The sequence below is a fragment of the Mastigoproctus giganteus genome, chromosome 2 (genome assembly GCF_048544385.1).
Source record: "Mastigoproctus giganteus isolate SK-2022 chromosome 2, ASM4854438v1, whole genome shotgun sequence".
Classification (NCBI taxonomy): Eukaryota; Metazoa; Arthropoda; class Arachnida; order Uropygi; family Thelyphonidae; genus Mastigoproctus; species Mastigoproctus giganteus.
In genome coordinates, this window is record NC_143576.1 from 199227887 (window position 1) to 199372065 (window position 144179).

Below are 144179 nucleotides of genomic sequence, written 5' to 3' on the forward strand. Positions count from 1 at the left end.
AATCAGATTCATCCCCTTCCCTTTAGAGTTTATATAAGTAATGAAATCCTTGACCTGATTACAGAGTAGCTTATAACTGCCATAGGCTTCTGAGTTGCTTAATAATTTATATGGATCCCATGCATTTTTCTTCTCTGTCACGAGTCTCATTAGTTCAGTTGATAACCATTTAGGCCTAAACCTTGAACAGTATTTCTTAATAGGTATGAACCTTTTAGTTGCTTCCACGATTAATTCCTTGAATGCTTCTCAATTAGAATTTTCTGTTGGTAACATTGTCAGTTGATCCCAGTATACAGAATTAGGGTTGAATTTGAAAGTGTCTGCAATTCTGCCCAGACATGATAGGAGGGAGTATATGATGAGAGCCTTGTCGATCAATTCGGCCATGGAATGATTGTGCAAGGCTCGAGGGGTAGAATTTTTTTTCAGCCTGATCTGTACTTGTTAACAGGAGAGACTGCTTCTACAAGGATGGGATACACTTAAATAGAAAGGGTGCAAGAATGTTTGCTGATGCTATCGAGGCAGTGATAGGTGGGTCGGAAAACTGCTAGATTGGGGGTATACAAGGACTAATAGATTAACAGTAGCCACTGGTAGAGGTGAAAGTGATTCTTGCACTGCTTCTATTGGAATGAGCAGCATCCTGGAAAATAAGATGCAGGATATTTCAGAGACTGCTGGGAATCATTGGGGTACAAGTATACACATGGGTTGTGTTAGGGTAGCTAAGAAAAAGAACAGGTGCATGTATACTTGCGTGTACACCAATGCTAGGGGTTTAGTAAATAAATTTGATGAATTTGATGTATTGCTCAAAACATCAAAGGCAGATATTGTTGGGATTTCAGAGACGTGGTGTCACACAGATATAAGGAATGCAGAACTGGAATTTGTGGAGTACAACGTCTACAGAAAGGATAGACAGGATAGGAAGGGAGGAGGGGTTATGCTATTATTTAACAAATACATAAAATCAAAGGAAGTGAAGCCAGTCGAAATCGCTGGACAGTGCAGTGTCGAGTCAGTTTGGTGTGACATAAGCATTGGGAGATCAAAATTGAGAGTAGGAGTGTGCTATAGGCCTAATGACTCTGATAAGTATAATAATAAACTGTACAGAGAAATAGAGTGGGCCAGTAAATCAGAGAGTCTTATAATGGGCGATTTTAATTTCCCAAATATTGACTGGAATTTGGGGGCTGGTCACTCACACACTAGCAAGGCTTTTGTGGATTTATTGGATGATTGTTTTCTACATCAGCATGTTCGGGAGCAACTAGAGGGAGTAATACTCTTGATTTGATTATCAGTAGCGATTCTTCATGCATTAAGAATCTGCAGATAAATGAACCACTAGGTGGCAGTGATCACAGTGTGCTGAAGTGGGATTTACTCAAAGAGGTAACTACCATTAGGAGTAAAGGGAAGGGTTATTGCTTTCGTAAAGGCGACTACGATGGACTGAGACAGTATTTTAATTCTATAGAGTGGGACCAACTGATGATGTTACCAACAGCAAATTCAAAATGGGAAGCATTCAAAAAACATATCTTGGAAGCTACTAGGCTTTACATACCAACTAAGAATTATTGTTCAAGGTTTAGGCCTAAATGGATGTCAGATGAACTAATGAGACATATGGCAGAGAAGAAAAATGCATGGGATACATACAAATTAACACGTGATGTTTGTTATTTGGTTTTTTTAGGAGCATTAGCAACTAAGGCCATATTGCTCCGCGATATGGGGTGGTCATTCCCTGACCTTTCTGCATCCTCCGTATTTGGTGGTGACGGGCTCGAACCCCGGTCTAATCAAGAAGCGTGTGCTAATTAACATGTGACACAGAAGCCTATGGTAGATACAAGTTGATCTGTAACCAAGTTACAAAGGAGGTTAGGCAGGCGAAGGCAGATTACGAGAAATCCTTGCCAAGGGATGCAAAGAAAAACAGCAAATAGTTCTTTACTTATGTAAACTCTAGAAGGAAGGAATGAATCAGATTGGTCCACTTGATATCGATGGGTCAACGGTTAATGATCCTGCTCGGGTAGCTAACAAACTAAATGAATATTTTGCATCGATATTCACACATGAGGAGTTATTCAGTGAGGGGAATGCCAGAGGTGTATTCAACTCTAGCAGTAAGCTAGAGAATCTTGTAATAATATGAGAGTAAAGTGGAGGAGAAATTGTTGAAGATAAACACAAGAAAGGCACCTGGGGTGGATAGGATCTATCCAGTTATATTAAAGGAGGCAGCAAAGGAAGTAAGCAAACCCTTAGCCATAATTATGAGAGCTTCCTTGGACTCAGGGGAGGTACCCATGGACTGGAGATGTGCAAATGTGACCCCAATTCACAAAGGAGGATCAAAGGCTGACACAAGTAATTATAGACCTGTGAGTTTAACTTCTGTTCCCGGAAAATTAATGGAGCCACTGGTTAAAGAAGCACTGCAGGATCATCTAGACAAGACTTCAGTTATAGCTCGGACACAGCATGGTTTTGTTAAGGGGAAGTCTTGCCTGACCAATTTTATTGGATACTATGATGCAGTCACAAAAGAACTGGATGCAGGGAAGAACTTTGATATTATCTACTTGGATCTTAGAAACGCTTTTGATACTGTTGCACATGGACGACTGCTGCACAAATTGGAGCAGTGTGACATTGGAGGCAAATTGCTGCTATGGATAAAGGGGTGGTCGAGTGGGAGAAGACAGAGAGTGGTAATCAATGGACAATGCTCATCGTGGACTAATGTTATTAGTGGAGTCCCTCAGGGCTCAGTGTTGGGTCCATTATTGTTTTCTGTATTTATAAATGATATTGATGATGGTATATCAAGCTTAATGTCCAAGTTTGCAGACGATACAAAGGTTGGCAGGGTTGTCAAGGACACTACTGACACTATGCTACTGCAACAGGATCTGGAAAGGTTGAGCAGATGGGCTGAGAGGTGGCAAATGAAGTTTAACATTGACAAATGTAAAGTTCTACATATGGGAAACAGCAACCCCAGAGCAATGTATCAACTCTGTGGTACTACACTGACAGTGGTAGAGAATGAAAGGGACCTGGGGGTTGTTGTGCAGGCAGATATGAAGTTCTCTGAGCAGTGCAGACGGGCTGCAAGAGTAGCTCATGGTGTATTGTCAATGATATATAGGAATTTTTCTAGCAGGGATAAGGAGGTGATTATTCCCTTGTATAAGGCAATGGTCAGGCCACACCTAAAGTACTGTATACAGGCCTGGAGGTATCATTTCAAGAAGGATGTAGAGCTGCTGGAACGAGTACAGAGAAGGGCAACAAGATTAGTGAATGGAACAAAGGGGTGCTCTTACGAAGAAAGGCTTAAGTTTTGCAAATTACAGTCTCTAGAGACTAGGCTCCAGCAAGATGATCTGATAGAGGTGTATAAAGCCTTGAATGGTTTGAGCATGCTCAATGCTGATGGGATTCTTCCTCTTGCTCAGAATAATCACCTGAGAGGGCATAAATTCAAATTGAGGAAAGACAGATGTAGGATAGACGTGCAGAATTTGCCTTTAGCCAGCGGGTGGTTGGTAGTTGGAACAGACTTCCATCCCTTGTCGTGGAAGTTGATATCCTAAATAAGTTTAAGGCTCAGCTGGACAGGTATTTCGAACGAGCAGAGGGGTGAAGTGGAAGTAGTTATTTTTTATTTATTTATTTATTTATTTTTTGGCATAAGCTTGCTTTCTTGCATCAAATGTCTCTACTAATGCTAATACTAATTTAAAAACTGTCTGAGACCACTGTACTCACCTTTATGGAAGCAAAAACCCTTTCCTTTATCCCTGAGTTAAAGGAAATGGTTTTTAGGTCTGGAGGCTTCATTTTAGGAAGGATGTAGAGTTGCTAGAACGAGTACAGAGAACGGTAACAAGATTGGTGTGAGGAACAAAGGAGTGCTCTTACCAAGAGAGGCTTAAAGTTCTGCAAATTGCAGCATCTGGAGATTAGGCACCTGCAAGGTGATCTGATTGAGGTGTATAAGGCCTTGAATGGTTTGAGCAGGCTCAATGCTGACGGGATACTTTCGCTTGCTCAGATTAAGAACCTAAGGGGGCATAGATTCAAATTGAAAAAAGGCAGTTGTAGAATAGATGTGCAGCTTTTTGCCTTTATCCAGCGGGTAGTTGATTGCTAGAACAGACTTTCATCTGTTTTGTGGAAGTTGATAGCTTAAATAAATTTAAGGCTGAACTAGACAAACATTTGGAGTGACCGGATGGGTGAAATTCCATTTTTTTTTTTTTTTTTGCTGATGCTGTATAAGCTTGCTTTCTTGCATCATATGCCTCAACTAATGCTAATGCTAAAATTGAGTATTTTTATTTATTTATTTATATATATATTTTTTCTTTTGGGCTGGTGCTATATATAATTTGCTTTTGTGTATCATGTTGCCAATGCTGAAACCATGGAAAATGCAAAATGTATTTTCTATTCAAATATACCAATTTAATCAGAAAACAATGGCATATTTGTAACAACATGTTTATTTGCCCGCCTTACTTATAAATTTACTGTTTGTTATTACTATGAGATTTTACTATAAATTGCAAACCTTTGAGAGCTGCATTTGCTATAAGAGCATACAAAAGATAAATTATAAAATCACAAATACGAAATAATGGTGCTTTAAAACAAAATAAGGAAATAAGTATTTATAGCATTTTGGCTGAGCCAGGCTTTAAGTATAACTGTTTTACTCACTTAAAAAACATTTTATTATTATTATTATTATTATTAATAGCCATATGGTGCAAGGAAGCCTGAGGTCTATGCTGCACCAGGGAAAAAAAAAATTCCCAAGTTACTCTGAGAGAGAGAGAGAGAGAGAGAGAGAGAGAGAGAGAGAGAGAGAGAGTCAAAAGTAGAAGGGAATCACCAAGAAATAGAAGAATGATGATATCCAGCTTGGGACCCTGGGTGTGCCAAGCCCATACTCACCAGATGTGAGCCCCCAGGGTTTTTACTCCATCCCTCCCTCTGTGTCTAAGTTTGATTGTTTATATCCAGTGCACCCATTTTGCCCACTTCCTTTTGTATGGGCCTGATTATATTTATAAATTATACTTCCTAATCTCACTGGTTATGAAAGAATGTTGCAATTTTTGACTTCATTATTTGGCCTCTACTGTTTTTTTATTTGCATATTATTTGTAATATCTTTTAGGAAATATGATTATGAAAATTTTTTATTAACTCTTCTTCCTTAGAGAGTGAGGGGAGAGCTGCATTTGTTATAAGAGCATTTAATGCAGAATTATCTAAAGTAAAAATGCCCTTTTGTATGAATGTTTATACTAGTGGTTTTCAACCAGGGTGCCACGGCACACTATTTTGCCATAACAACATTCCAGGGGTGCCGTGTCTTTTGGGTTTAAGTTACTTAAAACTTTTTTTTTTAAAATTTATTTCATTATAAAACGGTGTACGGTAATAGTAGTAGTAGTAGTGGCATGTGATGCAAGAAAGCAAGTGTATGAGCTTATGCAGAATCAGCCAAAAATAAAAAAATCACACCATTCCTCCAAATGCCTGTCCAGTTCCTCCTTAAATTTATTTAACCTGTCAACTTCCACGACAGATGGAAGTTTGTTCCAGCAATTAACCACCCGCTGGCTAAAGGTAAATTTCCGCACATCTATTCTACATCAGTTTTTTCTTAATTTGAATTTATGCCCCCTTAGGTTCGTAATCTGAACAAGTGGAAGGATCCCATCAGAATTCAGCATGCTCAACCCATTCAAGGCCTTATACACCTCAATCAGATCACCGCGCAGGTGCTAGTCTCCAGCCACTGCAATTTGCAGAACTTAAGCCTCTCTTGGTAAAAGGATCCCTTCATTCCCCTCACCAATCTTGTTGCCCTTCTCTGTACATGCTCTAGTAAATCTACATCCTTCCTAAAATGAGGCCTCCAGACCTGTACGCAGTACTCAAGGCATGGCCTGACCATTGCCTTATACAGAGGGACAATCACCTCCTTCTCCCTGCTAGCAAAATTCCTATATATCATTGACAAAACCCCATGACCTGCCCTGGCAGCCTGCCTGCATTGCTCAGAAAACATCATATCTGACTGCACAATTACTCCCAGGTGTTTTTCATTTTCTACCACCTGAAGTGTAGTACCACACAGTTGGTACGTTTCTCTGGGGTTACTTCTACCCATATGCAGTACTTTGCATTTGTCAAGGTTAAACTTCAGTTGCCACTTCTTAGCCCATCTGCCCAAATTATCTAGATCCTGTTGCAATAGCACACTGCCATTACTGTCATTAACAACCCTGCCAACCTTTGTATCATCTGCAAACTTCGACATTAAGCCTGATATACCTTCATCAATATCATTGATAAATATACAAAGCAACAGTGGACCTAACACTGAACCCTGTGGGACTCCACTAATAACATTAGTCCACGAAGAGCAGCACCCATTGAGCAGCACCGGCATCCATTGTGCTATATCGTTTTAATTTTGTGGTGATCTATAATTGATGTAGTAACTCTATATAAAGAATAAAACTATTATATAAGTATATATAATTTGTATTATTAATTGTTATTTTGTTTCTAATTATATTATTATAGTAGCTATCATGTAATATATATATTTTTCAAAATATATATACACAGAGAGAATCAGATTATTAAAAGGTCAAAAATCACTGTGTTAGGTATTTCTTTTGCCCAGGGGTGCTGTGAAAAAAAATTACTGGGACACTGAGGGTGCTGTGAACCGAGAATGTTTAGGAACCTCTGGTTTATACTAAACAAACAGAATTTATTTTTATCATTTTTGTTGTTGTTAGAGGCTTTATGGCACAAGGGAAACTTAAGGCCATAAAGCACTGTTATTATTTCTCTTTTTACACAAATATAATAATACTGATATACTGTTTTCTATTCACATATCTTTTGTTATGTCTTTTAGGAAATATGATTATGAAAATTTTTTATCAACTCTTCTTCTCCCTGAGACAGTCAGGAGAGCTGCATTTGTTATAAGAGCGTTTAATATAGAATTATCTCAGGTAAAGATGCCCTTTATTATTCAGCAACATTATTTAATTTAGAGTCATATTTACATTAATAGTGTACAGTACTACTATAATACTATTATGTTACTAATGGTGTATTTGCTCAGAATGTATGTGTGTATGCTGAGGAGAAGATGATTTGGGCTAGGATGATTATACAGTGGGGGATACTAATCTAACTTTGACGTGTGAATTACATGGATTTTTGTGATGCTTAAAGTGCAGCTCTAGGAGAAATTTTTTCTATTACAGTATATTGATGTGGAATTTACTTAAAAATGTAACTACCATCAGGGGTAAAGGGAAGGGTTTTTTCTTTCATAAAGGTGACTATGGTGGTCTTATATTTTGAATTCTATATAATGGGACCAACTGATGATGTTATCAACAGCAAATTCTAAATGGGAAGTATTTGAGGAATTAATCTTGGAAGCTACTAGCCTTTTCATACCAACTAAGAAATACAGTACTGTTCAAGTTATAAGCCTAAATGGAAATCAGATGAACTAATTAGACTCGTGGCACAGAAGGAAAATGTATATAAATTATCAGGCGACACAGAAGTCTGTGGTAGATATAAGCTAGTCTGTAATCAAGTCACAAAGGAGCTTAGGCAAGCAAAGATAGATTACGAGAAATCTTTGGCAAAGGATGCAAAGAAAAACACCAGAAACTTCTTTACTCATGTTAGGAGGAAGAGATGAATCAGATTGTTCCACATGATATGGATGGCACGATTGTCAATGATTCTGCTGATATAGCTGACAAACCGAATGAATATTTTGCATCTACATTCACACATGAGGAAGTTTGTAGGGAAGTGGAGGCCAGAAGCTTATCAAACTCTAGCAAGGTGCTAAATGTTGTAATAACTGAGAGCAAAGTGAAGGAGAAATTGTTGAAGTTGAACATAAGAAAGTCACCTGGCATGGATGGGATTTATCGAGTTATATTAAGGGAGACAGCAAAGGACATAAGCAAACCCTTAGCCATAATTATGAAAGCATTCTTGGATTCAGGGGAAGTCCTCACAGACTGGAGATGTGCAAATGTGTCCCCAATTCACGGAGGGGGGGGATCAAAGAATTATAGACCTGTCAGTTTAACTTCTGTACCAGGGAAAATAATGGAGTCACTGGTTAAAGAAGCACTGCAGGATCATCTAGACAAGCATGGGTTTGTTAAGGGGAAATGTTGTTTCACCAATATGATTGGATAGTATGATGTGGTCACAAAGGAACTGGATGCAAAAAATAATTTTAATATCATGTACTTGGATTTCAGGGAAGCTTTTGATGTTGCACATAAAATACTGCTGTACAAATTGGAGCAGTATGGAATTAAGGACAAGTTTCTGCTATGGATAAAAGGGTGGTTTAGTGGGAGAAGACAGAGTGGTAATTGATGGATACTGCTCTCTACATGGACTAATGTTATTAGTGGAGTCCTCCATGTTTCTGTGTTGGGCCCATTGTTATTTTTTATATTTATCAATATTGATGAAGATATATAAGGCTTAATGTCCAAGTTTTCAGATGATACAAAGGTTGGCAGGGTTGTTAATGATAGTATGCTACTGCAACAGGATCTAGAAAATTTAGGCAGATGAGCTGAGAAGTGGCAACTGAAGTTTAACATTGACAAATGCAAAGTACTACATATGGGTAGCAATCCATATATACTACATATGGGTAGTATTCTCTACTACACTGAGTGTAGTAGAGAATGAAAAAGACCTGTGGATAATTGTGCAGTCAGATATGAAAAAACTGAGCATTGCAGACAGGCTGCCAGGACGGCTCATGGGGTTTTGTCAATGATATACAGGAATTTTGCTAGCAGGGATAAGGAAGTAATTATCCCTTTGTATAAGACAATGGTCAGCCCACACCTTGAGTACTGCATACAGGTCTGGAAGCCTCATTTTAAGAAGTATGTAGAGCTGCTGGAACTAGTACAGAGACAGGCAACAAGATTGGTGAGAGGAACAAATGGATGTTCTTACCAAGAAAGGAGGTGCCTCCGTAGCCAGGTGGGCAGGAGCAGCAGTGCATAGCACACGCTTCTTGATTAGGCCGGGGTTCGAGCCCTTGACCACCAAATATGGAGGATGCGGAAAGGTCAGGGAATGATCACCGCATATCCCCGGAGCAATATGGCCTTAGTTGCTAATGCTCCTAAAAAAAACCAAATAACCAAATACCAAGAAAGGCTTAGGTTCTGCAAAATTGTAGTGTCTGGAGACTAGGCATCTGCAAAGTAATCTGATTGAGGTGTATAAGGCTTTGAATGGTGTAAGCAAGCTCCATGTTGATGGGATTCTTCCTCCTGTGCAGATTATGCACTTGAAGTGGGGGGCATAAATTGAAATTGAGGAAAGGCAGTTGCAGAATAGTTGTGAGGAAATTTGCATTTAGCCAGTGAGCAGTTGATTGTTAGAACAAACTTCCACCTATCATCATGGAAGTTGATAGCTTAAATAAATTCAAGGAAGATCTATACTAAGATTTTGGAGGGAATGGATAGCTGAAATGGGAAGTGTTTTTTTTTTTTTTTTCTCTGTATCAGCTTGATTTTTTGTGTCATATTCTACTACTAATGATAATACGAAATACATAGAAAGCTGCTGTTTCTTGTTATAAAAAATCAACAATTTCCTTAATATTAAAAGACTTACAAGTGGAATTAGAATTAAAAACACATCTTTTTGCAGATATCAAGCAGGCAGTGTAGAGAAGGAGTCACTGACCATGTATTGCTTGGGGGAAGAGCTCTACAAATAGTTTCAAAATATCACAGAAAATAAAATATCTTTAAAACATCATTTAATTATAGTATTATTATTAGTAGGCAAATGATGCAAGAAAGCAAGCTTATATGCAACAGCCAAAAAAAAAAAAAAAAAAAACCTAAATACTTCCCATATTACGTATCTATCTATTTCCTCTAACAGTTTTTCTAGTTCTTCCCTGAATTTATTCAAACTACTCACTTTCACAACAGCAGATGGACTTTTATTCTGACAGTCAATACCCACTGGTTGAAGACAATTTTCTGTGCATTTGTCTTGCAACCATCCTTCCTCAATTTCAATTTTTGCTCTCTCAAGTGCAGTGCTGGTGCTAGCGTTTGTGACATGTGAGACAAAAATATGAATTTTTGTCTCACATGTAATGCCATTTAATTCATATCGTATTTTAACATACACATATATATGCAGTAGTGCATCTGGCAGCACCTATTTTGGTGCCGCCTGTGGCAATAGCTCTACTCATGTGTAGTTTGAGTTAGGCGCTTCCGTAGCCAGGTGGGAAGGAGCAGCAGTGCGTAGCACACGCTTCTTGATTAGACCGGGGTTCGAGCCCGTCACCACCAAATACGGAGGATGCGGAAAAGATCAGGGAATGACCACCGCATATCCCGGAGCAATATGGCCTTAGTTGCTAATGCTCCTAAAAAAAAAAAAAAAAAAAAATAAAAAAAAAAAAAAAAAATAAAAAGTGTAGTTTGAGCAAAGAGGAAGGATACCATCAGCATTGAGCATACTCAGTCTGTTCAAAGCCTAAACACTTCAATCAGATCTCCTTGCAGGTGTCTAGTCTCTAAACTTTGCAGTTTTCAGAACCTTTCTTGGTAAAAGCATCCATTTGTTCCTATCACTAATCTTGTTGTTCTCCTCAGCATCCACTCCAGCAGATCCACATCCTTCTCCAAATATGGCTTACAGACAGTGGTGAGTTGTGAATATTTTAACAATGGGCTCGCAGTTTTTCCAACTTTCTACCGAGTAAATTTGATCGGTCACGTAAGTGACGTCATCTGCGGCTTCCACTAGAGGCGCTTCCCATGCTCGCACTACTAGTAGTGTGATTAGAGCACGTGATGCATTTTCCGTGACCGGTATGATATCTCGGGTCAGGGGTGGATTTATGGGGGGTGGGCAGATGCAGCTTATTACCCCCTTAACCATGCGTATAAGTGAATGTGTAAAACGTTCCTTGGTCTATCTAAAAAAAAAACAAACTTAAAAACCTGGTCGTCATGCCTTGCCTTACGATGATAACTGGATACGACAGTGTTTGGAATTCTTATTTATTTATTTATTTATTTATTTGGTTTTTAGCTCACTCAGCTTCAGCACTGCTAATTGCAATGGTTTCAAAGATATTTTCTGGCTTTCTTAATTGAAAGGGGAATTTCACTCGATTTTAAAGATAAACTGTCTTCGACAAAAGCATTGGCAACTAAGGCCATATTGCTCCCGGGATATGTGGTGGTCATTCCCTGACCTTTCCGCATTCTCCATATTTGGTGGTCATGGGCTCGAACCCCAGTCTTTGGAGTTCTAACTTTTTAGAATTTTTTAATAGTATGACGCTATTAAAAATAGCCTCTAACACCTGCATGTGTCGCTTCAACTACAACATTGGTACGTCAATTGGTGCTATTTTACCGAGATATTTAGATACATTGCACTCGCAAGTATACATCTCTTATTTTAGTTATCATAAATCCATTGTATCTTGTCTTCCAGAAATTATGAAAATCTGTTTTATTTCGTAATCGATATATACAAATCAAAATACCTAAAAGAAACACGAAGGATGTTTCGCATAAACCACCTGCTGCACTTGCTCGGCACATGCAAAACTTTTTTATTCGTCTTTTTTTTTAACAACTAGGGAAATATAATGGATACATTTTTCTCGTGATAAAATTTTAATATTGCAAATAAAAAATAACACGAAATATTTCTCATATCACAAATAACATAAAAACTATCAAAAAGAATTCCACAATATAAAAACAAATATTACATAAAAAACTAACTTTCTAGAAAAAGTACACAAAAAATCACAGATTACATGAAAAAAAATTATTTCACAAATATTCAAGAAAAATTTATTCTAAAAATTGCCAATTTACTTCTTTATTAATATTTGTTGTCGAACTTCTGCTTTGCTCAATAGCTCAGCGATGATTACAGAGGAATGATTTGACTTAACGATCTGGATCAAATTGAAGCAATGATTTTCCATTTAGATGTATGGTCATCATAATCTGCAACGTGTTTAATTGTCACAATATTATTCATTACGCTGAAAGCTCACTCAGCTTCAGCACTGCTAATTGCAAAAGTTTCAAAGATATTTTCTGGCTTTCTTAATTGAAAGGGGAATTTCACTCGATTTTAAAGATAAACTGTTTTCGACAAAATCTCTAAAATCATTAATTTTTATTTCATATTTTATCAGAAAACTTAAATTTCTTATTCGGTTTTCACCATCTTGTAACCGAGACAAAAGTTCTTTCACATTCCACGATTTCGGGTAGCATATGTTTAAAATTTCTTTCAATGTATTGAAAGAAATTTTATTTTCTTTATTTAATTTAAAATTTTCTTTATTTAATTTAAAATTGCCCTGTTGCATTAATAACTTATCCTTTAAGGATAAAGCAATGAATTTAATAACTTGTCACGAGGTAATTTTTTTACTTTCGATTTTGGTTCCTTCAAATTCTTTCCACTTCAACATGCTCTCAATTTTAGCTTCATAATTTCCTTCAGAATTTTTCAAATTAGCAATAGCATTGATAGTTCAAATTGTTAATTTATATGTTTTTACCATTGTGATTCTGTAAAGGTTCTGAAAGGTAAGAGAGCTCCTGCAGGATGTCGATCATTAGTGCTAAATCGTTAAGAAATTCCAAATTTAAAAGTCAATTTAATAATCCGGAATATTTAACTTCTGATTCAAAATGTTTGCACAAAGCGGGATGATTCCTCCAACCCACAATTGCCATCTGCAAGCTACAATCTGCTCATCGTGGCCCGAACACATGATCGATCTTTATAGTTTCCACATCAAGTTCTTTAGCAATCATCCTTAATTTGCGCTAGTTTTTTGGAGATTGGTAATACAGCTTTTTTTTTTTTAATTATTGCCTGTATTCCATTATATTTTAGAACATTTTCTACACAGTGAAAGGCTCGACAAAGTTTTAAAATCTGACAACATTTCATCTTCGTAAAGTTTATATCATATCTTAGTTGCCTCAATCCCCCCTTCTCTATGTTGCTACTCTCACTGGTTCTTTGAATACAGTGAAAAATGTCGGAATCACACGGCTATATTCAGCTACAGTGACCATGTAAACTTAGACAGGAGAAATTTACTGTAAGGCGTGGATCATTCACTTCTCCAAAAAACATATGACTTCTTGTGGAGTAGAGGGGAACCACAACACATTGACCAGAGGCTATAATCCATGTTGAGAATCTTCTTAATCCTCTGACTGGCTATGGAAAGCATATTGAGTAGCGCGACTTCTCGGTATATGACTGCAGAGGTTTTATGGACACCATAAACATTGTGAAATGGTAATTCCTTTCACCCTTAATTTGCGCTTTCTAATTGCCTAAATTCCAGACGTGAGAACAATGCGTACAAAGTTGTCTCTCCTAATCCGTTCGTTCCATGGAAAGTTTCTTCATTCAACGGAAAATATTTAAATTTAATTACCAAGGGGAATCAAAAAAATTTGCTATAAAGAAGTTCATTAAACAGAGGTCCGACTAATTATATCAAAAATGAAGCAATTTTAAAATACATAACCGATTGATTGCGCCATTAAAATGCTGAGAATGGGGCCACCTCACCCCACCTTAGTTTCGGCTCTGGATACTCAATAATTGCATCCAGGATTTCATTTCTAAAATAAATCATCATCTCAACAATGGGCTCACAAATTTTCAAAAAAAAAAATAACAATGGGCTCTTGCAAGTTCAATAGCTCACCACTGCTTACAGACCTGCATGTTATACTCAAGATGATGTAACGGAATAATCACTTCCTTTTCCCTGCTGGCAAAATTCCTGTAATGTCATTGACAAAACCCTGTGGGCTGTCCTGGCTTCCTGTCTGCACTGCTCAGAGAAATTCATATCTGACTGCACAATTACCCCCAGATCTTTTCCATTCTCCACTATCCTGAGTGGTATATTAATCTGGGATTACTGCTACCCATAAGAAATACCTTACATTTGTCAATATTAAATTTCATTTGCTACTTCTCAGCCCATCTGCCTAATCTGTCTATATATTGTTGCAGTATAATACCCCCAATTATTGTAATTAACCTGATTACTCTCATGTCAGCATACCCTGCCAACCTTTGTATCATCTGCAAACTTAAGACATTTGGCCTGATGTGCCTTCATTGATATCATTAATAAATACGAAAGCAACAAAAGGCCCAGCATTGAACCCCAGGGCACTGAACTAATAACATTTGGCCAAGAAGAGCAGTGTCCATTGATGAAATATAAAATACAATAAATTTCACTTAAAAGTAAAAATGTACATTTTTTTCCCTTGGGAAAAGTTCATTAGATAGTCCTCAATGCATATGATCAAGATTTTAGTGATCGATTCTAATTTTTTTTTTTATTTATTTGAATTTTCAAATTAAAATATTCAGAAATAATTTAATTTCAATGAATTTTTCCTGTGTACAGTCATATTCTTCGAGGTAAAATACAAAATTAGTCATTTAATGATTTGAAGTTTGTGACTGGAAAAGGAGAAAACAGACAATTCCTAATTAGCATTAGCATTTGCATTAGTAGAGGCATTTGATGCAAGAAAGCAAGCTTATGCAGCATCAGCAAAAAAAAAAAAAAAACCCACTTCCACTTCACCCCTCTGTTCGTTCAAAATACCTGTCCAGCTGAGCCTTAAACTTATTTAGGCTATCAACCTCCACTACAAGGGATGGAAGTCTGTTCCACCAACCAACCACCCGCTGGCTAAAAGGGCGCCCCCGTAGCCAGGTGGGAAGGAGCAGCAGTGCGTAGCACACGCTTCTTGATTAGACCGAGGTTCGAGCCCGTCACCACCAAATACGGAGGATGCGGAAAGGTCAGGAAATGACCACCGCATATCCCGGAGCAATATGGCCTTAGTTGCTAATGCTCCTAAAAACCCAAATAACTAACTAACTAACTAACTAACTAACTAGCTGGCTAAAGGCAAATTTCCGCACGTCTATCCTACATTTGTCTTTCCTCAATTTGAATTTATGCCCTCTCAGGTAATTCTTCTGAGCTACAGGAAGAATCCCATCAGCATTGAGCATGCTCAAACCATTCAAGGCTTTATACACCTCTATCAGATCACCTCGCTGGTGCCTAGTCTCCAGACACTGTAATTTGCAAAACTTAAGCCTTTCTTCGTAAGAGCACCCCTTTGTTCCATTCACTAATCTTGTTGCCCTTCTCTGTACTCGTTCCAGCAGCTCTACATCCTTCTTGAAATGAGGCCTCCAGACCTGTATACAGTACTCTAGGTGTGGCCTGACCATTGCCTTATACAAGGGAATAATCACTTCCTTATCCCTGCTGGAAAAATTCCTGTATATCATTGACAATACTCCATGAGCTACTCTTGCAGCCCGTCTGCACTGCTCAGAGAACTTCATATCTGCCTGCAAAACCACCCCCAAGTCCCTTTCATTCTCTACCACTGTCAGTGTAGTACCACAGAGTCGATACGTTGCTCTGGGGTTGCTGTTTCCCATGTGTAGCACTTTACATTTGTCAATGTTAAACTTCATTTGCCACCTCTCAGCCCATCTGCTCAACCTTTCCAGATCCTGTTGCAGTATCATAGTGTCAGTAGTGTCCTTGACAACCCTGCCAACCTTTGTATCGTCTGCAAACTTGGACATTAAGCTTGATATACCATCATCAATATCATTTATAAATACAGAAAACAATAATGGACCCAACACTGAGCCCTGAGGGACTCCACTAATAACATTAGTCCACGATGAGCATTGTCCATTGATTACCACTCTTTGCCTTCTCCCACTCGACCACCCCTTTATCCATAGCAGCAATTTGCCTCCAATGTCACACTGCTCCAATTTGTGTAGCAGTCTTCCATGTGCAACAGTATCAAAAGCCTTTCTAAGTTCCAAGTATATAATATCAAAGCTATTCCCTGCATCCAGTTCTTTTATGACTGCATCATAGTATCCAATCAAATTGGTCAGGCAAGACTTCCCCTTAACAAAACCATGCTGTGTCCCAGCTATAACTGAAGTCTTGTCTAAATTATCCTGCAGTGCTTCTTTAACCAGTGCCTCCATTAATTTTCCTGGAACAGAAGTTAAGCTCACAGGTCTATAATTACTTGTGTCAGCCTTTGATCCTCCTTTCTGAATTGGGGTCACATTTGCACATTTCCAGTCTATGGGTACCTCCCCTGAGTCCAAGGAAGCTCTCATAATTAGGCTAAGGGTTTGCTTACTTCCTTTGCTGCCTCCTTTAATATAACTGGATAGATCCCATCCGCCCCGGGTGCCTTTCTTGTGTTTATCTTCAACAGTTTCTCCTTCACTTTACTCCAAGTTATTTCAAGATTCTGTAGCTTACTGCTAGAGTTGAATACACTTCTGGCATTCCCCTCGCTGAATAACTCCTCATGTGTGAATGTCGATGCAAAATATTCATTTAGTTTGTTAGCTACCTGAGCAGGATCATCAACAGTTGACCCATCAATATCAAGTGGACCAATCTGATTCATCCCCTTCCTTCTAGAGTTTACATAAGTAAAGAACTCTTTGCTGTTTTTCTTTGCATCCCTTGCCAAGGATTTCTCGTAATCTGCCTTCGCCTGCCTAACCTCCTTTGTAACTTGGTTGCATATCAACTTGTATCTATCATAGGCTTCTGTGTCGTGTTAATTTGTAAGTATCCCATGCATTTTTCTTCTCTGCCATATGCCTCATTAGTTCATCTGACATCCATTTTGGCCTAAACCTTGAACAATATTTCTTAGTTGGTATGTAAAGCCTAGTAGCTTCCAAGATAAGTTCTTTGAATGCTTCCCATTTTGAATTTGCTGTTGGTAACATCATCAGTTGGTCCCACTGTATAGAATTTAAATACTGTGTCAGTCCATCGTAGTCGCCTTTACGGAAGCAATAACCCTTCCCTTTACCCCTAATGGTAGTTACCTCTTTGAGTAAATCCCACTTCAGCACACTGTGATCACTGCCACCTAGTGGTTCATTTATCTGCAGATTCTTAATGCATGAAGAATCACTGCTGATAATCAAATCCAGAGTATTACTCCCTCTAGTTGCCTCCCGAACATGCTGATGTAGAAAACAATCATCCAATAAATCCACAAAAGCCTTGCTAGTGTGTGAGTGACCAACCCACAAATTCCAGTCAATATCTGGGAAATTAAAATCCCCCATTATAAGACTCTCTGATTTACTCGTCCACTCTATTTCCCTGTACAGTTTCTTATTATACTCATCAGAGTCATTAGGCCTATAGCACACTCCTACTCTCAATTTTGATCTCCCAATGCTTATGTCACACCAAACTGACTCAACACTGCACTGTCCAGCGATGTCGACTGGCTTCACTTCCTTGGTTTTTATGTGTTTCTTAACTAATAGCATAACCCCTCCTCCCTTCCTATCCTGTCTATCCTTTCTGTAGATGTTGTACTCCCCAAATTGCAGTTCTGCATCCCTTATATCTGTGTGACACCACGTCTCTGATATCCCAACAATATCTGCCTTTGATGTTTTGAGCAATACCTCAAATTCATCAAATTTATTTACTAAACTCCTAGCATTTGTGTACCCGCAAGTATACCTGCACCTGTTTCTATTCTTAGCTACCCTAACACAACCCATGTGTTTACCTGTACCACAATGGCTCCCAGCAGTCTCTGAAATATCATGCATCTTGTTTTTCAGGCTTCTGCTCATTCTAATAGAAGCAGTGCAAGAATCTCTTTCACCTCTGCCAGTGGCTACTGTCAATCTATTGGTCTTTGTCTCCCCCCAAGCTAGCAGTTTTCCAACCCACCTAACACTACCTCTATGGCATCAGCAAATATTCTTGCACCCTTTCTATTTAAGTGTATCCCATCCCTGTAGAAGCAATCTCTCCTGTTAACAAGTACAGTCCAGGCTGAAAAAAATTCTACCCCTTGAGCCTTGCACAATCTTTCCAGGGCCGAATTGATCGACAAGGCTCTCATCATATACTCCCTCCTATCGTGTCTGGGCAGAATTGCAGACACTTTCAAATTCAACCCTAATTCTCGGCTTTTGTTCAACAGTGACCTGTACTTGTTAAGTAATTCTGCCGGTCTCCTACTCTTAATATTATTAGTGTTGTTTAATTGTTTGCTTCTTAGCTCAGTGCTTTAATTTGATCATTTTAAATAAATTATTCTGCTACACAGAATTATAACTGAATCTAAACAAAAAGATATACTGGTTCTCTGCTTTGTGTGGTAACTGCATTGTCACATTTCATTATTGGTATGCTCATTTGTATGATTAGTGTTTTTGTTTGCTCTAGATGTCAAATTTTTCTTACTGATTACTAGAAGGAACATCTGTGAAGTATGTGAGTACCCATGTGTACATATCTCTCTGCTTGCAATGTCTTATGCATTACAAGCAGGAGAATGCCAGCTTCCCACAGCATTATTGCCAGAGTTGAATAATGTTACCATGGGCTAGTTGAGAAAATATCACAGCTTTCCACCAATGAAGGCTCATGGCTTTTCTAGCACCAGTAACATTTTACTCTTGATTTTGTTTTATCACTAAAATCAATTACTCATAGGGTTTTTGTCACATGGTGGCAAAGGCAAATACTGAATGCTTTTGTGAAATGACATTTTTTGCAAGCAATAAATTCAGGCATCCAAGCATGCTGAGTTCTACTTTTGTGCTACAGTGCAACAATGTGGTCTCCCACATAAGAGTTATGAAGGTCACATTGGATAGATTTGGCACTGGGAGTTTCTCAAATATTTTTGATGAGGTAATATTTAAACTTGAATTCTTGTTATGATGTTTCTTATACTTTCTTTCTCATTCCATAAGTGTTAGTACTATTGAAATACACATTAAAACTTTATTTCATTTTATTTTGTGTTTGTTTCACTCTGTTTTATTATTGAAATGAGTACATATACAGTTTCACAAAATCTGGAAAAAATTAAAAATTAATTATTAAAGAAATATTGGTTTTAGAGGAATGCTATTTTTACAATTAATACTTTACAACAAATTATTAGGACTTCTATTCTGTTGCACAATGTGATATTGGGGGGGTACCGATAACTTTAAAAGGCATGTTGGTCATTCATTTTTCATTTATACTATGTTATCTTTGCTTGATCAAGCAACTAATTCAGCTGTACCACAAGAATTCTGAATCTATAGCAGTTGCTTTATAGAAGTTTAGTTTGGAAATACTCATGAGAGGCCATTATCAGAGTATGGATTAGCCTGACTGGTTAATAAGTTTGAGGAAACAGGACACCTGACAACTTATCCAAAGTGGGATATTATCATCATCATCATAACAACTTATTCATAAAGTGGGATATTATCAACATCCACCGCAATTATGCCTGGTATCGGGACCATGTTATTATGGAAACCTGAAGCTTACTGCATTACGACTCCAACTGTTATGGGATGGCAAAATAGTAGTAGAACTGGAAATTATGTAGTGGGGACAAGGAGCAGTATTTTTCTGTTTGTATCCTGCTTATAAGCTGGACAATAATCTTCCTTGCTATTGAAGAGAACATTGATGAATTGGCCACTTTATCAGTGGGTGTAAACAACCAGTAACCACACAGTTTCTTATCAATCTAGAGTTCCAAGTACAACAGTGTAGTTGAGTACAAAGGAATACATTACTCAGATAACATTATAAAATCCAATATGTGCAGCATGTACAGAGTGTGAAGTATTCGTCGCTAGGTGTTGCACTTGTGAACATTGAGCACGAAAGAGCTGTTGTTTTCAACCTGTTTTGGTTGGAGACAATAGACAATCTAATGCTTACATCAGATTTGCTTCACAGACAACAAAGGTAATTGTGTGTGATTTTATTGCATTATTTATCATGGGGACACTTTTATTTGAGTAATATTGCGCAACTGATCTATAAACCTGCACAGTCACAGGTCAGCAATTTGTTGGCCATTTTCATTGCACCATTTTGCTAGCCTTCAGGAAAGGAATGCAGCTTATGCCATTAACATTCATGCAGTTGTGGACTACTCCACATTTGCATGCCCAGTAAAACAATTATTCATGTCAGCCTTTGGCACAGACCAACTACTTGATTAAATTTTCCACATAAATTGCTCCTTTATCCCAACTTGACATCGTCAGTATTTGCTTATAGGACTACCTCAGTCTCGTATAATCCAACAGAGATAATCTGGCATTTTCATCATTGAAATCTGCCAGATGCTTAGACGGTGCATCAGTTGCAAGGATATATTATTTCTTTGCTGCAAGTAGAGCAATACCACTCCTGTGTTCAGCATTAGAATGTGTTTGGTTGCATTGATCAGTTTCTGCTGTAAATTTGTTATGAACCATATGTCTCATTGGTATTTTTTGCAATAATGCAGAAAGTGGTATTGAGACATATGGCTCTTAATCAATCTCTTTCAGTGCTATTTCGGACTAAACAGAATTTTTATTCCATGAAAAATAAAATCATACATAAAATGTAGACTATTATAGAAACTGTATACTTAGAAGGCTTGTGATATAATTGTGATCAGTAAGTCTTCTTTTACGAGATTTTTGTAACACCCTCTATATTTGCTCATGTTATTAGAGCTGTACAAAGGTGCTTGTTTAGTTTTATAAACCTTTTTTTTTTTTTTTTTTTTTTTTTGGCTGATGCTGCATAAGCTTGCTTTCTTGCATCAAATGCCTCTACTAATGCTAATGCTATTGCTTTTCAGGTTCGAGATATGGTTTCAACTCCTCATATAGGATTAATGAGGTTGCAGTTCTGGAAGGATTCACTGGATCAGATCTATAAGGTGAATGCTCAGTAATTAATGTAAATATATAAAAAAAAAAAAATCTCATTTATAAGAAAGACCACAAGTAATTTGTGCTATTTCTCACTTAACCATTATGTCATTTTTGTTGAAATTATTTTCAATTTTAGGTGTCCATGAATAATAATAATTATGTAACTTCTTTTAGTTTCTTTTTCTTAATATCTACTTTATATTATTTTATATACAGTTGGACCTCTTCTATCTGAAATGGTTGGGATCTATATTGTTGTGGATAACAGACAATTTTGTATAATAGGTGTCACTCTCAGGCCATTAATCAATATTAACTACTTTTTATGTGCCAGAAGGTAAATATGAAATAAAATATGCAATCAAAAATAACTTAAAGAGAAAAATAATTAAATACATTATAAAAATAACATTTATACTTACCAAAAAATATTAAAGGATTTGAACCTAGATCTTTGTTCTAAACTGATTACAAGTAACAAACTTGCTATGCCACAGAGCACAAATAACAGGCATTTCTTCATCTGAAAGATTTGATTATGTTTCTCTTATTGGGATTTTGGGTATAAGAGGTTTGATTGTAATCACTTTCTTAATTTCATATTAAAAACTTTTCCCCAAATTTTTTGTAAAAAGATTGCAAATTTTTTTCCAAAAGTTGAGAAAAGGCTTTTAAAATTTCATATTAAAAACTTTTCCTCAAATTTTTTGTTAAAAGATTGCAAATTTTTTTCCAAAAGTTGAGAAAAGGCTTTTAACCTAAATGAAGTTAAAATTTCATTGTGATTTCTGATAGATTTTTTTAAACACAAAAAAAAAAGAAAAAAGAAGCCAATTATGAATTGTATTCCATTTCGATTCAAAGCAATAAAATTAAGAATTTATTTAAATACTAGTCCTCCACTGTGTTCATTTCTTATCTCTGATTGGAGGAATTCTTTTAGGCCTTTTCAATCAGGGCTGCAGTTAGCTGATTTCAGGCTTGAGGGAGCAGCCTCCCTTTCCTTGTGAGCTATTCCAGGTGTTTTTTCACCTAGACAACATGTAAATCACCCTAAGAACATATAGGCAAAAAACACCATTAAGATTAGTTTGGCTACTAATAAGTGGCCCATATTAGGATTAGTCATCCAAGGGGGAGGGGTGAGGTGGAGATGATTATGAAAGGAAACAGAATTGTTTCCCTACCTACAGTTGCAGTTGTATGGAGTAATTATGTCAGTCAATAGTAGTAGGGCCCCGGGTGCCAAGCAATTGTGACTGAGCGATTTATCTGTGCCTTATAGTGCGATTTCCAAAAAGTGATATATAGTTCTTTTGCGTTCCTCTCGTTAAGTAATCTATTTATTTTATAACTGCTCTTGCTACAAAAGTACCTGTACAGAGCAAGAAAGGCAAGCCACCTTTCTTTTTTCATAGTCTTATTACTAACCCGCTACTACTTCTCGCTTGGTCACACCAGGCACTGCTCCTGCCTCCCCGTGGCAGGGCCAGAAACCTTGGCAGAAAAGCTCATCTGCCAAGGGCGAAAAGGAGCAAAGATGGAGCAAAACGATTATCCATCTTTAGAGCTGACAAGCTCTCGGCCACATACTGAAATTAATTATGACATTTCACAACCCAAGAGGTTGAAAACAAATTCAACAACCAAAGAGTTTCCTTCCTTTTTAATTTTACATTCACTTTCAGAACAACCTCTCAGCAAATTATCTCCTTTCCTCATCCAGAAACACCTGGAGAGTATTGCAGGATCTCCGAAGACTGTGAGAAGGCTGCAATCTGGAGACCTTCTTTTAGAAACAACAAAAAGTAGACATTCAGAGAAACTCTTACAACTTTCAAATTTTGCTGGGATACCAATTAAAGTATCTCCCCATGCTACCTTAAATACATCCAAAGGTGTGATTTTTAGTTGGGATTTGTTGAACGTGACAGAGGATGAATTAACCCAAGAACTTCAGGATCAAAATGTTATTGCATCAAGATGAATCATGATTAAAAAAGACAATAACCTTATGCCTACCAGGAATATCATTCTTACATTTAATTCCCCAAACCTACCATCAACAGTAAAAGCTGGCTATCTACTTTGCCGTGTTCGCCCGTATATACCCAATCTCTTGAGATGCTACAAGTGCCAAAAGTATGGTCACTCTCAGACAACATGTAGAGGAAACCCAGTTTGTCCAAACTGTGGCTCTTCCGATCATACTCAGTCTGAATGTTTGGCGACAGAAAAGACATGTCCCAACTGTAAAAGTAACCATCCTGCATATTCTAGAACTTGTGAGAGATGGAAAACTGAGAAACAAATTGTTAAATATAAGGTTGGGAACAAGGTAAGCTTTCAAGAAGCAAGGAAAATAATTGCTCCTACCATGCCCAAACGTACCTATGCAAATGTTGCACAAAAACAACAAACAGTATCCACCCAAACTGAAGTTACCGTCCCCTCAAACATATCAATCTCTGACTGGGCTCGAGCTGTCCTCTCTCAGCAACAGTCCAATAACCTCAAGCATTCAGACCAGGCAAGTAACACTCCTCTTACAATACCAGCAACATCTCCTACTCTACCGGAAGATCCAATATTAGAAATTCATGCCGAAGAAGAAGAAATGGACACTGGTTGGCCAGTTTTCCTAAAAAAAGACAAACAAAAATTGGAACGTCATAAACCAGTCACCTTCAAAAAGCAGTCAGATACATCTCAAACAATTAAAAACAAATAATGGCCTTCATTTTACAATGGAACTGCAGAGGCTTTCGTTGCAAAACAGATGATATCCATAATCTAATTAACCAGTATTCTCCAGTTGCTCTCTGTCTCCAAGAAACTTACTTAACCTCGCAAATTTCTCCATCGATAAAGAACTACTGCCTTTATCGAAGAGATTGCAATACAGCAAATACTGCCCACGGTGGTGTAGCAATCCTGATAAATTCAAAGATCCCAACTAAGCATATCCCACTTCGAACTGAAATAGAAGCTGTTGCGGTTCGTATAACTCTCCATACTGCAATAACACTAGTCTCAATCTATTTACAGCCAAACCATATTTATTGTTTAAAAGAACTTGAAGACCTCCTCATACAGATATCTCCACCTCTCTGTATATTAGGGGACTTTAATGGGCACAACCCCCTATGGGGTGCTTCTAAATTGGATACACGTGGTCGACTCATTGAAAGACTTTTAGATGCACTAAACCTCACCATACTGAATACTGGCACGCACACTCACATTCAGCTCCCAACTGGACATACTTCATCAATAGATCTTTCCATTTGTTCTCCAGTACTGGTCCCGACCATAGAGTGGTATGTTATAAACGATCCTATGGGCAGTGATCACTTCCCAATCGTATGCAAGGTATTGATAGCACAGACTCCTTTAACTAAACCCTGCAGGAAATGGAAATTTACAAGAGCAAACTGGGCAAAATTTCAGTCATCAATCTCTTTCGATGAGAAAAAAATCCGTTTCCACCGTATTGATAATGTGACAGATTACATCACGTTGCATCTCTTAAACGTGGCTAAAGATACAATACCATTATCAAATCCACCGGGTCGAAAGCACTATAATTATTGGTGGAATGAGGAATGCACCAAAGCAAAAAAAGCAAAAAATAAAGCGTGGAATTTGTTTCGGCAATATCCAATCACAGCCAATCTGATAAATTATAAGAAAGTAAGGGCAAAAGCACGCTTCATGCAGAGGCAAGCCAAAAAAGAATCCTGGACCCATTCTGCATCAACAATTAACAGAAATACTGACAGCAAATTAATCTGGAAAAAAATTAGACAGCTTTCTGGTAAGTTTCCAACCATACCCTCTCCAGTCCTCTCCTGGAATGGCTGAGATTTAACTAGTCCCTCGGATATAGCTAACGCTTTGGGCAATACTTTTGCTGAGATCTCAGCAAGATCAGCTTATACTACATCTTTCCAACGAATTAAAAACAGTCGAGAACGGTATTCTATTAACTTCCAAACTGCCCTCATTCTGCCACATAACAAACCTCTACAATATTCTGAATTATTGCATGCCATTAAAACAGCTCGTAATGGTGCCGCCGGACCAGATGCGATCTATTATATATCATGCTGCAACATCTTGATGACAAAGCTTTGCGCCTCCTCCTGGTCTTTTACAACCGTATTTTTTTAGAAAAAATTTATCCAGCTTCTTGGCACCACTCTATTGTTTTGGCGTTCCTGAAGCCTGGAAAAGATCCAACCAATCCCCATAACTATAGACCTATATCTCTGTCAAGCTGCCTCAGCAAAATCCTTGAAAAAATTGTCACAATAGACTCGTCTGGATCATAGAGTCACAACATCTCATGAGCAATAGTCAGCATGGCTTTCGACAAAACAGATCATGCTTAGATCTCATGATCAAGGCTGAATTTGCCATTCACAATGCGTTCGTTAAACACAAGCATCTGGTAATGGTTACTATAGATATACAGAAAGCCTTTGACACCACCTGGCGACATGGCATACTTAGTGATCTTTATTCTCTCGGTCTACGGGAAAACCTTCCCATATTTGTACATAACTTCCTATACACTAGATCGTTTCAAGTAAAATACCAAAATGACCTCTCTACAACTTTCATTCAGGAAGAAGGTGTTCCTCAGGGATCTGTGCTGAGTGCCACTCTTTTTGCTCTTAGAATCGATTCCATCACTAAACAGCTTCCAAACACAGTTGAGTCATATCTTTACGCGGATAACCTTTCCATTTCCTGTCATTCCCAAAGCATGAGATCAATTGAAAGGCAGCTTCAGATATCACTGAATAAAATACAACAATGGGCCAACCTTAACGGCTATCGACTCTCACAACAGAAAACAATTGCTATCCATTTTTGTCGACAACGCAAACTCCATCTGGATCCTGAACTCCAAATTTCCAACTTCTCCATCCCAGTCAACAGTACATCAGATTTCTAGGATTAATCCTTGACAACAAATTAAATTTCTTAGACCATATTAAAAATGTACGTACTTCCTGTTTAAAAAAGTTAAATATACTCAGAACTTTATCCGCCCTAACATGGGGTGCAGATCGCACCTCCTTACTTCGGCTATACAGGGCATTAATCCAATCCCGTCTCGATTATGGTGCTCCTGTCTATGATTCTGCCAGAGCAAGTGTTTTGCGCTGGCTTGATCCAGTTCAACACAGTGCTTTGAGGATTGCACTTGGAGCTTTCAGAACATCACCAGCACCTAGCCTCTACATTGACGCTCATGGGCCCCCATTAACTCTACGTAGGAAAACCCTGCTACTGAAGTATGCTGTCAAAATACAAAGTTGTGCCTCACATCCAATTCAGTCATACTTATTTAATCCACCATTAGAAAACCTTTACAGAAGTAAGCCTAGTATAGTAAAACCAGCTGGTCTTCGCCTTCTTGAACTGATGCAAGTTTGGAAAGTTTCCATTCATTCTGTACAAGAAGTAGTAACATGCACTCAACCACCATGGACTCTTACTCCTCTACCCACCTGTGACACTTACCTTTGCCAGTGGGGAAAAAATGTTCTTCAAGCATCAGATGTGAAACAACTTCATGCAATTCACACTCACAAATATTTAGACTTTTCTCCAATTTATACAGATGGCTCTAAATCTAACTCAAATGTTGGAGCAGCAGCAGCAGTGTTCCTAAATACCACTATTTCAGCAGCCCTTCCGCCTGAATTCAGTATATTCTCAGCAGAATTATATGCAATTAAACTAGCCTTAGAAAATCTCTGTTCTGACTGCTCATTAAAATTTGTTATTTACACTGATTCCCTCAGCTCAATTATGGCATTATCTAACTCCACAGATAAAGTTCACCCTTTTCTAAATGAAATTAGAAGATTATTACTGCAGATTGAAGAGCGCCACCAAATGATCACCTTCTGCTGGATTCCAGCACATTCTGGAATTTCTGGTAATGAACCGGCCGATAAAGCGGCAAAAAATCCATCTACCTTAGATTTAACCACTATCCCTGTTCCAGCATCAGACTACCCACAAATCATTCATGATGCATGCCTAACAGAATGGACAGCACTCTGGCACTCTCAAACACATAACAAACTTTTTCAATTTAAACAGGATCCTAGAATTTGGCGTTCCAGTGTCCGTTCATCAAGACGAGAAGAGGTACTCCTTTCAAGATCAAGAATAGGCCATACACTCACCTTCATTTACTCACAGGAGATGATCCACCACAGTGTCCACATTGTTTTCTAAATCTGACTGTGAAACACATTCTCATTGAATGCCCACACTATAATCAAGACAGAAATACAACCCTGCTATCTTTGGTTAACCTTTGCAAACCAATAACTCTAGAGAATGTCATTGGTGACAATGCAAACATCCCTGAATTTTTTAACTTTCTGAAGAAAATTGGAGTTTTTAGTCATTTCTGATTTTTCCCTCTTCTGACATAACAAGAAATTCTCATATATTATTACAATAAAGGAATAGGCGCATTATAGCCAAAGCAGCTTATGCGCCAGAAAACCCCCACAACAACAACAACAATAGTAGTAGTATTACAGAATCTTTTGTAAAATTATATATAACTGAATATTTTTTCTGTTATCATAACACTATACAATGTATTATATTGTGAAACAAAATATTGCTATTAATATCAACTTTGTTGACATCAGTTTTCACTTTGAATAAGTCTATATTAGCATTAGCATTAGTAGAAGCATATGATGCAAGAAAGCAAGCTTATATAGCATCAGCCAAAAAAAAAACAACAAAAAACCCCCTTCCAATTTTACCATCCATCCACTCCAAATGCTTGTTTAGTTCTGCCTTGAACTTGTTTTAGTTGTCAACTACAGCAGATGGAAGTTTGTTCCAACTATAAACCACCTGCTGGCTAAAGGAAAATTCCCACACATCTATTCTACAATTGTCTTTCCTCAATTTGAATTCATGTCCCCTCAGTGAATAATCTGAGCAAGAGGAAGAATCCCATCAGCATTGAACTTACTCAAACTATTCAAGGCCTTATACACCTTAATTAGATCACTTCACAGGTGGCTAGCCTCCAGGCACTGCAATTTGCAGAACTTAAGCCTTTCTTGGTAACAGCAACCCTATGTTCCATTCACCAATCTCTTTGCCCTTCTCTGTGCTCATTTCAGCAGCTCTACATCCTTCCTAAAATGAAGCCTTCAGACCTGTATGCAGTTATTTATTTATTTATTTACTTAAGGTGTGGCCTGACCATTGCCCTCTATACACAAGGGGACAATCACCAACTTATCCCTGCTAGCGAAATTCCTCTATATCATTCACAGGACACCATGAGCTACTCTTGTAGCCTATCTGCACTGCTCAGAAAACTTCATATCTGACTGCACAATTACCCCCAGGTCCTTTTCATTCTCCACTACCCTGAGTGTAGTACCACAGAGTTGGTATGTTATTCTGGGGTTACTGCTACTCATATGCAGTACTTTTCATTTGTCAATGTTAAACTTCAGTTGCCACCTCTCAGGCCATCTGCTCAACTTTTCTAGATCCTGTTGCAGTAGTGTACTGGCATTACTGTCATTAACAACCCTTCTAACCTTCATATTGTCTGCAAACTTGTACATTAACCCTGATATACCTTTATCAATATCACTGATAAGTACAGAAAGCAACAAGGGACCAAACACCAAACCCTAGGGGACTCCACTAATAACATTAATCCATGAAGAGCAGTGTCCATTGATTACTATTCTCTGTCCTCTCCCACTCAACCATCCTTTTATCCATAGCAGCAACTTTCCCTTAATGCCATACTGCTTCCCATACTGCTCCAATTTCTACAGCAGTCTTGCATGTACAACAGTATCAAAAGCTTTCCTAAAATCCAAGCATATGATATCAAAATAATTTTTTCCACCCATTTCCCTTGTGACCACATCATAGTATCTAATCAAATTTGTCAGACAAGACTTCCCCTTAACATACCAATGCTGTGTCTGAACTCAGGGCCGTGCGGTAGATTTTCTCATTATGATGCAAGTCTGCGAAATGCCATCCCTTAAATGTTTTTTCTTTAAAATAACTTTTGATTGTGATTTTAAAAATAAACTGCACAAAATGTACGAATACTATTTTTATTTTGAAAATATAAACTATTTTAAAATAATGATATCAACTACAGTTTTACCCTTCTAACTTTAACTTTAGCAAATTCGTTAATTAGGGATGTGTAGTCTAGAGTGGCAGCCAATGTAGATTCAATAGAAATTAATGACAGAATTCTAAGTTTTGTTTGGCTTATTGAACTTCTTAAGTAGTGTTTTATTAATTTTAATTTGGAAAAACTTTTTTCCCCACTAGCTACAGAGACAGGGAGTGTTAATAAAATTCTCAGAGCTACAACAGTATTCGGATACAAAGTAATTAAGTTATTTTGGCACAAATAATTTAAAACATCCAAAGGTTTCATAGAATGTGGTAGCATTCAGGATACATCACGTAATTCTTCTTGAAGATCATTTGCATTTATATCTGATTCATTTTCGACCGAAAGTATTGACTGTACTGGTACAATAATTTTCTAGCATTTTGTCATCTACATCCTTGAGTTTTAAAATGTCATATAAAAACTGAAAATTTTTGCTATGGATTTCCAGAAGCATGAATCGTTCATTCAGAGAATTAAGGGTAATGTCCAGAATATAATTGAAAAAGTTTATTTTAAATTTATTCTCCTCTGTTAAGGGTTCATTGACAGCTTCTTCATAGTCAAATTGACGCTTTTTCCTTCTGGCTCTAACTTCAGTTTCGGCAGGAAATTCTGTACTGTATTCAAGGTTCTCTGCAATCTCATTAGCAGCAATTTTCATTTGATCATATCCAGATTGTCTATAACTTTTCACTTTTTGTATGGTTTCTGATAACATCCTTACCCAATCTGACAAATTTATAGTTACAGATTGCAATAGCTTCGAGACTGAATTTATTTCAAATAAAATATCATGCCAAAGAATTACACCGCATATAAACTTGTAATTTTTAATAATTTTTGCTAACCCTCTTGCTTTAACTTTAGTTTCTGCATCTCTGTTGATGTCTTCTATTATTTGGAATAATGCATCATAGATTTCGTAAAGTTGAAATTGTAAAGGTTTTAACGCATCTACTCTGCTTGACCACCTAGTAGCACTCAATGGTTTTAGAGTTAATTGTGAAACATATTTTTTTAGCACTTCCCAATGCTTTGTAGAACCAGAAAAAAAAGTGTAAAGTTCTTGTACAATAGAAAAAAAAAGTTGTTGTTTCTGTAGAAGAAGACGCTGCATCATTCACAAGTAGATTTAAAGAATGACATGCACAGGGCACATAAAACACCTTGGATATTTTTCAAGTATTCTATTTTGTACACCCTTTCTTACTCCTTTCATATTAGCTCCATTGTCATAGCCTTCTTGTCCTCTAAGCCACTTTAACTCAACACATAACTTTTCCAAATTTGTCAGAATAAGTTCTGTCAAACCCTCTCCGGTTAAATCACTAGCTTCAAAAAAACACATAAAGAATTCTTCAATTTTATATTTATTTTGAATGGACCCAAAAGCGACAACTCTTATTGTTAATGAGAACTGTTCAATATGACTTACGTCTGGGGTACAATCGGCGATTATCGAAAAATATTTAGCGATTTTTGTTATTTCGACAGTTTTGCTTAAAATTACATTTCCCATTAAATTTATCAATTCATCTTGTATATTATTGCTTAGATAAGTCACAGACCATTTATCAGACTCGCATTGAACTTTCTTGATATGTTCTTCCATAACTGGATCAAACTCAGAAAGCAATTCTACCAACTTTAGGAAGTTTCCGTTATTAGGCTGAAGCAAATGTTTAGTTATTCCATGAAAAGCTAAGCATTGTGAGGCCAATAGTCTAATTATTGACATGATTCTTTTTAGAACTCCTCTCCAATGCTAAATTTCCATATCCATAATTCGTTGATATTCAGCGTCAATAGTTTTTTTCCTGCTATAATCGAATGTCCAATTCTTTCCATGCTCTAAAAGCATTTCTGTGATTTACAGACTTTTCGTGCATTGTGAGGGCTCTTATAAGATTTCCCCAGTCAGAATAGCCTTTTTTGGGCCAGTCACTAATAGCAGACGAATTATCAAATAACATACAACAAAAGCAAAAAACGGCATCATTTATAACAGAGTAAATCAACCAACTTCCTTCTCTCAACGACTTCACCATTGCTCAGCACTTTCAAATAATGTGAGGGCAAAAATCTACGCCTTCCTTTATTAATAGGAAACTTGAATTCTTTAATTTGATGTGGACCCCTCTCAACCAGTATTTGACGAGTTTCAGATGACATGCAGAAAGCATTCCATAATGCAGGATCAGAAGGAATTTCGTTTAATATCTGCTGGATGCCACTGCTACTGCTACCCGGCTCTTGATGAACTTCTGATGGTGCTTTTTTTTGGCTCTCTTCAACAACTTCTTCTGGAAGTGATTGGGGCGGCACTGAGTTTTTATTTGCCAAATCCAAAGCAGTTGATGTGGACGTGGACATGGATGGCTCATCTAAACGGGACTTTTGTACTAAGAATTCCTTCATAACATAGCTTAGCTTTCTTCCTTGTTCTTCTTTCTTCTTTCTTTAAGCGTTTCTTTTTATATTGACTTCCAGACAATTTTTTCCTTTTCTGTTCCATACTGTAATAAAAATATTAAATAAAAATTCACAGTCCTTCGCAAAGATGCAACTTTCATTGAAAATGATTAAATATGATGATGCTTATCATGCTATTAAAATAGGGTAGATAAAATAATGATAGAAATGAGTTGCAAAGCTAGTAAGATTTGTAGGTAACAGAACATAATAAATAGATAATGAATATCTGTCAGCTAGCAGCCATTTTGACATATGCCTTTCTTTAACTTGTTATTGTATTGTCTCCACTTCAACGTATATGAATTTGGTAAAAATAGAGCTGTTGTTATTGTTGTTGTTGTTATTTTGGTTTTTAGGAGTATTAGCAACTAAGGCCATATTGCTCCGGGAATATGCGGTGGTCATTCCCTGACCTTTCCGCATCCTCCGTATTTGGTGGTGACGGGCTCGAACCCCGGTCTAATCAAGAAGCGTGTGCTACGCACTGCTGCTCCTTCCCACCTGGCTACGAAGGCGCCTAAAAATAGAGCAATAAATAACGAACGCAAAAGTAGGCAAATGCAAATATTTCCTAAGCAACTCTCTCTCTATCACACACAGAACACAAAAGTAGCCCAATATTACCTAAATAACTCTCTATCTATCACACACAGGCACACGTTCCGCACCTGAGATATACCCAGTCCATGCAAATGCTACTTTTTAATTCGAGTCCCTATTGTCATAACATAATCATTTTCAATGATAATAAGTAATTACAATTGCTGTAAAAAACAATAATTCTCTTACCGGATCCACTTTTTAAACACAAAAATTGAATTAGTATAAATGCAAAAATATTATACTGATATAGATATATTATATATCTGATTTACTGATTTAAACATAGCACAGCCACTTGCCACTTCTCGAGACAAACTAACATTAAGATCAAATATTGTCAATAATTGTAAGTTCAAAGCGGAACTATCAACACGTAACACGTGCAATTGGCTTTTGTGATAATTGTCGCCTCAGCTTTTAGGAGCGGCTGCGCGGTATATTATAAACAAAAATAATAGCTTTGTGCTGTCAGATCAAAAGTCTTTCGGCGAGCACTCGCCAACGATGCACCTTCACCAGAAACCGAAATCAAAGGGTACTGAAAGCGCTTAGGCAGAGGTGTGCGATAAATCGTATACATCAATATCAGAATAGCGTAGAACAATATAGAAAAGCGTTGCGTAAAGGTTTTTAATTATTGAATGGTTCAAATTGTATTTTGATTTCGCTGCTTATGCCACCCCCTTACGGTGCCGCCTGATGTGGTCGCCTCTCTGTATCATAGCAGATACAGAACTATAACTGCAGTCTTGTCTAGATGATCCTGCAGTGCTTCTTTAACCAGTGACTCCATTATTTTCTCTGGTACAGAAGTTAAACTAACAGGTCTGTAATTACTTGTGTCACCCTTTGATCTCCCTTTGTGAATTGGGGACACATTTGTATATTTGCAGTCCATTGGGACCTCCCTGTCCAAGGAAGCTTTCATAATTGTGGCTAAAGGTTTGCTTACTTCCTTTGCTGCCTCCTTTAATATAACTGAAATAATCCAATCAATGCTAGGTGCCTTTCTTATGTTCAGTTTCAACAATTTCTCCTCCACTCTATTCTCAGTTATTACAAAATCATTTAGCTCCCTGCTAGAGTTTGATAAGCTTCTGGCCTCCACTTCCCTACAGACTTCCTCATGTGTGAATGTAGATGCAAAATACTCATTCAGTTTGTCAGCTACCTCAGCAAGATCATTGACAATCGAACCATCCATATCAAGTGGAACAATCTCATTCATCCCCTTCCTTTTAGAGTTTACACAAATAAAGAAGAGCCTTTGCTGTTTTTCTTTGCATCCTTTGCCAAAAATTTCTCATAATCTGCTTTTGCTTGCCTAACCTCCTTTGTGACTGGATTACAGTCTAGCTTATATCTACCAGTCTTCTGTGTCACCTGATAATTTATATGTATCCCATACATTTTTCTTTTCTGCCATGAGTCTCATTAGTTCATCTGACATCCATTTAGGCCTAAACCTTGAATAGTATTTTTTAGTTGGGACAAAAAGACTAGTACCTTCCAAGATTACTTCCCTGAAAGCTTCTCATTTAGAATTTGTTGTTGGTACCATCATCAGTTGGTCTCATTGTGAAGAATTTAAAAACTACCTGAGACCACTGTAGTCACCTTTACAAAAGCAAAAACCCTTCCCTTACCACTGATGGTAGTTACATCTTTAAGTAAATCCCACATTATCACACTGTGATCATTGCAACCTAGTGGTTCCTTTATGTGCAGATTCTTAATGCGTGAAGAATCACTGCTGATAATTATATCAAGAGTATTACTCCCTCTTGGTGCTTCTCGAACATGCTGCTGCTGTAGAAAACAATCATCCAGTAAATCCACAAAAGCATTGCTAGAGTGATCAACCCACAAGTTCCAGTCAATATCTGGGAAGTTAAAATCCCCTATTATAAGACGATCTGATTTAGCGGTCCATTCTATTTCTCTGTACAAAGTCATTAGGTCTATAACACACTCCTACCCTCAATTTTGCTTTCCCAGTGCTTATGTCACACCAAATTGACTCAACATTGCACTGTCTACCAATTTAAACTGGATGCACTTCCTTAGATTTTATGTGTTTCTTAACTAACAGCATATTTCTGTAATATATTGTTGATATTTATGAATGAAATTTGAACTAAACAGATATTAGAAAATATTCATAAAGGAAGACCGATAGTAATTACTCCGTGTGTAATAGAACTTCTTGATAAAATAAATTGATTTTTCATTATTGTTGAACTGTAGCAAGGTTTACATTTGACATCAAATATATTATCAGAAGCTTATAATATTTGACATCAAATATTATCAGACGCTAGGGTTCCCTTTACAAATATCAGTATTGACAAGATGATGCAAGGAAGCAAAACTTATTCAGGCTCAGCCAAAAAAAAAAAGTAAATGAATATACCGATGAGCCAAAACATTATGACCAGCGAGTTGTTATGCAAATCGAAGCAACTGCAGGTGAACTACAGCATGGGTCGGGACACGGTATAAAAAACACCTGATACGGAGCTCCGTTAATCAGTGTTACTCTTGTTCTTCAGATGGGAAAGGCAGCAGACTTAAGCAAGTTTGACAAAGGGTAAATTGTAGAGGTCAGCCATGGTTAGTACCCACCGAAAGTGGAACGAGGAGGGGAAACCCACGAACTGCCAGCGAAGTGTTGGACGACCATGGCTCATTGATGCTCGAGGTGAGCGAAGGCTCTCCCGGATGGTACATGGCAACAGAAGGGCGACTGTAGCACAACTCACCGGTAATTGGAATGCTGGTGATGGAAGTAATATGTCACAACACGTAGTACATCAAACCCTGCTGAAAATGGGCCTGCGTAGCCGCAGGTTGCTTCGAGTGCCCATGCTAACACAGTTCACCCGGCAACAGCACCTACAATGGGTATGCAAGCATCGAAACTGGACCTTGAGTGATTGGAAGAAAGTTGTCTGGTCCGATGAATCATGTTTCCTGTTGCACTATGTGGATGGCTGGGTACATGTGTGTCGTTTACACCTGATACGGAGCTCCGTTAATCAGTGTTACTCTTGTTCTTCAGATGGGAAAGGCAGCAGACTTAAGCAAGTTTGACAAAGGGTAAATTGTAGAGGTCAGGGGAAGTGGTGGTGGTGCTTGGATGCACTGTGGGACGAAAACAAGCTGGTGGTGGCGGTGTCGTGCTTTGGGCGATGTTCTGCTGGGATACCCAGGGTATCCCAGCAGAATGCCCCACCATGTGTCGGGCATTCTGATGTTTACCACCTACCTCGATATCATTGCCGACCAGGTACACCCTTTCATGGCAATGGTCTTCCCCTCTGGCAGTGCTGTCTTTCAGCGGGATAATGAGACATGCCACACCACCCAAATTGTTTGAGACTAGTTCGCGGAACATGAGGAAAACTTCCAGGTATTACCCTGGCCTCCAAATTCCCCAGAGATTAATCCCACCGAGCATCTGTGGTTTGTGTTGTAACAGCAACTCCGATCTGTGGGATCTCAGCCACCAACATTACAGGAGTTAAAGGATCTGCTGGTTGCGTATTGGTACAAGATACCACAATACACGGTAAATTCAAGAAGAAAACAAAGAAAGCTTGCAAATTGGCATCATTACAATAATGTCTCATACTGTTGAACCCTTCACAACAAGTTTCCTAGCTTTGCACTTTTGAATAAGTAATACTTCCCAAATAGAGAAGAATATGAATTGTTACAGTAATGATGCTGTTTGGCAAGTTTTGTTTGCTTTCTTCTTGAATTTACCACATGTTAAAATGATGGCTTTAGTGCAATACCCAATATGTGTTAATAAATTCCTGCATCCAAAGGGCTTGAAGGCTGTGAATGCATTATGTAAATGAATAAAGTAAATATAAAATTTTACTCACTACATTTGCTCATTTCTTCTAATAATTTTTCCAACCCTCTAAATTTATTCAAACTGTGGAAATGGGTAGTTTACTCTTTGATATATTCCACATGTCTATTTCTGCAACTGTCCTTTTTCAGTTTAAATTTATGTCCTCTTGCATGTATACGTGTGCACATGTGTACATGTAATCTTGGAAAGAATAAAAATACTACTAATATTTAGTTTACTTAACCCTTTTAAAGCCCTAAGCACTTCAATTAATTTGTCACACAAATGCCTAGTTTCCAGACACTACCGTTTACAGAACTTTGATCTTTCTTGTTAAGATTATCTGTTTGTTTCTCCTACTAATTTTGTTGCTCCTCTTGCACTCTTTACAATAGATCTCTTGGGTGCCTCCATAGCCAGATGGGAAGGAGCAGCAGTGCATAGCACACGCTTCTTGATTAGACCAGGGTTCGAGTCCGTCACCACCAAATACGGAGGATGAGGAAAGGTCAAGGGAATGACCACCGCATATTCCCAGAGCAATATGGCCTTAGTTGTTAATGCTCCTAAAAACCCAATAACAAACAAACAAACAGAAGATCACTGTCTACTTAAAATATATGCAGTATATTTCTGATGTGGTCCAACCATTTCTTTATACAACAGGATAATCACTTCATAGTGGATTCACCTCTTTTGGTAATGTTATTCAGTTAAAAACAAAATTAGTAAATTTCACTTCAACTCATGAATAACAATGTCTTTTCTAAAATAAGTGTAAGTGCAAGCCTATTTGTGTCTTAGGAGAAAATACAGCATCTCCCCAGACAGCAAGACAGAAATATAATGCAGGATTGGCATTAATTGAATTATTTTAACTCGTGCATTAAAATAAGAAACCCACTACTCCTTTACTGGTTTGCTGCTTTGGATAAATGCAGTTCATTACTAGGATTTATACTCACACACTTTTAATTGGAAGTTTTCCCTCCACACACACTGTTTGGCTGCTCACTTAGACTCAACTTATTATTTACTTTTGGCATGAAGTTGAGGCCTCTAACTATCTAATGACATTTCAGTAAGAATAAAAACAATCTGTCATAGCAATGCTTTAGAGTTTTTTTGTTATTTATTTATTTTTTTTTTTTTTTGTGAATAATGAATTTTTCTCTTTTGGTAATGTTATTTGATTTGAAAACAAGATCATAAATTTTTTATCAACTTTTGGATAATGATGTCATTTCTAAAACAAGTGTAAGTCCAAGCCTTATATATCTCAGAAGACAACACAACATCTCTCAGACAGCAAGAAAGAAATGTAACTCAGAGGTAGCATTAATTATCAGTTATATAAACTCCCGCATTGAAATTATAAACCCTACTCCTTTACTGATGTTTTTTTCTTATTTAAAGAAATAACAGTTATTTTCTCTAATAATTACACATAACAAAAATAAGTTAAATTTTAATGTAAAATTTTTCAAGTTTTTCTCCTCTATTATGATTAATTCTTTTTAAAACTTTTGGTATGAGCAGATGCATATACATATTCTTGTTGCTACACTGTTTAGTAAGAATTTATATTCAATTCATTTTTACTAGGGTCAAAGCACTTATGATCCCATTGCCCAAGAACTAACTAAGGTATGATACCATCTGGATTGATAATTATTAATAGGATTAATATTTCTATATGTGTTATTGTTAAAATAGTAATATTTATACACAAGATATGCCAAAAGCCAGCAGACAAAGCTTATGCTTAAAAAATTACGACAAATATTTATAAATGTAATCTACCGATTGTTTTTTTTTTTCAGGTTATCTGACAATGTGTTCCACATCTAAGCTAACAACTGAAGAAAAAACTCAAATAATCAAATGACATGCGAAATCCGAGAATGTTACAAAGACCACTCTCAGTTTAAGAGAACTTTTAGGAAAACTGAACCTATAAGAAAAACTGTTCTCATCATTTATGCAGTGGGAAGTGTCTACAATCTTTCAAAGTTAGCAGTCCCAGTTTAGTTTCGTCTTCACCCCATAAGTCCCTAATGGTAAAAAAGAAGCTCTCCGGAGTGAGCAATTTCCAGGACTAGTCTCTGGATGATAACAAAACTTTTAATATTAAAGTTTTACTATCCCTCACTACTACATTTCCTTAATGAAGATGATCCTAACTATAGATTGGGATTTGCAGAAACATTTAAACAAAAGTGCAAAGAATGGCCTCGAATGTATGATAAAATTCTGTAGCCTAATGAAGCCATACTCAAATAAATAAGCATGTGAATACACAATTATGTTTCTTATCCCTTAGAGAATCACATATGGCAATATCAGAGGAATTATATGCCCCAAGAATTCGTGCCAGAATTTGGTCAGGAGATGTTTTGGATCTCTCATTGTTGCTCACATGGTCATTGGAGAAAACTACCTAGATATATTAAAAAAATGATATAATTCTAGCCATTGCTCAGAGTTAATCTAAAAGATGTATACTTTTCAGGCAGGATGGTGCCTCTCCCCATATTATGCTAATATTATGCAAAATTTTAATTTTTTGAATTAAGCTTTCTCCGGAATAGTATTAGTATTGTTAGTGGCAAATGATGCAACAAAGCAAGCTACTCATAAAGCATTAGCAAAAAAAAAAAAAAAAGAGAAGAAACCCTTCCCACATCACCTGCCCATCCCCTCCAATAATTTGCCTAATTCTTCCTTGAATTTATTTAAACTACCCACCACAATAACAATAGATAGAAGTTTTCTTCTGGCAATTGACCAACCACTAGCTGAAGGCAAACTTCAAAACATCTATCCATCAACCATCCTTCCTCAATTTGAATTTATGCCCCCTCACGTGTGTAGTTCTGAGCAAGAAGAATGCCATCAGCATTGACCTTGCTCAATCCATTCAGAGCCTTAAACACCTTAATCACCTCACACAGTAAGAAGAAAAATGCCATTAGCATTGAATGCTAATGCTCAATTCATTCAGTCTTAAACACATCAATAACCTCGCAGCACTGTCTAGTCTCCAGAAGCTGCAATATGTAGAACTGAAGCCTTTCTTTGTAAGACCACCCTTTTGTTCCTTCAGTAATTTCATTGCCCTTCTCTGCACCCTTTCAGGCAGATCTATATCCTTCCTAAAATGAGGCCTCCAGACCAGTATACAGTACTCAAGATGCAGCTTAACCATTGCCTTGTACATTGGAATAATCACCTCCTTATCCCTGCTAGCAAGCTTCTTGTATATTATTGACAAAGCCCAATGAACTGACCTTGCATCACATCAGCACTGCCTAGAGAACATTATATCTGATTGCACAATTACCCCTGGGTTTTTTTCATTTTTCACTACCTTGAGTGTAGTACCACAAAGTTGGTATGTTAATCTGGATTTACTGCTACCCTTGTGCACTTTGCATTTCTCAATGTTAAACTTCAACTGCCATCTCAGCCCATTGCCTAATTTTTCGAGATCTTGTTGCAATAACTTACCCAGATTACTGTCATTAACACCCTGCCAACCTTTGTATCATCTGAAAACTTAGACATTAAGCCCGATATACCTTCATTAACATCAGTAATAAAAAAGAAAATAACAATGGGATCAGCACTGAACCTCGAGTACTCCTCTAATAACATTAGTCCATGAAGGATAGTGTCCATTAATAACCACTCTCTGTCTTCTTTCATTCAACCATTCCATTATCCATAGCAGTAAATTGCCCTTAATGCCACATTGCTCCAATTTTTACAGTAGTTTTTATGTGCAAGAGTATTAAAGCTTTCCTGAAATTTTATCTATCCGTCAACCATCCTTCCTCAATTTGAATTTATGCCCCCTCACATGTGTAGTTCTGAGCAGGAAGAATGCCATCAGCATTCTTCTTGATCAGAGACTTCTCGTAACCTAACCAAGAATAACTCACAGGGATTCCTCCTGTGAGTTATTCTTGGTTTGGTTTTTCAGCCCACACAACATGCAAATCAGTCCATGAACACACACTTGTACAAATGTAATATATAAAGTGCAATATGGTCTAAGTTGCTGATGCACCTGAACCCTACAGTAATAGCAACATCTCTGTCAAAATTCCTGTTCATTGAGAATATCTTGTGCTGTTGTGGCAACTTTTTTATACTGTTGAAAGAATGTCATGTCAGACTTTATTACAATCCCTGTTCCCTTTTCATTTTGAACAGTGCCAAGTGCAGTACCCGAGTTGATTATTTAACGTGATATTATATGACCAAGATCACATGACCCTTGCATTTACTTGCATTAAAGCACAATTGCCATTTATTTTTTTGTTTTTGTCTAGGTCTTGCTGTAACACTATTCCCTGGTTCTCAGTTCATCCACATAAGCCTCAGGCTTCTTGCACCATATAGCTAATAATAATATCATCAGCAAGTTTTTACGTGAAACTTGTAATACCAGTGTCAATATTATCAGTGAAAAGTAGAAACAACAAGGGCTTTGGTACAGAACTCTGAGGGTTTTCACATCTCCATTCAGTGCATTGACCATTTATAACTTTGTCTTCTGTCAGTTAATTATCCTTTATTCACAATAGCAACCTACCCAAAATACCACAGTTTTTCCATCTTATGTACAAGATATTCCAGTGGAATCGTGTCAGAAGCCTTCTGAAATATGAGTAAATTATACTAAAGTTGTCTCATGCATTCATTTCCTTTGTGACTGACTGTTAGTATGTAGTTTGGCCAGACAAGATCTTCTCTTCCCTTCACAAAAATGTGTGAATCTGCTATTATTGATAATGAAGTGGTTAAATAGCATGTGAAAAGATCCATGAGTTGTTTCTATAATTTATGGGCCATTTTTTGTGCTATTTAATCACTTTTACTGCAGAACATAATCTTCCACACACGTTAGTCCAATCACGAGAGAAGATGATTTTCTGATTTTGTTGACCATTGTGATATTTCAAAAATGATATCTTTGTGGATCCTGCCTAAACTTTTGCAAAACTATTCATTGATCCATTAGCATTTAGCAAGACACATGATTCAAGAAAGCAAGCTTATATAGCATAATCCAAAAAAAAAAAAAAAAAACCTTATTTCACCCATCCACTTGCTCCAAATGTTTGTCAAGTTCTGCCTTGAATCTATTTAAACTATCAACTTCTACAGCGACATATGGAAGTTTGTTCCAGCAATCAACCACCCTCTGGCTAAAGGCAAACTTCCGCACATCTATCCTACAACCGTCTTTCCTCAATTTGAATTTATGCACTCTCAGGCGATTATTCTAAGCAAGAGTAAGAATCCCATCAGCATTGAGCATGCTCAAACCATTCAAGGCTCAAGGCTTTATACACTTCAATCAGATCATCTTGCAGGTGCCTAGTCTCCAGACACTGTAATTTGCAAAACTTAAGCCTTTCTTCGTAAGAGCAACCCTTTGTTCCATTCACTAATCTTGTTATCCTTCTCTGTACTCGTTCCAACAGCTCTACATCCTTCTTAAAATGAGGCCTCCAGACCTGTATACAGTACTCAAGGTTTGGTCTGACCATTGCTTTATACAAGGGGATAATCACCTCCTTATCCCTGCTAGAAAAATTCCTGTATATCATTGACAAGACACCATGAGCTACTCTTGCAGACTATCTGCACTGCTCAGAAAACTTCATATCTGCCTGCACAATTACCCCAGGTCCTTTTCATTCTCTACCACTGTCAGTGTGGTACCACAGAGTTGATACATTACTCTAGGATTACTGCTTTCCATATGTAGTATTTTACATTAGTCAATGTTAAACTTCATTTGCCACCTCTCAGCCCATCTGCTCAACTTTTCTAGATCCTGTTGCAGCAGTGTACTGTCATTAGTGTCATTAACAACCCTGGCAACCTTCGTATCGTCTGCAAACTTGGACATTAAGCTTGATATACCATCATCAATATCATTTATAAATACAGAAAACAACAATGGATCCAACACTGAACCCTGAGGGACTCCACTAATAACATTAGTCCACGAAGGGCAGTGTCCATTGATTACCACTCTCTGTGTACTCCCACTCACCCATCCCTTTATCCATAGCAGCAATTTGCCTCCAATGCCACACTGCCCCAACTTGTGCAGCAGTCTTCCATGTACAACAGTATCAAAGGCTTTTCTAAGATCCAAATATATGATATCAAAGTTATTCTTTGCATCCAGTTCCTCTGTGACTACATCATAATATCCAATCAAATTAGTCAGACAAGACTTCCCCTTAACAAACGCATGCTGTGTCCAAGCTATAACTGAAGTCTTGTCTAGATGATCCTGCAATGCTTCTTTAACCAGTGCCTCCATTAATTTCCCTGGAACAGAAGTTAAACTAACAGGTCTGTAATTACCTGTATCCCCCTTTGTGGATTGGGTTCACATTTGCACATCTCCTGTCCATGGGTTCTTGAGAACCAGGGAATCCAGGTAGTAGTAGTAGTAGTAGTAACAAATGATGCAAGAAAGCAAGCTTATATAGCATCAGCCAAAAAAAAAAAAAAAAAAAGAACATTTCATCCATCCATGCTCTCCAATAATTTGTCTAGTTCTTCCTTGAATTTATTCAAACCGTCCACTTCCACAACAACAGATGGAAGCCTGTTCCAACAATTAACCACCCCCTGGCTGAAGGCAAACTTCTACACATCTGTCCTGCAACCATACCTTCCTAAACTTAAATTTATGCCCCTCATGTATAGCCTCAGCAAGAGGAAGAATGCCACTAACATTCAGCTTAGTCAATCCATTCAAGGCCTTAAACATCTCGGTTAGGTCACCATGCAAGTGCCTGGCCTCCAGACACTGCAATTTGCAGAACTGAAGCTTTTCTGGGTAAGAACACCCTTTTGTTTCCTTCACTAATCTGGTTGATCTGGTTTGCAGTGTTTTCTTATTGCATCTCTGAGGCAATTAAAAACATTGCATTGTGGATGCTGTAGTCCTTCTAGAAATCTTTGAAGGTCATGCCATTATTAATTCCAGAATAATAAATTTCATTATTCTGGGATTATTACTGCTACTCAAATGTTTATCTATGATAAACTTTATTCGCCATTTTTCAGCCTATCTGCCTAATTTATCTAGATCTTCTTGATGTAACATACCCTGATTAATGTTATTAACCACCCTAATCACCTTTTTATCATTAGCAAACTTGAAATACCTATGTCAGTAAACACATGAATACATTAATAAATATTAAAAACATCAATTAGTCCATAAGGAGCAGTAACAATTTATAACTACTGTCTGTCTCTTACCCAGGGCGGGCCCCAAAATTTTTGGGGCCTTGTTCAAGAATTACTTGCAGGGTCCTGTGCAAAAATAAATCTGGGATATTTTTGTAATAGTGATTTTTTAATTTTTAATTTTTTCAAAATTTTCAAATTTTATAGCTCTTGGAGTGACGATAATGTGGGTAACTAGATATTAAGATGGCAGTACGCTCATTGGTAGAAATGCCAAAAGGAAGTGGATGATATTATTATTTAGACCATTTGAGCGTAAGAGCTCTGCTCCACAGAACCGGTTGAACATGCTTGTGGCTAGCCCTGTTCCTACCACTTAGCCATCCTTTTATCCATATTGGTAACTTTTCCCTAATACACACATTGCTCCAAAATTATACAAGTCATTTCTGTGGAACATATAAGTGATTGATTAAATATAGTTATATACTAGAGATCTAGTTATATATAAGAGATTGATTTAATAGTTTTACTAAAAATGTTGTTTTAGGACCCTGGATCCCCACTTGACAATATTAATCCATTCCAGAGACACCATCATATCGTGAAAATATTGTAATGTGAACCCAATAACACATTGTTTTTTGGTAATTTGTTCCAAAACTTTAGAAGTTGAATTTTTTGCTATATAACTAAGCTATTTATCTCTCTAAAAGGTGATTTTTATCATGGAAATTGTACATATTGATTTAAAAAATTGATTAAAACTAATATATTGATTAAAGCACAACACAAAAAATCACTTCAACTAAAGGATGCAAAAACAAAACATGCAGCCAACACATTTACAAACACTGCTAATTGGCTGAGAGGAAGGACTACGTGGTCTGGTCGAAGACAACCGTAAGCCCATCATAAAGTGAAATAAGTAGGTGCTGGTTAACATGATCACTGGTTAAAAGAATCAGCTACTTTATAGAATCAAATTTCAAAAAATCAATTCAAATCATTAAAATGCACTACACTTTCATCATTATCATATGTTCGGTTATAAAAATCAGTTTTGAACCAGTTTGTGATATTTTTCTAAAGCACATTTATGGAGGTCACTACCATAAAACAATAAAAACAATTTGCAGTTTCTGGTTTATTGGGCTTTTCTGTTGGTGCATTCTATTATAAACAGGTAGTAAACTCGATCTTATTGCATTTGCAATAATACCGATAGCTGGAATTCTGTGGGTTTTTACGATATTATGGTGAAATGTGTTCCCCTTTCCATGAAATCTTCAATCATATAAAAAACATAAATAAATTTTCAAAATCTTCTCTTCATTCCTATTTTTTAAGCTTCGTAAACTTGTTACTCACTTGCATATCTCACTTGCACATTAGTTACAATTGTGCATGCCGTGTTCTTTGTTATTGATTGCTTATATTTTTTACTGTTTTAAATTTTACAATCCCCCAAAAATGTCAGTGAACAGAAATATCAACTAGTTAGTATGTACATATTAATTAAGCTATGTACATACTTAAGTGTACGTAGCTTAATTAATTAAGCTATAGTAAGTGTAAATTTATTTTTATTTTGCTAACCTGTGGATAATATTCCTCCTATTTTCACTTATTAGAATCGCCGTAATAATAATAATAAAATCAAAATTCAATTCGCAAATGTGATCACAATGACAGGCACTTACTACATATTGTATAGTGAATGGTATTTTATTATGGAGAGTCCATCATAAAGTGATTTGATCATATAGTGAACCAATTGTTATATCAGAACAATTCTATATACCACTGTATATAGAATTGTTCTGATATAACTTATAATTAAAAACCTTTTAAAATATCTTTATTATATATCATTTATGTAACATATTTTTAATATGTATTGTCATTTAAAAATTGGCTTGTATTTTTTGTAGGTTATTTCCAGAGTGAAGCTCTCGAAACACTGGTTCCAGCGTCTTATTGATAGTCGGGTTAGTAGGTTTTTATTTCTGAATGCATCTCTGAACTTGGCATTTTCTTCTTGAGAAAATTAAAAATTTTCCTCACATTTTCTATACTAAGTATTTTTGTGTCCAGGGCAAAGTTTTACGTTGTAACATCATCATCATCTGTCATCGTTCCACTGTTCTACAGGTTGCCGTAAGAAGCCTCACCACCGTGCCCTGTCCGTGTACTTCTCTCCGTTGTTGATTTCACTCCAGTTTTCTCCTCTGTCTTAATGACATCGGTCTTACTTTTGAGGCTCCTTTTTCTGTTGAAGGCAATAAATTTAAGCTGCCAAACCTGTCGCAGCCATATAGGAGTGGTAGCTCTTATTTAATGGTGGAGCTTCCTCACCATGCCATAGTTCTATCTGTGTATATACTAAATCAAGAACTTCAGCTTGTATGTTTTGCTGTTCCCTACCTCCTTCCTCCCAGATTCAATCAACCCTTCAACTGTTATCTATTGTAGATATGGAAATTAATAAACAATATTATGCAATTTTATGCTGATTTGCTAGCCACCACTGAACAAGCAGATGGCACTGCTGTAGCTCTTTTAACCCATGAACGAGAAGTCAAAGTGACTGACTTGGTAGAATTACCGTGACCTTGAAACTTTACAAAAATTGATAACTCAGCAACAAATGAATATTTTTAACTACAAATAGGTATTCTGGAAACCTCTACAGCAAATCTATCAAGTAGTACCACTCTTCTGTTAAGAAGTCCCAGCGACTGATCACTGTCCTTAAAAATTTATCAATCTTGAAATTTCCTATGCTTTTCTATACTCAAGGATAATAATAGTAATGGTAGCCATTTTGAAAAACGTTCACAATCAGAAAGTGAAACCACCCTTAGGTCCTAAATATTAGCCTATTCACTCACCAACACTTATTTTATCTAAAATATAACTTCTTTTTGAGCAACACTCCCTAAAACCTTCTTTACTAAACAACTTTGTAGGAGAACAAAATTTAGCTCACATACAGCTGGTGGCACTATTCATAAATTATAAAAAAACATATTCATAAAAAACATAAATATATTAAAAAATATATGAATTAAAAAACTGCATTACTTATTTGGTTTCCTTTTCTTATGATGTCTAGTTCTTAGACACATCAGGGCTTGATTTTTAAAACTGTCAATTGTAAATATTTAAAAAGCATCCGAAAAGCATATTTCAAAGCTGTGCTATCTGTGGCTTTAAAATGAAGTTGATTCTATATTGAAAGCGCAGCAATTGAAAAAAAATTTGAATTTTGGTTTTATTCTTCATTTTAAAATGTTAAATAATCACCACTTGTCCCTATCGTACCTTAGGATCACCATAAAAAGGTTGAAAAGATTGTTAATCTGAATTTAAAAAAATATTCTAAATATTGAAATTTTCAGTTGATATTGTGTGCAGTACTTGGCACAAATCTTGTAGAATTTTTGTCTGAAGCCATCATATATTCCAACCATATTGTCTCATTATGTGGCAATATGGCCTTCCTGTATTTCTTATGTTAATTCCATCTGTGGATAACACACCAAGAATTTCCGATGCTAAGCCATTACCATTTTTGTATGAATAAATAAAATTGACAAAACTGTTGTCTGTAGATGCCTTTTCGTTAATAACATTGTAATTTACAAGTTAGTGCAAACGCAACATATTAGTACACAGAAAAAACTCTAAATTTGCAAGAATGGCATCGTTTAAGTTAAATCTTATATTGTGAATACCTTTACAATGAGTTGCCATGATATTGCACTACTTCAAATAAGTAACACATCACCTAAGGAGAAGACTATTGTTACTTATTCTCAGCGGATACCACCACCCAGACGGCACTGTTTTGGGGCTATTTTGTATATGTGTGGGATAATAACGCTACTATCCACTTGTCCCTATTAGACTTAGAAAAGCAAAAAAGTAGAGGGAAAGTAGACTTAGAAAAGCAAAATAGTAGGAGTGGCTATTAGACTTAGAAAAGCAAAATAGTAGGAGTGGCTATTAGACTTAGAAAAGCAAAATAGTAGGAGTGGAAGAGGAAAGTAAATGGTGTAGAAGAATGAAAGGGACAGTAACTCCTTCAACTCACACCACTGAAAAACTCCTCGAATAGGCAATGCTTCCCCAGTGGAGAAGACTTGTTACCTATTCTTGGAAACTACGGACATCATCAGGCTTTCCCTGGTGACCATTTCAGGGCTATTTAGCCCTTCTTCGGTGGGTGGGAGGGTAGGTACCCTACCCTCCCACCCACCATTATGACAAAACAGTTATGAAGTATAATTCTACAATATGAGAGATGCCTGATGGTGATGGTGTCTAAATTTATCTTATACACCACCATCAGGCATCTCTCATATTGTGGAGTTATACTTCATAACTGTTTTGTCATCATTGCATCACCAGGGTACCTACCTACCCACCGAAGAAGGGCCAAATAGTCCCAAAATGGTGCCGTCTGGGTGGCTGAGAATAAGTAACAATAGTCTTCTCCTTAGGTGAAGCATTACTTATTCGAAGTAGTGCAATATCATGGCAACTCATTGTGAAGGTATTCATAATGAGATTTAACTTAAATGAAGCCGTTCTTGCAAATTTAGAGTTTTTGCTGTGTACTAATATGATGGGTTCTGTACTAATGTGATGTGTTTGCACTAACTTGTGCATTGTCAAATTCTCTCACAGCATGAGGCTTAAGCCCTTAAAACATTTCAGTCTGACATTGTAATATTGAATTAATCCATTTATACATATTGAGAAAATATGTGTATATTCAAATAACAGAGAATATTTTCCTGCCTTTTGATGCACTTTTCACTAACAGAGTGAAAGAGTCAGTAACAGAGTTCTGATTAGGTTCAAAATTTGTGTGAAAGTTGACAGTGATCAAGTAACCTGCCTTGTTATGCATGGAATGTATCACATGATCATTGTTTGGTGTCTGTAAAAAAAAATCCAAAAAAAGATAACTCTAAAAAATTTAAAAAATGTAAATAAAATTTATCAGCTTAAATTTATCAGATTGGCTGGAAAAACATATTATATAACATTTATATTAAGTCATAAAATAAATATGCAATTTTATTTTTTAATATAAATGTTATATAACTTGTTTTTCTAATCAATTATTAAACTGATATTTAGCTAATTTTTTTTGTATTCTATTTATCTTATATCTTTTATGAATTACATAAGTAATTTGAAATAACTTATGTAATATTAAGATAGAGTGAGTTTAGTTGGCAGCATGAAAAACCAAGCTTAATGAAGATATTATGAGAAGTGAAGTACATTTTGTTAAGCATTGATAATGTGTGAAGTACTAATGTGCAATACTACCACAGGCCTGAAAAATGGATGTATTTGCCCAAAGCTTGTTGATTAGCTGACAGCACAATTGGAGGAAATGCTTGCCGTGTCTGTAGATTGTTAAACAGTGAAAAAAGAATTTTGAGCTGTCTGCTTACTAGCTTAAACTCTTCCTTCCAGTGATTTATCAGATCTTTGGAGCATTCATGCCATTATTCATAATTTTGTCAAGCGTATCAAGAATGGGTCCCTTTAATTTTTTTTATTCAGTGTGGAATAAATATCACTTTGCACACTTACCTTACACTGCTGCATGGCTAATCACCACATAAAGATAATTAATGATTATAATTATTAATTATAATAATATCTCATGATTTTTACACATGAATTTGAAACATAATTTAATAACAAAAAAATCATCTGTTTTATTTATCATCTTTTTTTATTTAAATTTATGTCTACTCTGAGAAAAAATAACAATGCCATCAGAATTTAGTTTTCTTAACCCTTTTAAAGCCTTACTTCATTTAGCTCCCTACACAGATTCCTAGTTTCTGGATGTTGCATTATACAGAGCCTCAGTCTTTCTTCATAAGAATATTCTTTTTGTTCCTCCCAACTAATTCACCCTTTTCAAGAGATCTGTGTTCTTCCCAAAATGGAGTTTCAAAACCTGTGTACAGTATTCCAGATGTGGCCTGACCATTGTTTTATACAGTGGTTAGGCCACACCTCCTTGTTGGATGACCACCTAATTATAACTGTGCCTTTGAGGAATATGTCAAAGAAGGAATTTATCACAAGTTTTTGATAATTGAACAATACTAGTATAGGTGTAGTAGCGGTCTGCCCGGGCTTTGGGCTGGGTCAGGCCAGGTAACACGAACGATGTTTTGGCTCGATTCGGGTACAATTAATTGTAATGAACTGTTATTTCCAAACATTTTGAACTGTTTTCTACATATATATATTTTTTAAATATGTTATTATGCATTTAAATTCTTAAAGGTTTTTTTAGAAAAGATGTGTATTAGTTTTAATTGACCAATAATGGGCACTTCGCCAATTTCACCAAAATTTCTACTCTTTCATGGAAATGGCCCAGTCTGTACTTTTGCTCAGTAAAGTAGCCTTTACCCTTAATCGGGCATAGTTGCAATTTACGTTACACCAAGGGTATATGAGTCCTTATGTCCCCAGGCAGTGGGTTCCGTTTGAGTTGTATGTGTACAGTGTACGGTATTTATTAAAAGTGTGATACTGTTAATCCTTAGTTTTACTACATCTGAGATTTTGAGTTGACCTACTTTCAGTTCACTTGTTACACTTTCTAACCACTTCTATATCCAATACTGACCAATAATTTAGAAATACAGGTAAGGGGAATGCTTACACATCATCCATACAGTGAGAACTGCCAGTGACAGAAGTGACAGTCAGTTCTAATTTTTTAATTTAAGTAGAGGTGGATATTGATATTCGTTTTGGAATTATATTAAATATGGTAAATTGAAAATTATATTTTCTTTTTTATATTGATAATTATTTTGGATAATCATTATTGTTATTTAATTATTAATATTTAATTTTGAATCTGAAAGATTATTTTTTTATTATTATGAAACTTTAAAGTAATGCTAGCGATTTTATTTATATAAAAAGTTTCAACCAGGGTGGGATAAAAATTGGTTCTTTGAGAAAAAAAAATTCTGGGTCGGGCCAAGTAAAAATAAAAAATTTAGGCCGGTGTAGTTCATCAAAATGAGGATCAATTTGAAAAGCATCACAAAATTTGGATGTACATTTAGGCAAATGAATAGTTAAAAAATTATGATAATCTTTTTTGATGAGCAACCCTATTATGTTTGAAATAAAGGGAATTGTGAATTTTGTAATGCTATTTTTTTTTAGCTCTAAGTTTAGCTTTTTTTAGCTATTTTTTTATTTTAGCTATTTAAGCTATTCAAAAATTTTGTGTAAATAATTTTATATTTAATAAATAAATTTTGTGCCTTAAAATGGAAAATAATCAGTGCCTTCTTGTTATATGGTTTTATCAAAAACCAGCTGTAAAATGACTTAAATGTATGTTTTGGGAAATCCATAAATTTTGTGTATATTGTAAGTATCATTCAATGGAGTGTTTCTATTTGTAGGAACTATCATGCAGTGATTTTTGTAAGACATGTCTATTGAAAATATCAAAATGAAGAAATCTAAATTTCACACTGCATTCCTAGTTTATGTGTAATGGAGGTCCATATTGATATGTTGGCAATACTACAGAACTTTGCTCCAACATATTCTGCTACTACCAATTGCTATGTAAATTTTACCTATCAATCAACATTAAAATTTACCATTGAGGATAGACAACCCAAGCAGTAGCAATAATGAAAGAAATGGTGATGAAAGATTGTTGAATCTGTTGACAATAGATATTCATTGATTATTTGAAGCCGAGGAAGGTTTTTGTGTGATGGGTTTCAGAAATATTAAACATCATCATCATCATCAGTCATTTTCAATCCACTGCAGGATGAAGTCATCTCCATCAACTTTCCAGTTTCTTCTGTTTTGTGTAATGGCCATCCATTTACTACCCATAAACCCATGAATTTCATCTGTTAATCTCCGTTGTTGTCTTCCAGGTTTTCTTCTAGCTCCTCTTGGGTACCATTCTGTTATTTTCTTAGTCCATCTGTCATCATGTCTTCAAGCTATGTGCCCTGCCCAAGACCATTTTAGTTCTTTAGTTTTGATAAGAATGTCGCCTAAATTTATTTTAGCTGGTGCAGCGTAAGCCTCAGGCTTCCTTGCACTATATGGCTAGTAATAATAATAATAATAATAATAATAATCCATGTGTTTCTCTTCTTATCTAACAGTCTGATTCCCAATATAATTTGTTCCATTCTTCGCTGTGTAGTTCTCAGCTTCTCTTCCATTCTTTTGGTGAGTGCCCAAGTTTCGCTTGGGCACATAAGTCATGGTGGGGAGTACGCATTGGTTCATTATTTATGTTTCAGACAAATTGGGATATTGCTCCTTAGTATGTCATTATGTTTCCTGAATGCTATCCATCCAAAATTTATTCTTCTCTTGACTTCCAGCCATTTATCATTATTACAGCTAATGACTTGTCCCAGATAAGTATATGACTCTATCTTTTCAATTAGTGCTCCTTCAGTCATTATATCCCTTTCTGTGGCATTCTTGTTCATCATTACTTTTGTTTTAGCCATATTCATCTTTAGTCAAAAATCCTTACTAACTGTGCATAACTGATTAAGATTTTCCTCTAATTCTTTGGGATAATGGCTTATGACTACAATGTCATCTGCAAATCGTAAATGGTTTAGGTACTCTCCATTCCAATTGACTCCTTTCTGCGACCAGTCTAATCTTCTGAAAGCTTTCTCAAGGGCAGCAGTAAACAACTTCGTAGAGCTTCCTTGGACTCAGAGGAAGTACCCATGGACTGGAGATGTGCAAATGTGACCCCAATTCATAAAGGAGGATCACAGGGCGACACAAGTAATTATAGACCTGTTAGTTTAACTTCTGTTCCTGGAAAACTGATGGAGGCACTGGTTAAAGAAGCACTGCAGGATCATCTAGACAAGACTTCAGTTATAGCTCAGACACAGCATGGTTTTGTTAAGGGGAAATCTTGCCTGACCAATTTGATTGGATACTATGATGCAGTCACAAAAGAACTGGATGCAGGGAATAACTTTGATATTATATACTTGGATCTTAGAAAGGCTTTTGATACTGTTGCACATGGAAGACTGCTGCACAAATTGGAGCAGTGTGGCATTGGAAGCAAATTGCTGCTAGGGATAAAGGGGTGGTTGAGGGGGAGAAGACAGAGAGTGGTAATCAATGGACACTGCTCGTCGTGGACTAATGTTATTAGTGGAGTCCCTCAGGGTTCAGTATTGAGTCCATTATTGTTTTCTGTATTTATAAATGACATTGATGATGGTATATCAAGCTTAATGTCCAAGTTTGCAGACGATACGATGGTTGGCAGGGTTGTCAAGGACACTACTGACACTATGCTACTGCAACAGGATCTGGAAAGGTTGAGCAGATGGACTGAGAGGTGGCAAATGAAGTTTAACATTGACAAATGTCAATTACTACATATGGAAAACAGCAACCCCAGAGCAACGTATCAACTCTGTGGTACTACACTGACAGTGGTAGAGAATGAAAGGGACCTTGGGGGATGGTTGTGCAGGCAGACATGAAGTTTTCTGAGCAGTGCAGACAGGCTGCAAGAGCAGCTCATGGTGTATTGTCGATGATATATAGGAATTTTTCTAGCAGGGATAAGGAGGTGATTATTCCCTTGTATAAGGCAATGGTCAGGCCATACCCAGAGTACCGTATACAGGTCTGGAGGCCTCATTTCAAGAAGGATGTAGAGATGCTGGAACGAGTACAGAGAAGGGCAACAAGATTAGTGACTGGAACAAAGGGGTGCTCTTACGAAGAAAGGATTAAGTTTTGCAAATTACAGTGTCTGGAGACTAGGCACCAGCGAAATGATCTGATAGAGGTGTATAAAGCCTTGAATGGTTTGAGCATGCTCAATGCTGATGGGATTCTTCCTCTTGCTCAGAATAATCACCTGAGAGGGCATAAATTCAAATTGAGAAAAGACAGATGTAGGATAGACATGAGGAAATTTGCCTTTAGCCAGCAGGTGGTTGGTTGGTGGAATAGACTTCCATTCCTTGTCGTGGAAGTTGATAGCCTAAATAAGTTTAAGGTTCAGCTGGACAGGTATTTCGAATGAACAGAGGGTGAAGTGGAAGTGGTTATTTGTTATTTATTTATTTTTTTTTGGCTGATGCTGCATAAGCTTGCTTTCTTGCATCAAATGCCTCTACTAATGCTAATGCTAATATTGTGTCTCTTTGTCAAACTCCTTTCTCAATTTTAAATTTACTGCTGTCTTTGTCTAGTCTAATAAAGGAGGTAGCATTCTCATATATTTTTTTCAAAATCATAATATTTGGGTTATCTATGCCTTGTCTTTCCAGTGTCCGAAACATTGCCTTATGCTGTATAGAGTCAAATGCCTTTTCATAGTCCACAAATGCCAGGCATAATGGTGTTTTATATTCATTTGCTTTCTCCATTAGCTATGATATTACATGAAGGTGATCAATAGTTGAGAATCCTGTCCTAAAGCCATCTTGTTCTTTTGTTTGACTCTCATCAAGTATTCTTTCTAATCTGTTGTAATGACCCTTGTGAACAACTTGTAGATGTGGGATAACAAGCTAATTGGTCTATAATTTCCAATCTCTGACTTATCTCCTTTCTTATTCAGCAAAACTATGATTGCATTATTCCACTCCTTAGGCATCACACCTTTTCCAATGCATTTTGTGAAGAGTCTTGCCAGTTTTTGTGTCATGTCTCTTCCTCCCAATTTTAACAAATCTACACTAACTTCATCTTCCCCCCAGGGCTTTCTGATTCTTCATTTTCTTCAACACATGTTCTGCCTCATCAGGAAGAATATCAGGTATGTTGTACATGTTACTAATTTGCAATCCATCTTCCCCACTTCTGGCATCATTCCCTTGCTCCTTGTATAATTCTCTATAGCGGTCTTCTGCTATTTGAATTATGCCTTCTCTGCTGTTTATAAGTACACCATCACTATTCTTCAGTTTCAGTATCATTTGTCTTTCTGTATTACTGCTCATGGCTTCATGGCTGCTGATTTAATTCCTTTGTTTTCCCTTAATGCTTGTTCTACTTTTCTTGTGTTAAATCTTCTTATGTCCTCTCTGAGTCTCTTTCTAATGGCTTTGCATAACTCAGTATACTCAGTTTTCTCCTTGTCAATGTTTTTCTTGCTCTTCATTTGTCATCTTCAGTTCATCATAACAAGTGTTTCTTGATTAATTTTTTCTTCTTTGGATTTCTTTTTACCGATAGGTTTCGTGGGCTTTACCACTTTCAGAAAGTTGTAATATTCCTTGTTGATATCTTGGTCCTGAGCAGTCTGCAGAAGCTCAAACTTGTTCTTAAGTTCCAGTACATGCTGCTTTTTCTCCTCTTCTGTTATCTCAAAGACCTTTGTATTATTTACTTGAGTCAGTTTTTCTTTTCTTTTCTTACATCTATATAAAGTGTGCATCTTATCATTCTGTGATCACTTCCAACATTTACCTTGTTCAGGACAGTAACATCATTCATGATATATTGTCTGTTGGTGAGGATGAAGTCAATTTCATTAGTTGTTAATCCATTTGGGCTCTTCCATGTCCACTTTCTGTTCACCCTTTTCTTGAAAAAAGTGTTCATTACTGACATTCCTCAAGATTCTGTAAATTACACAAGTCTTTCACCTCTTTCGTTTCTTTCACCAATTCCAAAATTTCCTATAGTTCCCCTTTCTGCACTGTTTGTCTCTTTCCAAACTTAGCATTGAAGTCCCCCCATAATGATAGTGTAGTGAGTTTTCTGTTCATCTAGAAGACTCAGTTTTGGTGTACATTTCTTCAACCTCTTCATCATCATCATGGTTCGATGTTGATGCATAAATCATTATAACCTTTAGATTATACCTCTTAGAAATCCTGAGTAGAAGTCTTGACACCCTCGGTGATGTACTTTTGAATTCCAAAATGTTGTATTTTATATCTTTATGGACCAGAAAGCTAACTCCACCTTCGCTCCTTTCACTGTTTCCATTGGTGTACAGATTTTCACTTGATAAACTGGGGCGTCTCCATAGCCAGGTGGGAAGCAGCAGCAGTACATAGCACATGCTTCTTGATTAGACCGGGGTTCGAGCCCATCACCACCAAATACGGAGGATGGAGAAAGGTCAGGGAATGACCGCCTTATATCCCAGAGCAATATGGCCTAAGTTGCTAATGCTCCTAAAAACCAAATAACAATAACATAACTTGATAAACTTATAAGTGATTCATTTCTTCTTGTTTCAGCCAAACAGACGATATTCCAATTCACATTTTCTAATTTCTTTTCCAGCTCTAATATCCTGTCTTCACCAATGAACGATCATACGTTGTAACAGGCCAAGTTCAATTTCTGTGCTTGGCAGCCTGGTCGTACCCAGAGATTCTTAATACCCTCCACTTCTACTTTGATCCGCTTGCTGCTGTAAGAGGAGGAGCGAAAGCGGCTGGGGATTCAGGGCCATTTGTTTCGTCTTACTGTCATGTGCTGGAGCGTTTGGTCTTTTCCTCTTCATGCTGACCAGGCATCTTGAAGAGAACCACTCTACACATTCGTCGCCTAAGTGCCGTAACAGGGCTTACCATCGAGAAGGTGTGCATGAGTGGATTTCAGGGAAGCAGGCCAACTAGATTTCTCCTAAATCTTCTAGAATAGAAAGATATTGGATCCATCAGTGTTTTAGATGAGTATCCAATAACACACACAGAATGCCTGTTCCCCCTCTAAGCCCCTTAAAAAAATTATTAAACAGTAACCAGAAAGTATTGTGTAATGATACGAGAACACAATTTGTGGAGATTTAGGTGACATTAGCATTAGTAGAGGCATATAATGCAAGAAAGCAAGCTTATGCAGCCAAAAAATAAAACTGCTCCCATTTCACCCCTCTGTTCATTCCAAATACCTGTCCAGCTCAGCCTTAAAATTATTTAGGATATCAACTTCCACAACAAAGAATGGAAGTCTATTCCACCAACCAACTACCCGCTGGCTAAAGGCAAACTGCTGCGCATCTATCCTATATCTGTCTTTCCTCAATTTAAATTTATGCCATCTCAGGTGATTATTCTGAGCAAGAGGAAGTATCCCATCAGCAGTGAGCATGCTCAATCCATTGAAGACTTTATACACCTCAATCAGATCACCTCGCAGGTGCTTAGTCTCCAGAAACTGTAATTTGCAAAACTTAAGCCTTTCTTCGTAAGAGCAACTGTTTGTTTCATTTACTAATCTTGTTGCCCTTCTCTGTACTCATTCCAATAGCTCTACATCCTTCTTAAAATGAGGCCTCCAGACCTGTATACAGTACTCAAGGTTTGGTCTGACCAATCCTTTATACAAGGGGATAATCACATCCTTATCCCTGCTAGAAAAAGTCCTGTATATCGTTGACAAGACACCATGCGCTACTCTTGCAGACCATCTGCACTGCTCAGGAAACTTCATATCTGCCTGCACAAATACCCCTAGGTCCTTTTCGTTCTCTGCCACTGTCAGTGTAGTACCACAGAGTTGATACGATACTCTGGGGTTACTGCTTCCCATATGCAGTACTTTACATTTGTCGGTGCCTCCGTAGCCAGGCGGGCAGGAGCAGCAGTGCGTAGCACACGCTTCTTGATTAGACCGGGGTTTGAGCCCATGCCCACCAAATATGGAGGATGTGGAAAGGTCAGTGAATGACCACCACATATCTCCGGAGCAATATGGCCTTAGGTGCTAATGCTCCGAAAAACCAAAATAACATAACATAACTTTACATTTGTCAATGTTAAACTTCATTTTCCACCTCTCAGCCCATCTGCTCAACTTTTCTAGATCATGTTTCAGCAACGTACTGTTATTAGTGTCCTTAACAACCCTGCCAATCTTCATATCGTCTGCAAACTTGGACATTAAGCTTGATATACCATACTCTGGGGTTACTGCTTGAATGAACCCAACACTGAATGAACCCAACGAAGAATGAACCCAACACTGAACCCTGAGGGACTCCACTAATAGCACATATCTGCCTGCACAAATACCCCTAGGTCCTTTTCGTTCTCTGCCACTGTCAGTGTAGTACCACAGAGTTGATACGTTACTCTGGGGTTACTGCTTCCCATATGTAGTAATGAGCAGTGTCCATTGATTACCACTCTCTGTCTGCTCCCACTCAACCATTCCTTTATCCATAGCAGCAATTTGCCTCTAATGCCACGATGCTCCAATTTGTGCAGCAGTCTTCCATGTGCAACAGTATCAAAAGCCTTTCTAAAATCCAAGTATATAATATTAAAGTTATTCCCTGCATCCAGTTCTTTTGTGACTGCATCATAATATCCAATCAAATTGGTCAGGCAAGACTTCCCCTTAACAAAACCATGCTGTGTCTGAGCTATAACTGAAGTCTTGTCTAGATGATCCTGCAGTGCTTCTTTAACCAGTGCCTCCATTAATTTTCCGGGAACAGAAGTTAAACTCACAGGTCTATAATTACTTGTGTCAGCCTTTGATCCTCCCTTGTGAATCGGGGTCACATTTGCACATCTCCAGTCCATGGGTACCTCCCCTGAGTCCAAGGAAGCTCTCATAATTATGGCTAAGGGTTTGCTTACTTCTTTTGCTGCCTCCTTTAATATAACTGGATAGATCCCATCCACCCCAGGTGCCTTTCTTGTGTTTATCTTCAACAATTTCTCCTCCATTTTACTCTCAGTTATTACAAGATTCTCTAGCTTACTGCTAGAGTTGAATACACCTCTGGCATTCTCCTCGCTGAATAACTCCTCGTGTGTGAATGTCGATGCAAAATATTCATTTAGTTTGTTAGCTACCTGAGCAGGGTCATCAACAGTTGACACATCGATATCAAGTGGACCAATCTGATTCATCCCCTCCCTTCTAGAGTTTACATAAGTAAAGAACTCTTTGCTGTTTTTCTTTGCATCCCTTGCCAAAGATGTCTCGTAATCTGCCTTCGCCTGCCTAACCTCCTTTGTAACTTGGTTACAGATCAACTTGTATCTATCATAGGCTTCTGTGTCACGTGTTAATTTGTATGTATCCCATGCATTTTTATTCTCTGCCATATGCCTCATTAGTTCATCCGACATCCATTTAGGCCTAAACCTTGAACAATAATTCTTAGTTGGTATGTAAAGCCTAGTAGCTTGCAAGATAAGTTCTTTGAATGCTTCCCATTTTGAATTTGCTGTTGGTAACATCATCAGTTGATCCCACTGTATAGAATTTAAATACTGTCTCAGTCCATCGTAGTCGCCTTTACGAAAGCAATACCCCTTCCCTTTACCCCTAATGGTAGTTACCTCTTTGAGTAACTCCCACTTCAGAACACTGTGATCACTGCCACTTGGTAGATCATTTATCTGCAGATTCTTAATGCATGAAGAATCACTACTGATAATCAAATCAAGAGTATTACTCCTTCTAGTTGCCTCCCAAACATGCTGATGTAGAAAACAATCATCCAATAAATCCACAAAAGCCTTGCTAGTGTGTGAGTGACCAACCCACAAATTCCAGTCAATATCTGGGAAATTAAAATCCCCCATTATAAGACTCTCTGATTTACTGGCCCACTCTATTTCTCTGTACAGTTTCTTATTATACTCATCAGAGTCATTAGGCCTATAGCACACTCCTACTCTCAATTTTGATCTCCCAGTGCTTATGTCACACCAAACTGACTCGACACTGCACTGGCCAGTGATGTTGACTGGCTTCACTTCCCTGGATTTTATGTGTTTCTTAACTAATAGCATAACCCCTCCTCCCTTCCTATCCTGTCTATCCTTTCTGTAGACGTTGTACTCCACAAATTCCAGTTCTGCATTCCTTATATCTGTGTGACACCACGTCTCTGAAATCCCAACAATATCTGCCTTTGATGTTTTGAGCAATACCCCAAATTCATCAAATTTATTTACTAAACCCCTAGCATTGGTGTACACGCAAGTATACATGCACCTGTTCTTTTTCTTAGCTACCCTAACACAACCCAAGTGTTTACTTGTACCGCAATGATTCCCAGCAGTCTCTGTAGTACCCTGCATCTTGTTTTCCAGGCTGCTGCTCATTCCAATAGAAGCAGTGCAAGAATCACTTTCACCTCTGCCAGTGGCTACTGTTAATCTATTAGTCCTTGTATACCACAATCTAGCTGTTTTCCGACCCGCCTAACACTGCCTCGATAGCATCAGCAAACATTCTTGCACCCTTTCTATTTAAGTGTATCCCATCCCTGTAGAAGAAGTCTCTCCTGTTAACAAGAACAGACCAGACTGAAAAAAATCCTACCCCTTGAGCCTTGCACAATCTTTTCAGGGCCGAATTGATCGAAAGGGCTCTCATCCTATACTCCCTCCTGTCGTGTCTGGGCAAAATTGCAGACACTTTCAAATTCAACCCTAATTCACGGCTTTTTTTCATCAGTGACCTGTACTTGTTAAGTAATTCCGCCGGTCTCCTGCTCTTAATATGATTAGTGCCAACGTGTACAACTATATCACCTTTTGTGCCCTTAAAAGATGTTATCCGCTCTACAACGTCATCAACCTTTGCCTCTAGCAGACATACCCTGGTCCTGTTCTACCTATCCTTTTTAAAATATATGATATCAAAGTTATTCCCTGCATCCAGTTCTTTTGTGACCACATCATAGTATCCAATCAAATTGCACAGATTTCTCATAATCTGCCTTTACCTGCCTAATCTCCTTTGTGACTTGGTTACAGACCAGCTTATATCTATCATAGGCTTCCAAGTCACCCATTAATTTGTCTTCCATGCATCAAGAGTATTGCAAGTCACCCATAAATTTATACGTCTTCTCTTCCATGCATTTTTCTTCTCTGCCATATGTCTCATTAGTTCATCTGACATCCATTTAGGCCTAAACCTTGAAAAATATTTCTTAGTTGGTATGTAAAGCCTAGTAGCTTCCAAGATATGTTTCTTGAATGCTTCCCATTTTGAATTTGCTGTTGGTAACATCATCAGTTGGTCCCACCGTATAGAATTTAAATACTGTCTCAGACCACCGTAGTCACCGTTACGAAAGCAAAAACCCTTCCTTTTACCCCTGATGGTAGTTACCTCTTTGAGTAAATTCCACTTCAGCACACTGTGATCGCTGTCACTTAGTGGTTCCTTTATCTGCAGATTCTTAATGCATGAAGAATCGCTGCTGATAATCAAATCAATAGTATTACTCTCTCTAGTTGCCTCCCGAACCTGCTGATGCAGAAAACAATCATCCAATAAATTCACAAAAGCATTGCTAGTGTGTGAGTGACCAACCCACAAATTCCAGTCAATATCTGGGAAATGAAAAACCACCATTATAAAACTCTCTGATTTACTGGCCCACTCTATTTCCCTGTACAGTTTCGTATTATACTCATGAGAGTAATTAGGCATATAACACACTCCTACTCTCAATTTTGATCTCCCAATGCTTATGTTGCACCAAACTGACTTAACACTGCACTGTTCAGCGATTTCGACTGGCTTCACTCCCTTGGATATGTGTTTCTTAACTAATAGCATAACCCCTCCTCCCTTCCTAGGCGCCTCCGTAGCCAGGTGGGAAGGGGCAGCAGTGCGTAGCACACGCTTCTTGATTAGACCGGTGTTCGAGCCCGTCACCAACAAATACGGAGGATGCGAAAAGGTCAGGGAATGACCATCGCATATCCTGTAGCAATATGGCCTTAGTTGCTAATGCTCCTAAAAACCAAATAACAACAACCTCCCTTCCGATCCTTCCTGTACACATTGTACTCTCCAAATTCTAGTTCTGCATTCCTTATATCCGTGTAACACCATGTCTCTGATATCCCAACAATATCTGCGTCTGATGTTTTGAGCAATACCTCAAATTCAAATTTATTTATCAAACTCCTAGCATTGGTGTATACGCAAATATACATGCACCTGTTTCTATTCTTAGCTACCTTAACACAACCCAAATGTTTACTTGTACCGCAATGATTCCCAGCAGTCTCTGTAGTACCCTGCATCTTGTTTTCCAGGCTGCTGCTCATTCCAATAGAAGCAGTGCAAGAATCACTTTCACCTCTGCCAGTGGCTACTGTTAATCTATTAGTCTTTGTATACCACCAATCTAGCAGTTTTCCGACCCACCTAACACTGCCTCGATAGCATCAGCAAACATTCTTGCACCCTTTCTATTTAAGTGTATCCCATCCCTGTAAAAGAAGTCTCTCCTGTTAACAAGAACAGACCAGGCTGAAAAAAATTCTACCCCTTGAGCCTTGCACAGTCTTTCCAGGGCCGAATTGATCTACAGGGCTCTCATCCTATACTCCCTCCTATCGTGCCTGGCAAAATTGCAGACACTTTCAAATTCAACCCTAATTCATGGCTTTTTTTAAACTGTGACCTGTACTTGTTAAGTAATTCCACCGGTTTCCTACTTAATATCATTAGTGCCAACGTGTACAACAATATCACCTTTTGTGCCCTTAAAAGATGATATCCGCTCTACAACCTCATCAACCTTTGCCCCTGGCAGACATACCCTGGTCCTGTTCCATCTATCCTTTTTACATACCATGTTCCCTGTTTCCCTGACAATAGAGTCACCAACAACTACGTTCCTGTGAGACCAGCACATTCTGCCTTGGGGGTTGCCGCTGTGTTGCGTGATGTTCAAGTGCAAGCTCTGGTATTAATGTGGGCAGCTGAGAACTTGATGGGCCCCTCAATTTAGATCCTTCGAGGGCATCCACCCAGTCCTTCAGGCTCTCATATAGGCCCATAAGAACGCTGAGTTTTCGCTTGATTTCCTCACACTCCTTACATCGGTCACACACAAAGACATCCCCCTTGGCAATGTCATGTCCCGTACCTGATTGCTGCACAAACATCAAGCAAGCAGTGCATTTTAAAAGGCTGTGATTCAGAGGGCAACTGCCCCCCCCCCTCAGTTCTTCCCTGAGCCACAGCACTCCATTTAGCTTGAGCCTTTTGCTTTGCTGCTCTGGTCTGAGTCATGATTTTGATTCAATTTCAATTTCAGTACAAAATTATAACCCTAAACTTCAGTACAAAATTATAACCCAACACAGTTATAACATTATATATCTTTTTTCCGTATCGAGTATTATCTTCGAGTTCTGTTATATAACTTCCATATCAAGTTATGTATTAATTAATTATGTTACGTTTGTAAAATCTAAGTCGTTATATTTATTTAGGTAAAAAGTACAATTTAATTGACAATGAAGTTTAACAAGATTAATAAATTTTACTGATTAATTGATAATATTATATACTATACTAAGCTAACGCTATCTACTTCGGGATATAACGTTGTATCCTATAACAATGACGGCAAGTTACGAATGGTAAATCTATGGACACTTAAGTATTAATTAACTTCCAATATCTTGCTGTCTCAATTCAGAATAAACCAAGGATCTTGACTAGGTCTATAAGCTACTTATAGAAAATAATTTAATATAACAATTAGTCAATAATACTAAAGATAGCTAAAAAAACTTCCCATTTGCCGGATCTGCAAAACTTGTAAAACACGTGGATTGGATACCCTTACCGATACTAAGTAATAACCTAAAAAATCTCTGTCTAAGTTAAAATTTAAACTAAGTATCATAACTAGGAATATAAAGCTACTCTAGAAAATAAGTTAATATGCCAATTTAAGTTAATAAAACAGAAAAAACTTCTCTATTTTCTGGAGCCGTAAAAACTACGCCTGCACAAGGCTGAAGACTTTATGTTCAATTTAATCAATGAAATCTTGAAGACTTTATGTTCAATTTAATAATTAAATGAGACATGGGTAGTACACCTCTTTGATTGTAAGTCCAGCATCAAGATATGACCTAAAAATGCACATCATCTCCAGTCAGGAGGCAGGATTGCTTCCACCTTTGTGGACTATTTTCTCTCTCTCTCTCTCTGAATAGTCCATTTTTGTGGACTATTCAGAGAGGCAGAGAGAGACCCTGTTTTTTCCATCATGATAATGTACCAGCACACATCTAATGTTGCAACATCTGTCATTGCAAATGCATAGTTCGAAACCATCAGTCACTCTTGTTATTCTTCAAACCTAGCCCTCTGTTATTTCTTTCCAAGGATAACCTTTGTGAGAAAATATTTCACTCAGATGAAGAGGTGATGTGCAGTGAGACCACATTGCTGAGAAGAATAAGGACTATTATTTGTAAAGTATAAAAGGGCTTGAGCACCATTGCAGAGTGTGCATTTCGGTTCAGTGCTCAACTATGTTGAACATTGAAATAAAAACTGTTTCAAAAGCTGTATTTTTCACATTCATTCTACAAACTTTCTGAATCGTCTTCATGCCTCTCTGGTTCTAATATGACAAGTATTACAGTCAAAAGCCATAACTAGACATTCTTTTCTTATTCTGAGTCAGATATTTATTAATATTGACTTTCAAATTATATGGTATTATTAAGGCATCTGAGATGAAATTTTTATTGAAGAGATCTAGTTTATATTTGTTCAGATATAAAGATGTCCCAAGAAACTAGTGGAATAAAAGAATAAATTTCTGTTAGAATCGTGATGTTAATCTTTAATTTGCCTAGTTGTAATGAGCTTTCAAACTTTCTGAATCGTCTTCATGCCTCTCTGGTTCTAATATGACAAGTATTACAGTCAAAAGCCATAACTAGACATTCTTTTCTTATTCTGAGTCAGATATTTATTAATATTGACTTTCAAATTATATGGTATTATTAAGGCATCTGAGATGAAATTTTTATTGAAGAGATCTAGTTTATATTTGTTCAGATATAAAGATGTCCCAAGAAACTAGTGGAATAAAAGAATAAATTTCTGTTGGAATCTTGATGTTAATCTTTAATTTGCCTAGTTGTAATGAGCTCTACCTTCAACTTGTAGATAAGGAGCTAATTCTGTAACAAACATATGGAGATATATTGATTTTGTTGTTGCGGATTGAAATGTATCTTTAGTAGCTAATGTTTATTCATGAAAGGATCTTGAAAATTAATAGCCACCTGAATATATTCCCAAGTAGATAATTATGTGAAGTAATATGTGGGAAATGTTTTTTTTACTTAAGTGCTTTAATTGTTGAATGCCTTTTCTTAGCTCTTTTGGTCATATTATACCATAGTTTATTATTTCAGCAACAAGAATCATCTGCTTCTAAAAGCTTACTCACAGAATTTATTTTGATTATCAAGAGTGTGTTGTGTGGCACAAGACCTGTTTGGTTATATAGAGATGTCTAATTAGGACTCTTATCAGATGTCATCTTTTATCCTTACTGTTAGATACCAAGCTTGCTGCAAGTCTGAACATTCTTTTCCTATATTAGAATAAGCTCTGTTTGTTTAAAACAGAATTGTCTTTACAGATCGGTGACTATTTATGTATCTCATATTCTTAAGCACAATAAATACAATGTAATGTATCTTGTGTTCCTAAAAGCAAATGAAACCGTATTACTTGCCTATTGGCTGCTTTTCTGACTACAGTTTTTATTTTATTTACTACTAATATATATGTTGTTAACTTTTTTTTTTTTTTACTTGAATATCTGTTTTTAATATTTTACTGTAGTGTGCCACAGCATTCATAATATTGATGAGATATTGGAAAGAAATCTATCATTTTTATTTGATCATGTTATTTCTGTCCATGTTCATGGTAATATTTTGCAGATCTTTAGATTAAATGAAACATACATTTCATATTAATTGTTAACAGACTTATTAGATTAACATTTCAACTATATTTAGCTTGCTTTTTTTTTTTTTTTTTTTTATTAGGAAGAAATGTTACATGACAAGCCACACTCAAATATTCAGGAAATGGAAAATTATATGGAAAAGTCAGTGTCACCAATTTTTTACCTCATATTGCAAGCCATGGGTATGTATTACATTTCTAGTTAATTGGTATAAGTAAAATGTCCATTTATTTTGGCTATTTTATTTTTGATATTCATGAATTGTACAATATTATGCTGTATTTGTATCAGATGCAGCTATAAGTTAATGAACTAATTTTATAATAAATCTGCCTTTACTGGTAAGTTTATTATGAAATTACTATATCCTTTAGAAATATTCATTTCATCATCTCTAAAATCATTAATACTAGAAAATATTTTCCCTTTCATAAGTTTTTCAACCTAGAAAAGAAAAAAAATTTGAAAAGAGAAAAAAGTCAAATCTAGTAAAAGGCAGAAAATTAGGTTATTTAGGTCAGTGCCATGCAAACTGTGGTTTCTTGGGAGTCAGGATGGTGGACTCTGCTCATTATGTGCACCACAAATAGGATACACATTGTTTTTTTCTGTTAAAAGAAAAAAAAAGCAGTGGTATTCATTTGTGGAAAATTTTATATACACCTTATAATTTGAGACATTTTCAACTGATAGGTGGGGCATATGTAAGAAAATGATATATAAAATTTAAGACAACTTTTTTTAACTATACATATGTTTTTTTCCTTTTTGATTTATCTCCATTCCTTCAAAAGTTATGAAATAAGAGGCATTACTTTTTAGGCAATCTTCATATCAATAAACATAAACATTGAAGGTTACTAATAAGCAATGCTGGAGCTAAATTCTTAATATTAATGACTTTCTTTACTTATTTAACAATACAGATGTGCAAAATATTCATTGTGATCATGTTGCCAGCCATCTTGGAAAAGTACAAGGTATAACAAATCTACTTCGTGGTGTACCCTTCAATGCTTCAAAACAAAGAATATATCTTCCCCTTGACCTTTCAGCAAAAGTAAGTTTTTCTAAAGTATAACCCCTGGCTTGTAGCCATGAAGGGTATTGTGTACGGCATGTGCGTTTTGTATGCAATAAAGAGTTCTTATTACTTTTTTTTTTGCAATTCTATTATATAAGGAGTTATCCATCACTTATTATACAGGTAATCCTTGTATAACACGGTTATTAGGTTCCTGTAAAATGTTGTATTGTGCAAAACCATATTATACGGGCCTAAGAAAAAGTACAAAAAGGGGGTTACATTCCAAAAGATAACAAAAATACACTATTTCATTAACAAAATGTTAACAAAACTAACAAAAATACCCATTCTAGATTTTGTGTATCTTCTGCTCTCTTTAAAAAATCAGTAATCTGGGTTTGTTTGCTTTTGCTTGATAAATCTTTGTGAATTTCATCGTATGGAACTAAGCATTTTTGAAGCTCCCTTTTGAACTTTGGGCTCCTTTCATTCAAGAATCTGAATTCAAAATATAAGATTCTAATTGCTCGGCTAACTATTTGCCTTCCACTATGCTTTTTAGTATAAAATCTGGAAGTTTAGAATTTTCATCTGCGATATCATCATCTGAATTGATTTGATTTTACCTCCGATGCCATTTGCACCAAATCTGCTACACCGGCTTCTTTTTCTACCAGTAATTCTTGAACGTCTCCAGTGATCATATCTTTTTTATTTTTTTAGGAGCATCAGTGACTAAGGCCATGTTACTCTGTATATTGTCTATAATTTGCGTGTGTCCTGAGGTAGATTTTTTGTTTTGCCAGAGGAAAAACCTGAGCTTCCGGAACCAAAAACCACGATACCCTCGCCCGACTAATTCAGCTACGTTGTGAAAAAGACTCATAAAAATTCCTCGCTTCATCAACAAAATTTGAACTCGGGTCTTTTCCACCTGGTTTGGGAAGGAGGGTGATTCTATCAATTGTGCTACCCAGGAGGGCTTCAATAGTCATATCATCAAAACCTTTCCCTCTCACCAATGTAGCAAGTTTTACTATCGCACCGATTCTGTTTTCTGCCAGTTTGACCATATGTCTTGAACAAACTGACTCTGGCCATGCATTTTCCATACGCATTTAACGTTGACGGTTTTACTTCTTTGAGCAATAAAGCTGTGATTCTGATACAGTCCACAATTGAGAAATGTTTCCATGCCTCCATCACTTCAATACATTCGGAATCAATTTTATCCAAAATCCATTGTGATGATTTTCTGATGTAATGAGTTTTAAAGGTGGATATAATACCTTGATCTGAATGAAAGAAGTTGTATTAACCTACTATAACTGTGGTGGTAGAAACATAACTTCAACATTTGGATGACTTAAATCTTTTGGATGCCTGACGTGCTATGCAATAGTAATAAAACTTTGAAATCTAGATTTTTCCACAAGTTCAATAGCACAGAACGTAACATGGAGATTTCCCAACAAAATAAAATACAGGGATTTCTCAATATTTTTTTTTTTTTTGACTAGCGAATCAACAGCGATGATTCAAAAAGAGTGGAAATGTTGAAAAATTACATCCAACATAATAGCAGGGTTTTCCCTACACAAAAGCTCAAAAATACCATGTTATGCGAGGTTTACTGACATTCTCTAACCATGTTATATAAGTACCACGCGTTGGGCGAAGATTGCCTCAATTTATCAATCATGTTAGAGCGAAACCGTGTTATATTGGGGTTGCCTGTATAAGGATTCATTTTTGTAATAAGGACTGATAGCCTCTCAGAATTAATAATGCTTAACTCAGTTGTTTATAAATATTTCTCATTAATTTTTCTCCTGGTCAACAGTACTGCATGGTACAATTAAAAATTCTCAGACTTGCATATTAAACATAGCTAAACCTAGACACTGTTCCTCTCAAAGTAGTCTCCTTAAGCAGTAATGCACTTTTGTCATTGTTGGTACAGTTTCTGGTAGCAGTTCTGAAACTGTTCTGGCTGGATAGCACAGAGCATATTTTGAATTATATGTCTAAAAATAACATCTTGTTCGCAGTGGTGGCAATGGACTTGTAAACATTGTTTTGTTAAAGAAATAATTGCATGGTAAGAGGTCAAGGAGGATGTGTTAACACAACAGTTTTATTTACAGATACGGTCCACAATTGAGAAAATTGTATGAGAAGACAGTCTTGTTGCATGAGAAGTAAGAAGTACGAGGATGTGTTGTTGGGTCACAACTTCCAATCTTTCACTGCCTGATGTTCTAGTTGCTTTCCTAGAATTGTCTCTTGCACCTGGTGAAACACCTGCACGTATCTTTCCTTATTTGCAGCAACACCTTCAGAAATGAATTCATAGTACACAGTATCATGATAATTAAAATGATAGATTAAAAAAATATAGCCACTTTCCCTTTCAACTTGCCTTCCCAAAAATTTTTTTGATTGCATTTTGATGAGTCAGTTTCCAAGTTGATGATTTTCACCTTGTGATTTGTTGAGATAATACTGTCTCATTCTTTGTGATGATGGACTCCAGAAACAATGGATCATCAGATATCCAATTCATTGTTAAATTAACACAAATTATCATCCAGTTATTGACATACAAGTTAGTGCAATTGCATCATTTCTGTACGTAGCCAACTACTTAAGTAGTTATAAATTGGCATCATTGAGTATATCTCATATTGTGAAAACCTTCACAATGTGTTGCCGTGATATTGCACTACCTCCAATAAGTAACGCTTCACCATATTGTTACTTATTCTCAGCAGATACCATCACCCATATGGCACCATTTCGGAGCTTATTGGCTCCTCATCAGTGGGCGGGCAGGTACCCTGGTGTTGCAATGATGACAACCCAGTTGCAAAGTATAACTCCACAATATAAGAGATGCCTGATGGTGTGGAGTAATTTAAATTACAGAATAGTTTAGGGCTGAAGCCTCTGGTTACGTAGGGAGTTAACTGATGTACAAGTTAGTGCAATTGCATCATTTCTGTACATAGCCAACTACTTAAGTAATTATAAATTGGCATCATTAACTACAGTGAAACTTCTCCTAACGGACACCTCTCTTTAACGGACATTTTCAAATTCCCCAACTCTCCTCTATTGGTTTTAACGTGTTTTCAGCTTCTGTCTAACGGACATTCTCTGTAATGGACACGGACAGGCAATCTGCACTGTTTCATTTAGATTAGCACTTAATTTGATCTCCCCATAACGGACAGCGGGCGAGCTCACGGCCCTTTTTCTAGGAACGTTTCTTCCACGTATTGCCTCAATCGTGCGTTTATTTTCTATTTCCGATTCTCTGAATTTTATCAAGGTTCACGTCGCGGTTCTAAACCCTTTTTCAATAATTTTAAGGCACATGTAAAACTTCTGATGAATTCGGTGTGTGTGCGGGGGGGGGGGGGGGGATTTTGTCGGCCTTTTGTCTTTTGAGTTTCAGTTTTCAGTTTTGTTCAGTGAAGTGCACAATGTCTTCTCGTAAACATTTAACTTTAAAGATAAAGTCGAACTCATTAATGCATATGATCAGCAAAAAAATAGTGTTCGCAATCTCGCTGCAAAATTCAAAATCGGGAAGACGCAGGTAAGCGACATCCTAAAGAAAAAAAAATGAACTGCTCAAACAATTTTGGCAACACGTAAATGATCAGGTTCAAAAATCATTCCCGAAAACTGTTGGACTTCAAATTGACAATTTTACGTATGAGTGGTTTGTCGCGCATGTGCTAAAAAAATTCCCATTAATGGGCCTATTATTAGGGAAAAAGCTTTGGAGGTTGCGAAATCCTATGGGAGTAAATGAGTTCAAAGCTTTTGTGGGATGGCTAGACAAGTTCAAAACTCGGCATAAAATTTCTTGGAAAACCGTAAGTGGTAAAGGTGGATCTGTTGATACTGGGGTTGTAACAGAGTGGACCGTCAAATTGGAAGATTTATGTCGTGATTTTGAAGCTAAGGATATTTACAACTGTGACGAAACAGGGTTGTTTTTTAAAGCTCTTCCTGAAAAAACAATGAGTCTAAAAAACGAAAAGTGCCAGGGCAGAAAAATTTCTAAGGAACGCTTGACTGTACTATTGTGTACAAATATGCTGGGAGACTTTGAACAACCTCTTGTTATAGGAAAACCATAAAATCCTCATTGTTTCAAGGGCATAAAGTTGAATTTTTTGAATGTTGACTGGAAGTCTAATAAAAAAGCGTGGATGACACGAGATATCATGAGCGAACGGATAAGTCACTTTAACCAAAACACGATTCGTCAAAACAGAAAAATTATTCTTTTCATGGATAATGCTGCATCTCACCCGCACGTTGAATTTTATCATTCAAATCGTTTTACTGCACCAAACACATCTGCAGAGTGTCAGCCCTTGGATCAAGGGATAATAAAAAATTTTAAACTTCACTACAGAAAACATGTTTTAAGACATCTCATTGCAAACATGAATGATGTAACATGTGCGAGTGACCTTGCAAAGAAACTCAGCATACTAGATGCGATTCAATGGATTTCCTCTTCAGTAAACGCAATTAGAAAACAAACTTTCATGAACTGTTTTGTAAAGTCTGGCTTTTCAAACGCAAAAATTGAAGTTGTGAACAGCAATGTGGAGCACCAAGAAGAACAAGAACTTCAAGATCTATTGATAATGTACGATACTTCCGCTACAAGTGACCCTGGCTACAAAGATATAGACTTGAACCTCACTACAGAAGATGGTGCTCTAGATATCAACGACATTATAATCGATATTTTTCAAGAAGTTCCTCATGAGGATGAGAAATGGAAGGAGGTCATTCTGTCGAAGAACATATTAACGACGAACCACCGATGAAAATAGAAGAAGCGCTCATACAAATCAATCATTTAAAAATGTTTTTCGCCGCTGAAGAAGATACTGAAGGACTTTCGATGGTTTCTTCACCCCAAACAAATGTTGAAAACAAAATTATCAGCCGGAAGAAGGTGCAGAAGAAAATAAGTGATTACTGTATGTATTTTTCTTAAGATAAAGTCATAATATGCATAGTACAATTGTATGTATATTATTTACAAAAATATTGTGCAAAATCTGTATATATTTCAATTTAATTTTACATTAAATATTTAACGATTTTTCTTTCTTTCTTTTTTTTTCTCCCTCAGACTTCTTGTTAGCGGACACTTCTCTCTAACAGACACATTCTCGTTCCTCATGGCTGTCCGTTAAAGGGAAGTTTCACTGTATTCTGTAATCTAAATTACTCCACACCATCAGGCATCTCTCTCGTATTGTGGAGTTATACTTCATAATGGGTTGTCATCATTGCAACACCAGGATACCTGCCCACTCACCGATGAGTAGCCAATAAGCTCCGAAACGGTGCCATATGGGTGATGGTATCTACTGAGAATAAGTAACAATAGTCTTCTCCTATGGTGAAGCGTTACTTATTCAAGGTAGTGCAGTATCATGGCAACTCGTTGTGAAGGTATTCACAATATGAGATATACTTAACTGCTTGTTCACCCAAAACTGCTGCATGACAGTTGTCATGGAATTTTAAAAAATGGGGAACTTTTTTTAAAAAATGGGGAATTTTAAAAAAATGGGGAAAATGGTGTTGCTGAGAATGTTGTGCCTTCGATGCACACTGATGATCAATACAATAACTGGATGACAGAATAGTTCAGGGCTAAACCTCAGGTTATGTAGGGAGTTAACTCACGTACAAGTTAGTGCAATTGCATCATTTCTGTAAGTAGAAATGATGATTTCTATTAATTTAAAGCTTCTGCAATTTTATTAACTGTCATGCAGCAGTTTTGGGTGAACAAGCAGGTAAAGGGCTTCCAGCCTGGTCATTGCCTTCTGAACGTAAAGGGCTTCCAGCCTGGTCATTGCCTTCTGAACTTTCTCTTCATCCTTTGAATCTACAATTCTGTTTTCTTGGTAGTATGAGACGGAGAATCCTTTCCATAAACCTGATAGCATCATTCCCGCTGTTACAGAAGCAGATTTCCGTAAGCACTGGCAAAGTGTGATATTTGCAGGTTGTTCTAAATTTGATATTTCACACACATACAGATTAAATAAACACTTCAGATGCACACAGCAAAAAAAACATGCTGAATGAATAACAAATTTCAGTTGCAAATTTATTGGTTGCAGTGCCATGGAGTCAGTCAGGGCATTTGTTGATTGCACTACATTTTTATTAGTATTAACAAATGCTAACAGGTGCACGGTACTGCAACGGGTGCCCTGTTAGCTCTGTCATGGCGCAACATCATCATGGTAGGAATTGGAGGAACAGATATTCCTGATCCCGCCTGTACCCATTACAGTTTGGTGCAGATACGTCGATGACATCTTCACCGTCATCATCCCATGTGGTTCGGAGGCAACACTACTAGAGTACCTCAATTCTTTATCAGTATTCATCCAGTTCACTTTAGAATTAGAAGTAGACGGATCCCTTCCATTCTTAGATGTTCTAGTAAAGCATGTGGGCCCATCGCCTAGAGACCTCAGTATACCGTAAGTCAATGTGGTGCGGGCAGTTTACCAACTACAGATCGGACCACGCCCCTAGCCATCTCAACAGCACCGCCCGCACTGTATTCTCCTGAGCTTGGAGCCATTCCAGCTCAGAGGAAGCTAGGTGCACTGAGATTTCCAGGGTAAAATCTGACCTGGTCACATTGTGGTTATCTAATCCACATATTAGACAAGTGCTTGCTACAAGCGCAAGAGCTTGCAATCTACCTTGAGACCATCATCACCACATGACAGTATGCCTACTGCCTATATTCCCTACTATCACAGGGCATGTCAAACCAGATTTTTGAAAATCCTAAGGGAATATCACATAAAAATGTGTACAACCTGCCTGGTAGGAGCTTTATAATTCCCTGGTTTATAATGTGAAAACTCTGGGTCGCCCCTTTTTTGTGTAGTGGAGTGGTAAACCACATAACTTGCAAAGATTGTGGCAGTTGCTACATAGGAGAGAGCTCAAGACGCTTTCAGACCACCTTGCAGAGCATGACAGATCAATTCGCCTTGGTGACACTGACCACTCTGCAATTGCAGAACATTTCTGATCAACCCACCATGACCTTAACCCTAAACGAGATTACGAAGTGATCGACCTGCCACTGGCTCTGGCTAGAGTTGCTCAACATAGCATGCAATTCAAGCACCATGAATCACTGTAAGGGCAAGGCTACACCCTATCTTGGAAACAACTGTTTTGAAGCTGGATAAATGCTGGCAGCAAACCCACAGAAGTTTGTGCACCAACAATGAGCGCAAATCTAGTAGTTGAATGTTCAGTCTCACGGCCATGCATGCATCACGGTGCGCACAACTCTGTATCTATTAAATTTTTGTCTCTAATGTCATTATTCCGTTAGAATCTGTATATTGCTGATGAAGGGGTCCATTTTACTCTGAGAGCTACATTCTTGTCATTTGTCATTAAATTTATTACTGAATATATATACAGTATCATTAATCTCCTTAAAAAAAAACTCTTACTATATTGCCTGATATAGAAAGGTTTTGTTTTTTGTTTTTTTCACCCATCCATCTCCTCTAATAATTCGTCTGGTTCTTTGAATTTATTCAAACTACTCATGCCCACAACACCACATGGAAGTTTGTTCCAACAATTACCCGCTGGCTGAAAGCAAATTTCCATGCATCTGGCCTGCAACCATCCTTCCGTGGTTTAAATTTGTCTCCTCATGATGTTATCTGAGCAAGAGTAAGGATATCATCAGTGCAGATGTGCTGTCCTAGCAGCACATCTTTTAGGATATATCTTTTAGATTTTTTTAGTCTTTAAGATCAAATTGGGAGTAAATTGGTTAAATATCGCTTACCTGTAGAAAAATGTTTGGGGGAATTGATTGTTATTATAGTATATGTTTATGTACATTATTATGAATTATTATTATGTAACAGGTTAGTGCATTAGCATCATGTTTGTATGTAGTGAATTACAAAAATGGTAAAATGGCATAATTTTTATCATATCTCATATTCTGAATATCTTCACAATGCCCCTTTTGCTTTGTGAAGATATACCTTCACAATGCCCATTTTGGCATTTTCGTTAATTCACTACATACAAACATGATGATAATATACCAACCTGTTACGTTTAGTAAATTTACCATAAGTTGGGGCTCTAGCCCTAAATAATTTTTTCAGAATTATTATTATTATTATTGTTATTTCTGTGCTGACCAAGAACACAATGATATATATTTTTAAAATATTTTTATGATTTTTAAAATGCAAATAGATGAACTTAAAAGAATTTTGAAGAAGTGCTATTCAAATCTATAATTGATTTTGCTTTGTTATTTCATTTTTTTGCACAAAATGAAAAATAAAAAATTGACTAACTGTAGTGAAACATATATGTATTTCAAACATTTGGTACTTGAGGCTTGTCACAGGCATTCTCTCAGATATGACAAGCTAGGGTTTGCTACCTGAGCATCTAAAACACTGATGAAATTGATATTCAGGTAATAACACAAAAGACAAAAGTGAGAGACAAACGAAAAGGCTTGAAAATTTTGGGAAAGATATAGAACAAGCAGTATCAGGAGAGTGAGAACAGATTTTGATATTTGATTAAAAATCTCAGAACAGGAGGGGAACAATAACTAAAATAATCAAAAATGATAAGGGTGAAACTAAAACAAAAGGGAAGGATATTTTAGAAGTATGGGGTAAATACTCTGCTGGATTGCTAAATGAATGAGCTGAAGATAAAAGAGAAAGATTGCAATAGGAGAAATTTTGGATATTGTCTCTGTTATTATTGAGGTAGAAAAGGTTATGAGAATGTCAAGTATTGAAAGGCAGTAAATGTAACTGAAATTAGATGTGAAATGGTAAAAGCTGGAGGGGGAAATAGTATCCAGGTGGCTACATTGCATTATCCAGAGGTTTCCATAAAGAAGTTCTAGAGGCTTGGGGAAAGGGCATTAATTATACCATATATAAAAAAAGGGAAATAAAAAAAAACTGAATGTGGCAATTAGAGAAAAATTCCATTCCTAAGGGTTCCAGGTATAAGGGTTCTGCAAGTATAGAGAAGAGGTTTAGAATTGTTGTTAAATGTAACCTTGGGGAAGACCAGTCAAGTTTTAGACCAAAAAGAGGATGCCAGACTCAAAAGATCACATCAGAGATAATCTTTTTAAGTGGAATTAAAAAATTTGTATAAAAATTGTGAGGTTGGTGTCAACAGGTCTATATCCTTCCTAAAATGAGGCTTCCAAACTTGTATTCAGTATTCAAGATGGAGCACAACTATTGCTTTATGCAATTTGATAAACACCTTTTTTGTCCCTGCTGTAAAAATTCTTGTATATCATTGAGAGAACCCAGTGAGCTGTCCTAGTAGCTTGTCTGCAGTGCTCAGTTTTTTTTTTTTTTTTTTTTTATAGTTTAATATGAGATTTGGTTATAGAAAGATCAATTTCAAGGTTAGTAAAGATGTCTGAACAATCTGATTCTGTGATAGACAATAAGAATTACATTTTTTGGCACAAAGAGAATTTCTGAAAATATTGCACATGTACAAAAAGCAGTTATTTATAATTGATGTCTTGGATGATATGGGGTTGAATAGTCTTGGTCACCATACTTCCTAGATCTGAATTTCTGTGATTACTTCCCATCAGGATACCCAAAGGAATAATACACACATTCTACAGGAATAATACACATTCTGTTGAAGAACTGAAAACTGAAATCACAGCTACTTCAGGCATCTCTGAAGAAACTGTTTACGTGTAAACTTAATTTAACATTCTGTGAACAGTCTTGAATGCACACTCACTTACTGAATATATATATTTTTTTTAATAATAAACTGCCATGTGTTATGTGCTCAATGACACCAAACTCAATAATACTAGTGCAATACATCAAAAAATAATTTTGATTAATATTCAAAACTGTTGTATCTTTTCTTGATGATAAATTAAAGGTTTTGAGGAATTTGGTATGAAAATTGTTTAAAACAAAACAAACAAAAATTATGAAAGTTGGAGAAACAATGAAAATTTGCTAATGAACAAATACAGTTGGGCCTCTATATAACAAAATTGATAATTTGCTTGAAAAAATTCATTAAACAGACATTTCGCTATAAAAAAATATAACCTTTTCAACAATGAAAAATACTAATTCAACATTCAGAAATATAGTAAAAGATGGGAAATAAATCAGAAATAAGTGGGAATGAATAAATTTTCTAACATTTTAAAACAATTAATTTATTAATAGATACATATTAAGAAATGACTACTTACATGATGCACATAATATATTAGTACACTTTTAAGAATTATTTCGTAAAATATTTAATTTTTTGTTATACACTGGATTTTACTGTACAAAGGGTACTAGGAAAGTTTTGCAATATGACGCAACAATGAATCACAGGAAGCTGCTTGTTGCTGCATGTTGAGACATGTTCATACGTGCATAGTAGCCGCCGTGCCAAGTCGATGGGCTCAGTTATTCATTAGTAGTCAGAGTGTAAAGTGCTTGCGATGGCATCGTGGTCTCGAAATGAGATAAGGACAGTTTTGCGGTATAATTTCGTGCGTGGTTTAGCCATAGACCAGTGCTTAGAAGAAATGACTCTTGCACTAGATGATGATTGTCCACATCGTACAACGATATTCAGGTGGTATAGAGAATTCCAAAGGGGAAATTTCACTCTGGAGGATTCTGAGAGGCCGGGAAGGCCACGAACGTCAGTTACGGAGGAAAACGTTACTGCTGTGAGGAAAATGCTTGACGAAAACAGGCGAGTGACCTACCAACAGATAGAGGATACTTTGGGCCTAAATGCACCAGCAATTCGTTCGATTCTGCAAGATCATTTGCACGTGAAGAAACTTTGTTCTCTCTGGGTGCCGCATCAACTGACTGAAGAGCAGATGACACGACGTGTGACTTGGTGCCGGGAGATGTTAAAAAAGTTTGATAAGGGACAATCTCGGTATGTGAACAACATCGTGACAGGTGACGAGACTTGGCTGTACTATTACGATCTGCCGACCAAGGCTCAAAACAAAGTTTGGGTCTTTGATGATGACGACACACCCGTAATTGTCAGAAAATCCCGATCTGTAAAGAAGAAAATGATAGCTGTATTTTTCAAATCGAGTGGAATTGTGGAACGTGTCGTTTTGGACACGCAGAAGACAGTCACAGCTAAGTGGTATACTGAACAATGCCTGCCTAAAGTCGTTGGATCTATGAAGAACCTGCGGCCAAAGTCAAGAATGGACACTTGGTACCTCCATCACGATAATGCTGCAGCTCACCGCGCCAAAGCCTGCACCGAATATTTGACCACGACAGGACTGAAACTTCTAGAGCACCCTCCCTACAGTCCAGACCTTGCTCCCTGCGACTTTGCACTGTTCCTGCATGTGAAAATGAAGCTAAAAGGGAGGCGGTTTTCCAGTGATGAGGACCTTCTACGGGCTTGGGACAACGAGTGTGTTTTACTCCCTAGTGAAACTTGGCAGAACTGGTTTAAAGATTGGTTTCGGAGGATGGAGAGGTGTATTGAATGTAGAGGAAATTACTTTGAAAAAATTAAATAAACAAAGCTGTATTGCAAAACTTTCCTAGTACCCTTTGTACATCATTCAAATGCTGCCAACATTTCATGTTTGGAAGGTTTAATATTGCCCTTGTTGCCCTCATCCTCATCCAACTCATTGTCGATATTGTCACTAGTTCTTTGAATGCTCTCCAAAATGATGGAGTCACTCGGATATTCAGCTATTATGACATCATTATCAACTCCTAAAAATTCATCAAGAACAATTTATCGAGTAATCAAAACCTCTCCCTTGGAGTTGTTCCCAAGATTGATCAATGTCTTGTAATAGTTCATCCCTCTCATCGCTGTTAATTGGTGTTTTAGCAAAACCTGCTTTAAAACAATTCTTAATCGTTGTTTCCATCACATTTTGGCTCCATGCTTTCACCAACTCTGATATGCACATCCACATATCTATAACAGAATCTATAGGTTGGTTAGTTTATATTCTCAGCATAATTTTTTTCAGTATATGCCTTTGGTAGTGCATTTTCAAATTCTTTGATAATGCCTTGGCCCATTGGCTGCAGTTTAGATGAGTTTAGTGATTTTTCTGTTTTCTTTCATAATCTTTCTATCGAAATTTAAAATCCACTGTTTAAAATTTCACTTGTCTGTCATCCAAGATTTTTTGTTGTTGTTGTTGTCGTCATCCAACTCTAACAACTTTACTCCTTTGAAACATTGAGGTTGTTTGCTTTTACTTATTACTAAAAGCTTCAGTTTTTCATTACCAGCCCATATTTACACCAACCAAAACTGTAATTCTCTCCTAACTATCTTTACCACCTAAACATTTATCACCTTAAAAAGTCAGTGTCTTGTTCGGCAAACATTTAAAAAATAGACCTGTTCCATCAACGTTGAATATGCCTTTCAGCTGGTAGTCCTCCATAATTATTTTAAAAACTGTTTCTTTCCAATGGGTACAGCCTTTTTTGATTACAACTCCACTTTCACCAGAAATAACTTTTTCGAGTAAGCCATGGCACTTTTTAAATTTGTCCAGCCAACCAGAACTGGCTTGGAATGTGTTATGCCCCAGAAAAGATGCGTACTCCATAGCCTTTTCTTTTATTAATGGCCCTGATATTGGCTTGTTTTGATCTTGAATCAACTTCTCCCACTTAAAAATGATTTCATCTACATCTTCGTACAGGCATAATTTCACACGCTTCCGACTGGGTCACATTTTCTCAAACAGTTTGAAAATCGAAACACGGTTTTTCAGAATGGTTGACACTACTGGCAGGGATACCAAATTTTAAAGTGATTTCTTTTTTTTTTAACTCTCCGATCTACTCTATTAAGCACTTCCAGTTTTTCCATTATACTCAAGGATTTCCTCTTAGACATTGTTAGGTGGGCGCCTCCGTAGCCAGGTGGGAAGGAGCAGTAGTGCGTATCACATGCTTCTTGATTAGACTGAGGTTCGAGCCCATCACCACCAAATACGGAAGATGCGGAAAGGTCAGGGAATGACCACCGCATATCCTGGAGCAGTAAAGAATCAGATTCAGATACCTTAGTGAGGAGCAATAGATTTTGTAATTGGTTAATGCAAGATTCAACATACTTTTTTCTTATGGTTTATGATAAAATTTTCATTAAAACTGACACACTCTTCAATATCTTACAAACTAAAATTATAGATATTCCATATTGCATTGAAAGAATCAATGAAACAATAAATTCACTCGAAGATCTGTGCAAACATTTTGATGATATATATGAGAAGTTTCAAGAATGTTGCAAAGAAAATAACTTGATTGAATCAAAATGTCGTACAAAACGTCCAATTAAAGAAGAAAGAGAAAGAATATTCTGTCTAATATTGCATGATATCTTGAAGCATATGGAAGCAAGATACAGTGAGTTTAAAAATTTACAATTTATTTCATTAGTCAATAGTAAAAAGTTTCAAAAACTAGCTAGTCAAATTGATAAGGATGCATTAGAAAGTTTAGAAAAGAGTTACGGTGACATCTGCAATGTCATAAGACTCAGAACTGATCTAGCTGGAATTTATAATGCACAAGTGTTCTGGGATAAATCAATTCAAAATTTGCTTACTTTCGTGTTTCAAAATGAACTCGAACAAATATTCCCTGAAGCGGTGAAGCTGCTGCAATTGATTTTAACAATTCCAGCTACAATAGTTTCTGTTGAGAGGTCATTTTCAGCTTTGAAAAGAATCAAAAGCTTCACCAGAAATAGAATGAAAAATGAAAGGCTTTTGTCACTTGCTTTAATTTCCATTGAAAAGGAAAGATTAATTAAAATGGAACAAAGTCCAACTTACAATATCTATGAAAAAGTGACCAATATTTTTAATACTAGCAAAGAGAGAAGAATGGTGTTCATCTACAAATAAAAACTGGCACCTCTGTAGCAAGGTGGGCAGGAGCAGCAGTGTGTAGCACACACACTTCTTGATTAGATCAGGGTTCAAGCCCATGACCACCAAATACGAAGGATGCGGAAAGGTCAGGGAATGACCACCTCATATCTCCAGAGCAATATGGCCTTAGTTGCTAATGCTCCTAAAAACCGAATAACAACAACAAATAAAACTGTGAGTAAATATTTTTTGTTTAAAATATTTTTACATATTGTTTTATGGCGACGTGCATCCATAGCCGAGTGGGCAGGAGCGGGAGTGCAGTAGCACACGCTCTTTGAGTAGACCGGGGTTCAAGCCCCTGACTGCTGAATACGGTCAATCTGCCAACCTGCACTGGACCAGCGTGGCAGATTATGGTCCATTTCCCTCAGCATGAATTGTTGAGGAGGCTTCCATCCTGCAGTGGGTTGATAATGGCTGCACTTTACTTTTTACTTTTTATGGGGACAGGGCCTTTTGCTTACAATTTACTTTATAAAAAACTTCTGCCTACCCCGAGTATTTACTCACGGCACGTGCCTGCTACCATGTAAACAGAGACAGGTGAAAGGGTGCATGACTCATTTCTGCAAGACAACAGGTGAATTTCCGGGATAAAGGAAAATCACTCCCTCCTAATTCTTTGATAGGGTTCTTACAGTATAAAACAGGTTGACCAGAGCCTTTGTCTGCATCAGGAATATGCCTTAATCTTTGCCAATGGCTGTGGACACATATAGCAGTTGACCAGCGCAACTTCTTGGTACAGTGGAGATAGTTGAATAGGTTTTACGGGATTAATTGTTGAAGGGATTAAGTCTTAATCCTCTTAGCTCTTAATTCGTTCTTTCTACAGCATCAGCTCTATTGCCTAAAGGTCAGAGGTGCAAACAATGCGTACCCAGGTCTCTCGAAATCAGTTCATTATATGAGAATTTTCTTCATTATACGGAAACTATTTTCAATGTAATAACCAGGGGGAAATAAAAAAAGTTTGCTAAATAGGAAATTTCGCTATGTAGAAGTTCGTTAAAGACAGGTCTGACTGTACCTGAATTAGAACATGAAGATGGAAGATTAAACATAAGAATAAAAAATAAAATAAAGCAGTGTATGAAGTCAGTTAAACAAATTTATTTGTTTCAGAAAATAAATTAGCTGCTTATAGCACAGTTTAAGCATGCTTTAACTTATGGCGCTTGAGCGTTGGGTAAGAAATAAAGGAATTGATCAAACATTAGAATCTTCAGAATTTAGAGTTTAAAAAAATAAATGGAACAATAGGTGAAAGCAGTGGCAAAGCCATATTACAAATGAGGAAATAAGAAAGAATCTTAGGGTAATAAATATCCAGTCAACAGTAGATAAAGCAAACTTTAGATATTGAGGGATGAGGGAGATTAGCTGAATATATATTTGAAGGAAAAAGTGAATAATAATAGGCTGCAAGGCATACCAAGAGAAAGATGGATTGACGGTGTCAAGCAAAGATTTAGAAAAAAAGAGGCATTCTCTAGCTAGGGTTAAAGGTCTAACACAGTGGTTCTCAATGGGGGCAATATTGCCCCCTAGGGTTTAAATATTGGTTTTTGGATGGCCAAAAAATCATGGGTATTACAATGGTTTGTGGCCCTCCAAAATTCAACCCTACCCAACGACACCTTATTCCTTAATATTTAATTTCTGTCATTGGGTTTTCTTTTCCCCTGCCACAACTGATTTTTAACATATAGGTATATTATATTAGGAGTGAGTGAGAAATTTTGATAAAATGAAGATGGTGGGCGTGATTTGATTCGACCACCTTTGCTTTTTATAGTCATTAAATGCCTAAGTGGTTTCAGAGGTAATGTCTCCACAATCCTTGGCGTTTGCGGCTTTCTGACAGCTGTGACCTTGGCGCCGGCGGAGTGATGGGTGTGGGTTATTTATTAATTCTTTTGTTTCATTAGTCAATATATGAGGCACGGATGGGATGAGGAAATGTTTCAGTCTGTTGTTTCTACTTTCATTTAGAAAGTAGAAACAACAGACTCAAATTGTCATTTAGACAATTAGCAATGATTTATTGTTTCCTTGTGGAAGTTATTTTTGATCCACAGTACTTTTGTGAGTGACATGGGCTATGAGAGTGTATTGTTTAGATTTTATGTCTTTGTGGCGACTTTCACAATGAGATACCAGGTATTGCACTACTTCAAATAAATAACGCTTCTCTAGTAGAGGAGACTACTGTTATTTATTCTCAGTGGGCACCACCACCCAGACGCGTTTCGAAGCTTGTTGGCTCACTAATCAGTGGGCGGGCAGGTACCCTGGTAATGCAGACATGCCATCACGGTTGTGAAGTTAATTCCACAATATGAGAGATGCCAAATGGTGAAGATAATAATAATATTTTGAAGACAAATGCTCAAGGTATAATACGTTATGGGTTGAAATTAACTATATAATATCAGTGTAAATAGACCATAGTTTACCCATAATCTAAACGATGTTGTTACACTACGTAAGTAGTTAAACTTATGGGTAAACTACGTTGTATTTACACTGATATTATATATTTAATTCTTTGTAGTTATTCAACCCATCATCAATCATGTAAAGTGCTGAAAAGAAAAAGTGTCGACCTGGATGAACATCTAGTTTATGGTTTTATTGAAAGCCCATTCGACTCAAGACAGCTCATGTGTCTTATGCTTATGTGTAATAGTTCTTTTTCAAATGAGGCTATGAAACTATCAAGACTTTTAGATCACTTAAAAAGGAAACATCCTGATAAAGTTGGTAAACATATCAAATATTTAAAAAATTTTAAATTGAATTTTGAGCAACGTAACACTGTTACTTCCTTATTTAAGAACACACACAAACAAATGATAATGGAATGATTGTGTCTTATAAAATTGCAGAAATCATTGCAAAAACTGGTAGTGCTCATACATTTGCTGAGACCATTATACAACCTGCATTAGAGACTTTAATAATTTTAACAATGATGCATCAAAATCCTTCCAGCATTTTAAAAGCATTGCCATTGAGCAACCATTCAATTCGAAGACAAATCAATGAGATGTGTATAAGATTGAAGAGCAGCTAATTGACAAACTAAAACTGAGAAAATTTTCTATTCAGATTGATGAATCCACAGTTACTGACAAGACCTTTCTAATCGCATATGTTCTTTATTTTGCTGATGATTGTAAATTGCAAGAAGAAACGTTTGTAAAATCTATAGAAACTGTCTGTACCGGAGCATCCATTTTTGCTGCTTTCATGGTTTGATGAAAAACAAGTACCATTGGAAAATTTGGTATCCTGTGCCACTGATGGTGCTACCTCTGTGGTTGGAAGACAAAGGTTTTATAGCCCACCTAAAGGAAGTATGTCCCGAAGTTCTTGTAATACACTGCATTGCACCGACGTCATCTGGTTGCAAAAAATATTAGTCCAGTTCTTTTTCAATCTCTCAGTATAGTTATTAAAACCATCAATAAAATAAAGTCACATAGCAAATATGATCCCCTTTTCAGAAAATTTTGTTGATAATGAAGAACAGTATGTAAGACTTCTTTTACATACAGAAGTCAAATTAATTACGGTGATAGACTGTAAATGCATATTATAAAAGCCTTCACTGAAAAACTGCAATTTTTTAAAGCAATTTAATGAGAAAACAATTTCATGGTATATAAGAGTTAGCTGAAATCAGTGAATCTTTCACCAAGAATGACCTTAAGAATTATTCAGATCATTTGTGTTCTTTAAAAGGTGAAATGAAAAATGGATTTTCAGATTTATTTTATTTTGAAGTAAAGCTGTGGATGTTAGATCCAATTGTATGCGATGCTGGGTCTGCTACTGAGGAAATTCAAGAAATCATTGAATTAAAATGTAACGAAGAATGCAAATATAAATTCAAAAAAGGTGGAATGGCTGAGTTGTAGTGATAAAACTTCTTTATCCAACAATGTGGTCTGAAATGGCCAAAGTACTTCTTTGTTTTCCACCATCTTATATGGTCGAAAGTGTTTTAGTTCAGTAAATGAAATAATATCAAAGGAAAGAAACATGAATCAATATGTTTTCAAGAAGAGATATTATTATTATTATTAGCCATATGGTGCAAGGAGCCTGAGGCTTTTGCTGCACCAGCCAAAAAAAAAAAAAAATTCTGAGTTACCCTGAGAGAGAGAGAGAGAGAGAGAGAGAGAGAGAGAGAAGTAGAAGGGAATCACCAAGGAAGAGAAGAATGATGATATCCAGCTCAGGACCCTGGGTGTGCCAAGCCCATACTCACCAGATGTGAGCCTCTGGGGTTATTAGAATTATACTTACTAACATCATACTGAACATTGAACTTTTAGCTAAGAAGCATCAGGCTCAAGGATCACATTAATAAAAAGAGTAAGCATAAAGTATCTTGTTTAAAATTTTATGGGGGGCAATTAGGAAAAAAAATTGTCTAAAAAAGCCCTTTAGGGGGCAATAATCAAAAAAAGATTGAGAAACACTGGTATAAAGGGTCAATACTCTGAAGAAAAAAAAAAAAAAAAAAAAAAACCAAGAGTATAAAGTTCAGTGATTCTGGTACATATATGTTTTTTAAAAAATATATGAAGTTTGTTACCCTTGAACAAACTTCATATATTTGTTTAAGTTTTAGATACTTTAATTAACTTTTATTACTTTGCTTGTACAATAGAACACTAATGAAATTCTTTACTTTAGCATGGACTGTCACAGGATATTTTTAGAGGCAAACTCACTGAAGCATTAACAAGTGTAATTTATGAAACTGCTTCTGTAGCACATAAACACTTGCATATAGTAAGTTTTTTTTATAATTTTCAATCAATACTTTTATAATTATTGTTATAAAATTATACTTCCTTATTGTTTTCTAATTTTCTATACTGAATTACATATTTTACCTAACATTTTTTTATATTTAATATACACAGTAGATGATCTACTGTATATTTTATTGACACATAAATAAATGATTGTGTATATTAATTACATAAGCTTAATTTTAATTGTGTAGCTGAAATATAGTTTTTCAGATAATATGTGTTTTTTAATTTTTGTTTCACTGCAGGTCACATAAATTTGAATTTTCCTGCAATTGAAATTAACAGTTAGAGCATAACAATTATTTAGGAATTGTTCATTGTCCGAAAGTTTATTAGAAGATGATTTATTCAAAATTATTGTGTTAAAGAAAATTAGAAATTTACCATGCTATGTTTTTACTGCAACTATGCGAAATATTTTGCATAGTTGCAGTAAATTTCATTCCCGGATCCGATTCAATAACTAACATGAATTGGCCATTATGTATGTATCTCATGTTAGTTATTGAATATGTAAACAACTTATATCAAAAACGGTATCTTTCTACTAATATAGAAATGCAAAGATTTCTTTGCTTATGTAAACTCTAGAAGGACAGGGATGAATCAGATTGGTCCACTTGATATCAATGGTTCAACTGTTGATGATCCTGCTCAGATAGCTGACAAACTGAATGAGTATTTTTGCATCTACATTCACACATGAGGAATTCTGTAGGTAGTTGGAGATCAGAAGTTTATCAAACTCTAACAGGTTAAATGATTTTGTAATAACTGCAAAATGGCAACTGGGGTGGATGGGATCTATCCAAATTATATTAAGGAGGGGGCAGCAATAAACAAACCTTTATCCATAATTAGAAGAGCATTGAATTCAGGGGTGGCCCTCATGAATTGGAGAAGTGCAAATGAATCCCCAATTCACAAAGGGAATCAAAGGGTGACGTGAGTAATTACAGACCTATTAGTTTAACTTATGTTCCGGGGAAAATAATGGAGTCACTGGTTAAAGAAGTAATGCAGGATCATCTAGCATTAGCATTAGCATTAGTAGAGGCATTTGATGCAAGAAAGCAAGCTTATGCAGCATCAGCCAAAAAAAAAAAACCACTTCCACTTCACCCCTCTGTTCGTTCAAAACCTGTCCAGCAGAGCCTTAAACTTATTTAGGCTATCAACTTCCACGACAAGGGATGGAAGTCTGTTCCACCAACCAACCACCCGCTGGCTAAAGGCAAATTTCCGCACATCTATCCTACATCTGTCTTTCCTCAATTTGAATTTATGCCCTCTCAGGTGATTATTCTGAGCGAGAGGAAGAATCCCATCAGCATTGAGCATGCTCAAACCATTCAAGGCCTTATACACCTCTATCAGATCACCCCGCTGGTGCCTAGTCTCCAGACACTGTAATTTGCAAAACTTAAGCCTTTCTTCGTAAGAGCACCCCTTTGTTCCATTCACTAATCTTGTTGCCCTTCTCTGTACTCGTTCCAGCAGCTCTACATCCTTCTTGAAATGAGGCTTCCAGACCTGTATACAGTACTCTAGGTGTGGCCTGACCATTGCCTTATACAAGGGAATAATCACCTCCTTATCCCTGCTAGGAAAATTCCTATATATCATTGACAATACACCATAAGCTACTCTTGCAGCTCGTCTGCACTGCTCAGATAACTTCATATCTGCCTGCACAACCACCCCCAGGTCCCTTTCATTCTCTACCACTGTCAGTGTAGTACCACAGAGTTGATACGTTGCTCTGGGGTTGCTGTTTCCCATGTGTAGTACTTTACATTTGTCAATGTTAAACTTCATTTGCCACCTCTCAGCCCATCTGCTCAACCTTTCCAGATCCTGTTGCAGCAGCATAGACAAGATTGCAGTTATAGTGCAGATTGCAGATCTAGACAGACAGACACAGCAGCATGGGTTTGTTAAGGGGAATTCTTGTCTGACCAATATGATTGGATAGTACGATGTGGTCACAAAAGAAATGGATGCAAACATAATTTTGATATCATGTACTTGGATTTCAGAAAAACTTTTGATACTTTTGCACATAAAAGACTGCTGTACAAATTAGAGCATTGTGGCATTAAGGGCAAGTTGCAGCTATGGATAAAGGAGTAATTGAGTATGAGAAGATGGAGAGTGGTAATCAATAGACACTGCTCTTTGTGGACTAATTTGTTTTTTTTTTTTTTTTTTTGGCCAGTGCAGCATAAGCCTCAGGCTTCCTTGCACCTTATGGCTAATAATAATAATGTTATTTATTGGAGTCCCCCAAGATTCAGTGTTGGGCCCATTGTTTTTCTGTATTTATCAGTGATATTGATGAAGGTATATCAGACTTAATGTCCAAGTTTACAGATCATACAAAGGTTGGCAGTGTTGTTAATGACAATAAGCTACTGCAACAGGACCAAGAAAAGTTAGGCAGATGGGCTGAGAAGTGGCAACTGAAGTTTAACATTGACTAATTCAAAGTACTGCATATGGGTAGCAGTAACTCCAGAGTAACATACAAACTGTATGGTACTGCACTAAGGGTAGTGGAGAATGAAAAAGACCTGTGGGATAATTGTGCATATAAATATGAATTTCTCTGAGCAGTGCAGACAGATTGCCAGGACAACTCATGGGGTTTGTCAATAATAAAGAGGAATTTTTCTATGTTATCCCTTTGTATAAGACAGTGGTCAGGCCACACTTTGGGTACTGTATATAGGTCTGGAGGCCTCATTTTAGGAAGGATGCAGAGCTGCAGGGAACAAGTACAGAGAAGGGCAACAAGACTGGTGAATGAACAAAGGGGTGCTCTTACCAAGAAAGACTTAAGTTCTACAAATTGCAGCATCTGGAGACTAGGCACCTGTGGATAGATCTGATTGAGGTGTTTAAGGCTTTGAATGGTTTGAGCAAGCTCCATGCTGATGGGATTCTACATCTTGCCAAGGTTACTCACTTGAGGGGGTATAAAATCAAATTGAGGAAAGATGGTTGCAGAATTGATGTGCGGAAATTTTCCTTTAGCCAGTGAATGGTTGATTGTTACAAACTTCCATCTGTCATTGTGGAAGTTGATAGCTTAAATAAATTTAAGGAAGAACTGGGTAAACTTTTGGAGCAAATGTATAGGTGAAATGGGATGTGTGTGTCTGTTTTTTTTTTTTTTTTTTTGTCTGATGCTTTATAAGCTTGTTTTCTTCAATTATATGCCACTACTAGTGCTATTGCTAAAATCTGTGAGGCTGTGCAGCAGAAATTTTGCACAGACCTTCCTTTTTCTTAAATCTTCATGTAGAATTTGACAAATCATCTCCTTATTCATATCCAACTCATCAGTCATCATTCTTGGGGTAAAATGATAATCTCTTGCCACTGTTTCCCAAACCTTATTTGCAACTCTCTTCTCATTTCAAGAGGTGATTGTACAGCCATTTCTTGAGTCATTGTGAACATTCTCACGTCCATCTTTGAACCATTTATATCATTCGTACAAACTATTACAACTTAATATTTCATCACCGTAACCAGTTTTTAACATTTCATATATTTCTGTTGCAGGTTTTTCCAGTTTAAAGCAAAATTTAATATTCATCCTTTGCTCCATTGGAAAATCATGACACAGAACATTGATGCTACTAACAAAACTGGTTGTTACTTGCAAACCTTGTCAGACTACTGGACAGTCTCTGTACCACCATTTGTTGGAGGAAGTTTGAACTACAACGTACTACTTCCATTTATTTTCAAACTCATCAAACATAACTGCAATAGCACGAGTTCAAGAACTGCTACAATTTTGGTGCTGCTACAATTTTGGTGCTGCTACAATTTTATTGCCACACCTCATATATCTATTCTGTATTTATTAATATATTTCAATTCTGTGTTTCCATATCAAACATTTCAAAGAAAATACCATCAATATACTGTGTCCAAAATGTCGGTTGTAGAGCAGAAATACCAAGGACTCAGGTTTTGGATTGTGGCATGAAAAGGTCTGTTAAGATGAGGAGTGAATTTTCCATCTACAAATTGGATTTTTTTTTGTGTTTCAAGTTTTGATCTTTAAATTGGAAGTATGGTTAACAGGTCTAGGATGTCTGATTTCCTAAGAGAGTTGGATAACCAAGGAGGATGATGTTATCCAAGTGGTCTTCAAGGAATATGCTCCAGCTTTAACAAATATCACATACAAATTGGCCAGGATTTCACAAAATTGGAGGGAAAATATATGAATCAAGCCCAAAAAACCTGGAAGAGTTCAACAGTTTTTGTTACCTAGGAATGATGGATGGCAGGAAAAAAAAAATAAAAAAAGGTGAGTTAGTCACTTGGAGATTACATCATCTGCCACTGATGATGGATCTATTTGGTAAATCTTATTTATGGAGCATGAAATGGCAAGGTTCCTGGGAGCTTTTGAGTTATTTGGGTTTAATCTGTGTTAAAGTTTCTTGTCTATGTTCTTTTTATGAGTTATAACTTTGCTTTGTAGCTGTTATCCTTTCCTGGCTTCTCCAATCAGGACATCAGGGTGCAAATCATTTGCTAAATCTTTATATTTTCTATTTATCTTCTTACTGTAGAAGAAAACACTGGTAGAAGTGTTAAAACGATTCACTTAATTAAAAGATTTATTTTCATATTGGTGCAATTGTGATTCTCATTACATTATTGTTGCCTTTGTTTAGCTTACAAAACATCTGTTTTGCTATATCAGTTGATTAATAATGAAAAAATAGATCTAATTAGTAAATGAGTCTTTTCTGAGGGACTCTTTCCCCATTTAAATGCAGACATGTTATTTAGAAAATAACATGTCTGCATGTTATTTTCCAAATAACATGTCACATATTATTTTCTAAATAATATGTGAATGTGGAAAAATTTACATTGGTAAGACAAGGTTATTTAAAATGAAGATTGCGTAACACTGGAAACATATAGAGAAGGGGAATATGGAAATCAGAGATAGCAAAATGTCCCATTATTTTAATGTAAAAAAATTTTTAATTTTTTTGGGGAAGGGATTTTATTAAAAGAAAAGGTAGAGAAGCTATGTATATAAGAAAATTTAAAGATAAGACAGTGCATGGAAATATGGAGAGGGATATACGAAATACATTATGTATGTATCTTTCTGGCAGCAGAATATAAATTTAGAGTGAAACTTTTGCTCAGATATCGCTCCCCTTCTCTTACATCTCTGGGCAACCTGACCATAGAGAGTTGTGCATGTGATCAAGGGATGATATAAATTCTGGAATATGATGGTATTGCAGAGTAACAGTGGTTTAAATTGTAATTATCTCTTAATGGAGATATCCCACAATGGTAATGACTCGGTTTTTTTTTTTTTTTTTTTTTTTTATGTAAACCCCAAACACGAGAAGTATTAGAACCTATAGTACTTAGTACCATGCTTGGGTGGAGGTTGAGAAGGTGAAAGAAGATATTTGTTGATATTGGACTTGAACTTCTGTAGACTGTAATTTTCAGGAAATACGTATGAAGGAAGGTTGTTCCAAAAAACGGCAGTTGAATGAATAAACGAGGAAGATAAAAAGTTGGTTCTGTGAGTTTGAAGTTGGACAGTAAATGGATGTTGGCTAGTGGCAGCACGTGTTTGGATTGTTGTGAAAGAGAGAGAGAGCGGGAATTATAGAAGCCAATTCAGAAGAACAGTGCCCATGGAAGTATCTGTAGTAGAGGCATGCAGCAGAAACAGTACGTCTGTGAGAGAGTGAGCGAGTGGAGAGACTCTGTTAGAGATGAATCATTAATTAACCTAACTGCCCTCTTCCGAATGGAATCAAGAAGCCTGAGAGAGCCAATTACGAATTGGTAGCAGATTTTCGAGAAGTTGAAGCTGATTGAGCAGGACAAGGTTTCTCAAAATGGAAAGTGGAATGCAATATTCTATCATCGGCAAAACTATGGATAGGATTTCCAGTCAATGGAAGAAGGTCATTAATATACAAGAAGAAAAGAGTGGGAGAAAGAACTGAACCTTGGGGGACACCGGCATTAGTGGAGAAGTTAGAAGACATAGAGCCATCTACCGTCACCCTCAGTGAGCGATCAGAGAGAAAACTGGATAACCAATTACAAAAAACAGTTGGCAAACCATAAGATGGAAGCTTGTTTTGAAGACCTTTATACCAAACATGATCAAAAGCCTTTGAGATGTCAAGAGCAATTACTTGTGTTTCACCGAACCTTTCCATTGAATTAGTCCATAAATGGGTAACATAAGCCAGAATATCACCAGTGGATCGACACTGACGGAATCCATACTGGTGATCGTTGATCAGATGGAAGGTTTCTAGGTGGCTTAAGAGTTGGCTGTTAATTGTTTTCTTCATTACTTTAGAAAGAGTAGAAGTAATTGCAATGGGACGATAATTGGATGGGAAGAATTTGTCACCCTTTTTAGGAACAGGCTGTATATGAGAAAATTTCTAAACAGAAGGAAAAACACCTTTGGAATAAGAAAGTGAAAAAAGGTGGCAAAGAATAGGAGTAAGTTCAGGAGCACAGGGTTTGAGAACAAGTGGAGAAATACCATTGGGCCCTGGAGCTTTCTTAGCATCAAGATTCGTCAAAATCCTTCTGACATCCTTTTGATGGAAGACCACAGGAGGCATTGAATGGAGTGTGTTGGGAATGGTAGGAGGTGTTTTACCAATATCATTAATACATGAGTTGGAAGAAAAATGGGATGCTAGCAGGTCAGCTTTATCCATGGCTGAAGTGACAACAGAACCATCTGGTTTGGACAGATGTGAGAGCAGAGATGGGCAAAAGTTGCGGCCAATAGCTTTGCCAAGAGACCAGAATGCTCAGCTACCATTAGGGCAAGAAGCAAGTTTTTTACTCTTAGCCTGTTCAAACTCAAGTTTGGACTGATTAATAACTGCTTTACAATTGTTGCAAGCTTTGGTATAGGCAGAAAATGAAACTGAAGAATTAGAAACAAGCCAATTACGATATGCAACGTTCTTCTCTTGAACAGCCTTAGCACATTTATTGGAAAACCAAGGTTTAGATAAAGGACGAGATTTTAAAGTGGAGTGTGGGATAAAGGATTCCATTCCTGCAAGAATAATTTCACTGACAAGATCTGAGCAAATGTTGACATCAGAAGTTCTGAAACAGTAATCCGACCAAGGAAAAGAAGTCTCGCAGGTCATCCCATTTTGCATTCTTGTAATGCCAAACAACACGAGGTTGGGAATAGCCATGAGATAAAGGTTCCATTGGAGAAGAGACAATCACCAAGTTGTGATCTGAAGTGCCTAAAGGACCTCTCACTTCGACCGTGTACTTAGAAGGATTGTTTGTGAGAAAAAGATCAAGCGTATTGGCTGTATGATTAGGATTGTCCGGTATTCTTGTAGGTAAATGAACAATCTGTGCAAGGTCATTAGTAATTGCAAAAGCCTCAGCATCTCGACCAGCTGGGTCGGTGTGACTAGAAAACGGAAGCCAGCTGGAGTTGTGAACATTAAAATCACCAAGGAAAATTACCTCACTGTTAGGAAAGTTGGACTGGAGAAAGTCAAGTTGCAATGAGAGGAAGTCAAAGACTTCCAAGTTATTAGTGGAATTGGGAGAACAGTAGAGACAACAGATGAATTTGACACAATGAGGTAGAGAGATTTTAAGCCAGAGAAGATCGAAAAGAGGAGATTCCAAATTGCCAAGTCTCTGACAGGGAATATCAGAATGGACATATGCACATAAATGGGTAACATAAGCCAGAGGCGACTTTTGAGGCAAAAGGAATCATACAGCGAATAATTTGGGCATCTGAGATGAGCAGTAATTGAATCACCGATAACTGAAATTCTGTTGTCAGTATTCAGAAAAAGTACATGGGGTTAGGCCGACTGCAAGTGGAAATGGACATCGTTGAGATTAGAATTGAGACCACGTATATTTGTGAAATGAATTAGGAAGTGCTTGGGAGGTTTAGATCTTTTCGCAGATAAGCTTGCTCTATTAGTTTGACAATTCGTGGTGTATTCAATAGTAATAAAAAGTGGGTGGGACCTGCTGTATGAAGTAATGAAATTTTTGGATATAGCGTACATATGGTAAGAATATACCCAGATCCTTGACATAACGTGGCCTCGACAATGCTCCCCGCATACCCACTACTCGGACTCCCTCCAGTCACTATCTGGCAGAGTAGAGGTATCAAGATTATACACTAGCTGATCGCGAAGCCTCCTAGAGAGTTACCAATAGGTTCGGTCCGGTGTACTAACTAGTGGCCGGCCTGCGAAAACCATTTTAGAGCTGTACCCTCGAAATGTAAGGAATATTGGATGTTGCCACGATGTTCATCATAACCTCAAAAGTCATCAATCATACTGCATGATGGAAGAGATAGGGAAGGTATGACCGGAACTTAGCTCTAGAGACTAAACATGGGTTCCACCACTTCAAGCCTCCAATAAGCAAAGTGGTGGTATTTCACCGGTTGATGAGAGTCATCTACCACCTAGTACTGCCTGGTAACATAGAGGGGCGGCGTTCCTCCATGTGGTGTGGGCGCCACACCTCGACCCCTGCTTACGTTGGTTCACACCTGGGTGGTCACCACCATATACTTGTGCATGGAGGTTATACCCAGGATTACTAACAGTCCCACCATCGTGAAGGTGCAAGCAGAGGATTTGGCTATCACAGACTGTCTGGACTTCTCCAAAATTGGGTCCACTTGACTTGAGTGTCACCCGAATATCAGTTCCATAGGCATTTTAGACTCCCAGGTAGCAAGTACAGCTTGTCTGGCATATTTGAGAGAATGTCTGTGACAACCTCAAGGACCAAAGTTTAAAGTAATGATTGGGGAAACGAAGCTCTCTTTTTCAAAAAAACTTCTATTTGTTATATTATGTCTTAAATCTCATGGACAGTGTAAAATAAAAAGGATATAATGTCTGAATAAATTAGCATTTAATAACTATTAAAAGAGCAACTAGTAAATTTAAGATAATAAATCGAAATTTCAATATGTAAATTTTTTGATAAACTGTTTTACTAGAGTGCAAGTAAATGTTTAACATACTCTAAAATATGAGCAACTTTTAGTAATAAGAATTGAGGAGAAGTTGTCAGAGTATGAGCACAATGAAACTAATCAATATGGGTTTAGTAAAGGTAAATCGGCAAAGAATGCCATTGGGGATCTGATTGCTTACTGTTCTTCTGTTCCTGATAAATATGTTTTAACGGTGTTCATTTCAAGGGAGCTTTTGATTCTTTGTGGTGGGAAAGGGCTAAATGTTTTTCATTAAAATGAATTGTACACCAGTTATATAGGGCCTTTCACAGCTACTTTACTAATAGAAGAGTATCTGTGAGGATAAACCATCTTAGATATGAAACAGAAATATATCGAGGGTATCCACAGGGATCTGTATTAGGTCTCCTGTGTTGGAACATAGTATTGGATCAGTGGCTCTCTCGGAGTCATGAACATTGTCATACAGTGGCATATGCTGATGACTTGCTTATATTTGTTCCTGGTTCTTCAAGGTTGATCTTGGAGACTAGATTTAAAGAAATTTTGGATAATTTTGGTATATGGGCTGCAACAAATAAATTGAAAATTTCTACTGCAAAGACTAAAATGATGGTTTTTGGAGGCCCTTTTAATATAGGGCATCCACCTAAGATCCACAATTTAAACAAACAGATAGAATATTTAAGACTTTTAAATACCTAGGTCTTTTGTTAGATGATAAGTTAAGCTTTACTGCACGTTTAGATAATATTTCTAATAAAGTTCAAGCATTTACTTCTGCTCCCATTCAAGTTACGAGATTTGAATGAGGATTAAAAAAAAATCCTCTTGAATGAGGATTAAATAAAATAAAAGGTTCTACAATTATATTGTAAGGCAGTATTTTTACCGATTGTTTCTTATGGTGCAGGAATATGGTATAGAAGGGTGATAAATGTTAGATTTATAAATAAGTTGTGTTCAATACAAAGATCAATGTTATTAGCTATGAATCGAGCATGTAGAACAGTCTCTACAAATGCACTGCAAGTGATTGCAGGTGTTATTCCTCTGGATTTGCATATATTATATAGATATTGTATTTATAATTTAAAGAAGGGTAAGGAGATTACTTTTATGGGAATAAGTACCACTTTGAGTAATAATATCAAAGTGGAGAAGAAAAGAATTTTAAATGAGTTATATAGTATGTGGCAAGCTAGATGAGAGAATAGTGTAACTGGGGCAGTGATCAGAAAATTTATCCCAGGGGTTACTTATATGCTAAAGAATAACAGATTGAGTGGTTTACCCAGCCATGACGACATCATATATATTAACCGAACACGGGTCCTTAAGATCAAAGCTATTTCAATTAGGGTTAGAAGAAAATAATCGTTGTCTCTGCGGGTTGGAGGAAGACTGGGGACATATTTTGATAAATGAAGAAGGTCAATTTACTGAATTTGTGGCGGACAGTGTAAAAGTTAATGTATTTCAAAAATACTGCTGTAAAGTGTTTCGTAAGAGGAAGTAGGTAAGGTATGTACACAGAAATAGGTATCAGTACTGTGCTCAATTTTTTTGCTGGTACCTAAGATTGGGCAACCTGGGTACAGGATTGCTGGCATCCATTGGTATGGCACTCTCACCAGTGTGGGATTTGGTGCATATAGCACAGACTACTGGACCAGGCCCAACTCCACATGCTGAGGGACAGGCACCAGGCAGCAACTGCCCAGGTGTTGACTGTTCCCTGGTGGCAAAGAGGCCTGACATAAACAACACACACATTTACACTTACACAAACACTAATTACATGTCAGGCCTGTTTTACAGAGTTTCTGTATGTCAGCACAAAATCAAATAGGTGGAGATAGATGTTTATCTAGGAGCCACCACAGATGAAATACATGCACATATACATATACTCTAATACATGAGTGTATGTGTAGTTTTTTTGTAGCATGCTCACTAGTAACTGAAAGTTGAAAACATGATATTTCCTTAAAAACACCAATATGTGTTTTTATTTTTGACTAAAAAATTAATTTAAAATCAAATCAAAATAAAATAAAAACAGTTCAAGATAACCCAGTTGTATAAATTTTTTTTTTAACTAAATTTGTTTGGATAAACTTTTTGCAACTATATTCACTGTGCTTATTTTACAGATGTTTACTTACAGGCAAAGTCTCTTAAGAAAAACATTCCAAAGTCAGTCAGAAGTGTTTTCCTTCCTATGGTAAGTGATTACTTTATCAGCTGTAGTATAATATATTAATAACATCATTTCACTATTTGCATTCTATATATCCATTAATTTGCAATAATACTTTCTGACCTCATAATATAATATATATATATATATATATGTATATACAGGGTGATTCAGGAGGAATAGTAAATATTTTGGGAGGCTATAATATTGATTATTCTGAGTAAAAAAAGTTCATATAAACATGTGTCCAATTCTCAATGGATACGGATATACAGCTGTTTGAAAATGGCACACACAGCTCCCTGGATCAGATGTGACCAAGAAGCAGTTATAATCTGACACTGTTTGGTGTTAGAAGTGTTGTTAAGAATGACACACATCTTCACACATGCTGAATATGCCGATATAGTGTTTGTCTATGGTTTTTGTGGTGGAAGTGCTACTGCTGCTTTAGAGAATACCGTTGATGGTTTCCTAACCGCAGAATACCAGATTCAATAGCATTTACTAGTGTTTACACTAAACTGCGCGAGACTGGTACAATTCACAGCACTCATATTTCTTCTGAACGTGCAAATGAAAAAAATGTGGATGAAATAGAACACATTCTTCAGTCGGGAAAACGTAGTCCTACTATTAGCACACAAAGAATTTCTATGCATATCAGTGTTCCACAGACAAGAGTATGGCGAACATTATGTGAGCATGACTTGTATCCATTTCACATACAGTGGGGGTAACATCTTCCACCAGAAGATGTTACACCCACTTGCATTCCAATTGCTGGGCGTCACCAGAAGATGACACCCAGCAATTGGAATTTTGTTGGTGGGTAAATGCTAATCGCCGATTAATTCCATTAATACTGTGCAGCGATGAAGCTACTTTCACCTGTGATGGTATCAACAACACCCATAACTCTCATAGGTGGGCAGACAAAAATCTAAATGTCACTGTAAAAACTAATTTTCAACATCACTTCTCTGTAAATCTGTGGTGCAGTATCATCTACAATTAATTGATTGGGCCTACTGTATTACAAAATCATCTTACAGGGTCCATTTACCTAGAATTTCTGCAAAACAAACTTCCACTACTATTGGAGGATGTTCCCTTGGCTACAAGAATTGTTATGTACTTTCAGCATGACGTAGCTCCTGCACATTATACCCTTCCAGTGATACAATATCTAAATCGAACTTTCCCTGATTGGCTGTGGTGGTCCCATTCATTGGCCACCAAGGTCTCCAGACCTCACTCCGTTAGATTTTTGTTTGTGGGGATGGATGAAAAGTACAGTATACAAAGAAAAGGTGAATACAAGAGCCGAATTGCTTGCTCGCATTTTGGATACTGCTGCCCTCATAAAGGAACACCAAGACGACCTCAGAAGAACAACACATCATATTACCACAAGAGTTGTAAAGTGCATTGAGGTTGGCGGTGGGATTTTCAAGCATTTATTGTAAACTGTAAAAAATTTGTCAATTATTTGTGTTTTGTATCATTCAAAAAGTTATTAAATGCAAACAATAAATCATTTATCGTTCTTTAATACCTCTCATAATGGCTTTGTGCATGCCAGTTTCTAACAGCTTGAGAATTGGACACATGCTTATATGAACTTTTTTACTCAGAATATATATATATTTTTCTATTTATACATTGTGATGGTGATGGCCATCTTGGGTCAGAGGAATTTACAAGGTAGAGAGAATACAAAAATTACTGTATAAAAATTACCATATTTAGAAGCCTTGTGAGCTTGACCATGGTCACCTGAAATGCATGTACTACTGTAACTCCATATTGACATTTTGTATACCCCACTTTTGGAAATAAAAAGCACAAGTGATCTAATAGATTTTCGTACATAAAAAATTAGAAATAGAAAGCTAAAAGCATAAAAGGCAAGAGATAGAAATTACCTCCTAGTAGACAACCTACAGATATTAACAAAGAAACAAAGGAAGTAATGAACATATTGCAGATAGTATCAAATGCCGAACCGTAGAATATTTGAAATAATGTCATAGCAAACTGAGCATAGATCCAAGACAATAAAATAATTAGTATAAAATTATGTTATATATAGGTAACAAACCTATGATTAACAGTAGCTAGCCATTTATAAAACCCAAGGAAAAAAATATTTAGATATTGAAGCCTGCTGCCTAAACTTACTACTGCTACACTACAACTACTACTACCACCAACACTATACATTTCATAATGGCTGATGATTAGTTTTGTACACAGATATTTTAGCTATATAGTATAATGTCTTGGATTTATAACCCTACACAAATGTACAACCTCTAACTATTGCTGCTTATCTACTAAGTTTTAGCCTCATTATTTTAGGTATCTTAATTCAAGTGTTCAATTCTATATGCAATTCTTAACTGAAATACCGAGACCTATGACAATTTCATGTAAATCGCAGATGTCCTGACTATAATGAGCATGTAAGTTGTTGCAAAATAATATATATTAGAAGCATTTGCAGTCACAGAGAGTGGATCAGAGAGAGTGAGCTCTCTAAGGTTATATTCAAGATTGAAAGATTAAGTATCTTGTCATATTCTTTTCTTTTTGTAATTTTATAAATTCAATTTTTTGAAGTTACTTCTTAATATTTTGTAAATTTAATTCTCACCTTTTCTAAAACTAATTGTACTAAGTTAAATTCTTTTTGGCATTGATGAACTTTAAATTTTTGGTAACTGCGTAATTACTGTAATATTTTGTTGGTTTAAATTCTGTGAAGTTATAATTCTATAATATTTGTTCATTTAATTCTTACCTTTAGGTCATTTCCATGTGAGCCACAAGTTCATCACTTGCATAACCTTGCAGAATATATTCAGGGGTCAATGCAGTTGATAATCATAGCTAAAATGACTATTCTTTTTTTTGTTCCTGGTGTAAAAGGTGTGCCGATCTCAAATTAAAACTTGGTGTATTACAAGATGACATTTTCACTGAAGAAATAGGTGCTTGTCTTAAAGACAAATATAACTCGGAATTTGTCGAGGACTCGAGTATTTAGTGAAAGCCAGGTAATGCACCTCCCCTCCCCGATTCAGGCACTAGAACAAAATAATCAAGTATATACTCTTCTGGTTCAAGAGGATTTAGTTTTATTGGGAGAATCCATTGTCAAAGAAGTGGATAGGAGCAACAATTGATGATGTCACCAACAGATTTTCAGATTTTAAGAGGGATAAAGAGAGCATTATTATTTGTATGGAGATTAATGACATTAAATGCACATGATCTGAACTAATGAACTGTTGGATAAATATAGGACCATGCTGAAAAAAATGTCATAAATTAGGTCACAAGCAACTCTGTCCGAGCATGATAGGAAGGACTATGTTCCTAAAGCCCTGTAGAGGGTTTTAGGAACTTGAGGGACTCTGCAAGGCTTTTGGGAGGAAATGTTTATTGATGTGGCTCACATTTTTAGGTAGAAGGAATCTGTGTTGTAGAGACAGAATACATTTGAAGAAAGGTGGTGCAAGGGTTCCAGGGAAACTGCTGGTTAGGAAGGATAGGGATTATATAGATGTGCATTTATATGATGATATGGGTCAAAGTAATGGAGGCTTTGAGCCCTCCAAAGATCATTCTTGGACCACTGTTGTTTCTGATTTTCATAAACAACATTGACGAAGGGATAAAGGGCATGATGCCAAATTTGCATATGACATAAAGATTGGGACAGTCTTTAATGATTAGTGTCAAGCAGCACTACTTCAGGATGACTTGAATAGGCTTCATCAATGGTAAGAAAAGTGGCATCTGTATTTTAATGCAGCAAAATGCAAGGTCTTCAACTTGAGGAATAGCAACCCCAAAATAACTTATACACTTGGTGGGGTTGAATTAAAAACAGTAGAGGAGGATCTGGGAGTTATGATACAGACAGATATATCATTTCTGGGCCCCAGTAGCCTAGTTAGCAAGAGCGCTAACTTTCTTTTGTCTGTTTATTAGTGGAACAAGTTGCCTTTGTGGGTAGTTGAGGCTGACAGTTTGAAGAAATTCAAAGGCCAACTGTGTAGTTAACTACATGAGGAGGCAAGTGCATAATTTGTATTTTATCTACTTTTTTTTTTCTTTTTCTTTTTTTTTTTTGCTGGTGCAGAAAAGCCTGTGGCTTTCTTGCACTATGGCTAACATTAATGCTCTTGCACTCATCTCAAAACTTCTCATTGGTACCGCAACAGCCAATATTGTAAAATGTGCTGAAAGCAGCAATGTTTCAAGTGAATGGGAAGCTAATGCTGAGAAACAAATAACTTAAAGGAGTGTGTCAGGATAGTAAACTATACAAGAGCATTTAGTCTGAACTTCAGCTCCAGTAACGTCAGGAATATTGTCAGAGTGATTTCAAATATTGGTTAGGACAACTAATGTTGACATAACAGGGCTAACAGAAATGTGGTATCACCCAGAAATGGGGGATGATGAGTTTCACCATATTGTTGTGGAAGGATGTTAATTGTTAATAAATACCTATGCCAGAGATTAGATTACATTATTACTAATATATCATTAAAATGTTTAGCAATGTTTGAATATAGTGTTCTGAATCAAGCATGTTGTTCCTTATGGCATAACACAATGTATATCGGGCACCTCCATAGCCAGGTGGGAAGGAGCAGCAGTGCATAGCACATGCTTCTTGATTAGACCAGGGTTCAAGCCCCTCACCACCAAATATGGAGGATGCGGAAAGGTCAGGGAATGACCACCGCATATTCCCGGAGCAATATGGCCTTAGTTGCTAATGCTCCTAAAAATGAAATAACAACAACAAAAACAACAACAATGTATATCATTTGTTCAAATTTTGATACTAAAAGTTTATAATTATTAGATAATTGAACTCACCTGGTAATATATTTAAATTCTGGAATTCATGGTCTGTCATAAATTTAATTAGAACAATTTATGACAGCCCATTTTTAAACCTGCTTTGTTTTGCTAAAAGGAATCTGTACTTATATCATGGTATGCATTTCATTTAGCTGAGAGATACAATGGCTACCACCAGACAGAAGGATTACATACATGCTCATGACATAGTTCCATGAGTCTTGTATCAATTTATGGGCATCTGACAGTGTTGCTAATAATGGAACATAAAAACTATGTTTGGGAAGAAGAGTAGAAAAGGAAGAGGGAAGTACCTTGGGTGAGAAAGGAAATAAAGCTTACCAGAGATAAGTTGACCTAAAGTTCATAGCTGGAAATAACATTAGGAAGTGTTTCTAAATTAGAACAAACTTGGCTTATGATTTTTTTTTTTTACAGAGTTGCAAAGTTTCTTACGATTTAGTTGGTTATTTTGTGAGATAACTTTATTAAATACTGTTAAGTTGGATAGCAACATTACCATGAAGTTTAAATCGATCGTGAATTAAGAAAAGAAAACTTTTATAATGAGCAAGATAATTTAGCTCAGTTTTGCAGAGTAGATCCCATATAGTTACAAGCAAGCAAGAATAAGGCTCAACACATAAATAAAGTAACAGAAATATGAAATCCAGAATGATGATTGTGGAGGTAAGTGTCAAATAAAATCTGTCAAATAGAAGCAAAGTGTCAAATAAAATCTGTTGTTGTTATTTGGTGGTTTTTAGGAGCATTAGCAACTAAGGCCACATTGCTCCGGGATATGCAGTGGTCATTCCCTGATCTTTCCGCATCCTCCGTATTTGGTGGTGACGGGCTCAAACCCCGGTATAATCAAGAAGCATGTGCTACGCACTGCTGCTCCTTCCTACCTGGCTACAGAGGCGCCTCAAATAAAATCTATTTTAAAGGTTAGAAATTTGGCCAAGTGTGGTCTAAATTTAGTTGCTTAGCATATTTTTGTCATTCCAAAAAGAAAGAAAAAAAAAGGGAACTCTGTTTTTCTGAACTTGAAAGAAAAAAAAAAAGAAATTTTATCATTTGATTTGTCCAACAAAAATATTGCATTATATCTATCTTAAATGATGATTTACACTAATAAGGTAACAGAATTTTGAACTTGGTAATTTATGGGAAACAAATTATACAAATTGTGTGATGTGGGAAATAATGTAACATAGGTAGTATGAATATTGTATTTAGGTAGGATAGACAAGTGTGCAGGCGATAAAAGGGGTGGGTCATCCTTATTAGAAGCAGCTTGAGTACAATTAAAACTTTCCCAGATACAGAACTTATATGTGCCTGCATATCGGAAGCGAAATAGTTGGATTGAAAGGTAGAATGAGAGTGGGAGTACTCTGCTGACCAGAAGATTGTGAAGAACATGATGAAAGCCTCTATGTGCAGATGGAATGGGCAAGCAAATGGGAATGTCTTATGAGTGATTTTGAGTGGTCCTTTATTGATGGCGCCTCCGTAGCCAGGTGGGCAGGAGCAGCAGTGCATAGCACACGCTTCTTGATTAGACCGGGGTTCAAGCCTGTGACCACCAAATACGGAGGATCCGGAAAGGTCAGGGAATGACCACCGCATATCCCCGGAGCAATATGGCCTTAGTTGCTAATGCTCTCAAATAACAAACAACAAACAAACAACCTTTATTGATTGGAGCAAGTGGTAGGGGAGCTCACCACAGGGGACAAAATTTTTAAATAAACGGGATGATTATTATTTGCATCAACATGTTAGAGATAATACTAGAGGTAAGAATATTCTAGTCCTGATCATTATCCACAAACCAGATGACATAATAAGGCTCACAGCACAAGAAACATTAAAGGAAGTGATCACACAGTCCTTAGTTGAAAAATGAAAAAAGAGGTTGCAGTTATTATTATAGGTAAAGACATGAAGTTTAATTTCAGGAAAGGTGACTATAACAGTTTAAGATACTATATGGCCTCTATCAACTGGGCAGACAGCAAAGGGAGGGTGATTACATTAGCATTATGGACAATCTTTAAAGCAATAGTCACAGAAGCTATGAATGCATATATACCATTAAGAAAATATAGTGCAAAGAGGATGCAGAGATGGATGAATATAGAGCTGGCTAGTCTAAGAGAACAGAAGGAGATTGCATGGAACAGTTACAGAGCAATGAAAGTACTGAAGCTTATGACAGCTAAAAATTTATCTGTAATTGCACCACAAAAAAAAAAAGATGAGCTTGGCAAAGGCTGAGTATAAGAAATCACTAAGAGAACAGAGAATAGGAACAAGAATTTTTTTTATATGTGAATATAAGAAGAAAAACCAAATCAGACTATTGCATAATGGGTGTGAAAAGTCTTAGATAACCCTGTTGATGTTGCTAATGTTGCTAATTGAACAAGTATTTCACATCTTTCTTTACAGATGAAAGACCCTTCATATCGAGAAGAGGCTATGTCAGTGGGCTGAGCAGTATGAAATTAGCAATACTGAAATTAAAGCAGATTGTTTATTAGAAAAACATTTGAGCCTAAAGGCAAGTAAGGCTCCTGGAATTAATAGTATATACCAAATAATCTACCAAGTAAAGGCCTCCATAGCCGAGTGGTCAGGAGTGGGAGTACAGTAGCACACCCTCTTTGAGTAGACCAGGGTTCAAGCCCCTGATTGCTAAATACGGTCGACCTGCCAACCCGCACGAGACCAGAATGGCAGATTATGGTCCATTATGGTATGATAATTCCCTCAACATGAATTGTTGAGGAGGCTACCATCCTGCAGTGAGTTGATAATGGCAGCCGTTTTTTTTTTTACCAAGTAATCTTGAAGGAGATGGTAAAGTAAGTCCACATCATATCCCCAGGGGCTCATATCTGATGAGTATGGACATGGCACACCCAGGCTCCTGAGCTGGATATCATTATTCTTCTCTTTCTTGGTGATTCCTTTCTACTTCTCTCTCTCTCTCTCAGGGTAACTTGGGAATTTTTTTTGGCTAGTGCAGCATAAGCCTAAGGCTTCCTTGAACTACATGGCTAATCATTGTTTCAAAGCTGGTTAAATTGGCCACACACCCTTCTGCACTGATTTTCAAAACTCTTGTAAACATAATAACTGCTACTATTACTTGTAAATTCAGTTGATAAATAAGAGCACATCTCTGTAGAGTTTAGAATTTGCACATATATGGATAATACTGTTGTGACAGAACCTTTAAAACATATACAGGTACCGGACCATTTATCCGGCAAGCTTGAGTCCGGAGGTGACCCGGATTTCTAGATCAAGGCTTAATATATACTTAAAATATAAAATAAACAATGAAAATGAAAGAAATTGTATTTAACAGATACAAATTAATACACTTCTAAAGCAGGGTCTGTTTAATCAATATTAATCCACTAATCTTCATCTGAAGACAATTCAACATCTGGGGTAACAGGTACAGGAAACAAAGAAACACAGGTATTGGAGGTTGAAGGTTGAGGCTCAGGCTCAACTTCACTTGAAAGTTTCTGGTTGATCTTTTAAAATATGTCCTGCAGTTTCTGTTGTTTCATATACTCTGCTTTTCTTTAATGAAAACCTCTTGTATTTTACACATCCACATTATATGTGGATGTATAAAATGCTGCTCACTGATGAAGCTCTTTTGCTCCATTCACCGAATCAGTTCCTCATTCAGGCTGATGCACCTATCTATAGGCACTTTCTCTTCTTCTTTCAGTGCACTGTCATCATCACTCTCATCTGATTTTTTCATTACCATATCTACAATTTCACTATCAGTGAGTTGGAGCACAACTGGAACATCACCATCAATGTTTATACACTCTTGTGTAGTTCACGTGACAAACCTTTTGCATATTCCAATAAATTCTTCACTATTTCTTCCTCACCAGACATACAAAAACCACAAAAATCAGGTTCATCACCGTCAAGAAATAAGTTAGATGGCCATAATTTGTGCGAGCCGTTTATCATAGTATCCTTGGGTACATTGTCCCAGGACTTTGCTGCACTCCAAAAGTGCATCTTTAACATTAAATGCTTTCTGAAATTCTTTTATCCCTGTACCTTTGTTGCAAGTGTCTAGCATTTTCCACAGAAATACATCCCTATACCTGCACTTGAACGCACGAAGAATGCCTTGGTCTGAAGGCTGAATTAGCAAAGTACAATTGGGATGCAAGTAAACAGCACATACATTGTCCTTGACTAGAACTTCAGTAGGAGGGTGTGCCTAACAATTATCAAGCACTAAAATAATTTTGCAGTTATCAGGTAATCCCACAGATTTACAATGAGCCTTGGCATCAGGCACAAAGTTCTTTAGAAACCAATCGGTGAAAATCTGTGTTGTAATCCAAGCTTGCTTATTTGCCTTATAAATCACAGGAAACACCCTGACACCCTTAAATGCCCTAGGATTCTGACTTTTCCCAACAGTGAGTAATTTGCACTTGTGGGTGCCGGCTGCATTGGAACATGCAAGAATCGTAAGTCGTTCCCTGGAATCCTTATACCCTGCTGGTGCTGACTCATTTGTTGTTACATACGATTTCCTTGGTATGTAACACCAGAATAAAGAAGTTTCATCTGCATTGTACACCTATTCAGCTGACAATCCCTCATCAGAAACTAATGGCAAATTCATCTAAATACGCCTCTGCAGTATCGTGGTCCACAAACCTTCAGCTTGCGAATGCCGTGCCTTTTTTTAAATCTGTTGAATCACCCAGATGAATATTCACATGGAGTTGTCAAATTTAATTCCTTGTGAAAAAGTTTAGCTTGGGTCATTATAATGGAATGATCAAGTGGAAACTTTTCACTCCAATGCTGCCTAATCCATTCAAGAAACAATCTGTCCACATCTACACTCTTCGACTGGCGTAAAGTTTTTCGCTTGTCCATTAATTTAGGAACATCACTATAGAATTTAAGTATCTGTTCCTTCTGTTTCTTGATATCATAGAAAGTAGATGTACCAACACCATACTCCTCACTCAAACGCCGCATTGAAGCACCTTTATTGAGTCTCAATAAGTAACTCTACTTTCTTCGATATACTGAGTGCAAAATGTTTCCTTTTAGACATGGTATTAAATGAAAGCTATAATAAATTGGGACATATAATCACATAAATATAGAGGGGCAAGTGTACACAGCAGCTGTCATACTGAAACTGATGTGCAATTGATTGCTATGATCCATGCTTGCTATATTCCGCACCTGCACGTTGTCAAAAAAACAGTCCGCCAGATTTGAAAATAGCCAGTTTCAAAAATACCAATTTTCTGTAAGTCAGATAAATGGTGCAGTACCTGCATGCATATTTACATGCATACTCACAAGAGGGTTAAATGTGATTTCCTTTATTTCTTTTAATCATTGAGGCCTCCTGGTTCCTTACAAAATGGGACTCCAGCAAACAATATCCATCTTTTTATATAATTTTTAGGTTTTTTTTTAATGTGTCTCGACAAGTTGGTAGAATTATCTTTAGTTGTTTATTTTATTTTACAAATTTTTGCATGCTTCCAATGTGCTAGAGGAGTCAAGGTAATCTCATCAAGAGAAGACAAAGTAATCTCAGAAAGTATACATGTTGTTATGATGACTTTCCAAAATATTCTTTCAGAACCAACAGAGTATGGTGTAAAAAAAAAAATTTACATTTGCAATTTCTGCATTTATCACAGATGTTTATCACCTTTGTAATATCTATATTTATCCTTAAACCTGTACCATTTTTAACCCATTTTATATATCTATATAATATCGGTGTAGATACACCATAGATAACTCTTAAGAAATTACGATGGTAGTGTGGGAGGTATCATTTGCTCTATATCTCATATTGTGCTCTTCCTTCACAATGAGTTGCCATGGAATTACACTACCTCGAATAAGTAACACTTCACTAATAGAGAAGACTATTGTTACTTATTCTCAGTGAGTACCACCACCCAGATGGCACCGTTTCAAAGCTATTGGCCTATCATTGGTGGGTGGGCAGATACCCTGGTATTGCAGACATGACAAACAACCCAGTTGTGAAGATAATCACACAGTATGAAAGATGCCAAAAGGTTTATATGATAATATTTAAAAATAACTAAATGCACAAGGCATAATACGTTAAGTGTAAGAGTTTAATATCTATATAATATCGGTGTAGATACACGATAGATAACTCTTAAGAAACTATGATGGTAGTGTGGGAAGCATCATTTGCTCTGTATCTCATATTGTGCTCTTTCACAATAGCAACTCGTTGTGAAGGAAGAGCACAATATGAGTTCAGAGCAAATGATGCCTCCCAAACTACCATCGTAGTTTCTTAAGAATTATCTATGGTGTATCTACACCGATATTATATAGATATTAAACTCTTACTCTTAACGTATTATACCTTGTGCATTTAGTTATTTTTAAACATTTTATATAAGAAAGGTGCAACATACTTTTCAACCGGGATACAAAATGAAATTATTGAATTAGTAGTGAATGCTCTATGCAAAGAAATTGTATTACAGATCAAAGAGTGGTTTGTATTATTCTGTACTGTTTGATTGTACTTTTGATATTTCTTATGTAGAACAAACAGTTTGGTAATTAAGTGCATAAACATTGTCATACGTGACTGAAAAAAGAGATGTGATGTCAAAGAAAGTTTTCTAAATTTCATTGGCTTGGCTCTCACTCACAGACAAATTAGAGACAGTACTTTTATCATTGATTACTGTAGAAGGATTATGTAATGTTGAAACAAAAAAATTAAACATTTTCCAACTCTGGTAATTATAGGGTATCACTCACTTCAGGAAACTTCTCCAACATATTCTAATTATTTCTAATTAAAATTTAATTTAAGGCTTAAATAAAAAAAAATAGGAAAACAAAGTTAACATAGAAGGAAAACGCTTAAAAATAATAAAAAAGAAAATAGAAAAAAAATGCTAACATAGTCACAACTGTAAATTAAATATAACCATGGAGAAGCTTGGGACAAAGCAAAGGCCTCTGTAGCCTAGTGGTCAGGAGCGGGAGTGCAGTAGCACACACTCTTTGATTAGACCTGGATTCAAGCCCCTGATTACTAAATACAGTTGAACTGCCAACCCACACTGGACCAGCGTTGCAGAATATGGTCCATTTCCCTCAGCATGAATTGTTGAGGAGGCTTCTATCCTGCAGTAGGTTGATAATGGCTGCAGTTTACCTTTACCTTTTTATGGAGAAGCTTTTCTCTGGTTTCCCATGCATTTCCTGATATTAAACTTAGTGGAAGAGAAGAGAGATGTCTTTTTTTAACGTAAGCCTTGGAATTTGATACCCAGGAAACTTTTTTTGAAATGAATGATGTGCTGTAATTAATTGCCAAGCCTATAACTGAAAAATGCATGAACAAAGTTGGCCAAACAATTTTTGGTATCACATTCTAAGTTAAAACAACATCAACAACAAAAAAATAAAAAACAACTCTTTCTGCTCTCTTTCCAGGTTTGTTTGACTGAATAATAATAACTTTTAGATATCATTTACAATATCTGACAGTTACATTTAAGATCTTGTTTACATATATTAGAAATTATTATTTCTAATTTACAGTTGTCAAAGCAACAGTTATCAGTGAAGCATAGGAAAATTTAGACATCACTTGAGAAAAGTAATTTCTAAATTATTAATTTTTTAAAATTATTTAAAAATTATTTAGTACTTATAATTTTTTTGTAAAATTTTCAGGAAGTGATTGAATTCAGAATTTCCTCACTTTCTAAAATTTAAAAATCTCATACTTTTTAGGATTCTGAATTTACGAGGTTTTACTGTAGTCAAGCAGTCCAGAATACGGGAATTATAGTTTGGGTGTGCTTGTAACATCTGAACTATTTATCTGTAACGGCTGAGAAAATCTTAAATTTGGAGCTATTGACCAACTTTTTTTTTTTTGCATTTTTGTTATATAGCTGAATAACTCATTTTCATTAATTTTCTGTTCTTAATATTTCATTTGATAAAATAAAATTTTCTTTTAGGTGGCATGTGATTCATACCTAAAGCGACTTCAAAAAGCAGATTTTAATGTATTTGATAGAACGTTACACAGAAGGAATAATTTGCTCCCTGTTATGCTATGGTGGAATAACAAATGGAGTGCCTATTAATAAGTTTCTAGAAATCCTGTAAATTGTATAAAAATTTTGTCTAGTAAATTTTGTGTATTTATTAAGTGGGGTCATTAATTTTGAAGGATTTAATGCAATTTTATATATTTGCTTATAGCTTAGGGCCCCAACAAGTTTAAATCTGGCCCTGGTGCCATATGGATTCAAACATGAAACATATAATGAATGATCAAAAAACATTGAAAATTTAGTCCACAAAAATTAAGATATTACGCTTATGGGGACAGAAAGTTAATCTTCTTTAAAGTAAGTGCCGTGTGTGTGTGTGTGTGTGTGTGTGTGTGTGTGTGTGTGTGTGTGTGTGTGTGTGTGTAATTCCTGTCTTCAATTTTTTTGGGATTCGAAAAATTGAGATTTTCCATATCCAATTTTTTTTTTTTTTTTTTTTTTTTGCCTTTTGAGGTTTTATAGCTTTAGGGAACTATATCTAATGACAGACAGCCACATCCATGTTGTGGCTGTCTCATCTGGAATATTTTACATACCTAAAATTATCTTGCAATCTTGGCAGGGTGGCCAGATGCATTGTCACGGTGCACTTGTCACTGATATGATTCCACTTTTGGAACTGTTTACTAAACACACTGCATTACAGAGATATTTCAACACTTGCAGATAAAAATGTTTGTTGATAGTCTAACCTAGGAGCATACTTGTGGTGCACAACACCCTATAATCAAAGTAAGTGAGCAGCAGCACTTTTGATGTTTTCAAAACTGCTTTTCAGAACTCACAGACAAGTAGTTTTGTTTCTGCTCCTTTTTCAGAAATAGTGGAATAAACTTGATTCAATTCCTTATTTCTAAGTCTAGTTAAAATGGCTTATAATGTACCATAAATTGCCTACCTCTTTATTTGTTTTACAAAAAATCAGTCTTCTGTCATTTCACATTATTTTTTTAACCCCAGGGGCTCACATCTGGTGAGTATGGGCTTGGCACACCCAGGATTCTGAGCTGGGTATCATCATTCTTCTCTTTTTTGGTGATTCCTCTTACTTCTATGTTATTTGGTTTTTTTTTAGGAGCATTGGCAACTAAGGCCATATTGCTCCGGGAATATGCGGTGATCATTCCCTGACCTTTCTACATCCTCCGTATTTGGTGGTGATGGGCTCCTCCTACTTCTCTCTCTCAGAGTACTCAATTTTTTTTTTTTTGGCTGATGCAGCATAAGCCTCAGGCTTCCTTGCACCATATGGCTAATAATAATAATAATAATAATAAATTCAGAATTGTTTAGAAATATATGAAATTATCCTTTCATTAGTGAAAAAATATATTTATAAATTTTGAGATGTGTTCTTGGTGAAAAATTATTGTCCTCAGACAAATAAAAACAGTATGCAATTGTTAATTTTTATAAAAAAAAATTTGCCCCAAAATATGTTTTCAAATAAAAATTAACAATCAAATATAGCACAAAAATGTGGTACTGTGCTTGTGGCATTGAGCATTTAAATATTACATGAAATGAAACTTTTTTTTTTTGAAACTTAACTTTCTCCAGTCCAACTTTCCTAACAGTTAGGTAATTTTTCCTGGTGATTTTAATGTTCACAACTCCAGCTGACTTCGGTTTTCTAGTCACATGGACCCAGCTTGTCAAGATTCCGAGGCTTTTGCAATTACTAATGACCTGACACAGACTGTTCATTTATCTACCCTACCAGAATACCAGACAATCCTAACCATGCAGCAAACACCCTTGATCTTTTTCTCACAAACAACCCTTTCAAGTACATGGTCAAGGTGAGTGGTCCTCTAGGCATCTCCGATCACAACTTCGTGATGGTCTCTTCTCCATGGAGTCTTTCTCTTGTAGCCATTCTCAGCCCCATGTTGTTTAGCACTACAAAAATGAAAAATGGATAATCTCTGAGATTTCAATTCTTCTTTTCCTTCGTTGGATTACTGTTTTAAATCTTCTGATGTTAATGTTTTTATAGATTGTGTCAGTGAAATTATCCTTCTAAGGTGGAAATCCTTTATTCCACACTTCACCTTAAAATCTCATTTTTTAACTAAACCTTGGTTTTCCAATAAATGTGCTAAGGCTGTTCAAGATAAGAATGTTGCATATCACAATTGACTTTCATCCAAATCTCCAGTTTCATTTTCTGCCTATACCAAAGCTTGCAACAACTGTAAAGTAGTTTAAATCTTCTGATGTTAATGTTTTTATAGATTGTGTCAGTGAAATTATTCTTGTCAGTCCAAATGAGATTTTGAACAGGCTAAGAATAGAAAACTTGCTTCTTGTCCAACTGGTAATTGGACATTTTGGTCCCTTTCCAAAGCTGTTGACTGCAACTTTTGCCCATTTCTACTCCCACCTGTTAAAACCCAATGGTTCTTTTGCACCTCATCTAATAATAAAGTGGACCTACTAGCATCCTACTTTTCTTCTAACTCTTGTATTGGTGATCTTGGTAAACAAACTCCTACCATTTCCAGTACATACCATTCAATGTGATCTTCACTCCTGTGATCTTCCATCAAAAGGATGTCAGAAGAATTTTGAACAGTCTTGATGCCAAGAAAGCACCAGGTCCTGATGGTATTTCTCCATTTGTTATCAAAACTTGTGCTCCTAAGCTTATTCCTGTTCTGTGTTGCTTTTTTTACACTTTCTTATTCCACTGTTGTTTTTCCTCCTGCTTTGAAATTTTATTGTATCCAGCCAGTCCTTAAAAAGGGTGACAAATTCCTCCCATTCAATTATTGTCCCATGGCATTCACTTCTACTCTTTCTAAAGTAATGGAGAAATCCATTAATCACCAACTCCTAAACTATATAGGCACCTTCTGATCAATGATCGCCAGTATGGATTCTGTCATTTTTGATCCACTGGTGATATAATGGCTTGTATTATCCATTTATGAACAAATTCAGTGGAACAGTTTGGTGAAATTCAAGCAGATAATCTTGACATTTCAAATACTTTTTTCATGTTTGGCATAAAGGTCTTATAAATAAGCTTCTATCTTATGGTTTTCCAACTGTTTTTTGTAATTGGGTATCCAGTTTTCTCTCTGAACCTGACTGCAGGTGATGGAAGATAGCTCTCTATCTTCTAACTTCTTCACCATTGTTCCTCAAGGTTCAGTTCTTTCTCCCACTGTTTTCATCTTGTATGTTAATGATCTTCTTCTATTGACCAGAAATCCTATCCATAGTTTTGCCGATGATGGCACATCTTGACTTTTGCCGTTACTTTTCTTCCAAACAGCTACTCATTCTGTACAAATCTCAAATCTGACCTACCAGGGAATACTGTGCACACATCTCAGGTGGTGCCCCCAAAACCTCTGTTGGGCTTCTTGACTCCATTCAAAAGACGGCAGTTAGGTTAAGTAATGACCCATCTCCTTCAAACCTTTCCATTCTCTGTCTCATAGTTTAGGCATATGATGCAAGAAAGCAAGCTTATAGAGCATCAGCCAAAAATAAAAAACCTTCCCATTTCACCCATCCGGTTACTACAAATGTTTGTCTATTTCATCCTTAAATTTATTTAAGCAATCAACTTCCACAACAATAGATGGAAGTCAGTTCCAGCAATCAACTACCCGCTGGTTAAAGGCAAACTGCCACACATCTGTTCTGCAACTGTCTTTTCTCAATTTGAATATATGCCCCCTCAGGTTCGTACTCTGAGCAAGCAGAAGAATCGCATCAGCACTGAGCCTGCTCAAACCATTCAAGGCCTTATACACCTCAATCAGATCACCTCGGAGGTGCCTAGTCACCAGATGCTGCAAAAGTAAGAGCACCCCTTTGTTCCTCTCACTAATCTTGTTGCCCTCCTTTGTACTCGTTCTAGCAATTCTACATCCTAAAATGAGGCCTCCAGACCTGTACGCAGTACTCAAGGTGTGGCCTGACCATTGCCTTATACAAGGGGATAATCACCTCCTTGTCTTTGATAGCAAATTTCCTATACAGTGTATCATTGACAAGACTCTATAACCTGCTCTGGCAGCCCATCTGCACTACTCAGAGAACTTCATATCTGCCTTCACAACTACCCCCAGGTCCTTTTCATTCTCCACTTCCCTGAGTGTAGTACCACACAGTTGGTACATTTCTCTTGGGTTACTGCTACCCATATGCAGCACTTTGCATTTGTCAATGTTAAACTTCTGTTGCCACTTCTCAGCCCTTTTCTGGATCCTGTTGCAGTGTAGTACTGTCTTTACTGTCATTAACAACCATGCTAATCTTTGTATCATCTGCAAACTTGGATATTAAGCCTGATATACCTTCATTGATATCATTGATAAATATACAAAACAACAGTGGGGCCCAACACCAAACCCTGGGGGGGGGGCGACTTCACTAATAACATTAGTGCACGAAAAGCAGTGTCCATTTATTACCACTCTGTTTCTGCTGCATGCCTTTTCTGTAGATATTTCCATGGGCACTGTTCTTCTGAATTGGCTTCTATAATTCCCACTCTCTCTCTCTCTCTTCTAAACCAGTCTGATTATGTACTGCAACCAGTCAGCATCTTTTTACTGCCCATTTTCAAACTGGCTGAACCAAATTTTCTTCTTCTTCATTTATTCCTTCAACTTCCATTTTCTGAACAACCTCCCTCCACATGTATTTCCTGAAAATTACAATCTATAGAAATTCATGTCTAATGTCGACAAGTGTTTTCTTTCATTTTCAACCTTTGACCCACACAGGGTAATAAGTACCATAGGTTCTAATACCTTTTCGTGTTTGGGGTTTCATAAAAAATTTTTAAAATAAACAACTTATATTTACACCAGCAGTTATAACAATAGTTTCCTTACTCATGGACCACCCTGTATATACAAGTTACTGATAAAATACACATGTGACCTTAGCTGCCTTCTTGGTTAATTTAAACTACAACTTTTATGTGCAAATTATTTAATGCTAGAACTTCAGCAGAACAAACACTTCCCCTAATTTTATCTCCAGTCCTCAAATAACAAATACTTGATTTGTTACTACCATGCTGAAACACAAATGATGATGTATGTCAGTATGGTAAGCACTCATTCCATTATTATCTCATGTAATAATTTTTTCTATTAATGCCATTACTTCATACTACCAAGACTAATTTTTATTGCTTGACATGATCAATGATATTTTAATTATAAAAGGAAAACTGAACTCAATAATGTCCAAGTGGCACTATAGCCAAACATAATAGTCCTTTTGAAAATATTTATTAATTATACTTGATGATGATGCAACTGTACTGCGCCTTTCATTCATTTATAAAATGTCACAAGTTTGCATTTTTTTTATTCTGGCAAAAGTTTTGCAGCTTAAGAGTCCTACACACACTGCACATGACCTCAGGATTTTCCATGCCAACTTTGGCTACAGTTATGCATCTAAAAAATAACTTATTGTTTTCATATAACTTATTAAATAAATAAATTTTCTAGTTATACTCTGGGACAGCCATATAGGATCAGAATTCTGGCTCTGTATAGGGTTTACAGAGCAGAGAGAATATAAGAACACTGTATGTAGTAGTCATTGGGCTTTTTTTTTTTTTATGAAAACCCTAAACACGAGAGGTGTTAGAACCTATAGTACTTAGTACCGTGCTTGGGTTGGAGGTTGAGAAGATGAAAGAAGATATTTGTTGATATTGGACTTGAACTTCTGTAGACTGTAATTTTCAGGAAATACATTAGCATTAGCATTAGTAGAGGCATTTGATGCAAGAAAGCAAGCTTATGCAGCATCAGCCAAAAAAAAAAAAAAAAAAAAAAAAACCCCACTTCCACTTCACCCCTCTGTTCGTTCAAAATACCTGTCCAGCTGAGCCTTAAACTTATTTAGGCTATCAACCTCCACCACAAGGGATGGGGGTCTGTTCCACCAACCAACCACCCGCTGGCTAAAGGCAAATTTCCACACGTCTATCCTACATCTGTCTTTCCTCAATTTGAATTTATGCCCTCTCAGGTGATTTTTCTGAGCTAGAGGAAGAATCCCATCAGCATTGAGCATGCTTAAACCATTCAAGGCTTTATACACCTCTATCAGATCACCTCGCTGGTGCCTAGTCTCCAGACACTGTAATTTGCAAAACTTAAGCCTTTCTTCGTAAGAGCACCCCTTTGTTACATTCACTAATCTTGTTGCCCTTCTCTGTACTCGTTCCAGCAGCTCTACATCCTTCTTGAAATGAGGCCTCCAGACCTGTATACAGTACTCTAGGTGTGGCCTGACCATTGCCTTATACAATGGAATAATCACCTCCTTATCCCTGCTGGAAAAATTCCTGTATATCATTGACAATACTCCATGAGCTACTCTTGCAGCCCATCTGCACTGCTCAGAGAACTTCATATCTGCCTGCACAACCACCCCCAAGTCCCTTTCATTCTCTACCACTGTCAGTGTAGTACCACAGAGTTGATACGTTGCTCTGGGGTTGCTGTTTCCCATGTGTAGTACTTTACATTTGTCAATGTTAAACTTCATTTGCCACCTCTCAGCCCATCTGCTCAACCTTTCCAGATCCTGTTGCAGCAGCATAGTGTCAGTAGTGTCCTTGACAACCCTGCCAACCTTTGTATCATCTGCAAACTTGGACATTAAGCTTGATATACCATCATCAATATCATTTATAAATACAGAAAACAATAATGGACCCAACACTGAGCCCTGAGGGACTCCACTAATAACATTAGTCCACGATGAGCAGTGTCCATTGATTACCACTCTCTGTCTTCTCCCCCTTACCACCCCTTTATCCATAGCAGCAATTTGCCTCCAATGTCACACTGCTCCAATTTGTGTAGCAGTCTTCCATGTGCAACAGTATCAAAAGCCTTTCTAAGATCCAAGTATATAATATCAAAGTTATTCCCTGCATCCAGTTCTTTTGTGACTGCATCATAGTATCCAATCAAGTTGGTCAGGCAAGACTTCCCCTTAACAAAACCATGCTGTGTCTGAGCTATAACTGAAGTTTTGTCTAAATGATCCTCCAGTGCTTCTTTAACCAGTGCCTCCATTAATTTTCCTGGAACAGAAGTTAAGCTCACAGGTCTATAATTACTTGTGTCAGCCTTTGATCCTCCTTTGTGAATTGGGGTCACATTTGCACATTTCCAGTTCATGGGTTCTTCCCCTAAGTCCAAGGAAGCTCTCATAATTATGGTTAAAGGTTTGCTTACTTCCTTTGCTGCCTCCTTTAATAAAACTGGATAGATCCCATCCACCCCAGGTGCCTTTCTTGTATTTATCTTCAACAATTTCTCCTCCACTTTACTCCCAGTTATTTCAAGATTCTGTAGCTTACTGCTAGAGTTGAATACACCTCTGGCATTCCCCTCGCTGAATAACTCCTCATGTGTGAATGTCGATGCAAAATATTCATTTAGTTTGTTAGCTACCTGAGCAGGATCATCAACAGTTGACCCATGAATATCAAGTGGACCAATCTGATTCATCCCCTTCCTTCTAGAATTTACATAAGTAAAGAACTCTTTGCTGTTTTTCTTTGCATCCCTTGCCAAAGATTTCTCGTAATCTGCCTTCGCCTGCCTAACCTCCTTTGTAACTTGGTTGCATATCAACTTGTATCTATCATAGGCTTCTGTGTCATGTGTTAATTTGTAAGTATCCCATGCATTTTTCTTCTCTGCCATATGCCTCATTAGTTCATCTGACATCCATTTTGGAATAAACCTTGAACAATATTTCTTAGTTGGTATGTAAAGCCTAGTAGCTTCCAAGATAAGTTCTTTGAATGCTTCCCATTTTGAATTTGCTGTTGGTAACATCATCAGTTGGTCCCACTGTATAGAATTTAAATACTGTGTCAGTCCATCGTAGTCGCCTTTACGGAAGCAATAACCCTTCCCTTTACCCCTAATGGTAGTTACCTCTTTGAGTAAATCCCACTTCAGCACACTGTGATCACTGCCACTTAGTGGTTCATTTATCTGCAGATTCTTAATGCATGAAGAATCACTGCTGATAATCAAATCAAGAGTATTCCTCACTCTAGTTGCCTCCCGAACATGCTGATGTAGAAAACAATCATCCAATAAATCCACAAAAGTCTTGCTAGTGTGTGAGTAACCAGCCCCCAAATTCCAGTCAATATCTGGGAAATTAAAATCTCCCATTATAAGACTCTCTGATTTACTGGCCCACTCTATTTCCCTGTACAGTTCCTTATTATACTCATCAGAGTCATTAGGCCTATAGCACACTCCTACTCTCAATTTTGATCTCCCAATGCTTATGTCACACCAAACTGACTCAACACTGCACTGTCCAGCGATGTCGACTGGCTTCACTTCCTTGGTTTTTATATGTTTCTTAACTAATAGCATAACCCCTCCCCCCCCTTCCTATCCTTTCTGTAGACGTTGTACTCCCCAAATTGCAGTTCTGCATCCCTTATATCTGTGTGACACCACGTCTCTGATATCCCAACAATATCTGCCTTTGATGTTTTGAGCAATACCTCAAATTCATCTACTAAACTCCTAGCATTGGTGTACACGCAAGTATACCAATGCCAACATATGAAGAAAGGTTCCAGAAATTGGCAGTTGAATGAATAAACAAGGAAGATGAAAAGTTGGTTCTGTGAGTTTGAAGTTGGACAGTAAATGGATGTTAGCTGGTGGCGGCACGTGTTTGGACTGTTTTGAAAGAGAGAGTGGGAATTATAGAAGCCAATTCAGAACAGTGCCCGTGGAAGTATCTGCAGAAAAGGCATGCAGCAGAAACAGTAGGTCTATGAGACAGGGAGTGGAGAGACTCTGTTAGAGAGGAGTCATTAATTAACCATGGCTTGAACCACAGTTACTCAAATACACGTACTTCTGTATTTTCACAGTTGACCACTTGACTACAGCAGCTATTTTAGAATTATAGAATATAAGAACATTACCTAATTTAACAGTATATGATCTAGAACTATGGTCAACTCAGTCATGTATAGCCTTGCAACCACTCAGCTATACTGCCCATTTTATATGTATATCAATAAAATGGAATGGATAGAATTGTAGTAGACAGAAGACTGTAGCAGAGTAAAATACATTTATATTAAATTGTGTCTTATCAATGAAATGGAATGGATAGAACTGTAGAAGAAGACCATTATGCCATGCCTTATTTTGATTACAGTATATCAAAAGAATCGAAACAATTTATAATTTTTTTTTTTTTTCACTTCAAATCATAAAATACTTTATATATAAACTCACTGCATTACCTGTGGATAAGCAAAGCCTTATCCACAGGGCATGCAGTGAGTTTATATATAAAGTATTGATCAGCAGCAAAGGATACTTGTGTTTTTTGGTGGAAATTTACATGCACAGTATTATTTAAATTCTGGAAAAACAGAGTGCTAAGTGAATCCGCGCTAAGCGAGCGCCGCACTCCCATAAAGTAACATATGTATTTGTGAGTTGCAGTCGGTGCCATAGGATATTTCCTAATCAATAATAAACGGTAGTGAAAAGATGCACAAATGTTGGTCAAAATATTTGTACATATAAAATATTCTGAATTACATACGTATATAATTATATGGTAACTACTTATGTATAAAAATTAAACTTAAAATTCCAATTAAAATCATGAATTTAATTGATCTAAATTGATTTAATTTAATTGATGAATTTAATTATGAAAAATGTGTTGATTTTGGGTTGAACTTTGGCCCTCTTCCAAATAAACTAAAAGGGGTATTAATTTTAAATTCCCCGCAGTTTAATTACCACCCAACAATAAAATCACCGATCCTTCGTCGCTTTGAAACCTGGCATGTTTTTTGCTTCTTTCAATATGAAACTTCTTTTAGGCATTCGTTTCCACAAAAGTCCTGCTTAATCTATGTTATAAACTTGTTGAGAAGTATAACACATAATACCCATCTTCAATAATTTTAACAAGTTCTTTTTTGAAAGTTTTGGCTCCTTGATCTGCACTTGCGACTTCTCCCTAGATTTTAAATCTATTCAACCAGCCCTTACTAGTTTTAAATGGTTCCAATTTTTGTTTTTTTTTTTTTTTTAGGTGAGTTTTCTTCAGATCATCATATAGGTTAATCTCCCTCTCTTTTTTATTATTTATAATATTTAACTTAACTGAATTCTGCATTGGATATTATCTTTAATAAAATTAGTTAGTCTTTCCATTTCAATCCTAATAGCCGGCCTAGTCCTAGTTGCTTGCAGTGGAACAGCTATCTTTCCCGCTGCTAAAATTAATTCTTTATTTTTTTATAATTGTTCTTACAGTTAAACTTGCAAGTCCTAAATTATGGCACACATCTGCTTGTCTTTGACCGGATCGATTCGCTTCAAAACGTCTAATTTAATTTTCGAATTCAGTAGTATTTTTCTTACATTTATAGTCTTCGTACTACGCCCAGATGTTGTTGCTTTTTCATTCTTATTGGCTATTATTAACTCTTCAAAATGTAACTGCGTTGGTTGCATTAATTATGATACAATGTTCAAGTAAACTGTCCATTACACACGACGTCTAATACTGTACTGAGTGATGCGGCAGGCGAAGGCAGATTACGAGAAATCTTTGGCAAGGGATGCAAAGAAAAACAGCAAACAGTTCTTTACTTATATAAACTCTAGAAGGAAGGGGATGAATCAGGTTGGTCCACTTGATATTGATGGGTCAACTGTTGATGATCCTGCTCAGGTAGCTAACAAACTAAATGAATATTTTGCATCGACATTCACACATGAGGAGTTATTCAGCGAGGGGAATGCCAGAGGTGTATTCAACTCTGGCAGTAAACTGGAGAATCTTGTAATAACTGAGAGTAAAGTGGAGGAGAAATTGTTGAAGATAAATACAAGAAAGGCACCTGGGGTGGATGGGATCTATCCAGTTTTATTAAAGGAGGCAGCAAAGGAAGTAAGCAAACCCTTAACCATAATTATGAGAGCTTCCTTGGACTCAGGGGAAGTACCCATGGACTGGAGATGTGCAAATGTGACCCCAATTCACAAAGGAGGATCAAAGGGCGACACAAGTAATTATAGACCTGTGAGTTTAACTTCTGTTCCCGGAAAATTAATGGAGGCACTGGTTAAAGAAGCACTGCAGGATTATCTAGACAAGACTTCAGTTATAGCTCAGACACAGCATGGTTTTGTTAAGGAGAAGTCTTGCCTGACCAATTTGATTGGATACTATGATGCAGTCACAAAACAACTGGATGCAGGGAATAACTTTGATATTATATACTTGGATCTTAGAAAGGCTTTTGATACTTTTGCACATGGAAGACTGCTGCACAAATTAGAGCAGTGTGGCATTGGAGGCAAATTGCTGCTATGGATAAAGGGGTGGTTGAGGGGGAGAAGACAGAGAGTGGTAATCAATGGACACTGCTCATCGTGGACTATGCTTATTAGTGGAGTCCCTCAGGGTTCAGTATTGGGTCCATTATTGTTTTCTGTATTTATAAATGATATTGATGATGGTATATCAAGCTTAATGTCCAAGTTTGCAGACGATATGAAGGTTGGCAGGGTTGTCAAGGACACTACGCTACTGCAACAGGATCTGGAAAGATTGAGCAGATGGGCTGAGAGGTGGCAAATGAAATGTAAAGTACTACATATGGGAAACAGCAACCCCAGAGCAACGTATCAACTCTGTGGTACTACACTGACAGTGGTAGAGAATGAAAGGGACCTGGGGGTGGTTGTGCAGGCAGATTTGAAGTTTTCTGAGCAGTGCTGATGGGCAGCATGAGTAGCTCATGGTGTATTGTCAATGATATATAGGAATTTTTCTAGCAGGGATAAGGAGGTGATTATTCCCTTGTATAAGGCAATGGTCAGGCTGCACCTAGAGTACTGTATACAGGTCTGGAGGCCTCATTTCAAGAAGGATGTAGAGATGCTGGAACGAGTACAGAGAAGGGCAACAAGATTGGTGAATGGAACAAAGGGGTGCGCTTACAAAGAAAGGCAAATTACAGTGTCTGGAGACTAGGCACCAGCGAGGTGATCTGATAGAGGTGTATAAAGCCTTTAATGGTTTGAGCATGCTCAATGCTGATGGGATTCTTCCTCTTGCTCAGAATAATCACCTGAGAGGGCATAAATTCAAATTGAGGAAAGACAGATGTAGGATAGACGTGAGGAAATTTGCCTTTAGCCAGCAGGTGGGTTGGTTGGTGGAACAGACTTCCATCCCTTGTCGTGGAAGTTGATGGCCTAAATAAGTTTAAGGCTGAGCTGGACAGGTATTTCGAACGAACAGAGGGGTGAAGTGGAAGTGGTTATTTTTTATTTATTGATTTTTTTTTTTTGGCTGATGCTGCATAAACTTGCTTTCTTGCATCAAATGCCTCTACTAATGCTAATGAATAGACTTGGGATAAATTCATATAACACAAATATTACAAGCAATATACTTGATCATTTTTTAAAATGTTGATCTCGGAACTACGTAACAAGTCACTTTACTGCAATTAAATTAGCACGCGAGAGAATTTCACTGAGCGTGGGAATATTTCTCAAGTCGGCATGGGAAATGTTTTAACCGTATTTTTATATTCATTTTCAAGCTATCGACTCCATCATATGAAACGATTTCATTAAATACGCCAAAAATGCAATCTGTAAAAGAGCGTTATAGTGATCTGTGACAGCGTTATAGTCAGATACAGGTTATAATATAAGAACAACGTAAAACGAACTGCGTTATAACGGGGGCCTGCTGTATACCGTTTTTTGACCAGCCTGGATTTTTTTTTTAATGAAAACCAAAAGCACAAGAGGTATTAGAACCTATAGTACCGTGCATGGATTGAAGATTGAGAAGATGAAAGAACTTGTTGACTTGAAGTTCTGTGGATTGTAATTTTCAGGATATACACAAAAATATTTGTGTTCCATATCTCATAAAGTTAATAATGCAGTTGAAGTTGTCACGTTGACTGCCAAATTAAATTGATTACATCATTGCAGATATTTATCTGCTGCATCTTATATATATGCTTAATCATCATCATCATCAGCCATTTTCAGTCCACTGCAGGATGAAGGCCTCTCCAGCAACTTTCCAGTTCCTTCTGTTTTGAGCACTGGCCATCCATTTACTACTCAAAAACTCATGAATTTCATCTATCCATCTCCGCCTTTGTCTTCCAGGTTTTCTTCTAGCTCCTCTTGGGTACCATTCTGTTATTTTCTTAGTCCATCTGTCATCATGTCTTCGAGCTATGTGTCCTGCCCAAGACCATTTTAGTTCTTTAGTTTTGATAAGAATGTCTTTTACTTGAGTTTGCTGCCTAATCCACGTGTTTCTCTTCTTATCTAACAGTCTAATTCCCAATATAATTCGTTCCATTCTTCACTGTGTAGTTCTCAGCTTCTCTTCCATTCTTTTGGCGAGTGCCCAAGTTTCACTTCCATAAGTCATGGTGGGGAGTATACATTGGTTAATTATTTTACGTTTCAGACAAACTTGGATATTGCTCTTCATTATGTGACTATATTTCCTGAATGCTATACATCCAAAATTTATTCTTCTCTTAACTTCCAGCCATTTGTCATTATGACAGCTAATAACTTGTCCCAGATAAGTATATGACTCCACCTTTTCAATTACTGCTCCTCCAATCATTATTTCCCTTTCTGTGGCATACTTGTTCATCATTACTTTTGTTTTAGCCATATTCATTTTTAGTCCAATTAACTCTTCTGTACTTATATGTTTGCTTAATATAGCCTAAAACTCTTCTTCCAGTACAATTTCTAGAAGAATGTGCTTAATGTGCATGTATAAATAGTAAATAAATAAATGTATATATATTTATTTATTTATTTAAAGCTTAAATCATAAATCCATAGTACAATAATGCAAATATATATATGGAAACATGTTTTGCTCTTCATGAAGCAAATAGCACAGGAGATCACGTGAAGCTAAAGTTATTAGCTAGCCATTTATCGTGAAATTTATGGGAGTTGCTTATGCATAGATTATTTATCATACTGAAACCTGACTTGATAAAATACATCCTTGCATTGATTTCTATATTTATACCTAGCTGCAATTTATTGGTTTTCAAATAATGAAATTCCCAAAATATCCTGCTAAAACAAAAAAAAAAAAACATTTTCAGAAGTCAAGAGGTATTTTTTTTTTTAATAAGAAAAAATAACAACTTTGCACAACTACAGAAATTATTATAAGAACCACATCAGACTGTACATCTGCATTGTACGTTGATATAGAGGCATAGTTTACAGAGTATTTCCTCTCTTAAAATGTATAAAGCACTATAGAGAAGATTTCATTTATTGTAGATAAATGCTTGAAATATTATATTTTGCTTCACTGAATTTCATAAATGAATTTCTTCTACTGCAACTTTATATTTTAATTTGTTTATATATATTACAAAACTGATTAATCTAATTTCTTTTTCATTTAGTTCTTGTAATTTTCTTATTTATGGTTTTATTCAGTAATACTGTACTGTATTGTATTGCTACTTAATTTATGACAGTAAATATGCTGCCCTTTTTACATGTTTGGGAAAGGTCAGAAGATCAGTTTCCTTTATTGACTAGAGTTATTCTCTGCAAAGACTTATTTCATTTGAGACTATAGTTAGCCAGTTCTAAGTTGAGGCATCACCCCCTCCTACGTACTGTTCATATGAATCAATCCAGACTACAGATAATTTTAATTAATATAAATATTAATTAAATATATATATATATATATATCATTTATATATTGGAACAACAGGTATCTCTCATTTAGTACAGAAACTTGCCATGTTAAACAAAATTAAATGCATTTCGTCTCAAATTACTTTTCAATAAGAAAATGGAATACATGACCCAAGAATATGGGAGTGTTATATTGTTTCTTTTAGGAATACCAGCTTCAACTTTGAATTATATCTGTATACAAAGTTGATGGTGCCTCCATAGCCAGGTGGAAAGGAGCAGCAGTACGTAGCACACGCTTCTTGATTAGACCGGGGTTCGAGCCCGTCACCACCAAATACGGAGGATGCGGAAAGGTCAGGGAATGACCACCGCATATCCCGGAGCAATATGGCCTTAGTTGCTAATGCTCCTAAAAACCAAATAACAAACAAACAAACAAAGTTGATATTTTAATGCATGTGAATCAAAATGACCACTAGGTTCTTACTATATTATAATAACTTAGATATAAAAAAGAATAGCGAAAGCTTAAAAAGCGGTACTCACCTTGAAATTAATCTGCGATGGTTTACTTAGGTAGCGTGGTTAATGTTTAAGTTGAATGGTTAGATTGAAAAATTAAAAGGGAGGGAAGTAGGTAAAAGTTGACTGAGTTAAATGGGCGCAAGGAAACAGAAGTGTACACATCCAATCCTTGGTTGTCATCGAAATAAAAGAAAAAAGAATAATTAAAAACTATGTAATTGGCTTCACCGGATTCACTTACATAGTTTTTAATTATTCTTTTTTCTTTTATTTCGATGACAACCAAGGATTGGATGTGTACACTTCTGTTTCCTTGCGCCCATTTAACTCAGTCAACTTTTACCTACTTCCCTCCCTTTTAATTTTTCAATTTAACCATTCAACTTAAACATTAACCACGCTACCTAAGTAAACCATCGCAGATTAATTTCAAGGTGAGTACTGCTTTTTAAGCTTTCGCTATTCTTTTTTAGTCTATTAACACGGTACTTGAAGATTTCTAAAAATTTCGTATTGGCTAACTTAGATATAATAACTCTTACTTAAGAACCTATTATAATAAGTTCTTACTATATTATAAAAACTCATTTATTATAATGGGCCTTCATATTTATAAAAAATATAGGAAACTAATGTCTTTTAAATAAGCAGTATTTCAAATATTTTCCTCAAAAATCCATTTCACAATCAGGATTTATATTTTAATTTTATTTTTTTTTTTATGTAAACCCCAAACACTAGAGATATTAGAACCTATAGTACTTAGTACCATGCTTGGGTTGGAGGTTGAGAAGATGAAAGAAGATATTTGTTGACATTCAAATTGAACTTCTGTAGACTGTAATTTTCAGGAAATACGTATGAAGGAAGGTTGTTCCAGAAAACGGCAGTTGAATGAATAAATGAGGAAGAAGAAAAGTTGGTTCTGTGAGTTTGAAGTTGGACAGTAAATGGATGTTGGCTGGTGGCGGCACGTGTTCGCACTGTTTTGAAAGAGAGAGCGGGAATTATAGAAGCCAATTCAGAAGAACAGTGCCCATGGAAGTATCTGTAGAAGAGGCATGCAGCAAAAACAGTTCGTCTATGAGAGAGCGAGTGGAGAGACTCTGTTAGAGATGAATCATTAATTAACCTAACTGCCCTCTTCTGAATGGAATCAAGAAGCCTGAGAGAGGTTTTGGGGGCACCACCCCAGATGTGGGAACAATATTCCACGGCAGGGCGGATTTCTGATTTATACAGAGTGAGCAGCTGTTTGGAAGAAAAGTAACGCAGAGAGCGAAAGAGAAAACCAAGTTTTTTAGATACTGAAGAAGCAATATTTGTAACGTGCTTGTGCCAAGAGAGATTGGAAGTCAAGGTAATCCCCAAAAGAGATATATCATTTTGCCTATAAATCAGTGCCACTAAAGATAAGCATAGGAGCAGAAGAATCCTTTTTGTGAGATATAAGACAAGACTGAATTTTAGAAGGGTTGAAATCAACTAAGTTGTCTTTGCCCCTGGAGAATTACCTGAAGATCGGCATTTAAGGAATTGTTAGCAGATTTTCGAGAAGTTGAAGCTGATTGTGCAGGGCAAGGTTTCTTAAAATGGAAAGTAGAATGCAATGTGCTATCATCAGCAAACCTATGGATAGGATTTCCAGTCAATGGAAGAAGGTCATTAATATACAAGAGGAAAAGAGTGGGGGAAAGAACTGAACCTTGGGGGACACCGGCATTAGTGGAGAAGTTAGAAGACAGAGAGAGCCATCTACCATCACCCATAGTGAGCGATCAGAGAGAAAACTGGATGACCAGTTACTAAAAACAGTTGGCAAACCATGAGATGGAAGCTTGTTTAGAAGACCTTTATGGCAAACATGATCAAAAGCCTTTGAGATGTCAAGAGCAACTACTTTTGTTTCACTGAACGTTTCCATTGAATTAGTCCATGAATGGGTAACATTAGCGAGAATACCACCAGTGGATCGACACTGACGGAATCCATACTGGCGATCGTTGATCAGATGGAAGGTTTCTAGGTAGTTTAAGAGTTGGCGGTTAATCGATTTCTCCATTACTATAGAAAGAGTAGAAGTAATTGCAATGGGACGATAATTGGATGGGAAGAATTTGCCACCCTTTTTAGGAACTGGCTGGATATGAGCAAATTTCCAAGCGGAAGGAAGAACACCTTTGGAATAAGAAAGTGAAAAAAGGCGGCAAAGAATAGGAGTAAGTTCAGGAGCACAGGTTTTGAGAACAAGTGGAGAAATACCATCGGGACCTGGAGCTTTCTTAGCACCAAGATTCATCAAAATCCTTCTGACATCCTTTTGACGGAAGACCACAGGAAGCATTCAATGGAGCATTTTGGGAATGGTGGGAGGTGTTTTACAAAGATCATTAATACATGAGTTGGAAGAGAAATGAGATGCTAGCAGGTTAGCTTTATCCTTCGCTGAAGTGACAACAGAACCATCTGGTTTGGACAGAGGTGGGAGCAGAGATGGGCAAAAGTTGCGGCCAATAGCTTTGGCAAGAGACCAGAATGCTCGGCTACCATTAGGGCAAGAAGCAAGTTTTCTACTCTTAGCCTGTTAAAACTCTAGTTTGGACTGATTAATAACTGCTTTTCAATTGTTGCAAACTTTGGTGTAGGCAGAAAATGAAACTGAAGAATTAGAAACAAGCCAATTACGATATGCAATGTTCTTCTCTTGAACAGCTTTAGCACATTTATTGGAAAACCAAGGTTTAGATAAAGGACGAGATTTTAAAGTGGTGTGGGATAAAGGATTCCATTCCTGCAAGAATAATTTCACTGACACGATCTGAGCAAATGTTGACATCAGTTGAAACAGTAATCCGACCAAGGAAAAGAAGGAAAGAAATCTTGCAGGTCATCCCATTTTGCATTCTTGCAATGCCAAACAACACGAGGTTGGGAATAGCCATGAGATAAAGGCTCCATTGGAGAAGAGAGTCTCCAAGTTGTGATCTGAAGTGCCTAAAGGATCTCTCACTTCAACCATGTACTTAGAAGGATTGTTTGTGAGAAAAAGATCAAGTGTGTTGGCTGTATGATTACGATTGTCCGGTATTCTTGTAGGTAAATGAACAATCAGTGCAAGGTCATTAGTAATTGCAAAAGCCTCAGCATCTCGACCAGCTGGGTCGGTGTGACTAGAAAACGGAGGCCAGCTGGAGTTGTGAACATTAAAATCACCAAGGAAAATTACCTCACTGTTAGGAAAGCTGGATTGGAGAAAGTCAAGTTGCAAAGAGAGGATGTCAAAGACTTCCAAGTGATTAGTGGAGTTGGGAGAACGGTAGAGACAACAGATGAATTTGACACAATGAGGTAGAGAGATTTTAAGCCAGAGAAGATCAAAGAGAGGAGATTCCAAATTGCCAAATCTCTGACAGGGAATATCGGAATGGACATATGCACAAGTACCACCTTTGAGGCAAAAGGAAGCATACAGCGAATAATTTGGGCATCTGAGATGAGCAGTAGTTGAATAAACTGATAACTGAGATTCTTTCAGAAAAAGTACATGGGGTTTGGCCGACTGCAAGTGGAAATGGACATTGTTGAGATTAGAATTGAGACCACGTATATTTGTGAAATGAATTAGGAAGTGCTTGGGAGGTTTAGATCTTTTCGCTGATAAGCTTGCTCTATTAGTTTGACAATTCATGGTGTATTCAATAGTAAGAAAAAGTGGGTGGGACATGTTGTATGAAGTAATGAAATTTTTGGATGTGGCGTACACATGGTAAGAATATACCCAGATCCTTGACATAACGTGGTCTTGACAATGCTCCCCGCATACACACTACTCGGACTCCCTCCAGTCACTATCTGGCAGAGTAGAGGTAGCAAGATTATACACTAGCTGATATGGAAGCCTCCTAGAGAGTTACCAATAGGTTTGGTCTGGTGTATTAACTAGCGGCCGGCCTGCGAACACCGTTTTAGAGCTGTACCCTCGAAATGTAAGGAATATTGGATCTCGCCACGATGTTCATCATAACCTCAAAAGTCATCAATCGTACTGCACGATGGAAGAGATAGGGAAGGGTTGACTAGAACTTAGCTCTAGAGACTAAACATGGGTTCCACCACTTCAAGCCTCCAATAAGCAAGTGGTGGTATTGCACCAGTTGATGAGAGTCATCTACCACCTAGTACAGCCTGGTAACATAGAGGGCAGCATTCCTCCATGTGGTGTGGGCGCCACACCTTGACCCCTGCTTACATTGGTTCACACCTGGGTGGTCACCCACCATGTAACAGTCCCTCCATCGTGAAGGTGCAAGCAGAGGATTTGGCTGTCATAGAATGTCCGGACTTTGCCGAAATTGGGTCCACTTGACTTGAGTGTTACCCGAATATCAGTTCCATCAGCATTTTAGACTCCCAGGTAGCAAGTACAGCTTGTCTGGCATATCTGAGAGAATGTCTGTAACAACCTCAAGGACCAAATTCAAATTAAATTCAATTTAATTTGAGTTGCAGAAGTAATAGTTCCCGACCTTACTCGAGCATTCAAACTTCTTAAGTAAGCAATGATTAGACGATATTTCTCCACAAAAACCATCAAGAGATAGTTATTTGTAAACACAATTATACAGATTATTTTTTGGAATAACAGCTATCTCTCATTTAGTACAGAAACTTGCCATGTTAAACAAAAATTAAATGAAATTATATATTTTCTTACTGAAAGATGAGCCTTAACTTAAACCTCGTCTTGACTTAAAACTTTTCACTTATAAAAAGTTATCACTAACGTTTTTCGTCCATAGTTCAGCTGCTTAAGTATTATTTTGTGATAGCTGTATATGTATAGAACCTTATAAAAAATTAGAAAATTTAATTAAAACAATATATATAAAAAAAGAGAAAAATCATTAAAACTCACAAAAAAAAAAGAAATTACTGCATGATTTATTAAGTGTTTGTGTTGGCCTAATTGCTTTTACTGGATATGTGCATTACATCAGTATATTCTACTGGAAGCATGTTTGTGCTTGGTACTGATAATGAATTTTTTCTAAAAAAATATGTTTGATGTACTTTGCACAGTACTAGACTTCTGCTTCTCCCTATAAATTTCCCCGTGACATTCAATCAGTTGATCCAGGTTCCTGCAAACCCATGGATCCATCTCTTCAATAATTGTGTTCTTGACCGATTCATACCAACACCACATGGGGTGGGGACCTCCACTTGAGAACTGGCTAACTATAGTCTCAAGTGAAAGAAGTATTTGCAGAGAATAGGAAACAGATCTTGAAATGCCTCATTAATCACTAAATACTGTGATTTTTTTTTTTATTCTCTCTCTTTCTCTCTCTCTCTAAATTGTGAACTCCTCTGACCTTATGTAGTTTTCTCAGAAAATAAACAAAAGAGAAAAAAAAAACTCATTCTAGTTTCTTTATCGTAATTTGACAAGTGATCTGTCCTTCAGAGTCCTTGTCTTCCTCATCTTCTGAAATTGCTTTAGTCCTCTCCAATTCAAGTAAGTCTTCATTTGATGGAGCTTCACTTTATGAATTTAACAACTTTTTCATATCTCCTTCCTCAACCTCATTGAAGCCATCTTTTGAACCTGACTTGCCAACACCTGTCCTGCAAATCATTCTAATTAAACATTTTCTTTAAATAGCTTGCCATAAATATATAGATTTTTTTTTTTTTTTTTTTTTGGAAAAATTCAATTCTAATGTTATCGGACTTCTCATTTAAGTTGGTCATGTGCATTGCAGAGAAGCAACACTTTGCATGCAATTTTTTTTTGTAATATCTCTCTGCAGCAGGGCAGAAGTAAGAGGTAAATCATTCTTCAAAAATTTTATAAATTCTTCCTTTCTTTGTGTGATTTGAACAGCACAATTCTTGCCTTTTGATTCTCTCTGAGCTATTAGCATGAGCTTTAATGTAAAATCTTCATTTGCTCCTAAAAGAATGGTTAACCAATTTTTTGTCACCAGGCATGGTGTGGACTTTTCCTTGTGGAAAATAAAAATTCTTCCAGGAATTGTTTTCCAAAAAGAGAGAAATCTCATCTACATTGAAGACATGACATGATAATAACCTCCTTTTTTTTGTAATCACAGTAATTGCAAAGTTTCACAGTAAGCTTTTGCTGCCTCAAAAATCAGCACTAACTTCCTCACCACTTAATTTCGAGTTGTGTAGATTAGGTTTTTTTTTTTTTAATGCTCAAAACCATCCAATGCTTGCTTTGAAACCTTCAGTGGATTCATTTTTTAAACCTTCAAAGAGACTATTAGCTTTCCTCTTGAATTATCATTGTGCTTAGCAGGACTCATTGTTGCCTCAATCCAAATTATTAACATGGCCTCCATTTTCCTCATTGTCAAACTATACAAATATTGCAGTTTCATAGCTGATGATTATGGAATTGCATCCAGACCATGCTTCTTTATTTTGTCTTCGTTGTTTAATGTTTAATTGTAAACACAGTAAATTCAGCCAGCTTCACTGAATTAACATCAATCACGTGATAGGCCTTATATTCCTTTAAAATATGAATTGCGAATAATTTTAAAAAATTTACAGAGCAAAAATGTAATAAACAGTTTTCACTGCATGACACAATAAAAGGCTGGTACTTAAAGTAAGGAAAGGCGATGTGATTTTAATACTTTGATTATCAATAGTTTTTTTTTTATATTTTAATACAACCAGCTTCTTAGTATGATGACAAACCTACACAAATTATGAAGAGTGCACACAACAAAACACCGCTGCATATATTGTTATTCTTTTTTTTTTTTTCCCCATATGTTGTATGAGTGTGTAAACAATGACAGCACAATCTAGAAAATCTTCAAATCAATTAAGCTTTTGTTGAATTCGCTTGGTGTGACAGTAGCCATAGTGATGTGTAAATTAATCTTAAGGTTGAAATTAAATAACTACAACCTTTGATCCAACATAGTTGCATATAGAGATTTTCATAGTAAGCACCTTAGCAGGTAAAAAACCATACAAAAATGAAAATTATAGCTCTGCTAAATGAAAGTGCACTAAATAAGGAATACCTTCAAGGTTTAGGCCTAAATGGTTATCAAATGAACTAATGAGACTCGTGACAGAGAAGAAAAATGCATGGGATGCATATAAATTATCAGGCGACGCAGAAGCCTGTAGCAGATATAAGCTAGTCTGTAATCAGGTCACAAAGGAGGTTCGGCAGGCGAAGGCGGATTACGAGAAATCTTTGGCAAAAGATGCTAAGAAAAACAGCAAGGATTTCTTTACTTATATAAACTCTAAAAGGAAGGGGCTGAATATGATTGGTCCACTTGACATCGATGGTTCGACTGTTGATGATCCTGCTCAGATAGCAAACAAACTGAATGAGTATTTTGCATCTACATTCACACGTGAGGAATCATTACAGTTTGAAAATGGAAGAAGGTTATCAAATTGTAGCAGTGTGCTTAATGATTTTGTAATAACTGAGAGCAAAGTGGAGGAGAAATTGTTGAAGTTAAACATAAGAAAGGCACCTGGGGCGGATGGGATCTATCCAGTTATATTAAAGGAGGCGGCAAAGCAACTAAGCAAACCCTTAGCCATAATTATGAGAGCATCCTTGGATTCAGGGGAGGTTCCCACGGACTGGAGATGTGCAAATGTATCCCCAATTCACAAAGGAGGTTCGAAGGGTGACACGAATAATTACAGACCAGTTAGTTTAACTTCTGTTCCGGGTAAAATAATGGAGTCACTGGTTAAAGATGCATTGCAGGATCATCTAGACAAGACTGCAGCAATAATTCAGACACAGCATGGGTTTGTTAAGGGAAAGTCTTGTCTGACAAATTTGATTGGTTATTATGATGTGGTCACAAAGGAACTGGATGCAAAAAATAATTTTGATATCATATACTTGGATTTCAGGAAAGCTTTTGACACTGTTGCGCATGGAAGACTACTGTACAAATTGGAGCAGAATGGTATTAAGGGTAAGTTGCTACAATGGATAAAAGGATGGTTAAGTGGGAGAAGACAGAGGGTGGTAATCAATGGGTGCTGCTCTTCGTGGACTAATGTTATTAGTGGAGTCCCACAGGGTTCGGTGTTGGGTCCACTGTTGTTTTGTATATTTATCAATGATATTGATGAAGGTATATCAGGCTTAATGTCGAAGTTTGCAGATGACACGAAGGTTGGCAGGGTTGTTAATGACAGTAATGGCAGTGTGCTACTGCAACAGGATCTAGATAATTTGGGCAGATGGGCTAAGAAGTGGCAACTGAAGTTTAACCTTGACAAATGCAAAGTACTGCATATGGGTAGAAGTAACCCCAGAGAAACGTACCAACTGTGTGGTACTACACTTAAGGTGGTAGAAAATGAAAAAGACCTGGGAGTAATTGTGCAGTCAGATATGAAGTTTTCTGAGCAATGTAGACAGGCTGCTAGGGCAGGTCATGGGGTTTTGTCAATGATATATAGGAATTTTGCTAGCAGGGAAAAGGAGGTGATTGTCCCTCTGTATAAGGCAATGGTCAGGCCACGCCTTGAGTACTGCGTACAGGTCTGGAGGCCTCATTTTAGGAAGGATGTAGATTTGCTTGAGCGTGTACAGAGAAGAGCAACACGATTGGTGAGGGGAATGAAGGGATCCTCTTACCAAGAGAGGCTTAAGTTCTGCAAATTGCAGTGGCTGGAGACTAGGCACCTGCGCGGTGATCTGATTGAGGTCTATAAGGCCTTGAATGGGTTGAGCACGCTGAATTCTGATGGGATCCTCCCACTTGTTCAGAATACGAACCTACAGGGACATAAGTTCAAATTAAGAAAGGATAGATGTAGAATAGATGTGCGGAAATTTGCCTTTAGCCAGCGGGTGGTTAATTGCTGGAACAAACTTCCATCTGTCGTTGTGGAAGTTGATAGGTTAAATAAATTTAAGGAGGAACTGGACAGGCAATTGGAGGGTATGGTGTGATTTTTTTTTTTTTTTTGGCTGATGCTGCATAAGCTCCTACACTTGCTTTCTTGCATCAAGTGCCACTACTACTACTACCTATAGTTTGTACTGTTAAATAATATATATGTAATAATAAAATTATAATGAAAGATAATTGTTATTGGCATAATTTTTTTATCTACAAGTCAGCCAAACCATAGTCTGGTGAACACTGATTTTTTCCAAATATATATACCATAATTAAAATACCATAAATATCGAAAACTATAATGACATTTTCATCCTCTTTTATTAGTCCAAAATCCAGAGGTTATCTTAAATTCATAAACCACAAAAATAGCAAATATATGATGTTTTTATAATTGCACTATTATTGTTGTTAACATTCACAAAATACTGAAATCTAAAAATAACACACACACACACACACACACACACACAAGTATAATTGCCTACTCCGTGCATATTTTTGCAATCTTCAGTCACATATAAACAGAACCATATTCAACAAGGTTAGTATGTTCCTAAAATTGATTTTAAAAATTTAAGATTAAAACTCCATTGAGTATATGTCATAAAGCAAACAATTATGCAGCAGGAAAAGAATACAGTCAGTGTGCATTATCCTATAGGCAAAAAAGACATCTGCCTAGGGGCCCCTATCAGAGGGGAAGCCTCAAAATCAGTTTCAAAAATTCATTGCTGTTTTTTACTAGTATTTTTAAGTGATTTTTATCGGATACTGAACTTTCTACCTGCCAAGGTCAATGAACTTTACTTGAAGATTAATTTGAAAATTATGGATTTTTTTTTTTCAAAAATGGTTTTACTGATTTTGATGAAATTTTATATTTAGTTTTTCCTTAAATAGTTGAGTTAATTGAAAAATTAGACTGTCGTGTATGTAACCGGTGCCACTGCTGCCCTTATGCTTAAGGCAGTACAGTAGCAGGGAGAAGGTAACCAAGATCTTATCAACCAGTCTTGAGTCCAAGCAGAACTGAGGTGCAGCGGAATAATTCAGCAGTTTTTGATTTTAATGAGTGTAAGAAACCTAAATGAATGGGTGTACAAAACATAAAACTGTAAGGACATTAAATATTGAGTGACAGAAGAACACGGAGAGCTAAATTAAGTTCAGTTCTCCATGTTCTTCTGTCAATCAGCATTGATGAGGCCCCCAAATTCCATTTTGCTTTGGGTCCCATGAAGGTATAACACACCACAGAATGTGGGTAACTGGTGGTCAAGAGAACTACAGTGTTATTCCTACTCTGTATCATTTACCAAACCTAGAAGTTATTGCTTTTGAAAGTAATGACAAATATTTTCAGATAATTTACAAATAAGATATCAAACCCTTAGTTGCTGCAGCACTACCTAAAACAACTCACTCCAACTCTTATAACTTTCCAACTGAACAATAATGTCTTATAATAAATAAATATATAATGTTCTTGTTTATACTCTGGCATGACCACCAGGTCAGTGGAGTTCACAATAAATCATCAATACAAATGTTAATCGTATTTAGCAGTCACGGGCTTGAACCCCGGTCCACTCAAAGAGCGCGTGCTACTGCACTCACGCTTCTGACCACTCAGCTACGTCAGTCATGCTCTGCACTTGTGACTGACTCTATCTGCTACTGTTATTTTTCATAGTTATAATAGTGGCTCCTGAAAACTAACAACTATATAACCAGTACTAAAAAATTGTTCACTATATATTTATTGTAACCAGTCACATATTATATAATCCTATCATCTCTTCATCTAGGTCTAGTTGTGAATCTAGATGAAGAATTTATTCAATATATAGTATTACATTAAATTTTTGGTAAATGTGTTATAGAAATATAATGTATTTTCCAGGTAATAAAATGCATCCACATTTTTTAAGGCAAATTTTCATAAAAAATATTTTATTACATATATTTGAAACACAAATTCACAGGTGCTTATTAAATGAAATATCATCGTAGAACAAAGCTAGAAATATGAATATGGCATTAGGAACAATGTTTGCCCCCACTGCCACATTCATCATTATTAATGTTATGCTCTGAACTTAGTTCAGAGTGCACATCATCTTCAATGCCATGGGTGAACATTTCTTGGACTTAGCGACTGTCTTTTATTATGGTTTCACTAACTCCATTGAATTTTTCACTCATTCGCACACCTGGGAAATTGTTGTCCATTTCATTTGTCCTATTGGTGACAAATCATGATTTGATACCACCATCCATTTGGTTCACTCTCATACATGAATGCTTTAAAAGGTTTGTTAATGCCACACCACTCCAATTTTTAAAGCAGTACAAATTGGAGCAGTGTGACGTTAAGGGCAAGTTACTGATATGGATAAAGGGATGATTGAGTTGAGTTGGAGGAAACAGTGGTTATCAATGTGCACTGCTCTTCTTTGACTGATGTTATTAGTGGAGTCGTCACAGTTCAGTACTGGGTACCTTAGTCTTTAAATATTTATTAACTGTATTGATGAAAGGGCATATCAAACTTATTGTGTAAATTGCAGATGATACAAAGATTGGTAGGGTGATTAATGACAGTATGCTACTGCAGCAGGATCTAGAAAAATTTGATAGATGAGCTGAGAAGTGGCAGTTGAAGTGTAAAATTGACAAATATAAAGTACTGCTCACGGATAGCAGTAACCCCAGAATAACGTACCATTTGTGTAGTATTACACTCAGGATAGTGGAGAATGAAATGAAAAAGACCTGGGGTAATTATGCAGTCAGATACGAAGTTACGAAGTTCTTTGTGCAGTGCAGACAGGCTGCCAGGACAGCCCATGGGGTTAAGTCAGTGATATACAGGAATTTTCCAGCAGAGATAAGGAGATGATTATCTGATTGCATAAGGCAATGGTTAGGCCACATCTTGAGTACTGCATACTGGCCTGAAAGTGGCTTGGTTCTGCAAAATGCAGCATCCGGAGACTAGGTATCTGTGAGATCTGATTGAGGTGTTTAAAGCTTTGAATGGATTGAGTAGTCTCAATGCTGATGAAATCCTTCCTTTTGTTCAGACTACACAACAAAGGGGCATAAATTCAAATTGAAGACAGATAGAATGGTTGTAGGATAGAATGAAGATGTTTGTCTTCAGCCAATAGGTAGTTGATTGTTGGAACAAACTTCTATCAGGTATTATACAAGTAAGTCATTTGATAAATTCAAGGAAGAACTAGACCAACTGTTAAAGGGGATTGACAGGTGATATGGTAAGGTTTTTTTTTTTTTTTTTTTGCTGATGCTGTATAAGCTTGCTTTCTTGCATCATTTGCGACTATTAATAATTGAGATGCCAAATGGCTACAGTTTACTAAGCCTCCCTGGAATTACAGCTAACTCAGTGTTTAATTCAGCAACTCTTCTTTTTTCTTGCCTCCATTATACCATCAAGGGTAAAGAGAAGGGGGCTTTCCCTTAAAGGGGACTATGGGTAAAGAGGAAGGCTTTTGTTTTCATAAGGATGATTACAGTGGTCTCAGATAGTTTTTTAAATTCTATGCAGTAGGGCCAATTAATGATGTTACCAACAGCAAATTCTAAATGGGAACCATTCAGGAAAGTTATCATAGAAGCTACTAAGCTTTTCATACCAACAAAGAAATACTGTTCAAGGCTTATACCTGAATGGATGAAAGAGATGAACTGTTGAAACACGTGGCAGAGGAAAAATGGTGCATGGGATACATATATATTATCAGCTGATACAGAAGCCTATGGTATATATAAATTAGTCTGAATTGAATCACAAAGGAGGTTAGCTAAGGCAGATTATGAAAATTCTCTGGAAAGGAATGCAAAGAAAAGCAGCAAAGACCTCTGTGCTTATATTTAACAGTAGGAGGAAGGGACTGAATCATATTGGGCCACTTGATGTCAGTGGGTTAATTGTTGATGACTCTGCTCAGGTTACTGTTAAATTGAATAGGTATTTTGCATCTATATTCACATGAAGAATTCATTATGGGAGGGGGATGCCAGAAGTTTATCAAATTAATGGGCAGCTAAATGACTGTGAATAATTGAAAGGAAAGTGGAAGAGAAATTGTTGAAGCTGAACATAAAAAAGATACCTAGGGTGGATGAAATCTATTCAGTTATATTAAGGGAAGCAGCAAAGGAAGTAAGCAAACCCTTATAATTATGAGAGTATCCCTGGATTCAGGGGAGATCCCTATAGACTGGAGATGTGAAAATATATCCCCAACTTATAAAGGGGTTCAGAAGGTAACATGAATAATTACAGGCATGTTAGCTTAACATGCCTTTAACAGGAATGCGGTTATACTGCAGTCACAGCATGGATTTGTTAAATGGCAGTCTTGTCTGACTAATCTGATTGGATACTATGTTGCAGTAACAAAAGAACTGGATGCAAAAAAATAATTTTGATATCACATACTTGAATTTCAGGAAGGCTGTTGATACTGTTGCTCATAAAATACTGCTGTACAAACTGGAGAAATGTGGCATTAAGGGCTAGGCTATGGATAAAGAGATGGTTAAGTGGAAGAAGACACAGAGTGGTTATCAATGGGAACTGCTCTTCATGGACTGTTATTAGGGGAGTTCCTCAGGGTTCAATGCTGGGCTCATTTTGGGTGTCAATATTTATTAATGATATTGATGAAGGTATGTCAGGCTTAATTTCTCAGTTTGCAGATGATACAAAGGTTGGCAGGGTGGTAAACACAAACAATCAGAGCAAGCTACTGCAATAAGATCTAGGCAAATTAGATTGATGGGTTGAGAAATGGCAGTTAAAGTTTAACACTGACAAAATCAATTATTGCATATGTAGTAGCAGTAATCCCAGAATAACTTATCAACTGTGTAGTATTACACTCGTGCTAGTGGAAAATGAAAAAGATCTTGGGCAGATATGAAATTCTCTGAGCAGTGCAAATATGCTGCCAGGATAGTTCATGGGGGTCTTGTCAATGATATACAGAAACTTTACTATCAGGGATAAGGAGATGATTATCCCCTTGTACAAGGCCATGGTTAGGCTGCATCTTTAGTACTGTATACAGGTCTGGAAGCCTGACTTTAGGAAGTATGTAGATCTACTGGAACGGATGCAGAGAAGGATAACCAGATTGGTGAAGGGAGCAAAAGAATGCTCTTACTTAGAAAGTCTTTAGTTCTGCAAATTGCAGCATCTGGAAACTAGGCACCTGTGGGGAGATCTGATTGAGGTGTTTAAGGCCTTGAATGGATTGAGTAAACTAAATTTTAATGGCATTCTTCCTCTTGCTGAGACTACATACATGAGTGGGCTTAATTCAAGTTGAGGAAGGATGGTTGCAGGATGGATGTTAGGAAATTTGCCTTCAGCTAGCAGGTGGTTGATTGTTGGAACAGGCTTCCAATGGTTGTTGTGGAAGTTGATGGTTTAAATAAATTCAAGGAAGACTGGACAAATTCTTGGAGGGTATAGATGGGCAAAGTTTGTAGTGTTGTGTTTTTTTTTTTTTTTTCTTTTTTGCTGAATATAAGCTTGCTTCTTGCATCATTTGCCACTACTACTACTATAACATAGTAATATTCATAATACTTGACAGCTGATATTATATTGCAGTCTGTCATATTAAATTTTGGAAAGTTACAGAAACAGCTACTATGTTCCATAATAAAAATAGCAATTTAATAACTTACTGAAGATAAACGTCAGAACTTAGATAAACATCAGAATTTTTACAATTAGGTCATTCTGTATTTAATTTTCCAGTAGTTCAGTGCAATATGCATTTAAATATGACTAGAGCTGATTTAAGTTTTTTTTTCCCCTGTGCTCCTAAAATATCTGTTAATGAGCAGAGCATCAGCTAAGCTCTAACTAAATTAATACAACAAAATTTATCATCTTTGAAGTACGATACTGGCGATCATGATGTCCTTTTTTTACAATTAAAAATATAATTTGAGCAAGTTTTTATCTGTTGTTTCCAAATCCCCTTTTATAGTGATGTTGTATACACATTAGGAGAGAAAACATCTTGGAATGGCTGTGTATACATTACAGTATTGAAAGTTCATCAAAGATAAAAAGTTGCTCAAAGTGTTCTTTTCAGTCACTGTGAATCAAAAAACCTTTTTTTTTGTTTTGTTTTCTTTTATTTATATTCCAAGTTCCTTGGTAATTAGATGTGCCACAGTCTCTATACCTGCCCAGGTTTCTTCTGCAGTAGGAATAATTTCTGTTCTTGGTAGTAAAAATCCAAATATACCTTTATCTCGGAGTTCAATAGAGAAACTATATTTAACTCCAATAATATCATATGCCCAATCAGATGCACTTCCACTTACTGGATCTGAAATGTAACAATCCATAGTTAAATTTAAATTCTAATATGAATTTTTTTAAATTTAAATTCTAATATGAATTTTTTTAAATTTAAATATATTCTTATTTTAAGGGATTAATAAATGAGTGAATATTTCTGCTTCAGTAAAAACAGAATATTTTGAAGTTCAAAGATTCACTTTTTATTGAAATAGAAAAATTCACTCATTTATTCACCCCCCACCTCTTTTAAGCATTTACAAAAAGATCTAAAAAAATTAAGGTAGCAATAATCCCAGGATAACCAACCATTTGGGTAGTACCAAACTCAAGGTACAATAATGAAAAGGACCTAGGTGTAAGTACATAAAGATTATTACTATATTTAATACTACTCATATACATGTGAAATTAATAATATAGTTTATTAAGCAATCACCTAAACCACTATACACTAAGGTGATGTTTCAGGCATCTTGCCGATACTCATCAGACCGTGCTGTTGGGGCGCAGAACAATAGAAAGGGTTACAAATTTGGAAATATTACAATGACAATTACAAAATTATTAATTAATTGTGAATTTTAGGTCTAAAGTATTAAGTTTGAATTAGCATTACAATAGAAAACAGACATTAATTTAAATAAATCCAAATACATAAAGATTAAAATTCTTACCTGCTGACAGACTTTAGGTTTCTGAAGCTGATGCTGCCAAAAACCTGATGTGCATCCTGGCAAGAGGTGCTGCCAGCAGTTAATTTATAGGTGAGAGATTAAGTTCATTAGCTAATAGAATGGTGCCAAGTTTTCTATCCTGGATCTGGTGGTTCTTGTGTAGTGGAAACCTGGACATCAGTGTGCAGGCTGGTTCTGGAGATCTGGAGGGAGTTGTACATGGGCTGCTCTTCCGGATTATTTTCTTTTCCTCTTCTATTTTCTTATCAAAAGGTGGAAATATTGAGGGTTAAATTCTACTTCCAGTTTTCTGTTGATTACCAAGGCTCCAAACATTTTTATGAAGGCTTCTTTAATTTCTTTCTGTTATATTGGTTGCCTGTAAAGAGGATTCTAGTGTTGTTGAAATCTCATGTGTCAGCATATTGAAATGCATGTAGGGCTCAGTCAGACTTTAGGACTCTTTGTACATCTTTTTATGTTCTTTGATTCTACAGTTTAATCTTCTATATGATTCTCCTATGTAAGTGTCCCCACACCTACAGTCTATTTTATAGATAGGACTTCTACAGTTGTAAAGGTTATTGGGCTGTTGTTTTAAGATCTGCTTGATGGAAGCTGAACTCTTGAAAAAATGTGGAGATACCAAATTTCCTAGCTTCTTTTGCTACTTTTGTGCTGACCATGTGCATATGGAGGTTCTTCTGCCCCTGCTGAGTTGTGACAGACTTGGAGATGTCTTCTATGGCTCTGTTAATAACTTGTTGAGGAAATCCTTTCTTAATGGCAAGCCTGGTTATTGTTTGTAGTTCCTGTTGGAGATTTTCTTCTTTACAAATTCTGTGAGCTCTTAGAGAAAACCAATTTTTATTGAGAAAGGATGGCAGGATTTATAGTTTAGGATGATCCCAGTGTCTGTAGGTTTTTGGTAAACATCCATAAGTAACCCTGGGGGTTTTGTTGTGAACCGGACGTCTAAGAAAGGAAGGTTACTGTTATTTTCTACCTCCATTTTGAATTTGATCTTTTGGTGGTGGCTATTTGAGAGCTTCAAAGAATTTCTGTAGGTTTTTCGTTCCGTGGCTTCAGATAGCTATTATATCATTGACGTACCTGCTCCAGAATTTAAGTTTTTTAGGTTGGTTTTCAAGGAATTCTTCTAATTTTGTCATAAATATATCTGCTATGAGTGCAGAGAGGGTGTTTCTTGTGCTGAGGTCAGAATTCAATGACGGCGTCTGTTGCATTGAATGTGAAGTAGGTTTGTTTATTATTTGGATTTTTAGGAGCATTAGCAACTAAGGCCATATTGCTCCAGAAATATGCGGTGGTCATTCCCTGACCTTTCCACATTCTCCGTATTTGGTGGTGACAGGCTCGAACCCCGGTCTAATCAAGAAGCATGTGCTACGCACTGCTGCTCCTTCCCACCTGGCTACGGAGGTGCACAATGTGAAGTAGGGTTTCCTATATAACAGGGGTGGCCAACAAAGTCGATCGCGGCTTTAATTTTGGTCGAGCACAATGAATTTTAAATATATATGAAAAATGTATTAGTCAAAATCTAAATGTGATTATTATTATGCAACAGTGCATATGCTTATTACAAATTCGTTGAACCATGTGACTACTCTTGTCGTCACGCAGCCACTAAGCTTGTCTAGTGAAAATTCATGCAGTTACATTGTGGAGAGCATAGTGTATGTGTCGAATTCTTATTTAGCTTACTTAATATTAATAACTGGACAGTACTTATATGTTAACCTAATATCACTTGATTTAAAATGAACATTACAAAAAAAGAGTGAAACATATCATTTTCAACAAGAGTGGGAACTAGAATACTTTTTTTGTAAAGAATAAAGAAAAATGTTGTTGTTTGATCTGCAATGCTTCCTTGGCTATACCCAAAAAAGGAAATTTAGAAAGGCACTTCAATGTACTCCATGCCAATACCAATCGGATTTTCTGCCTAATAGTGACCTTAGAAAAAATAAATTAAAAGAACTTAAATCCAGATTATTCGCACAGCAAAATTTCTTCATGACACCTAAATTTACAATCTAAAGCAGTAACTGCAGCATCATTTAAAGTGAGTCATCTTCTTGCAAAAAAATGTAAACCATTTTCTGATGGTCAGTTCATCAAAGATGCATTTTTAGAAATAACAGATTCTCTTTTTGAAAATTTTAAAAACAAAAATGAAATTAAAAATGCTCTTCAAGATCTGCAATTATCTCGAAATACTGTGATGCGATGCATCAAAAAAATGAGTAAAAATGTGAGTGAACAATTGCGTGCTCATATTTCTAATTGTGTGTTCTTTTCTTTACAACTGGATGAATCTACAGACATCAGTGATACAGCTCAATTGCTCATTTTTATTCGTATGGTTTTTGATGATTCTGCCACAAGAGAAGAACTGCTGGGTATGGTTTCATTAAAAGAAAGAACTAGAGGTCTTGATATATTTAACACATTCAAAAATTTTATCGAAAAAATTAAATTACCACTATTTAAGATCATATCAATAACAACAGATGGAGCTAAAGCAGTGATGAGGCATCTTAACAGATTCATCGCATTGTGCCAAAAAGATGATGAATTCCCAGATTTTTTGAGTTACCACTGTATCATCCACCGACAAGGGAAATATGTTTGCCAGCAAAAGATTAAATACTAAAAGTGTTATGGACATAGCTTTCAAACTCATGAATTCCATCAGTGGACAATCTCTTCAAAGGAGACTTTTCAAAATGCAACTCAATGAAAATAAACCAGATCTTATATTACACACAGATGTGAGGTGGCTGAGCTGGAGTAAGTTTCTACAGATTTCGAAATTTGCTGAATGAAATTAAAAAATTTGTTGATCAAAGGGGAGATGATTATCAGCAGCTACAGAGTGGTTGTATGATCTGGCTTTTTTGGAAGATTTTACCAGTAAATTAAGTGATCTGAATTTGGAATTACAAGGAAAAAATAAAAATGTGGGTGACATGATTAGTAGTATTTCTGCATATAAATATCAATTTGGCAATGGCTAAGGATCTCAAAGGGAAAAAAAAAAAAAAAAACCGATCATTTTGCAAATATGCAAGATAATTTGCAAAAATATCCTGTTTTTGAATTTAATAGTGAGAAATATATTTCTGAAATTGAGAAAGTTGTGGATGTTTTGAAACCAGATTCAGTGATTTTAAAACAATTGAAGACATTGTTAAATATATTTCTTATCCATTTAATGTCGACTTAGATACGAAACAAATTGCAGAAAAAAAATCACTGAGATTTTTCACATGGAAAAAATATTACTTGAAAATGAAATTATTACATTGCGAAACGATATCTTCCTAAAAGCCAGGTCATCAGAAAAAGACTTTTGGAAATATGTTTGCCGATACCCAAATGTAAAAAAATGCAGTGAACTTTTAAATTCCTGTTTTGGTTCCACGTATCTATGTGAATCGGCCTTTTCATATTTGAAACAAACAAAG

The 144179-nt window shown here is 36.6% G+C and overlaps 2 protein-coding genes across 2 annotated transcripts in view; one reads left to right on the top strand and one right to left on the bottom strand.

Annotated features, from left to right (window-relative positions):
• Positions 1 to 6983: 6983 nt before the first annotated feature.
• On the top strand, positions 6984 to 109457 carry sicily (NADH dehydrogenase (ubiquinone) complex I, assembly factor 6 homolog sicily). Its single transcript, XM_090390123.1, has 9 exons — positions 6984 to 7082; positions 20913 to 20993; positions 37755 to 37796; positions 45314 to 45370; positions 65264 to 65366; positions 66111 to 66244; positions 84987 to 85085; positions 96328 to 96384; positions 109329 to 109457. The coding sequence occupies exons 2-9, from the start codon at positions 20922 to 20924 to the stop codon at positions 109455 to 109457; spliced, it is 693 nt and encodes a 230-aa protein (XP_090246249.1). The 5' UTR covers positions 6984 to 7082; positions 20913 to 20921.
• Positions 109458 to 139839: 30382 nt separating this feature from the next.
• LOC150089904 (carboxypeptidase B-like) overlaps positions 139840 to 144179 on the bottom strand; it is a 187836-nt gene continuing 183496 nt past the window's right edge. The window contains exon 13 of the mRNA XM_090390124.1: positions 139840 to 140033. Within this exon, the coding sequence (XP_090246250.1) occupies positions 139840 to 140033 (194 nt within the window). The remainder of the gene's footprint in view (positions 140034 to 144179) is intronic.

What these genes read in the sequence shown, in the direction of transcription:
- sicily (XM_090390123.1), top strand. Translation starts at nt 20,922, where the DNA reads ATGGTTTCAACTCCTCATATAGGATTAATGAGGTTGCAGTTCTGGAAG. An exon ending in CACTGGATCAGATCTATAAG is followed by an intron (nt 20,994 to 37,754) that starts GTGAATGCTCAG and finishes CATTTTTACTAG; the next exon opens with GGTCAAAGCACTTATGATCC. An exon ending in CACATAAACACTTGCATATA is followed by an intron (nt 85,086 to 96,327) that starts GTAAGTTTTTTT and finishes GTTTACTTACAG; the next exon opens with GCAAAGTCTCTTAAGAAAAA.